Below are 144,179 nucleotides of genomic sequence, written 5' to 3' on the forward strand. Positions count from 1 at the left end.
GAATCAATTTAATTTTGAAGAATAAAATCTTGAAAAATATCAATTTTAAATAAATTAAATGTTGAAGGATGAAATTGATATAATCAATTTAAAAAAAGACAAAAAAAGAAGAAGTTAACCCATGTTAATCTTTGAAATCGGTAACTCTAGTGACGAACCCAAAACTAATCTTATAAAAGACAAACCTTAAAAGATAATAAAGAAAATCTCTAAAAACATTAGTTTTAAAAAAAGAAAAAAAAAACCAAGTCAACTTGGCCAAACCTCCTAAGCCTATTCTAATATTTAAAACTCGTAACCATGAAATTCTTGACCAGGTTTAAAGAAGAAACTTAATTTCAAATCAATTTAATTTTAAAGGATAAAATCTTGAAAAACATGAATTTTAAAAACTTGTCAAAGAAAAAAAATATCAATAAAAAAATAAAGATCAAATTTGATAAAAATAAAAAACTCATGGACGATGAAATTGTAAAGACAAAAATCTAGTTCGAAACAAAATAAATAGTAATAAAAAGAAAGAAGATAAAATTTAAAAATTTAGAAAATTAAAAAGATAAAATTAAAAAAAAAGTTATAAACTTTTTAGAGAATATCATATTTCTCTCTACTTATTTCTCTACATTTTGGGCTATAATCGGGCTATAACCTTAAAAGCTTCAGAGTCTAGAACCCTAGTCAAATTAAGAATGAGTTATCCAATCAAAACCCAAACTCAATTATCAAATTCCATATGATATCAAAAAGTCTAAAAGCCCAATTAAAAAAAATTGAAAATTTAGGTCATTATTAATAGAATCTAAAGTCAACTATCAACTTGTTGATATCTAAATCTCAATAATTAAAATTTAAGGAAAAAAATAAAAATAATGTAGAAATTTTTTTGTCGAGAAATAAATAAACAAAAAATGAAATCCACATATTTTAAGGAAAAAAAAAGAAGGGAGAAAAGTTTTTTTGTTTTAATCGGAGTTGAAAAGAGAGAAAAGGATGAATGGAATTTCTTTTTATTTGAAATTAACGTGTGAGCTTTTGGAATTGAATCTTGATTTCTTTTCTTTATGTTGGATAGATTTTTTTTTGCTCTTTGTAAAGCACACTATAAATAAAGTTTTAAAAGGGTGTGAGAAAAGTGGTAAAATTAAAGGGCCAATTAAATATATTGTATTTTACCTAATTCTATGCATTGTTTTTTGTTCTTTTTTTTTTTTTAAGAGATTCAGATATTTTTAAGGATAAATGGACTTATATAAAAGAACCACAAAATTTGGGGGTTATAATAGGAAAATATAAAGTTCCTTTTATTAAGATTCTTACACTATACCTTTAGATGGAAGTCACCAGTACTTTAATCCATGAAAGCCAGCTCTGAAATCCTAGCTACAAAATCACAATTGAACAAATACGCCTTTTTACACTATGTTCGGATGGAAAAAAAAAAAAAAAAGGTGAGGAAAAATAGGGTTCGTAAGGGATAATAAAGAAAGGGAATGATGATATTTCAAACTTCTCTAGTATTCTACACCGCGTAATTAAATCAAATATTTATTTTTTTATATTTTATAAGTGTTTTTAAATAGAAATTGATTTTTTTAATTTTTTTTCATATCGTTTTGATATATTAATATTAAAAATAATTTTTAAAAATAAAAAAACATATTATTTTAATACATTTTAAGATAAAAATATTCTGAATTACCGCAATATCTGGATGACTATATTAGCTTCACATGTTTAGATATTGTTTGAAAGGACTTCAAGGGTTCCCCCCTTGCGAATTAAAGCCAAAAACTATGCAATATTTCCAAGATTTTGTCGAATATTTTATCATGGATTGAGAAGTTTGGGGTGGCTATATTGACTGCCATTCGCTTCACATGGTTAGATGTTTGAAAGGTTAACTTCAAAGGTTCCGCATGTCCCCAATTAATGCCAAAAATCGATGCAATATTTCAAAGCCATTTGCTTCACATGTTCTTGCCGACAATTCATTTTTTTCCTTTCAAATCCTTACTTTGAATATATTAAATAGAGATTTCAAACTAATTTGAAGAAGAGAAAACTTCCTAACAAGGGATAATAAAGAAAGAGAATTATGATATTTCAAACTTTCTCTTGTATCCTATATCGCATGTAATTAGATAAAATTGACACATTTGTTTTTTATGTTTTAAAAATTTTTTAAAAAAGAAATTTATTTTTTTAAAATATTTTTCATGTTATTTTAATATATTTTAAAAAAAATACTCTAAAAATAAATTAACTTTGCCATTAGCTTAGCATGGTTAGACATTGTTTGAAAGGCTAACTTCAAGGGTTCCCCCCTTGCCAATTAAAGCCAAAAACCATGCAATATTTCAAAGGTTTTGTGGAATATTTTATCATGGATTGAGAGGTTTGGGGTGGCTATTGACTCTGCTATTCGCTTCACATGGTTAGGTGTTTGAAAGGTTAACTCCAAAAAACGATGCAATATTTCCAAGGGTTTTTTTTTTGGAATATTCTATCCCGCATTGAGACGTTTTCTCAATGAACCAAGACTTTGCACGTCGCCATCGGATTTGTTTTTATTTTTCAAAAAAAGGGGCGAAATGTTCAAGCGACAAATAATAATATCCTGTTCGTTATGTAACTTAATGAGATTTATTTTATGCAAAATAACTAAATAGAGTTTTCAAAGTCAATTTTGTAGACTACTAGATCAAAATAACTAAACAAAATTAACACTAACTCTTGCATACTTTCGCTTGACTAAAGTCAAAGTGGTGCGGCTAGCCTCCTGGATTTCAAAACTGTAAAAGTGTTGTATTCGTAAATAATTAACTCAATTGCAGAATAATTAACAAACTATTGTAATAGTAATTAAATGACAAATAGCAAATAAAACTGAGTCTTCAAATCTTAATAGACTGATTTCAAAGCAACATGGAAACAAAAGATCGGATTTACATTCACGGTATTAGGGTTATGTACATGAATTGTAACCCAGCTAGATATAATTCATCATAATGTAAATTGCCTTGAATGATTCAAATGAGCACATACTTAGAAAAATGAAGCAACCTACAACTTATATGCGGCTCTGTTTGTTTTTATAATTAAAAAGTATTTTTTTTAAAAAATTAATATATTTTTTATATTTTTAGATTATTTTGATACGTCGATATTAAAAATAATTTTTTTAAAATAAAAATTTTATTATTTTAATACATTTCTGAATGAAAAACATTTTAAAAAAACAATTATAACTACATTCCCAAACATGCTCGAAGTTGTATTAATTGTTTGTTATTCTTTTTTTTTTTCTCATTATCTTCCTCTCATTTTGCTCTCTATATTTTTTTTTTTGAAAAATATATTAAAAACTGAAAGTAAAAACCATTATCTCATCATTAAAATAAAACAATCTTATTAAAAAAAAATTACTCTCAACATAAAATTTTAAAAAATCAAATCAAGACACAATCAACCTTGACATGAGAATTTAAATGTAACAAATTAAATTACATCTAAATACAATATAAAATTTAAATGGATAAATTCAAGAACCGATCAATCTCAACAAGAAATTAAAAATGGAGGATTGAAAGGAAATTCTTGTCGAATGGACGAGCTTCCCTTTAAAATAACAATGTCATTAGTTCAATGAAAAGAGAATTGTTATTAAATTAAAATTACAAGGTTGTCTTCTAACACCCCCCCCCCCAGCCCTCTCTCAATGGGTGTTTACAAGTATACGATTAAGCCCTTAGCCTGAGGGTGCATGAAAGCCTCTACTGCTCCCCCGGCTCCGGTGTCCCTCACCTTGAAGGAGGCTTAAGCAAAATAGATTCAGTTTAGGGAGCCCCCTGCACTCAGGCAAAACGAGGGTCTATCGCGTGTGTAGATGCTTGGACAAATTTCTCAATTCTTGGGGGACATTGATGGGTGTAGGGAGAGTAGCCTCTCTGCCTAGCCGAGAGTCACGTTAAAGAATGACTTTAATTCCATAGTTTAAGTTATTATATAAAATTTTAAAAAATAATTTATATTATTTTCTTAACAAAATAGTACAATTTTTCTCAAGTTTTTTAACCTTTTATCTGGGCTATCACATAGCAATGCCCTTAGTCTTTCCTTGATGCATGGTTCAACAAGTTGTGTAAAAGTCATTGATTTCTGGTACCAAAGATACGTGTTAAGACCGTTAGCAGTGACAGCGACTGGTCGGTCTAGATCTCCTATAAAAAGGAAACCCTACCTCGTTAATTTGATTCACAGGTAACCATACATCAAAATAGTTTTGTGAGATAACTCCCGAGTGTTTATCAAATAAGAAAATCACAGCAAGTAGACATGGCAACTGCTACCCGTGTGCTGTTTTTTATGGGGCTTGTCGTCAGCCTGGTCTCAGTAGCTTCTGCCATTTCCGGGACTGCCACTTACTACAACGTTTATGTTCGTGAGTATTCTGATCAGAATCATATATATAAGACTTTGAACATGTTTCTTTATATTTTGAGAGAATCAGAATAAATAAATGTGTGATGACGTAGCTAGGCATCGAATCAATGGTTAAACTCATTCGTTAATTTATTTTCTGGGCAACACTACAGCGTCTGCATGCTATGGATACCAAGATCAGGGTGTGATGATAGCGGCTGCAAGCGATGGAATTTGGGCCAACGGTGCTGCATGCGGGAGAATGTACAAGGTGACCTGCCAAGGTCCTACAAACGCCGGTGTTCCTCAGCCCTGCAAAGGTGGCAGCGTCACTGTCAAGATTGTTGATCGATGCCCATCCCCCGGATGTCAAGCAACCATTGATCTCTCTCAAGAAGCCTTCTCTCAGATTGCTGACCTTAACGCTGGAAAAATTAACATTGATTACACCCAGTAAGCCTAACTTATCACTTCTTCTAGCTAGCATGCATATTTATTTATTTAATTTGTTTCTCTTATGTATGAATACAATTCTTCGTTTTGATTTTCAGAGTTTGAAGTCATCAAGAGAGAAATTACTTGAAGCTACCAGCAGGATGTTGGCGAGTAGAAATTAATAATTGATATTATTATTGCTGCAATAAAAAGCAGCATATGTGGAAAATCTGTCATTTTCCAATATATTATGATATTAATTTACTGAAATAATACTTTTCCTGCTGGTAAATAAAATTACACTGGAGGACTCCTATCTCTCTTCTTGTCTCGTTCAAACACTCGATCATAATATGTGATTTAATTTCTACTGGATAAGCACCAGAAGTCTCTTTCAAGCAAGCATGTTCATATTAATGATGAACATTTTAATTCTAATCCTGAGATTAGCATTCTTGAAAAATTTATTAATTTTAATGTAACAAATCATATATATATATATATATATATATATATATATATATATATATATATATATATATATATATATATATATAGAAGTAACGTTATAAACGAATTCCAACTGAGGAGTCAAAGCACTACCAGCACCTATATTTGCTAGGAAATTAAATCTCTAGAGCCGCCCCCTCTCCATGGACGTAACTAGCAGGCACCGTCTAACCCTACCTATCACAAGGTAATATCAAGGACTGAATATAACAAACTCAGAAGTGATTCCTCTAAAAAAAAAAAAAAAAAAAAAAAGTGGTGTTAATTATATATTTAATTAGCCGTTTTAGAGTCAATATAAAATTTTAATTTAAAGGTGTTTTAGTTGAACCAAATGTTTTCATAAAGTTATTCCCTACATGCAAGCCCTGGGTTAAATCAAAAGTTAATCTTTAATGCAAAAAAATAAATAAAAATAATAAACAGGCTGTGAAGTACTGAAAAGTCTTAATTGTGAACTAAAAAGTAGATCCATGCATTCAATATAAATTATGTGTAGAATAAATAATTAATAAAATAATTAAAGTATAAAATGGTAAGCTGAAAAAAATATATACAAAAAAAGATATTTGATTTTTCAAAAAAAGCTGCTCAAAATTCTTTTTATTTAGTTATATAGCAATAAAAAAAAAGTAGTAACTAGAATCTCGTTGAAAAGAAAGTACGTAATTTTCTAATATCAATCCCCCTTTTCTTATCAATTTATTTTTTAAATAAAAAAATATAATGTTTTTATTAGCTATGTTCCTTATTGGATAATAACTCAAAGAAATTAAAAAAAATCAAGGAAGGATAAAAAAAAAACCATATTTCCTTAATCAAAACCCTTTTATCTTATTAATGGGTTTTTTTTTTTTTTATCAGAACTATTATTTTGTAACTAATAACTCATCAAAATCTTAAAAGCAATTTTTAATAAAAAAAATAATAATTTTACATGAATATATTAAAAAAAATAAGAGCTTACTGCTCACGAGCTACTGCATGGAACATTTTTTAAGCTACTCTTTATGTAATTAAACGATACTACAAAACAAAAGAAAAATACACAAAAAAGAAAACACGTATAATCATGGAGAAAATATATATTTTTTTACAAAATCTTCTTTTCTCATTCTTGTAATTTTTTTTATAACATTTTTTTATTTATTTGCAGGATTGTTCAATGAGAAATGAGTAAAAGGAAACGAAAAGGTCAATTTTTAAGTAAAAAGGTTTTTTTTTTTCCAAAAAAATATAGTTTTTTTGAATTTTCTCTAAAATAAAAATAATTTTTTCTATTAATATATCTCTTGTTTATAATAGCCAACACGATATTTTAACTAAAAACATTGTTTAAAAAAAACTTAAAATTATTAAAGCAAGATTTTTAAAAAATATCAAAATAGTATTTCAATATTTTATGTTATTGAAAGCTTAAAAAATCATAAATGTGATACAATTATGTTTTAAATATATTTAAATAATAAATAATTGATTTCAATTGAATTTTCAAAAATAAGTTATTATTAATATTATTATTTTTAGATCAAAAACATAATAACCAAAAAAAATTTATTAAAATTTAAATAAAAATTTATAATGGCACTTAAAAATCATGCCAAAACTTAAGAGTAAGTAAGCCCGATAAATTCTTTTGGAGTGTCTAGAAAAAAAAAAATAGGAAAGAAAAGGAAAAAAGAAAAATAAAAGAAAGAAAAAACTATCAAAAGGTCAGGCCCATACATGCTTAGTAAGCCGAGCACTCGTGGGTCTAACATTTAAACTTGCATGCCTAATTTTATTTTATTTAAAAAAAAAATAACAAATAACATGTTGTATATCATGTTTTAAAAAACTAAAGCCACTACTAGCACTCAACCCTTAACCTCTTTATTCTCAATTGCAGCTATAACTTCAATTTTTCACAAAATGATCCTTGTTTTTAGTGTTTTATGTAATTTATGGTGTGGGTAAAAAGGAACGTGAAAAAGGATATAATATATGTACTCTCTTTAAAGTCAGTTAGGAATGGAGAGGGAGAGAGAGGAAGGAGGAGGAAAAGAAAAAAAAGAAAAGGAACCGAAAGAAAAAAGGCGTGAAAGAAAAATAAAATCAAAATGTCTCGTGTATTTAAAACTAATAATAATTTTCTAAACTTCTAATCTAAAAATATAAAATATTATGGATATATTCAATAAAAAACAATAAATTAAGTTTTAAAAACTTTTACAAAAATACAATAAATAAATTCCATGTGTTATATGAATACTTTTTAATCTAAAAATCATTCTATCTCTTATTTTACTTGGAAACAAAAATAGTATTAATCATTAATTTTAAGGAGCATAATTTAACTGATCAGATTTTAGATTTGTTTTTTAAATATACTAATTTCACAAATCTTAAAATTATTAAAAATTTATATGATTATTAATTTCAAGATCCATAAAATTAGTTAAAGGTATACATAAATTTGCCTTGAAATTGCATGTTAATCTTTTTTTAAAAAAAAAAGTATTACCAAGGCATGCAGTGCATATGTTAAGCTTCTTCGATATTAATCCAAGTTAGGAGGTTTATCAAGTCAAAGGCCTTTCAATTCTTATTGCAAGGAAGCCTAGAAAAAGCTATTTGCTGCGCACTTGAAATATTTCCAAGGATTCTCCCCTGCAACTTTTTAGACATTTTCACCGTCTTTCCAGTGTATAATTGACATCGTATTCCATATATAGGATCTGGCCCTGACTTCATGCAATTTTATGTGTCGTGTTATTGGAAATTAATAAAAGGTTCATATTTGTTGAAGAGGTCATTTAGTAAATTTGTTGTTAAAAGTAAAAAATACAGCGCAACTCATCCATTCTTGAATCCTAAGAAACTCTATGTTAGCAAGAAATTAAAAATGATGCATATGAGAGAAAACATACCTCTTTTGTTCCCATATTCCCGCTTCCTCTTCCTCTTCCTCTTCTTCTTCTTCTTCTTCTTCTTCATCATCATCATCACCCTTGTCCTGTCCGGCCGGTGGCCGTGGCCAGATGGATCTTCGTTCGAATCGTACGTTAGGAGGAGTACATTTAAATAAAACACTGACGAAAAAATGCACAAGCTTACCACCAAATGTAAATTCAAATGGTTGGCTAATTCAAAATGAGCACTTGCTGACCGCTTCGTTGCCAATATTGGAGCTGCATATGTTTGCAATATTTCTCATCAGCCATGGTTGTCATTTCATTCTTAAGCGATACGGCATCCATATCTTGGTTTCGCAGATTATTGTACGTCTTCATTATCCTTATTTCTTTAATTCCTTTGCCTCTCTTGTCCATTTTTATTTCTGTGTAATGTAATACAAATTATGCATTTCTTTCTTAGAACCATATGGGATGGCCAAAAAGTGATCATGCCGTGTAAATAGGGATTAAACTATATGAGATTGCCATTTCTTTTATATCAAGCAGATTTCTTCTTCATATACATGATTTACTGGCTTGTGAATTTTTAACACAATCTGGCATCAAAGAATTTTACTAGTAGCTTAATTTCTGAATGTTAAATGTTTCTAACTCTCAATATGAAAGACTATATATATGATAGAGCAGCCCATTGCAGTTATTTACTGCAATTTTGTGATTGATTTGTGTTTTAGGCTGGAGTGATCGTTGGAACAACAGGCCTTGGACAACAATCAGATTACACAAGGATCTTTTTAACTGTTGACAGTAAACAAATACTTGGCACATTAGCTGGATTGGGTTACCAACTCTTTGGATTTATAAATGGAATTAAGATGGATTTAGCCTTGGTAAGAAAAACAGGGAAAATGGCAATCTACAGTGGTATATTATCTATGGTGGTTCCTGTAGTACTTGGTGGGTTAACTGGGAGGATAGTCATCAAGTACTGGAATCTCGACAGACTAGATAGGCTCTCACTCATCCTGGTGATGTTGGTGCAATCTATGACTCCATTTCCTGTCATCTGTAGCTTCATCGGTGACCTTAAACTGACGAATTCTGAGCTTGGCAGACTTGGACTGTCTTCAGTGCTAACCAGTGAAATGCTGACCCAGGTTCTTGCACTAGTTGCTTTCTTTATAGGCATTGCCTACAAGCAGCGAGCAAAAGCAGCTATCGAAAGCGTTGTAATATCTGTAGCCTTTCTTCTCGTAGTTTTATATGTGGTGAGGCCGGCAATGTTCTGGGTGATCAAACAAACACCCAAAGGAAGGCCTGTGAAAGATTTATACACAGACATCATCATTTTCGGTGCCTTGGCTTCTGGTGCATTATTTAATTATATTGGTCTAAATGTGTTCCTTGGATCACTTGTTTTCGGATTAGCTGTACCAGCAGGGCCTCCACTTGCATCAGCTGTAGTCGAGAAGATCGAATGCATTGTCACTGGAGTGCTCGTACCTCTTTTTATGGCCATGTGCACGATGGGAGCAGATCTTCTAAAGATCGATTTTGATGACTATATGCTGAAGAGCACTGCTATCGTCGTCTTTGTAGTCATCTTGGCCAAATTCGGTGCTTACTTGGTACCTCTCTTGTATTTCAAGTTGCCAAAACAGGATGCCTTGGCACTTGCTTTCCTGATAAGTACCAAAGGAATCGTTGAGCTTGGCTCATTTACTTACATGAGAGAACTAGGGGTATGTTTATCAACCTTCCATGTTACCTGTATTAATTTTTGCAGCATTATTAATTGTTCATTGTCATTATATATATATGTATGTATGTAGCATCTCTAACGTCTAACTTTGCATCATTGTTTTCAACTTGATCAAGGGCAGATTCTGACAGAGGGGATGTTCGCTTTCTTGGTAATTACAGTTCTATTGTCAGCAACGATCTCATCATGCGTTGTGAACTGGGTTTATGATCCGTCAAGGAAGTATGCAGGTTATCAGAAGAGAAACATTATGCATAGCAAAGAGCTCCGCATACTAACATGCATTTACAGACCAGATAACACAACCATCATCATCAATTTTATCAAATCCTTGTGTCCAACTATACAGAGCCCATTTTCTGTTAGTGTACTTCACCTCATCAAGATCAGTGGCCGAGCCTCCCCTATGTTCATTTCTCACCAAATGCAGAAAAAAACGGTCTCTCTGCACTCCATCTCTGGGAATGTCATTCTCTCTTTCAAACAATTCCAACAAAATTATCGCGACGCATTTTCTGTAAATGTCTACACAGCAATCTCTCCACCCAAATTCATGCACGAGGACATATGCACACTTGCATTGGATGAACTTGCATGTTTTTTAGTGCTTCCATTTCATAAAAAATGGCTTGTTGATGGGTCTATTGAATCAGAGGACTCTACTCTAAGGACTCTAAATTGCTGTGTCCTTGAGAGAGCACCGTGCTCTGTAGGGATCCTCATTGACCGTAGGAATCAAGTAAAGTCCATTTTCTTGGAATCATCAAGAGAGCCATCCCTTCTTGTTGTTGTGATATTCTTCGGAGGCAACGATGATCAAGAAGCTCTTGTGTTAGCTAAACGCATGTCCCAGAATAGGAACATCAACATAACAATCGCTCGCTTCATTCCCTCAACTGATGAGCTCGAAATTAACCGGGATCATAGCATGCTAGATTCTCAGGCGTTGAACTATATTATGCATGACTGCACAGAGCATGAAACAGTGGATTACATTGAAGAGAGGGTAAGCGATGGCCTGGAAACTTCAAAGACAATCCGATCTATGCTAGATAAATACGACCTTTTTATTGTCGGGAGACGGAAAGATATACAAACACCACAAACAGCAGGTCTTGACGATATGAATGAATACCCAGAGCTTGGTGTCATTGGAAGCCTGCTCGCATCTATGGATACCACTGAAAAATATTCGGTCCTGGTTGTAAAGCAACAGGTAGCTTTGTAGCGGTTAGATGATCCATGTTAGTTCAAATATTAAAGCATCATCTGTGCTCCTAGCTCCTATAGTAAGTATATCGATGATGAAATATTTCAAATTTTAATTTTTATGTAGATAAAAATAGCTAATGTTCTCTCTAAAAAAAAGATGGCTAGCTTTTAGCTATTTCTGATTCTTGTGCTTCCAAAACATTAACCTTTCTTTGGTCATAATCAGATGAAAGCTTGCTTGCTATTTAAGAACATGGCGATGTCATTTTTCAAGTATGAAACCAGAAATTTTGAAGATAATTTAATGACAAACACTGCAACCATCATCATTGCAGTCATATTGACCAAATTTAGTGCTTGCTTATCACCACTCTTTTCTGGTGCTACAAGTTGCACAAAGCTCCAGAGGGCATGCAGAGCTTTATCAGGAAAGGGGAATATGCAGGCTACAGGGATGGAAACAGTGTAGCAAAAAATCTTTCTATTAACATGCGATATAACCAGCACCGTCAATTTCCTTGAATACAGGGCGTCGTGTTTCTGTTTGTGTACTTTCACCTCATCAAGATCGGCGGGTGAGGCTCCCTTCTCTTCATCACTTCCGACCAAATGCAGAAACAAAATGTCTTTAATGCAGCCTTTTCCATATCTATATTGTTCTAAAAGCGTGTGAAACTAGACTTATGTTCCTTAAATTTTAATTTCTTATCGATTTTGTTCTTATTGTTTTTTAATTTTACGATCCTAAACTTTATTTTTTTACATTTCAGTCTGTAAATCTTGAAAGAAAAGGAAGAAAGTTGATAAAAACAAAAAAAGAGAAGAGAAAAGGTTTTGTCGATCATATTTTGTCTACAAAAAATATTGATTATTATGTTAACGAATTCATCTTGAAAATAAAAGTTTAATAGAAGTAGTGGTTCTCCTTGGACATATTTAAAAAAGTAGATTTTTAAATTCAATTTTTTTTTTTTAGTGATTATAGGATGTTTTTGAGTTTAAGATGGATTTATTAAGGTTCCTATAACTTTGTTGGTATTTTCAAGTGAAAATAAATTAAAAATTAGATTTTTAAAATTTAAACACTCAATTAATATTTTCCAGTTGTAAAGGTGATTGAAGAAGGTAATAGTGAATAATATATTGTCTGTCTATTTAAAAAAAAAAGGAAATTAGACATGTCTAGGCTTTTTCCTTTTAGGCCAACGAGCGGGCTTGGCTTTCAGGCGTAGTAGTTCCTAATTTTATTTATTTATTTTTAATTACTATCCACTTTTTTATTTTTTTTAATTGTTTAGTTTAATTATTTTGTAGATGGTAATACATATTTTGGATGGTTTCTATATATGATTTCATAACACCTCAAAAAAATTATTGTAATTTAACTTCGATTGTTTTTCTCTTAGATTTAAAATATATCAATTGTATATGCTTTGTGCATTTACACAAACGAAAATCATATTATATTTAAAAAACATAGTAAATCTATAAGATAAATAAAAATGTATATAATAAAAATCCCAATGTAAAATATTTGTATTTATATTCATCTTTCATATATTTTTTACCAAAAAGACTAACTTTTCACCTGAATTTTTAATTTGTGTTAATATTTTTTTCAGTTTTTAAATTAATAAATTTTTTTCATTCATCCTATTATACACATAAATCATCTCTTGATTCTTCATTTAACAAACTTCGTGATATAAAAAAACACATTTATAACATCAGCGCCTCCTCTTTTTTAATTCAAAATTAACTTGGAATCCAACTCGACGAAAACCTGGCAAAAGTAGGGTGGCTAGTTTCACTCTAGAATGGCTCGATGATGGATCTACTGAATCACAAGACTGGCTTTAGGACCCTAAACTGTTGCGTCCTTGAGAGAGCTTCGTGTTCTTCTGGGAACTTGAGATCCTCCATTGCCAGGAATAATAAACAGGGGCGTTCCGTCGTGTTGCTACGCTGTTGTTCGGTGGCAACAGTGATCAAGAAGCTCTGGTGGTGGCAAAATGCATGTCTCAGCACGGAGACGTTAGCCGAGCAATAATTCGCTTCATTCTTCTCGATTGAAATTTTCGGAGAGAAAATTAATGCTTGATTTAGTGGGCATATGAAAGAGCTTGGTGTATTTTTATGTTTAAAAATGTTGTTAAAATCGTGTTTTTAAAATATTTTGTAGTTTAAAATTATTTTTTTATATTTTTAGATTGTTTTAATGTGTAGTAACTAAAAATAATTTTTTTTAAAAAATAAAAAAAATTATTTTAATATATTTTTCAAATAAAAAAATACTTTAAACCACAATTATTATTATATTTTTAATAATCCCATAATAGAAAGCTAATAGATAATATTTATGTGTTTAAGAAATATTTTATTTTTTTATTAATGATTTTATATTATTTATTTATTACCTTTTCTATTCTTAAATAGAACTAATTGAAAAGGAACATAAAATCGGCAAATTGAATCAAGTTACAAATAAATTTTTAAAATATAGGGACTAATTAATTATTCAAAAAATCACTCTAAATCTTCCCAGTTTTGAGCGCGATGATAATTAATCTTGTTTCTTAAAAAAATATATCTTTTTTTCCGCCACTAATAAGCCTGCAAGACAAATAAAAAAAAAAAAAGCACACAAGATTCTTCTTTTGGAAAAGTTTATTCACTTCAAGAAAGAAATAAAGGCCCACTCACTGGCCGAAAAGGGGCCCATATCCTCAAGCCCCTTGAACAGGGTTCATGAGAATGTCAATATCCAACTTCATCGAGGAACCAAAGGGCCAGAGTCCGAGGAGACAAACCATCCCTCCACCGCAACAGAAGCCTCTCGGAAGAACACAACTCATATATGTTTTTAATTTCATCCGAATTATGGACATAGTAGTTAAATCAGTTTGATCTAATAAGAAATCTAAGAACTTGACACTTAACCCGGGTCGAGTTTGAAATTAACCCAACAAAGAAGTTCATTTAGTTGAATTGGTCGACTTATCATAACACGAGTTAACTATGAGTTAGATATTAAAAAAAAACAATGTAATTTTAATTTTTAATTGCAATTTTCTTCATAAAAAGGAAATGGGTTGACTTTGTGGTCAACTTGATGACCCGCGTAATTTTTTCTTAACTAGTTCAACAAGGAACAAACAAAACTAAACCCGTTTTATTAAGATAAAGATAACCAATTTGAAGTTGAGAAAGACTTGTTGAGGCTCAAAACGTTACATAGAGATCCCATTGTTTTTATATACGTACTAGTTGGTTTCTTGCACTACTTTGCGTGCTAAATTAATTTTTTTAACGCATACAATAAAATGAAAGGAAAAATATTATAAATAATTAAAAAAAAAAAAAGCTTAGGCACATTCAACGTAATATATTTATTGAATTGTTAAACTCATCCTACATTATTTAATTTGTAGGCTTATAGCTTGGTAGTCACTTGTTTTTTTTTTTTTTTTAACTACGTGCTTTTTGTAGTAATTAAGCATTATTAGATTATATCTAGTTAGTACTCTATAATTACAAAAATTTATATTACTTCATGTATCAAAACAATTACATTATATTTTAAAATTAATTTTATTATTAGTATTGCGATAAATTCTAATTGAGTTATTTAAAAAATAAATTTATATATAAGTTAGAATACATATAAAATACGAAGTAAAAGTATCTTATCTATTATCATAGATTCAAGCTCATGTAAGAACCTTTTTTTTGCATTTTAAGAAACAAGCAAAAAACTCACACATGCATACCTGCTACAGGGCATATCATAGAGAGGAGCTATGCCCATATACATACATACATACATACATACATATATACATACATACATATATATATATATATATATATATATATATATATATATATATATATATATATATAGATAGAGAGAGAGAGAGAGAGAGAGAGAGAGAGAGAGGGTTATGAGGTAGTCTATATGTATTCATATCTTTTGTCTTATAAGGTGTTGGAAAAAGAAATGGACTTTAAGGAGATAGAAAAGACACTGACAATTCTTGACAATGTGTGGTCACATCACAAAGGTTGTGATGATGGATTAAAAGCTGACCAGTGAGATATCCTAATTCCTAACCTACTTCTACTTACTATTTTATTAATTATGATTTTTCTACTTTGTATTTTAAAAAATTCCAACGGCATTGACCTTGACACGACTCTCGTAACATACAATTTCACTTTTCTGATTTGATTTTTTAGGTGTGTTATCACTATATTTATTATCCTCTCTATTCAGTGGGAGAGCAGAGCATTTTCTTTTCTTTAATTTGGACGACGCAGGAGGTCACTTACAATTATTGGATCCTGTGGTGGCCTTTTGTTTTATTAGTATATTTTTAAAAAAATATTCAATTAATTAACTGAATTAGAAATATTTTTAGCAAAATAGCATGCCATGATCAAGAGGCGTGATATTTATAATTTATCATTATTCGTGAATAGTAAAGTTTTAAAAAATTATTAAAAAATAAATAAAAAATAAATCTTAAAAATAAACTGAAACTCCGATTATGATATTATTACTATCATTAAAAATATCTTAAGAAAACAAATCTAATAAAAACAAAAAAAATCACTAATAATAAGTTGAGTAAGCCTCATTTATTATTCAAAGATAGTAAGTGACTCACTTATTTTTTTATTGCAAGTATGATGTTGATAATCTTTTTAATGTCATTGTATTTGTTTCGTGAAAATCTTTTAGATGATACAAGTAATGTTGTAATTAAAGTTTTGATATATCTTCGAGATTTTTTTTCTTTTGTTTTCTCTTTTTTTTTTGATCATTTTAAAAAAAAATTGGATGTTATTATTCTTAATAATAAAAACTATAAATGTTGTATTTTCTAACGCAACATGTGTACAAAATGTGTTATTTCAGCTTTTTTTTATTTAATTGTGATGCATTGCTAATATTTTTAATTTATTAAGCTAATTTTTTTTTAAAAAAAATCCTCTTTGATACCCTTGAGATTCTATACAGTTTGATTGACCTGTAGGAGTACGAAATACAAAGTTTCCTGCGACAGAAATGTCCATCACACTGGAATTCCTTGCTTCAAATGTGAAGGAACGAGATGAACCATGAGAAACCCTAGCTAGCTCTATGCTCTTATCAATGAAAACTAGCTTCAAAACTTGACACACACACGCAATGGACGTATAAGAAAAACAAAGAGATGCTGGGAAAAGAAAGGACAGACCCAAGTTCTGTTTTATAGCAACCAGCTTTTGCTTGCAAAGCTGTTTTATGTTTTTTTATCAGCCCCTAAACCATCAAAAGATATCGTTTGCCAGTCTATCTAACATTGGACGTTGTGTATGTTATCATTGGTCATTTCTGGGCTCATGTCTAAGAAAGCTTACATTACTGTGACAGTCCATATATATATATATATATATATATATATATATATAGAACCAACCATCCCATGCTTTCTTGACACAAGGGCTCTCAACGTTTTTCATGCACCATAAATCCTATAAAATGGAACAAATATGTGAAGACTCGTTGTGTGAATTCATGGAGGCGCATGGTGCTTATTTGGAGTCTTTTTTTTTTTTTCCCCTAAAGCTGCTGCTGCTGTTTTTTAGTTGAAATGCACATGCTTTTTAACCCAAAACGTAAAAGTAGAAGCTTAGAAAAACGGAGCTTTAAGCAGCTCGTCATCTTTAAATACATGCATCATGAAAAAAAAAGCAAGAAAAATCAAAATAGATAGTAATCACACCATTATTGAATTGATTGATGCTCGTACTTCATCATCACCATTTGTTTCTTGTTAACGCACCCCTTGAACTTATTTTGAACAAGATGTACTTTAAATTTCCACCAAACTGCTTCCAGGTTGATTTGAACATGCATATGTCGACGAGGTGAACTGAAAATCTTAGTACTCACTACACAGTGTGTGTTACTACTGTGTTTGGAAATGTAGTGCGTTTGAGGGTTTTAAAAATCATCAAATTAATCAGTGGCCTATGCTGCTATTATAATTTAATTGAGATTCGAAATCTCTCCTCTATATCTGTAATTAATGTTCGACGGTAGATTTGAAATGCCAACAACTTTTTTAAGGTTTCAAAATTAACACAAGTATGTCAAAAGGTTATGATCATTTACTATAAACAACGTGAGTGCCTTGCCATTGCTTATTGTTAACTGGCAAAAATAGCATTATGTACATTTCAAGTAAACGTTCAATTAGGACCGCATAGCTACTGTACAAGGTATTGACAGGGCACGAGGATGGACGCAAAATAATGATCAAGTCAAAGAAGTGTTGTACAAGAGAGGGATCGATTATCTGAAGTAAAAAGACATCGCAAAGACTGCATGTTACCCCTTTCTCCTGTATTGATTGCGCTCCCATACTGTTGGTGATACTTCTCTTTTCTATTTCTCAACAAGTTGAAAATCCGAGCCCCCATGCTCCTCATTCCTTTCCAATTTACGTGACTTAGAGGGTAAAAGATGCGAGACAGATGAGAGATGGAGAAACAAAGGAAACAAAGTCTGATGCATTTTGTGATCTAATGGTTGTTGAGTCACATTACTGACTTATCTTCGCAGACAGACCACTATCTTCTCTCAAATCAGTCAAGCCCTCCTCTCTGTTGTTGATGATCCTAGACTTCTCAGACAGACAGAGAAAGATCCTTCTAGGCTTTTTCTGGTCCTCTCAGTTCATATTTTCTTTAACCCTTGCAGGGACTTGACGTGTTATGGGAATGTCAGCACTTTTTGTATCTCATTTATTTGCATCTCCTTTCTTCACTATATAAACCACATCCACTTCTTCGTCGAATATATCCTCCATAGAAAACCAGTTGATATCAATAATTATGTAGATCACGAAGTTCCCCTGTGCCCTTTGCTTGTCATCTCTAATTTCTCACGCCTTGTGCCTTTCTCGGTGAAGGATCGAGCTCTTCGTGCGATGGACCCAAACAGATATCCAGCCTTAGCTGCAGAGATTTGTAAAGTATCGCACCCGAACCATGGTTTTTATCATAAGTGGAAAACGAAGCAGAAGTGTGGCTTCTGATGGTGCTATCTTACCTGAGCTTTTTAAATTTTTTTTTTTAATATATAAATTAAATGATTTTTTCTTGATCTTGCAAGACTTTATATGTCTTGTGTAATTATTTTTAGTTATTTTTTTTTGTTTTATATTTAAATTTTTAATGTTATTTTAACTAATTAATTTATATTTTTATATGTTGTTTATTCCTCCTGAGCTTTAGATTAAATTTATTACTTTTGAGTTTATGTAATTAATTATGTGTGTATAAATTCTTTTCAATAAAAATAATCTTTTCTTTCCTTTTTTGTTTGTTTGACTTTTTTTTTGAGATATTGCTTGCATACATCATTAATTTTGATGGTATTTTTAATTTTATCATAATCCAACTTCTGATGTATCATGCATTAAGCAAATGATAGTATCGGATAAAAAAAAAGAATTGAAAGGGTTTTCACATCAGGATAATCTGCACAATTTCGTAATCTCTTAAATTTAGCAAGCGCGGGTGTGCATGGAAATTTGATTTATTCCATATTGACTTGTTAGCAGATGGTTTTCAATTAATCATAAAGAACTGCAGAAATCGCTGCTCATGCAACTCAAGCCAATTAATCTGTTCTTGTAGATTTCGCACTCTGTATCAGGAGAGATGCGTCTGCATAACTTCAACAAATGCTTCCTATTTTTCTTGTATGTATTTGACCGTTACCTATTGTAATGACAAGAGTACTGTATCCACATAATCTTTAAGGAAAGAGATGATATCATTCATTTAGGTTAGTCAGAATCGTTTCTTGTTTTTTTTTTTTTTTTCCTGATACAAAATTCAGGGTTTCTATAGGTATTTGCTCAAACCTTAACTTCCTAAGCAACCAGCTAAGAGCCTGATCAAGTAGGATTCTGATTCCATGTTTACAAGCTAGGAATGCTGGAATAGTAGCGTCTAATCGAAAAGTATTACATGGGCAGTGCTTTAATTTTCCAAAGAAGAGGCCAATGGCTTGGTTTCTTCAGCAGCAGCTACGTTGAACTAGGGCAATGATCTTACGTGCACATATGAGAAGGAGCATTATCACATCAATACATCTGGTTATAGTCACATCAGCAATTATATGTCTGCTATGAATTCGTGTGTGATCTATGAGCTCTCAAGGAAGATGCAGGAAATATTTAGGAAACTAATCCGACCAGGGAAACCAGGAGAGTTTATTGAATAGATTCATGGATTGTTTAAAGATCTAATGTTCTTTTAAACTATGTAATGACATTTTAGTAGAGAACACACGTTGATAAATTAAAAGAGTTGTTTGTCTTTCCCTTTTTCTGAAGGAGCTAGGAAAGCCCTATGGTTTTCCATGTGCGAATCTTTGTGCCTCGGTGGATCGAGCTGTTGATTGGTAGCTGTTATTTGCATGGGGGTTTTCCATGTATATATCTCTTTTTACAGCCTTTGATTATAAGGTGTGGCTTGCAAATTTTGTTGATGGAATTTATTTGAGATTGTAGAAGTAGTAAAAATAAATGAAAATAATTGTACATTAAAACTGTTTGAAAAACAAACAATAATTAATTTTTAAAATAAAAAAACAAACGAAAACTAAATAAAAAAACATTGCCTAGGATTCACCTTAAGAAATTCTTCTAGTTAGCTAGTAGTTAGATGTTTTGAATGCCCTAGGATTCGCTTTGAGATATTCTTCTAGTTCCAGCTAGCTAGTAGCTGGATGTTTTAAAAGCGTTTAATGAGATGTGCCTGCAGCTTGTGGTCCTTCACGTGATGATGCCTCAGATGCCAAATGTTCTTCTGTTTTTTTACCAGTTCTAAGTTTAGGGTTTAGGGCTCGATTGCTTTTACTGTTAGATAATGTTTTAATATTTAAAAAATAAAAAAACAAATATTATTTTAATAATATAACAATATATTTAAAGTAAAAGACTTGAAAAAATATACAGATAGAAAAGGTCCGTGTTCGATTTTACCCCCCATCTTGTGGCAGAAAACAATGATCAAGATAAAACAATTAATAACAAAAATCTAGACGAGCAAGAAGTCAATGTTAATTGAAATTCAGATTGAAGAATAACCCGCAACGCTTTGAAAGTTACTCGCATGGTGTTCCAAGGTTTTTGTCTACCCTCCCATCTTCCAGGTAACAAGCAACAAAAATATAACCGTCCGTTGATGAAAGACGGACAAGAGCAATGATATTTAATTTGATTCATTTGTACGTATTGCCGATGCTATTTCATATATACAAACCCAATAATCACTGCCAGCCAGAGCTTATGATCTTTAATTATGGACAAAAAGGCAGAAAAAATTCATCACGGTTGAAGGAGGCGAACAGAGCTCTCAAAACGTTAGCACCCAGTTCCTGTAGTTACGAACTGGTTGAGTGCAGATAACCAAGACCTCCTGCGCTCTGTGTTAGAAGTCGGTTGTCTAATTCTTGATCTCGAACACCTGACTAGGCATTCACGCAGGTTCCGATCAATAGTACAAGGAACCAGAGATGGACTTGTATCTGAAGTTCCCATGCATCGGCTGGCATTGAAATTCATTGACGGAAACTTCCGGCAACTTAAAGAGCGGAACGAAGATGAAAGCGGGGAAATTCTGGAGCATTGGAAATCAGGCTTGCAGAGTAGGGTTTTCATTGAAGTGAAATCTTGTTCTTCACCCGAACATGTGCAAAATGATAGAGATAGACTTGTTCTGGCAATAGCTTTAACCAATGGCTTTGTTCCAGGAAGCTTGACAAATGAAACTATGCCGTGCCGGCAGAGAGGACAGGCAACTGACCCTGTTGGGCCTTGAGCAACAGTTGAGGTGCAGATTGCAGAACAAAGATATAATGCACATCGTGTGCAAAATTCATGTCTACAGCCTGCAAATCATATTGTTTTATGTGGTGAAGGCATTATTTATAAATGAAGAGAATATTCAGTAAAAAAACACAAGGAGAAGATAGTGAGAATATATAGTTTGGCATCAGTTACACAAATTTCAGCTATTATTTAGTGACACGAAACACAAAAACAACATGAACTCGTCAAATACCCTCGTAACTATTTGGAAATATCCCAAACATCAAGGTTTTTGTAGAATTAAAAGAAAATTACAAAGTAATTGATAAAAGCAACGGTACACACGAAATATGTATAGAAGTAATCAGGGAAAAGCTACTTGATCAACCATGTTATACATGAAATAATATGCAGTAAAAATCATTCAAGGTTTGAAAGAAAAAGAGTATGCTCTAAGAGCGTCATGACTAGACTTTTCTGTTACGTGGAAAATTACATTGCTATAGATGCTTTACTGGATGAATTGTTCATGGTGAGTTTTAATAGCCTAACATATAATTCTCATTTTCCAATAGATTTAAAGGGATTGTCACAGATGTTCTCTAATTATATACCTTGTACCTGAAGAAATATAATCCTAACTACCACCAACGATGTATATGAAGGTGACAGACCACCACAATCACAATCTCTATCTGCCACTACTGCTATATAATATCACCCTCATCCATCACTCTTTACAAAGCCTAAGAAATGAGCATCCAGCTCATACCACCACTTGGATGGATCCAGAAACATAACCCTGTAGAAGAGGTGTTGTTCCCAAATGTTGAAATGAAAATTTTTATTTTCAAAAAACATAGGAATTCAAAGTTTTGGTGCAAAAAATGATCATTCAGAGTTCCAGATTCATCTATATATGCATGGGCCAAACGGCTACATTTATGTGTATGAAACACATGAAACGCACACTGATGTTAAGAGAAAACGTTTTAAGATTCCACTTTCCATCTGTTGGCAACAAAACTGCGAAAATTAGACAGCAAATAAAATTTAATCTAAAAACAAGGTTCTGGAAATGGACTCTGGCGATACTGCTACCCTTCAGCATTTGCTTTTAAGTGATAGCTCTTAGGTCTCAAGCCCACAAAATTTTACTTCACAAGCCAAAAAAAATCTATCATTTGCACTATACAATAGCTTCCAGAAAGGTAGTACATGATAAAATAACTTTCCTCATTTTTTCCAATAGTTTTACTGTCACATTTCCGCTTGACAATATTAGTTCCTTACCGGACAAAAACATTTAATGAGGGAAAACATGATAGAAAATTGGAAACTACTAACAATTGATAGTAACATACCTTCTGCAGCAACTGTGCACTTCCTTTCCAAACAAACCACACATGCATCCTCACATGTAGGGAGGGAATCATTGTTCCTCCATCCACATTCTCTGCAAATGGTCCCAACAAAAGATAAAATTCCTTGATTATATAGTTAACTATTGTACTTGGAAACAAAACATTAATTTCTGTGATTGTAAATGAGACTCTAAGACCTAAAATGACCATGAAAAAACTTCATTCAATGCATGTGATTTCTATTACATGGAACTCAATCTGGACTCCAAAAGTTCTGCAAATGACACTCTAAAAAAACTTCAAGCAATGTTGATTTCATTCTCATGGAACTCAATCTGAACTAGAAAAGTTTCCCCACATATTTAATAATAAGCCTTTTCCATGAGCATGTCAGCGGTTAACATCATGTGCAATAGTTTTATTCCTCAGTGCTTCTAGGGGTCTACATTATTTGCAAATGCCACCCAGATGGCAGCTACTAATTTGGAACTTAATTGAAAGTCACATTATCAGCCAGGCAAGATGTTAACACACAAAAAGATACTAAAGGCAAGAAAAAGCTTCTCAGGAAGCAAAGACCTTGTAGTTTACACAAAAGTGTAAAATTCAGGGGTTATTATGATTTTATGTAGCAAGTCACATGATATGGCATATGCCAATGCATTACAGTAGAGTAGCCAATAAAATAAGACAAACTGTATTTACCTGGCAATTTTGACAATGCTCATAAAGGGAATAGATAGATATGAAGAAGGACAGATTTGAGACAGGTTCCCTGGCTGCGAGCTAAGAATCTCCTCAAGTTCATTTCTGTGCCACGAACGAGCAACCATCGAAGGAGTCCACCTTGAATCAAACAAAAGAGAACAAGAGGTGTTTTAACACAACAATGTGGTTTATCTCAATAGAATCTATACAATAAATCATACAATAAAGGGGCAATTGGACATCCAACAGCTTTGGACATTTGTCGGTCACAACATTTTAAAGTACAGATCCATCATTGCAATGATATAATTCCAAATGGAATGATTAGAATGCCCAGATTTTACTGATCTTGAAAACTAATTATGTTGTGCTTGATATGTATTATATTGCTAACACGTAGACTTGATGTCAAGTAGAAAAGAGTTTGAGATTCTCATACTATCGCTAGTAAAAATCATAATCATTGCCTAAGATCAAATATAATGCAAAAAAGGCACATAGGTGTATAAGGTGAAATGAAGCAAGCAAGTTTTCTTCTGAAGAGTGACCATCCTCACTTGATAGACATTGGCAAAACCACAGCTACATTCTAGAGAAAATTCAAGGGGAAAATAGCTTCACTGACAGGTATCTAAAATCATAGTGAAACTTCTATGATATTTCCCTTCTTTATCGGTCAAAGATGTTAGTGATTTAAAGGTAACAACCTTCACAGCTGATCTCTCTCAATATAAAGCAGTCATAAATACAATGAACAGATACAGGGTAAAGCAGGTATATTATGAAGTCCGAAATTCATTTTGTCAGCACCCAATGCCACAGCGACTTCAGTTTTAACTCTTCCATGGTCACTTTTGTCATCCATGTGATTTTTCAGTTTCATGGGCAATTCTTATCCTAAATGATTTCAATGCCAACTTGTTAAGAATGTTTTATTTGTAAGAAGTGCACAATGTTTGCCAACCCAAAATCATTGTGACATCTTCAACAAATTAAGATTTCTACTGCCCACCCTCCTATCTAGGCACAAACAGTGTAAGCATGCAGACCAAAATACGACTGGCAAAGGAAAACATTTTAATTGTGTGTATGTGCCATACCTAGTTTAAAAGCAGATATAATATCATTGCAGAAAGATTCAAGTAGATGCCACTTGCAAATCACTATATTATTATATACATTGAACATATGAGAGTACTAAATCCAAAAATATGCCACAGGAGATTCATACCCATTTGCATTCTCAGCCGCCAAATTAGCACCCCTGGCGATCAAAATCTGAAGCACAACACATGATCATGACAAAGATTCAGCATATATGGAACTCATTTTCAGTTTCATAGTTTTCTTCTTTGTTAGGAAACATACTTGACAACATTGTGGATTTCCACCACATGCCGCATAGTGAAGAGCCGTGCTTCCAGCACCTGCAAAGCAGTAACCAGGGGTAGACATTTAAATATTTGGCATTGCAAGCTAAACAATTTAGCCCAGAATAACTGTGCCCCGTAAGCCACAGGAACTAACCTCGTGCCTATAGATAAGGTATTGATAGCTGAATAATGTCATTAAAGATAGGATTTTGCTTATGCAACTAAAATCTTGGAATTCCACAGATTGATTTGACATTTTGATAACCGTGTCCTTTGCTATTTCGATTTGGTTGACACAGAATCCAATTCCTCTGTATACTGTATTTACAGAGTTGCAACAGTGGTTTGAAAACAAATTAATCAAATGGCCTCCATTTTAAAAAGTGTCTTAGTCTCTTACTACGTGAGAAACTGAGCAGGAGAAATTAATGAGCATTGATGGCATAAAACAATTGCTCTCGTATCCATGGTAGAGAATTGTGTCACAGTTTAAGTAATATACAAAAATAAGAACTGCAAAAAATGGCATTACTATTCCTCTAAAATTAACTGGAAGTCAGCCTAACGGTGATCAGCTATCATCACTTAAAGTAAAATGGGATCACCTATTAGATCGATAGTAGTTCCATCTTCCATGGTGACCTCATAAACGGAAGCTCCCAGGTCCAAGAGTAACTGGACGCTTTCAACATGCCCATTTAGGGCTGCCATATGCAAAGCAGTTATGCCTCCATCAGCAGGTCTATTGATTATCCCGCGAAGAGCACTGGTGCAAGCACAATGGCACAACTCAGCAAACAAAATCATAATAAAGGATGATAGAAGTGCAAAGAAAACTAAGAGCTGAAAGTACCTTCCATCAAACTCACAGATGGATTCATTATCCTTTGATCCCTTACTTAATATCTCCCAACAATCAGCTATGCTAGGTATATAATCTGCAAGGAGGAGGCGTATGCATCGAGAATGACCGTTCAAAGCCGCCAAGTGAAGTGCAGTACCCCCATTAAGATAATCTGCTCTGTGAATCTAAAATCCAATACTCCACAAATGTCATATTCATAGTTCCTAAATCTTCTAAGCTATTCATGGTTAATGAAGTATGGTCTAGTTGACTTGAAAGTAAACTACATACATTGGCTTTAAAAAGCATCAAAGTCAGCACAACCTCCCAGTGACCATGTTGACAAGCTTGCATCAAAGCAGTCTGTTCACACAAATTAAAAAGAACTAGAAATTGTATTATTTCATAGAGATGCTAACCTGTCTAGAAGTTTCTCAAAATACCTAAAAGCTATATGAACGGTTGCTTCAAGCAAAATAAAAGCTAAAATACCATACAAATAAAGCCTAAAAATTCCATTTGAGGTATGATGAAATTACCTGACCACGATAATTCCTCAGATTGATATCAATTCCAGACTCAAGCAAGAGAGAAACTATCTAAAAACATATAAAATCACCATCACCACAACAGAGATGACTCAATAATTGCTCAATTTAAAAGATTAACCACAAAATACCTCATGGTGACCCTGAGCTGCAGAGTAATGGAGTGGAGAATTTCGAACACCAAATGTTGAGTACCTTGCCAGCCTTGGATTGTATTCCAATAAAGCCTTAGCTTCTTGAATATCCCCATCTCTTGCAGCCGAAACCAAACGTTCTCCAGAGGCAGAACAACCAAGTGAATTGCCCATGATGCTCAGAAATTTCATGATTTCTGGGAAGAAGCAAGATTGTTTTTTTCTAGCTCCAAAGCAACTCCCTTGATCGTCCACAAAAAAAAAAAAAGTAAATGGGGGCTTTTGTATCCTCAGCCCCCAAACTATTCACAAGCTTGTTTATACATGACAGAACATAAGGAAAAGGGAAAGCGTTCCTTGTACCTATCCAACTAATAACAATCCAAAATTCGAAAAATAAACCAAAGAATTGGTTGCAACAGTCATAATCTCATTGACCTTTTCATAATACCTATGGTGAATTTTGAGAGAGACAAGGAAAAGGTTAGAAAAAGATTGCAGTTGGCATCCAAATTCCAAATGAAAGAATTAAAGCAGGGTCTCTTCAACTACTGACTTGAGAAAAAAAAAAACAATAAGAGAAGCTGAATGTGACTCTTTATAGCTTAGTTAAAGATCTCGTGAATTTCGAGAAACCAATCCAATAATTCAATGACGAATTCACTAATCAATTGTCAACACCATCGTATTTACTTCTTCACCAAAAAGAACACAACAACTTTCAAGCTATCCAATTCTCCTTCAAATTTCAAAATCTCATATATTCTCCCTCAAATACACAAATTTCCAAGGCCCCAATTCCATAAACTTCTTAAAGATTGAGAATTTCAAAACCACGTCTCCTATTATGCCTCAAAGAATCAAACTTCACAACAGAACGTCCAAAACAAGGGGGAAAAAAATAAAACAGAACTCCCCAATATTAATTTCTTCTTCCAAATTTCACTCAAAGAATCTCAACGTAAAAAAACCCGGATCAGGCATCTCTCCTAATGAGGAGATAAAGAAATACAAGAGGAAAGAAAGCTTGATCAAAAGTAGAGAAGAAATGGCCAAATATTTAGGCAAAAAGGAGCTTAAAATAGGCAAAATTGAAAATCGCAAGAGATAAGAAATTGAAATGGGGAAAGACAGCGACCTTTAACTACAACTTTTAACCAAAAAAATAAAAAATAAAAGAAAGAAAGAGAAAACATGAATGAAAGGCGTGTCTCCCATCATTGGATGGATTCTTGGCCAGTCAACTTCGTTGTTTTTTTCTTTCTTTCTTTCTTTCTTTCGTTGCTTGCTTCCTTAGCGCTCTCTCCCTCTCTATTTATTATGGAGGGAAATTATAGAAATAAATTAAAAAATAAGGCAGATCTTAGTTTTATTTGTTATTTTCTTGCTACGATGTGTAGTGTTTTCAATTTTTGCAATCATGTTTTGACTCAATTTCTCATTTCTTCTTCACGGCGAGTAAGGTATGAAAAATAATAGAAATGGTGACATTCATAAGAAAGATTAACAAAAAAATAGAAAAAAAAAATGGATGGATAGATTAATGAGACTCGCAATTAAATCTAGTTTTAAGATCTCAATTCAAGGCCACACTTTTTTTATTTTATTTTATCATCAAATGCTGTTTGATATTGCCCATAATTTCTTAGCAAGTCTTGCATTCAACATAAAATATCTTGTTTTTTTCAGTTATTGTTATGTTCATTATATATATATATATATATATATATATATATATATATATATAAAGAAAAGCATGAACAAAAAAGTTAGTTTTAAATATATCTTCAACGAATTTAATTAGGAATGTTAGGTTGTTATTAATCTCATTAAAGAACGGTGGACATTCAAGTCGTCGACGAGCATTATGTATATTAAAGAGCAATTTGAGACCTGGCAGATGGATTCGAATGATCAAGCCATGCTGACAAGAACATGAAGCAAAATGATGACGGCAATTCTGGCCGTCGTAGAAGAAAAAGGGTAGGGAAAAAGCTAAACAGTATACCAAAGCGGCATGTTAAGGCAGCATGATTGGCTATAAATTCGATGTTTGAGCATAAAATGGGGCACATTTGGAATCTTCTTGCTCGCTCTCATTATATTATTTAGGGTAATGTGCTAGGCACTTGGGTTGCAATTACAGTTCACTCGGACAAAGCTTGCATGCCAATTCAAGCACTTGTATCATTAGGGTTAATACAATACAGGTCCCTTCATCATAGATTATTAGGGCATGCATCTCCCTGTATGTGCTCTGACAAATTTCACGTCATTTTCTCTGCTTTTCGTTTTTCTTTTAATTTTAGGTTCGAGTGGAGTCTTGAAATCAAGTTTTACGTATCAGAATTGGGAATATTTATTTGATTTCTTCAAAGACAGGATATGAACGTTTTTTAATACAAGCACACTTGCTGAGAAAAGAAAAGAAAAGGCAAAGGAAGGAAGGCAGGCGAGTTAATTGAACTTGACAATTAAGAGTCACTGTCACTTGACTCACAACCCTAATAGTCTTCTTAAACAAGGAGGATCGAACCTCAACTTGCAAAAGTCGTATGCAGTTTCTTGCCGGCTTCTCATCTGAGAGAGCATGAAACATGATTTCCAGTGGCCTTTCCAGCCCCTTGAATGGACGTATTATTCTTCTGCATCAAACTTATTCTTTACTCCTTGTACTATAAATTAATTCTTTACGTCTGCAAATCTGTAACCTAGTCACTTACCAACTTGATTGCAACGTAGTTATAACCTTATTATAACTTGTTGATCATTGGCTTACTAAATCACTTTTTTTTTTTTTTTCAAAATCTCAAATGCACCCTTTTGCAATTTCAATTATTAGGGAAAACCAATACAGCTGGGGATTTAGAGAAAAACCAAGAATTCTTGAATGGCAAAGGGGTAACAGTCACAGTTTGAGATTTGAATGGCAAAGGGTTTTAAACAAAGAAAGCTCTGTGTGAGCAAGTTATTGGGAGCAGGGAGAAGTGTGTTTTGGATCTAATCTCAAGGTTAAAGTCTGGGCCCATCTAATTTAGAACATTAAGGGCTCCTAAGAATGGCCTAGAAAATAATCCTATGACCAATGTAAGTACATGCTGGGCTGTTAGGCCCAAAACAATAGTATTGAGAGCCCCATGATTATTCTGGTGGCCTTACTTTTCCATTTTATTGGACTCTTCTTTCTTCTTTTCTAAATTTAAAAATATTTTAAAAAAAAATTATTTTTTTTTCAAATTAAATTTTTTTTTATGTTTTCAAATCGTTTTAATGTGCTGATGTCAAAAATAATTTTTAAAAAATAAAAAATATATATATTATTTTAATGTATTTTCTAAGTAAAAAAAACTTTGAAAAGAAACCATTAAAACAGTAAGGGTGTGTTTGAGATTGTGGTAACGATGGTAGTTAAATGTGTTTTTCGCTTATAAATATATTAAAATATTTTTTAAAAAAAAAATTATTATTGATATCAATATATCAAAACGATCTAAAAACATAAAAAAATTATTTCAAACAAAAAAAAAATGAAGGAACACGGTTTACAACACTTTTTTTTTTTTATTCGAGGAAACTCCACCCCTCGAAAAGTGTACTTTGTGAGCCCAGGTGAGTGAGTAAAACCCTGGCTGTCTCAGGCTCTTACAAGAGATGCATATCCTGACTCGAACTCGAGACCTACTGTGCAGATCTCAAGCCCTTTGTTACCACGCTACGCCCCTTGAGAACACGGTTTACAACACCTTAACTCTAAAAACACCCTGGCGTCTAGGCAAACAGTGTAACTAAGGAGGGTTAGATAGTTGCTAGGGTGAGGTGATTCCCATGCCGTTTGTGGGTGTTCTTCCATGAAAAAATAATCATGAAAACATGCAGAATACTGCTGAGATCCGTTCGATGTGGAACTAAATTAATATCGAGAAATTAATCTAGCTGTTGACATGCAGCTTTAGGCGATGACTGATCCCAATATATAATTTCAAACCAGAATGTACTCATGTCATGGCAGCTGGGGATATATATTAAACAAAAAAGGAATAGCTTCCGCAGGCACATGCCTTCTCATTCTCTAGCTCCTGCAATAAGTCTTCGTCTTCTGCATGTATCATGCCCATTAATTAACTATTAGGGTTTCGTTTATCTAGCTGTTGAAGATTTTTGGATGCCCGTGGTTAGACCACTTACAGTTTTAACGGGGTGGCTTTTGTTTTTTTTCAAACCTTTGACAGAATATTTTTGGTGAGATATGAGAGCTAACTTTGAAATTAAACCCACTTGTGGACCAAAGAAGTTGTTGATTATCGGAAATTTGCTTTAGATTAGTTGAGTTAAGGGCAAAGCTTTTAATTTTATTGATTTTTTAATGTTTAAAAATTATTTATCCAAAAACTTTAAATAGCATGTTATATGAAATTTCAAGATATGATTATATATTTTTTTTTAATATATTTTTTTAAGTTAAAATTCTTTGATCTAAAAACTTGTATAAGCTCACATTACTTTGTACTTAATTTTTATCAAATAAATAAAAATAATAAGATATAAATTTGTGCCCGCTTAATCATCAAAGTTTTAATATCATGACAAAGAATTATTTTACTAAAAAAGTTTAAATTATTACATGAAATTCTAAGATATGATTTATATTATTTTCTAATACAAACAATTTTTATATCTTTTTGTGTTTTTCTCTTGAAGCTGTTCAATTTTTCTGAGACCATAGAAAAATTAATCAAGCCTGCTTCTGAATGGACTAGCTCTAGAGCGACATATATCTAACGTTTGCTTTAGAAGTTAATGATCAAATTGATTTATTTGTAGATAGTACTGCCTATGTATACACATACAATAAAGGTCGTTTTCTTAATGAAAATAATTTCGAGAAATTACAATAAAGAAAAACTAATTTACATTGAGGTAGCACAAGCTAGCCATGCTAAAAAAAGAAAAACACACTCTCATGTAAATAAGCTCTCAATCGTAGTTAGGTTAACTGCCAAAAAGGGTTTCATGTTTTGTCTACCTTTTTCATTACTAGGTGGCTGCCGTTTTGACAATTTGTCCAAGTTCAAATAGTCAAGCTTTTTGAGAAACAAAACGAGTGAAAATGTTTCTTCTTTTCGATCTCAACATTTTTTAATTAAAAATGGTAAGTGGTGTCTTAGAATATTGGAGCTTGAAATAGTATATGGGTCACATGCAGTGGCGGAGGTAGGGGGGCCCCTGCAAGGAAATGTTTTTTCCAGCCTCTCCCTTGTAAATATTTATAATTTTAATAAAAATAACTAAAGGTTTTTAATTTGACCCCTCCTAATATTTTGTTCTTGTTCCGCCCCTGTTCACATGAACTTACGAGGTGGTTCCAAAATTTGCCAATGCATGGAGGGTGGTGGACCGTGTGTACACAATTTCTCGATAAAGGGGCTTGACTTCCAAAAATTGTCAAACCATGCAGCCTGCAGGTATTTTGGCAGGGGGGAGACAACAAAATAAAATAAAAATAAAAAGAGAGAGAGTTAAATTGACTTTCGTGGGCTTTTTGGACAACAATGGAAAGCACACATGAAGGGGAAGAACATGAAAACTTAATGTGCATAGATTAAAAAAATAGCATGGATATCAAATATATATATATTAGTATATATAATTCTTCATTTATTTTACTAAATGCACATATAAATTTTTTTAATTTGTAGTTAAATTTTTTCTTGATGATAAAAAAAAAATTAATAATGCCCACATCCTTTTTGGGCGTGGAGAAAAAAATAATGCTACATCCTATATATAACACAACGTGGGGAATCAAACTAGTATAAATATAAATCATGTACAAATTGCACATAATATATAAGTAAAATCAGTTTAGCAAATTTCTATTCAGCGTATCCACGATTTTGTGCTTCTTTTTTATTTTGTTTGGAAGGTACAACTTGAAATTTTGAAGTATAATTAGCTAGGCTCTTGTCTTGACTTGCTATATAAAATGCGAATTACTAGATTTGGAGATGGAAATGAAGCCAACTAGATTAGGTACTAGATAGTTGTCCCTAACCAAAACAGATTTAAACGTAAAATAAATACAAAAGCATTGATAGCGAGTCTTCTGGAAGCAAGAAAAATTTATGACTTGAATCGTGGCCTCGAATAGATTTAGTAAATTTATTTTATTTAATTATTTAATATATTTATTTTTAATTATTTAATTTAAAAAAATACATCTAAATTGTTGAGAAAATATCAAAAAAGAAGGTGCCTGCAAACAGGTCCCTAAGCTATTTAAAAAAAAAAAAAAAAACAAAGGAGACTTCGAGTCGTGTGAAGTAGTCGACGATGTGCTGCCTTTTGGTATAATTATCGGCTGCATCAAGGTTAGAAGTCGGGTTCCGACCCTTTTGATATATATAAACATTGTTTTTCAATCATTCTCTCACTGAAAAACCTTAGTAACCTCGACAAACATGTTTTTCAATATTTCTTTCAGTCTCAAATTTAGTTCCTAAGGTGAAATAAAATTCAAATTTATTTTGCTAAATAAAGCATCAACTTAACATAAGAATTTATTCTTGATATTAAGAGAATCTTATATCAAGTCAACCAAAACACATTATCAAACTCAATTCCAAATCAATTTAATTTAAAAAAATTGAATAAAAAAAATCATCTCATTAAAAATAATTTAAAAAAAAAAAAAAACATTGTGGGTAACTATTGTAATCAACAATGAATTGTCCCCTTGTTGCATTTACATTATTTTTTAATATTTAACATAAAAAAAATAACAACCCTCTTTGCTATTTTGGAGAGTCAAGCACATAATCCTAGGAGATGAGAAAGAAAAGAGAAAAAAAATAAAAAGAATGAGTTGTCAAAGTCACATTAAAGAATTGACATCATAACTAACCATCTTATCATAAAGCATTCATTGAGATGATTTCAACAGTATCAAAGAAAGCTGCATTTTAAGCTCAATTTTCACCTCACACATCTTTAAAGTGCCACAACCTCTTTCACATGTTTGTGTGATTGTTATATGTGTCAACAACTTTTCTATGTTTATTTAATCTAGTCTTTATTTTTTAAAAAAGGGTTGCATATCTATTTTAGTTTTAAATTCAATCCCATCAAATCTTATTTTGCCAAATCAAACATTAACCATGCAAAATGTTTTCTCTCTCGAACCTATATCAAGCAAAATGAAATAATTATCAAGCCTAAACTCAATTGATCAATTTTTTTTTTAAATCAATTGGCTAAATTATTTTTGAAGTATAAAAAAGAGACAAAATGGAATATTATTACAATTCATAGTGCATTATATCTTGCTGCATAATAAAACTTGAAGACTTTTATTTTTTTTTCTTTAGTTCTATTAACAAGAACTAGTCAAGGAGCATAACCCCCCTATATTATTATTTATTGGAACAATAACATGTATTATTTTATTATTATTTTTTAATATTGAATTTATTGAAAATTAAATTTTGATATTTAATTATTTTAGTTTCCCTTATACATGCTCATCACGATTTGGAAAACAAATCCTAGCATTAGATTAGTGCTGAGATTTACAATCATCTATTTTTCTCTATCATTTTATCAAATAAGAAACGGTATATTATATTGTTAAATAAAAAATAGTTTAAAAAAACATAATTATTATAAATTGAATTTCATGATTTATTTCAATTTATTTTATATAAGGTTATCGTGATCTTAAAAAAAATATACCGACATTGGTTGGTACTTGGTTTTTTAAACATCTATTTTTTTATCATATTATTAAATAAAAAATAATTAAAAAAACTTAATTATTGGGAATTAACCTAAATTAATCCAGGTTGATCCAATATATTATTGTCTTGATTTTAATTTTTAAAAATATCATTTTAAGAATATTTTTAAAACCAATCATGTTTTTAGTAAGTAATTCAAGTATTTTTTGAACCCATCACACGCTGCAACAACTCTCTTGAAGCTGAAGCTATACAAAGAACATGCTCGAAAAGTTTCAGAATTCAATATAAGGAATTTCTCTTAACCTAAACATTATGTTTTTGCAAGTAAAAAAAATTATTTCCTTATCATTAATTAGCAATGAGAAGGTTAAATAGGTCATGCGTGCATCATTCTCAGCTTTCTTTTCGAGAAGATTATTTTCTCTACTTATTAATATAAATAAATATGAGATAATTTGGTCCTAAATTTTCTTTCGCTTCCCACAAGGCTAAAACGTATTTGCAGCCACCACGGAACTGATCCCAAAACACACTTGTGCGTATTTTTATTTTTTTTGGTAGATTACAATAATTCTTATTAGATTTTTTGAGATCATAAACATAGTTAAGAAATTCAAAGCTCGTAGATAAATATTTTAAAAATTTCTTTTATACCCAAAATATTTTTAGTACCTTTAAAATCTTCTTTAATAATAAAGGAGATTTTAAAAATTTCTTGGCTATTAAGGTTTAATTAGCATGATGTTTCAAGGAGGATACAATAATTTTTTTTTAATACTTATGGATATTTTTTTTCCTCATCAATTTCATCCATTTTTTTATACAATAAAGCTTAAAAATCCTGAAAATGTTACTTCAAAATGCTCTAAAATTTAGATTATTTATAGTATTTAAAGGTATGGTAGCGATTATTTTTTAAAATATATTTTGCTCATAAATAAATTAAAATAATATTTTTTTTTATTTTAAAAAAATTATTTTTAATATCAATAAAATAAAATTTAAATATTTTTTTTAAATTGAATGAATCTCCCACCAAATTCAATTTAGACTCTTCTATTTGGATGTTTGCTTTTACCGCTGACTTGCAACAATACAAAAAGGTTTTTTTCTCTCTTTTTCTTCCTTTCTCAAAGGTGAGACAACTCAAAAAGTAAGTACCAAAATCCGTGACAAAGTGGAGGAAAAAAATGAAAAGGGAAAATGAGCATCACTTCCTAGGCAAATATTGGGTCCAGTAAGCACCTCGTAAGCTGCCTCTCTTCTTCCACTTGCTGAAAGACAACAGTATCCTATGCTTCCTCTTCTATTCCTTTTCCTCCTCTGTGACCCTAAACTTTGTGATTCTCAAAGTCTCAATATCCTCTGTTGTCCTAAGCACCGAGGAGGAGAGAGGGTTCTCAGATCTCGAAGTAATGAACATCAGATTAGGCAGAGTAAAAACCAGAGTTTTTTTTTTTTTAAAGGACACGGAAAAGGACCCTTTTGGGTTCACACATTTCCAGATCAACACAAAATGTATGGCAGAGAAGGAGCACTTGTTTTCTACTGGGGGCTTACAAAGGGCGTTGGCGTTGATGAATTAGAAGATTTCCTCTGAAGTCAAACTAGGAGAAGGATCCTCGTTGAGATCATTAGAAAAAGATAAATAAAGCTTACCACCTCCTAAAAAACGAAGCTTTTTTCTAATATAATGCTTTCCATCTTTCCCACATTTAGACTGACAGTAAAAATTTAAAGCCAACTAGATCTAAATCTCATTTATGTTGTGCACTGGTGGAGGATTTATTGCCGTTGTTTTGAAATCTTACCTTCTGGCAGTGACCACACCATTTATATCAGGCCTTTAAGTGCCACTTTGATTCTTCTCTCCTGTCTCTCTCTTTCACTCTCTGCATTTGCCCTGCAGTTTCCCTACTTGTAGAGAAAACAAAATTGAGGTGAAGACTGTACCAGTCTAGTTCTCAAAACTCAACCGAAAGACCTTGTATCCCACACGCTCATGTGACATAATAACTTCTGGGCCTGGGGGGGGATACGTCATTGGGGCTTGGGATTTATTTTGTAGTGGCAAATGAGATGCTTATTGGTATCATCTCTTGGTTCAACTCTAAAGCTTCAATCTTGTTGAGTTTCTCTCAGTCTTTTTGTTAAGAAAATATGAATTGGGTTCTCCTTCAAGTCAAAGAAAGCGCCTTTATTTCTCCAACCCAGCAACCATATTTTCTTTCTCAGCCACCTCCACAACCAAAACTTGATACTGATGGTTTCAACTTGAGCACCAGGGTTAGTCCTAGTATATTGCTTATCATTATAATTCTAGCTATTATTTTCTTTGTTTCTGGTTTGCTTCACCTGCTAGTTAGATTTCTTTCAAGACCACCTAATAGGGAAACTGATGACTTGGAGAGTGTGACTGCTCTCCAAGGTCAGTTGCAGCAACTCTTTCACCTTCATGATGCTGGTGTTGACCAGACATTTATAGATGCTCTCCCTGTGTTCCACTACAAAGCCATTATAGGATTGAAGAACCCTTTTGACTGTGCTGTTTGTTTGTGTGAATTTGAGCCTGAAGATAAGCTTAGGTTGTTGCCAAAATGCAGTCATGCCTTTCACATGGAGTGTATAGACACATGGCTCTTGTCTCACTCCACTTGCCCTCTTTGTAGAGCTTGCTTGCTCTCTGATTTCTCTCCAAACAATAGCCGCTCTCCCATTGTTCTTGTTCTTGAATCTGGAGGTGAGAGCTCAAGAGAGATTGTTAATGATAGAGAGGCTAATATTGGGAGAACCAATTCAGTTTTGACTACAAATTCCCATCTGAGCTGTCACGGAGACAATGAATTGGGATCATCGCGTTTGGATATTTCACACAAGTCGAGTGAAATCTTGACAAAAGATGATTCTGTCCCAGATTCTGCCCCTACAATAGAAGTGGATTCAATGGATAAGGTCGTTCCTGTTAAGCTAGGAAAGTTTAGGAATGTGGATAACGGTGAAGGGAGTAGCACCAACAATGTTGATTCAAGAAGGTGCTATTCTATGGGGTCATTTGAGTATGTATTGGATGAGAATTCTTCATTGCAAGTACCTATAAGGACTCCAATGAAGAAGCAGTCAAGCAAGAAGCCTACTCTGCCTTTAACACCTGGTCACAGGCCAGCAATGTCTGAATGTGATTGTGAATCAAGAAGAGAATTTGATGGTTTTGAAAGCCTTAAAAGTGTTGAAGTTAACGGGACTGCTAGTATTGTTTCGAGCAGCGGTAATGGCATTGGTAGAAGCAAGAGAGAGAGCTTTTCTATATCAAAGATATGGCTTAGAGGGAAAAAGGTGAAGCAGAATTCACCAGAGGATTCTTCGAGAAGGGCCTTTTCCTTCCGATTTCCGGTGAATAAAAATGTTGTTGCCGGTGATGATTTGAAGATGAAGAAGGGGGATGGTGATGTGAAGACTGATTCTGAAATAAGCTTTGGCAGGTGGGAAAATGGAGATGGTCAATGGGGTTTTGATGAGCAGAATCAGAGTTGTAATAGCTTGGAATTACAAGCAAAAACACCTTCCTTTGCAAGGAGGACTCTGCTTTGGCTTGTGGGAAGACAAAACAAGGTTGTTCACTCATCCTTTACACCTAATGTCTAGCATTCTTTTGTCAACTTTTCTTGGATACTTTTTCTGGGAAAATTTTCTTCGTTTTCTTATCTGTTAAGGCAGAATTGGAATCTGTAGCTGGAAAAAGAAAGAAGCAATTATGAAGCTGATCCAAAAACACAAAATCGAGGCTTTTACATTGGATTATGCTTGCTTTTCATCCCCCCCCCCCCCCAATATTTCAGTATTGTAGGTGTCGTGAAGCAAAGACCATTCTTTTATGATGGTCTTCCTTGTGTCCTTTCAAGGTGAACAATCTTTGGCTTTTCATGGTTTCACATGCTTAAAATGTAGACTAATTTGAAAGTTATTGTTTGATTAGTTCAACATCCAGGATAATAATTTGCATCAGAAATTGATGGAAAAACCACCCAGAAGCATACAGTTTCTCTGTATCATGGTAGCTTTCCTTCCAATGGTAGTGTTAGCTAAAAAAATGTCAGATGCCATTATTATGCATTAATGGGGCACATGTATTCTTCTAAAAAAAAGAGAAAAGAAAAGAAGAACAAGAGAAGTAGGGCATAGTCATTGAGCTTACTGGAATAGTTTTATCTTATGCATCATCTGGTTACAGCATTTATTGACAATTCTTGATTGGAAATGTTGGAAAGATTGTACAGCGCTTAACGTGCCAAAATCTACGCACTGAAAGAGTGTATCGATTGTTGTGCGCCATTGAATTCATCAAATGGTGGAGGATAATCAGGGGTAGATAATTTGTTTTTTGCATAGAGAAGCTTCAAGCCTTCAAGTGATAATATCAATTTAAGTTCTGCTAGAGAAATTATTTTCTTAACCACAATTTTTCATCAATAACTTGGATATCTATCTTTCTGCTATAGAATCCATTTCCTTGAGTCTCAAATCATCACCTGGATGCAGCAGGTTGTTCTTCCGTCAAAAACACACTGCGTTAGGCTGTTGAAGGATGATAAAAAAATTCTACTCGTGCTAAGTATGGGATAAGAAAAGAGAAAGATTTCCTGTACTGTAATACTCACAAAAAGAAATATATATAACAAGGGTTATTTTAATTTTGAAATAATACTAGACAGATTATTGAATTGCTTCATCTAGTATAGCACAATTAATGTAATGTAAAAAAATCCAAATTTGATTTGGAATGCACAGCTGCTTCCTCCATCAGTAGACAGCTGTTTCTGCATTCAATGAGAAAGAATTCATATTGTTTAAATAATTGTTGTATTGGGGCGATCAACATTAATGGCTGATGTTAACAGTGTAATGAGAGCGGTTGGGGACCATTTTCTAGTATTATTTGTGGCACCTCATGTGACTGTCCCTACATATTTATGTTTTGAGTCCATTGACTCCTTAATTACCTTTCATGGCTACCCTTGTTTTTTCTGATTATTTTTAAATCCAGGTCTGCAGCATCATGTTTAGGCTAAAACTAGCAATTTGTCTTGCTGCAACAGCCTGGATTGTCGATCGATCATACAAATTGATCTTAGATTTGCAGAAAAACAACCTGGAAGGAAAAAAAAAAAAAAAAACTACACTCGGAAACAATACCTTAGCAGATAATGATCGACGTGTGATCATAATGGAGGTGGGCTGGCCTTAGTTTTTGGAGTCATAGAAGTGGCCAAGCCGCTTCATTGCCACCACCGCACGCTTCTGATTCATTGCAAAGCACGAGGAATGCCGTAAAAACCTCTAGCTAACCGGTGACCAAAGACACTTGTTAAGAAACACTAATTATAATCGTTAAGCATTTGATTAAGCTGTATCAATGAAGAACAGACTTGTTACAACAAATTTGGTACGAAGTCTTTGTTCAAAATATAAGTGCAAGGTTTTCAGAGAACCCTAAACCCTGTTTGCAGACATGTATAAGCTGGTAATACTGGTTCAGAGCAGTTCTTGTTTTTGATCTTGTTGCACAACAAGCATGGAACGATTGAAGACCCCCAGCTCTGGGTGCTCACACTGTTTGAGGGATGTCATCTTGCAACTATTCTTAGCTCGTTTTCATCCACCATGGATCTTACGATTGAAGCAGTTGCAGAGACACCATTTGCTATCTCCTCTCTATATGCTAGTATTCTCTTTCCTTGAAATCCCTCAAACCGTATAATCATGAGTTGACCATATAAAGCCGCTGGAGAGAATAAACGTGAAAGCATGAATGCAAATGATTCGTCCTTTATGACCTGAACTTTTTATTAGGATGAAAGGGAAATGAGAATCAATAGTAGGCTTGTTAAAGGATTAAAGAAAAAAAAATGGTGATTAGTCCGTGTTTAATTAGTCAAAATTTTGTATCATTCATTCATACATTTATGTTCGATATTCATTCATACATTTAACTTCAATGTTACATAGATGGTACAACAAATTCATTTATGAACTGTTGGAATAGATCAAAACTCAATAAAAAGTTTAGTTATATCATATTAGAATACTAGCTCAAAAATGCTATAATTATTTATCTAACTGTTGAATCACTCTCAAATTTTTATAAGAGTTTTCGAAGATTGTTTCCTTAAAGAAAATTATAGAATCATTATTTCATTTGCTAGATTTTTAGATATCAAAAATCTTGTCGAGCCCCTCTAGTTTTGACAGTTTTTGTGATTTTTTATTTATTTTTAGATTTCTTTATTCTTTTAGTTTTCTTGCTTCTTTCATTTATAATTATAGATTTTTTGTTTTTATCTCCTAGTTAAAGTATGCTTTTCTGGTCTATTTAAGGCCTTGTAAACCTCTTAGGAGGCAGATTTCATTATCATTATTTTAAAGAATAAACTTTTGAATTTAGAGTTTATATCTGCAATTCTTTATACTTAGTAAAAATATTTTGTGTTTTTTATTTAATTGTTTTTTTTTAACTTTCGCCTGCATCAAAAGGACTTCAAAAGAAATTTAAAAATTCAACAAGCTGAAGGGTATATGGTTAACGAGGGAAGATGCAAAATTGAGTGCTTCACCCTAATAACTAGCTTCTTGACGCACATAGGCATAGGTGTCATCAAGGTCTATAAAAAGATCCATTCCAAGAACCTACCTCTAATTTATTCGAATTCTGCATCCAGACCAGTAAGAAAGATGTGCACTCTTAACCATGTAACATATTTCTTATATGTGACAGCATCATCAAGATCCTTCATATAACTTAATCACGATAATCTAATTCTTAGAAAATCTTGACAAGTTCAGAGTTTAGAAGTTTCAGTCAAGCTGTCAAATAAAAACGCGTATGGGAGCTCGAACTCAATGACCCGGATTTGCCTCTTGTCTTAAAGTTCCAGCGAGCATCCTTGTTGCCACTGATCTGATCATCAAATGCTCCCACATCAATTTTCAAAGGAAAACTGGAGCTTGAGCCTTCATCAATGGTTTGTTTGTAGTAAGCACTTCAATTTGTTTCCATAAAAAACATATCCATACGGAATCATTATGAAAAGGGAAAGATTAGCCTTTGGTAATCCAAGGAAGCATACAACCCAGAAAAATGAATTCTGGAAACAGAATGAATTAAAACCAGATGGGCCATCGACGTCCTCCAAATCCTTCATCAGAATGCTATCATGCATTCTTAAAAAGAGTTATTTGCTGCCCTTCAAGCTCTACTCCCTTCATCGTCAAATTATCTTTCTTATAAATCATAAGATAATAGTAGTATTCTGTTAAAGAATAATATAAATTATATTTTAGGACCTCATCTAAAAGGTTAAGTTATTGGGTTGAGTTGGTTCTTTGATATGGTATCAGAGTTTTAATGACCAAACGGTCACGAGTTCGAATCTTATAATCCCCATTTATTTAAGCACAAGATAATGTGAGCCTGTGCAAGATTCAAGCTCAAAAGATTTTCATTTGAGGGGGTGTGTTAGAGAATAACATAAATCATATCTTGGAACCTCACCTAAAAGTTTAAGTTATTGGGTTGAGTTGGTTCTTTGACACATTTCTACTATGCGGAAAACCTCTATATGCAAAGACAAGCCAACGTCTTTGAATCCTTCCAGCTGCACTGCACCATTTCTAGAGAATAACCTCCCATTACCAGGCGAAAGAAATCTGATTCCAACTACAAATGAATCTATGAAGTTACCTCGAATGCTTCATCTCTGTTCTCTTGAGATTAGCATGGAATGCTGCTGTCTACGCCATATAGAAGGGGCGTAATGGTAGGATCCATGACAGTGATTGTAATCCCCAGGGGTTTATGGCTAAATGGGTCGATCAAGCTATAAATTTTTTCAAACTATAATTCTGCAGAAAGCTATTAGAAATCCGAGATTTCATTCTATTTGCAGTAGTTGGTGTTTAGTGAGCAACTAAAGTTTTAGCAGGCTGTGGCCTCTATGAACTTATGTATTGGGCTTCGCCCTTTCAGTTTCTTTTGACAATGAGGAAGATCTTCATTCATAAAAATAAAAGAAAGTTACCTGGAAATCCAATATAAATATGTACAAGGCTGCGATTAAACTGATTTTTTTTATTAAATTTATTTATTTTTAATGTTTTTGGACTGTTGAGGTATTCTATGTTAAAAATAATTTTTTCAAAATATATTATTTTGATATATTTTTAAATCAAAAAATATTTTAAAAATTAATCCCTTTAAACGGACAAAAAGTTTTAAACTACCACTGCAACTATAAGATGCGCACTAGTTTGCTTTTTACTAAGGCATTTGTTGTTGCTGTTCTTCTACCTGTTCTCGTGCCTGCTGAACAACAAATAAGGAACAGTCTGCCTTGTTGTCTTCCGATATGATGAGGTCTCCGATTAGCCCCAGCTCCGGATACTCACACCATTGTCTGAGACCACTTGTCTGTGGGGTAATGCCATCCAGGTTGTCTCTTCGACCCACAATTATAAGCTCGTATTCAGGCACCATGGATCTAATAAGTGAAACAGTTGTTGCTGCTCCATCTACCACTTCTTCTCCGAACGTAATGTGATCCTTTTCCTTCACTCCCTTCAAAGCCACATTATCTTGTTTTGCTTCCAGTTCATTCAAGTTTGCTGGAAGGAGATGTGCCACACGCAATTTAACCCTGGTGTCTTGTGCCATGCGAATAGCAAAAGTTAAGGCTTCTCTGTCATCATCACCTCCCAAGAAGATCATAGCAACATTGATTACTGCTGGTGCATCTTCTTTGTAGACTAGCCGCCGGTTACTGCATCTGTCAACTAGTATCCCTACAGAGCAAGGTGCCTTTTCAAGGACCCTGCTGTTCAATTCCCTCAGGCTGTGGTCCTCTGATTGAATCGAACCATCTTGTTTCCACCATCTAATGTGAAATGGAAGTATTATAAGAGATGCGAGCCTCTCCACCGCCAGTGAGAAAATATCATCATACATGAATTTCAGCAGAGAGACTGCTGTGACTGCGTTCACCGATAACGATCCACGACTGTTTTGCTCGAACTCGTTGAACAAACGAATGACGTTCTTTGAATGTAAATAATCACAGACTATTACCCTCCCCTTTCGGTGGGAAATGAAGAGTGGAGTGGATTGCCCGACAAGCTTGATGTGGTGGAGCACTGTAACCGCGATAGGGCCATCTCCACGGCAGGAGGCATCAAGAAGATTTATTACCGCATTCACATCTCCTGGTGCATGGATACAAGAAATAATTTGCAGCTCTGAGTTTTTCCTGGACTCTATGAGATTCCTTTTCAGGCATCCTACATATCTCCTCTCAGGATTGTATAGCCTTTTCACAAGAATTGGTACAACGCTGCCGAAGACGATGACTGTACCAACCATGAAAATGAAAGCATCATCCATTATTGCCTGCATTTGTCGGTAGAGTAAAATGAAGACGGGACATTAGTTTAAGCCTTGTTGCAAAGATTAAGGAATATATGAATGCAAAGCATGGATTGGTTACTAGTAGTTACCTGAGCATCATCCAAGAAACTGTACAGGGCCAACTCAACGACGCCTTTCGCACACATTATGAGGGCAAAGGCAGCACCATTTTTTGCTGGCGATTCCCAAAATAATGAATGTGAAACGTAACACACCAAGAATTTGGTCAAGGTAATCACAGTAAGAGCAACTGCAGCGATTGATAACTTGATCTCGTCAAATTTTGTGTTTGCAAAATCCACCCTCATGCCACATGATGTGACAAAAATTGCAAGGATGTAACCTGTAATTGCTTCGAACTTCTCCAAAACAGAAGATCCCAGTGGCGGTCCAGATGGAACAGCTAGACCAACAATAAAGGGCCCATAAAAAACAGCCAATCCATTAATATGTGAAAGCAACACAGAACCCAGGAACAGTGAAATGATGAAGTAAACGTACAATTCCTTCAGGCTATCACGCATCTTCCTTGCCAGAAGATTCAATGCTGGTCTAAGAATCAATGCAACAGTAAGGATGAAAACAAGCATCCCTATTACACCGTCCCCGGTTTCATTGAGCTCGTGGCCTGCTGTTCTCAGCAAAGATGAAACAATAAGAAGCAGAAGGCCAACAAGGTCACTAACTAGCGCTGTTGACAGTCCTAACCGGCCGAGTTGTGAGTTTAGAAGTTTTAGCTCATGGAGAAGGCTAACTATCACAGGAAATGAAGACATGGAATACACTGTTGCATTAAAGAAATTCATTAAACACTCGTGCTTGGTCATAACTGTTAAGGTTGCTAGACCAAGTAGAAGTGGTAAGAATACACAAGAAACACCAAGAAGTAAGACCTTTCCTTCTACATTTCTCAACATCTCCATATCCATTTTCACTCCACTTTGAAACATAAACAACTGGTAGCCCATTGTTGCTACTGTAACAAGATTTTCTACACCTAACCTTGAAAATAGAACATTTGAAACACTACGAGGAAGCACTGCTGGATTGAAAATCAGGCCTGCCTGTATTAGCCAAAAAGCATTAAAGCGTGTTATAAAATAGAATCAGTACACGCATATGAACTCAAACAATAGATCAAACTTACAAGAATCTGTGAGATCAGCGATGGCAGTCCTATTCTTCTGAACGCAAAATTCAAGACCTGGGTGATACCAAATACCACCGCCAGGAGCACCTCCAGATTTGGCAATGTATAACTCAGTGGTTCAAATTTGCTGTCGACCAAGTACTCTTCCAATCCAGGTGAATTTACCTTTGGAGGTAGAGTGAAACAAGTGACCGATTCATGAAATTCTCCCGTTGAATTGACGATTACATTTGACAGTTTTAAGGGATCCATATTGCCACAAGCGCTTCGCTTGCTTCCACACCTGGTTATATTTTTTTTTTCTCAGGAGAGAAAGATAGAGATGGTGACTAATGGTAGTTATGAAAAAGCAAAAAAACCGGCAGCAGGGGAAAATCAAGAACAGGAAAATTGCTGCACGGCAGGTCTTCCAATGAATTATTGAAGGAAAACAAAAGCCTAATTGCTTTCAGCTCCTGGAATGCAGGTCAGCTGGTCAGGTGTTCAACGATTTTTTAGCGGAATATCCGTAATAGTCCCTGGACAGGAAACAAGTTTGACCAAATTTCTTCTTCTTTTTTTAGCACTATGAGTTCGTTAATTACCATCAGTAAAAAATAGAAAAAAGAAGTGCTGGTGGAGCAATGACATCAGATAGGCTGACATAGCAAATGCTACGCCAGTACATTCGTAACTGGTTATAATTGAAGGAAAATAAGCGGCGGTGGTGGGGGCGGCGGCAGCAGCAGCATGCTTTATATGCAAACCACCACACATTGAGGCCGTTTGTTTACATATTAAAAATCAGGTTTAATGTAAAACACAGAAGGCAAGTGTTTGGTAAAGAAAAAATCACTGATTACTGTTTATGGGTCTCATTAATTTCTATGTTTGGAATGCAGGATTGAAAGAAGCAGCTGAAGGCTGCTTTTCTTGCACTGTTTATGTAATTACATTGTTTAATGAAAAGTGTAATTTTCTTACACTGTTATTTGCTGTGGTTTGGTTTTGTTTTTTTTTTTTTTTTAAGTTTTTTTAGTTTAGAGTGAATTTTATAGTTGATAATATTTTATCTAATTTTATTATAAGCTAAAAAAATTATGGAAATTATAGTTCTTGTCGGATATATTTTGTACATAATGAAATTGTAGATGATTTTATAGAATAATAAAAAATATTTTATATTAAGTATGATTTATTTCATGGTGTAAGTAGCAATAGTTAAATTTCACAATATTTAAATTAAAAATCCTTAATATTAATATATATTTTTTAAAATTATTTTATAACCTCAATTTTAAAAAATATTTTTAACCAAACACATTAAACTACTTTTTGTTCAACTTTAATTTCAACCATAGTTTTAATTAAATATCTATTTTTTCAAACCAACCTTCAATTAAAAGCATTTTTTATAAAATAATTTTTTTTAAAATATAACCACAACAGTTATCACAATACCAAACACACTCATTTGTATAGATGCAATAACCCAAACTGTGTGGTGTAATGTAATCCAACTCGAAAATAGAAATTATCAGAACAAAGGACAACATTTTCTTATGGAAAGACCTGCAAACGAGGAGAGAACACACACAAAATTTTATGGTGTTCACAGGGTAATTATTAGTATTTACTTGATAAGAAAGAAGATTGATATAACAAAGTAAATAAAAAACCACATTTAATTTTATATTGATTATTACAGCTTCAAGTATCATTAGATTTTTCGTACAATATAAATAATTTATGTGAGAATTGTGCGCGCACTTCACATCTCAAGTAATTAGCGCAAGTCAGCCATCCAAGTCTAATATAAATATCAAACAAGTCCTAAGCCACAATTTCTTACAATTTAATCACCTATTATAAATCCCTAGTTACGTCTACAACGATAGTTGGTTGAGAAAAATTATTAAGTTGGGTAAAAATATAAATAAATAACTGTATTCCAAATGGTAAGACTCCTTATTTCCTTGTTTCATTTTACAAAAATAAAAAGGAAAATCTTTGAATGCAATCAAAAGAAGAAAAACAAGGGGAAAATGCTGCATCTTTTAAAATTAGAAATTAAATTGATATTGATAAGATATTATATAAATTGATAAAAATAATATTGAATAAATTAAATTTAAAATTATTGGGAAAAAATACGCCTTTCATTTAAAAAATTTTAATTTTAATTTTTTAGTATTTAAATTTTAGCTTTTTTATATTTTTTCCATTCGCTAAATTTACACATTCTTTTTATATATTTTTGATTTTATAAAATACCATACATAAATTTTTATATAAATTTTTTTCATATATATATATATATATATTGACACATATTTTCAATACATTACACCTAGTATAATAAAATTAGACAAAAATACAAAAACTTTATAGGATTTATTTGATATAATATCATAATTTTAATGACTAAATAATCATCAATTTAAATTTTATTATCTTAATTTTAATTAATAAAAATAAATATAAGATAATACAAATTTAAGTATAATCACTGGAGGGGTGTGTTACTGTTCTCTTATATGAAAGCACATAGATACTTCTTTTGCAAGTTGAAGTCTGCTGGTATGATTATGGACTGGTTTGAAATATAAATAATAACGTAAGGACTGCTTTGTAGTTAGTTTATTGATTAGGCACCTAACTGGCCTTTTCAACATGGCATGTAACATCGTAAGTCGACGTTAATTACGATCTGATTTTCAATTCTCTCACTGCTAATTTCGTGAAGAATGAATCAGAGACGAAATGCATCATCTAAATCACAACCCACTAAACCCTTAATAACCAAAAACCCTGATATCTCCAAACAAAAAGGATACAAATCCCAGAAGTCAAATTTCTTTTCGTCTGAAAAGAATATCTTTACACTCTGTTTGGCATTCCGAATTGCCAATTCGCTGTTGATTCAAACCTATTTCAATCCAGATGAGCACTGGCAAGCCCTTGAAGTTGCCCATCGAATTGTTTTTGGGTAAATACTCTCATTCTCTATTCAATTTGGGAACTGCCCTTTTCTTTTGGTCAAATATTAGTGCAATTAGGTAAAGCTTTAAACTTTATGCTATTTTGGAAGCGCTATTTTGGTTTTTCGGCATTCAAGTTGAATTTTGAAAGTACCCTTTTGCTCTTTATAGCTGAAGTAAGTGTTTGAGTTTTGAAGTCATAAACTTTATTCGTTTTGTTTCATATAGAAACAAAGTTTAGAGAAAGTTCTGATTTTGGTTTGGAAGTAGTGAAAGTGGTATAAAGGAAGTTGTGATAACTAAAATGTGTTTAAAATGGCAGGTATGGTCATCTGACATGGGAATGGAGGAAGGGGATTCGTAGCTATTTCCATCCGTTGGTGTTTGCAGTGCTGTACAAAGTTCTTGCACTGTTTGGTCTTGATACTCCATGGTTCATGGTAAATATAGCTTTCGGTTTGTTTTCATGATTAATATGATTTTTATTATTTCGGTACTGTTTTCTTTGTTAAGTTTGAATAAGATACATTTTTGTGAAGCAATCTTCAAGGGATAATCACGGTTATTTCAAATTCGTTTGTGAGATTTTAGGCATCGAGTGGTTTGAACTACCATTTTCTGTAATGCATATTGTAACAGGTTTGAGGGTTAAACTAGACTCAATAGGAAGTAAGATGAAGGCCATTCAATATTTTGATGACCCCTGCCATCATGAAGTGATCATGGATTTAAATTAGAAATGTATTGTTCTTTAAAATGTTGAAAACTAAAGGAATTAGGGTGTGATTAGTATAAAACTCTAAAAGAATTTTTTCCTGGCAAGTCTGTGAGGTGGAGAAGGGTCTGGTATGCTGTTGTACACTTTTTTTGACCTTGGTGAACTTGAGGACCGTAGGAAAATTATATTTGAATGCTTGAAGCTTCTCATGAAATAGAAGATTATTATTATTATTATTATTTGAAGGAGATGGTGAAACCCGTGTGATTTTTATCCTGAAGCTATTTATGGTGCATCATAACAACGGTTGAAGAGTTAGACATGGTGACTACCAACATTTTTATAGGATTTAATGTGGTTGTGCATTAAGCCCATGATTGTTAGGACAGAGTTGCTGGAGAAATTATCATGCAACAATTTGTTTCAAATAATCAGTAATGTTTAACAATCTCTTACTGTTCCTGATTAACTTTAACTATCTCTAATTGCATGCTTGAAGTCTGAGACTGTAATGCTATTGAGTTAATTAATAAATTGAATCTAACTTTTACCAAATAAATGCACGCTCTCATGATATGAAGAGTTGTGTAAAAATGGGTAGCTTTTCTTCTTTTCATATTCATTTTTAAACAAACAACAGGTGCTTGTAATAATGGTGCTTGTCTGTTGCATTTTGAATCGGTATTCAGCAGTTGTCAATGTATTTCTCATGTCTGATGCTTTGTAGGCACACGCACCACGGTTGCTGCAAGCCCTGTTTTCTGCAGTTGGTGATTTATATTTCTACAGACTTTCAAATGCTATCTTTGGCAATTTTGTGGCAAAATGGGCAGTATCCTTTTTCTTTTTCTTTCAGATTAAACTTTGACAAATAAATGAAATGTTTTGTTTTCATTTTAAACTTGAAACTGCTGGTCTCTTATTATTGTGGGTAACGATCATGCTTGTGAAAGATGATGGACTTAACCATTACAGCTTTTTTCTCAATTGGCAAACTGGTTCATGTTTTTCTGCTTCAACCGTACATTGTCAAATAGTTTGGAAACAGTTCTTACGCTGGTTGGATTATACTACTGGCCCTGCATGAGAGCTTCTCCCAGCAAAGCTCCCCTGGTTTTAAGGAAGTGGGGTTTGGCTATAGCAGCATTAGCTTGTGCAATCCGGCCAACAAGTGCTATTACATGGGTCTATGTTGGCCTTCTTGAGCTGGCTGTAACACGTGATAGATTAAAATTCCTTATTCTGGAGGTGGTCCCCATTGGGTAGGTCGTGTTTCTTTCCTCATTTCCTCTTGTCTAGAATTCATTAACACGCTACATATAATTTTCTTATGTCTTTAACAATTATTTTTTCCCTGCTTGTAATTTTATTAATTTGATTTTGTGGCATGACTAGTCATGATCCAAATGTTTTGAAATTAAATACAAGTAATATGAGGAAGTTATGATTTGATGATTGCAACATTTAACATAGAAATAGGGTGATGTCAGAAACCTAGTTGTTGAAACTTGATTTCTGTGCTGGAATAAGGGAGAGGGATTTTATTTTTTAATGGCTGGTTCATCTCAGTTTTGCTTGTAATGCATGAACATGAAAGTAATTTCTCTAGAAAGACTTAGATTGTAATTACTGGTGCACTTTATGTCTGCAAATCCATCTAATTGGTTTATGAGTCTCTTCTCATAGGCTGTGAAAATTGCCAATGCCTCCAGTTTCTATTTCTTGAATTTATCATCTAAATCACTGAGGACTTTTCTGATAATCTGCCTGACCCTTGACAATGCTCTCTGATGCATACAATAGGTGTTGAGCATTACACATTCTAGCTATTTTGCGTGCATTTATTAATTCACATATCCAGGCTCCTTAAGAGATAGTATGGAGCTTTGCTCCAATTGCTTGCGAATCTTGGAGATGACACAGCCAGTCACATCTGCCAGTGGATAGTTGTTCAATGTCAAAAGGAGGCCACTCAACATGCCTTACTGGGGTGCAACACTTAGAGTCCTGGTTGCTACCATTTAGACATAGGTTTAAGACATTTTGTTCAATTGCCATTAGTGTTACCACTACTGATGCAATTGCCTTTACTTGCTACCATTAGCTGTTAGCAAATAAAACTCATGGATTTAATGAATATTTGATCTTGAGAAGCTACCTGTAATTGTCATTTTTATGGTTGGTCAATAGCCAGCTATCTCTAGCAAAAATATTACCCTCTCTTCTAGCATTGAGGAAACATGCCATGCTTCCTTTGAGATATTCTTAACAATGGAGTTGAATGAACATCATAAAAATACACTTTAAAATATTTTTCTTGTTCAATTGAATTGTATCAAATGCCCTGACATTTCACAATTCAAGACATGGTTTTTTGGAAAATGCTGCATCAGTTTCAGAACTTAATATTTGGTTTCTGTTTAGTTAGTTACTTCCTTGTTAGTTTTCTTGCATTTGGTGAGCTGCCTTGTTTGGAACTTTTGAGGGGATTAATAATCCCTTCTAATGCCACACTAAATGTAGCTGGATTAAACCTACTTCTTGACAATAGCAAGGAAGGGGAAAACAATGCATTGAATTGCAGTTAGTGCTTTAGAATACAGTGTAAATTGCACGGATTCATCTTCTCAATTTTTTTGCTCTAATTTCTATTCTGTATGGTTATACTGTTGTTTTACTTACAATTTTGTCTATCATCAGGGCTTTGGTGCTTGGGCTTTCATGTTTATTGGATCGTTTGATGTATGGCTCATGGGTCATTGTACCCCTTAATTTTCTCAAGTTCAATTTTCTTTCATCTGGTGGAGATTATTACGGAACTCACAAGTGGCACTGGTACTTCTCCCAAGGATTTACAGTCATGCTCTTCACATTCTTACCATTTTCAATTGCTGGCAGCATAAAGTCTAAATGCTGGAAGCTCTCTGGACTCATTGCATGGGTTTTAATTGTTTACAGTATTCAGGGTCATAAAGAATTCAGGTACTCTCTATTTGGCATTTTCTCCTTTTCTTTTTCTCTGTGTCCTTGTTTTGTATGGAAACCGATTGGCTCATGTTTCTACATTAGCTTATCCTCTAATAAACTGAGTTACAGGTTTGTGTTGCCTATGCTCCCGATAGCTTTGATGTTCTCTGGATATTCGTTATCTGTTATGGAAAAATCTGATTCTGATACTAGAAGAAAAGGTTCTCCTAACAGTCACATGAAAAGGCCCTCAAAAGTGGGATTTGCCATCTTTGTCTTGCTTGCCACTAACATTCCGATGGCCTTGTACATGAGCTTGGTTCATCAGGTATGTGAGATACCTCATCAACTTTACCAAATACAAAGCTGATCAGAAGCCTTGTCAGCTTCAACAGCTGAGCTTTTAATGTGGCTTATTGCTATGATGTTATTTCTGTTTTTTCTTTTTGGTTATTTTATCATCTCAAATTTAGTTGAGAAATAAAATGGGAAAATGCTATCTATCAACCCTGAGAAAGAAAAAAAGAATGAATGGTAGGGAGCTCTCAAAGAAAAAGGTTCATATTAGTACCCTTTTTCCCCCTTGTAATCTTCTGTTGATCTTACTTGTGATTATGCTAGACAGAGAGGAACTGAGGATGTCATGATTTATCTATCCAAAGAAGCGCAAAATGAGAAAGTAAAGGGTATCCTGTTTCTAATGCCCTGCCATGCCACTCCTTACTACTCCACACTGCATTATGATCTGCCAATGCGAATTCTGGATTGTTCTCCAAGGTTTGGAGTTTAGCAATTTGGTTAAGAGTATATTTCTTGAAATGCTATTGTTAATAGTTCTTAATTATGGTCTGATATCTCATTCAACAGTGAAGAGAAAGGAATCCCAGATGAGTCAGACCACTTCATGATGGATCCTGTTAGTTTTGTATCCACACTGATGACAAACGGGTCTTTGCCTAGTCATGTTGTATTATTTGATTCTGAGGAGAAGTTGTTAAGAGATTTTCTGATTTCACATTCTTTCACAGAGGTACATGCAGAACCTATGTCAATATATAGTTTTGCTTTCAGTGTTACCATATCTTCTTTGTAGCTAAGTTTAAAATATAATGGCAGATAACAAGGTTTTTCCATGCCCATTTCAAGGTGGACCGTGATCTTCAAGCATCAGTGGTTGTATATGCTTTGGCTAACTAGTGGTAATTGTTCTATTTTTTGTGCAGTCAGTCATATCCAATTCACAGGTTTCTGATAATTTTGTCCGTTTTCTTTCCCAAGATTAATTTGTTGTAGAAATACTTCTTTGTCACTTTTGATCTATGGAACATACTTCCTCACTTGAAGGGAATTTTTGTAGTTGGTATGGCGTACATTATTGATATGTTCTTATTTTAAAATTTATGTAGTGATTGTCATTGTCATACCACAGTGCCATGATGTTTTGAAGAAACATTATCCTAACGCATCATCATGATCCTTGATTGGTATCACTTAGAAGTTAACAATTGAGAAGTGCTAAATCAACAGTCGAATTATGTGGGGAGACAGCACAGGTAAAAACATAATTTTTGCATTTTAAGCAACTTTATTCATGTGCCAATTTCTTGCAAGCTCCTGTGGTTAAGAAAAGAGGATTTGTAATAATTGTTTCCTTTCAGCAAAGACCTTCTGATTTCAACTAGTCTTGATCTCTGCTACCTCAATTGGAAGTTTGTTAATTCTATAATGACTTGAAGTCACATTTGTGGTGACTTCATTACATAATCCGAAGTGAAATCAGGAAAAAAAATATCACGGTCCTTTCCTTTAGGTAAAACGTTAAATATTCATTGACGAGAATGGGAATTGATTTTTATTTGTGGCATTATTCAAAGCAGTGTGAATGTGGATTCTGTGATGTGTCTAATCAGTTAGGAGTTAGCACAGCTCTATAGATTTTAAGATAAATGCCGTTATTTCATCTGTCAATCTTGAAACAGTGAACTCCAAATAAAATGCCAATAGTTTCTCCTATGCAAGTTGGCCTACTTGACTCAGTATAGCTCACATTCTTTGAATCTCCACTATTTTTTCCATGAAAGCTTGAGTTGCATTTTGCCCATATTGATCATCTCATGGCAGCCCTGAAAACCTATGTCAAGTCTTGTTGGTGGGTGGAGTTGAATGAGCCCATTTGCAGCTAGATTAGGTTCCTAAAGAGAGGGGAAAAAAAAAAAGCTGTGCAAGGACCACATCTTGGAACAGGAGGTTCATGAATGTAATTGCAAGCATAGGCTCTACAGTTATGGGTCAGTTTATTTTATATAGGTGTCAATTTTCTTAAGAAAAGTTGGATTTGTTAAATTTACTGTACACCTATTATGGTAGCAAGAAATAAACCAGCCAGCATCACTGAGACTCTCTGGCTGGAGTGGGATGTAGACAATTTACAGTAGAACAAAGATTTATTTGTCGGTTGGTTTGGTCGGTTTAAACTGACGATGTGCTCTGTATCACAACTTCATTGTTTACATGGAGAAACGGAAATGAAATAGAATTTCAGAACGAGAAATGAGAATGAGAGGTAAGCTAGAATTACAGAAGCATCCATACCAAATAAAGTACAAAGTGGTCTTCTCAACTTGTTCCTCGAAAGGTCCTTTACATGAGATATTCCTTGAAGGCCCTTGCCTTCTGGTCTCTCCAAATATTCCTTCCACAGTTCCACTCAACCCGTAAGCAGATGGAATAACAGTAACCATAGCTGAGCATTATTACTTCAAAGGGATTTTGAGTATATTAGATGCTTAAATTGAAGTGGTTTAAGCAGCCTCATAGATGGTCGAGGCAAGTTTTATTTTGATAATTTAACATGAACCAGGACTTGTATGACTCGTATGAGAACACTCACAGCATCAGTGGGGAATATTAAAACCTTTCTACAGAAATAAAATTGTGTTTATAAGTCAACTTCAATGTGAGAATTTTAATTCATGTGATTGTTTGCCACGCTTTCTTGTCTATTGCACTAACTGCCTAAAATAGTGTCTGGAGGCAAGCAAAATCAAATACGCTCCGTGAAGTTTACTGGCATTTTCTATTTGTGATTTTTAGGAACAAAAGCTTAGAGTTTGTTTAAAAAGTGTAAATAGAAATCACAACATGACAAAATGTAATGGACCTCGACAAGCTTTGCTCCATATCTCCCCCATATTCCCTTACACTATTGTCCCAAGTGAGTGAAGCTCATCTATATAAACCTGCTTTATCCCTTAGGTCTTAAAGTCTCACAAATATCTTGACCTTTAGGATTTCTTTCATGACTAGATGTGCTTGCTAGTTATCCATGAATAGAAGAGACATGAACGTGAGAAGGGGCCATTTGATAGCCAAAAAGAAGGTGAAGTTGGTTAAATTTTCTTTGAAAAGAAATATTTCTACTTTGCAGAAAATGATTCCTGGTTGTGAAGAGGCTGATGTTGAAACTTTGTTTCAGAAGTCTATTGATCATATTATGAAACTAAAATTGCAAGTCCATATTCTTAAGTGTCTTCTACAGGTTTATGAGATTAATTAGATTGAGTTTCTTCGTGGCGTTGGCATCTCAGCACCTATATAAAATGTAAGTGCCAATTCCATGTGTAACATCAAGTTATTAGTCTGCCTAGTCATGTTGTATCCTTCACAAATTCAGCTTTTAGATGCCACTTGCCAGTGTAATTTCTGTCAGACACTTGTTCTTAAAGTTTGTGGACATCATAATAAACTGCAATAGCACTTGTTCCAACTTCTTTGTTACTATGGTGAATCAAGTTATGTTTTGTTGGTTATGCTTGTGTAAGTTCAAGAAAGCAAGATCACCCATGTCGTTTGAGATATTTAGTTGATTCACTCAAAGAATCGGGGCATGTCAAGAGATCAATTAGAAACCCATCTTCCCATTCCAGCTAGCCATTCTTATTTTTCTTTTAGGCTTGTTAGTTTCTATCTCTGACCCAAGTATAAATCTGTTCTTCCCTCTTCAAAGCCCCATAGCCCCCATCTCCTCCACTCCAAAACTTTTCTCACTGTTTTCGAAAGCTAGTCTTTGCCCTTGCTTTTCAGTAGCTAAATGATCAAAGTCCATCATGCCCATGCCTTTCAGCCCTATGAGGGACATATTGCTTTAATCAATATGAGAAGCTTTAAGACATGCAAAGACATTATCTCTACCATTACCCCCCTCTAAATCATGACCTGCAATCACTTCATATTTTTCAATCATATCTGGTGTGCTTTTACGCATGATTTATCTACAGCGTTTATGATGTTTCTCATGTATCTTGTTTTGATCCACCATGACATGATTATTATTTTGGTATCAAGTTCTGGTTGCAAAATTATTACCTAAGATAGACCATAAGACAGCTATGTTCTTCTCTGATTAATCGCTTACACCATTTGAATAACAATGTTTTGGACATACAATACCTTAGATTATGATATCCCTGAAACAGTTTTTATTTATATGTATTAAACAAAAAATATAATGTAATTGATAATAATTACATAGTAAAAGTACAAAATATGCAAATCGACCTGGCACAACAGAGTAGATTAGCAGCTTCAGTGTTCATAGAATTGAAGCCCATAGTTTGCATAAGAAGTAGAGAGCATGATCATGTGATTAATGGTTGTGGCCCATGTCTTGTAACGATGATAATCATCCCCCATATCTATCTTGATTATCCCCATATTGGTTGTTAACACGATAAGATAACATGTATGATCAGTCTCTCGATCAGCTTCTGAATCTTTGTACAACTCAGCATGCAAGTCCAGTACAATACCTGAAGCATGTTTATGGTACTCATAATGGTTAATTCTCTGTTCTGTATTTAGAAGAAAACTTAGTGCTACATGTACTATTTAAGATAAAGTAATTAAAAGGAAAAATGGAGAGCCGGAATAGTATAACCTACTTTCCTTCTTGCCTTTCAGGATATTGAGCTTCCTCAACTTAAGAATAACCTGTATAATTAATTCAAGGATCAATCAATGGTTAAGATTACACCAGAGAAAAAATTACATAAACTTCTAGTTTAAAGAAATGTTATGGATGATTGACTATTTAATCTCAACTGTCCATGCATGATGATGTCTTGTGAACTTTGATGAGTTCTGATGATTAATGCATTGCAGAATCTGAAATAAGACTAGAATATTAGTCAAACCTTGGCTTTGCTGCTAAGGATGATAGACACAGATCTCACCCTGAAATTTCCTGTTTACACAAAAAATTATAATCAAGCAAAATACCAAATGATACTATTTAAACTAGCTAACATTCCAATAGTGACTTCTCCATCAACATACCATCAGGTGTTTCAACATGGAGCTCTGTTCCATTGGCAAGTACTGATCTACACTTCTCAAAGTCAAAATCAATTTCATTGTTATCCTCTAAAGGGAGAACTGGTGCGTTTAGTCTGCTCTTGCATCCTGTTCTTGCTTTAAGGGTAGCAGCTCCTTTCAATGCTATAAACAATTGTAACCAAAAGCACACAACTAGGGAAGTAAGTGAACAAAACTCTATGGGTTAGCATATTATTGTTGCCATGGCCCAATTGTGAGGCCAATCTAGTTATGTAAACCCAAGAACCCAATTATAGCTCTATTTGCCAAAAAAAGAAAAATTCTTTCTATTATCAAGTGAATTAAAAGCACTCCTCATGTTTCTACACAAAAATAATTGAAGGAACTTACAGGTTGTTGCAGCAGCTGTGAGTGTTACTATGTCACTTGCATTTGTGCCACTCATGGCTGAACCTATGACACTGCTAAGCTGCTCTCTCTTTGCCCCCATTGCTTCTGCGACTTGTGCGCATTTAGCTGCAACCAAAGCAGCAGCAGAGGCTATGGCAGCCTCCTTGGCAGTGCTGGATTCATCTTTCTTAGAGTTCTCAGCAGCAATTGCAGCTAAGGCAGCAGCTACTCCTGCTACTGATATAGCTGCATGTACTTCAGCTTTTTGTAGCCTCTCTTCTTCTTTTCGCTTCAGCTTTATCTCTTTCAACCATTTCTTTATTGAAATGGTCTTAAAGGGCAGTATGTTTTTCCATGGGAACTGCATTAAGAATTGTTTAGATTAAGTTCTTTTGTATGTGTTTTTATAGCTTAAAAAAAAACCTTTAGTTAATGAGAACAAGATTATGCACCCATTTCTTGCGGAAACAACTGTTGTAGTTCAGTTCAGGATGCATTGCTTGTTGCATCCATATCCATGACTGTAAGCAAAACACCGAAGAAATAAAGCAATGAATTTGGTGTGGATAAATTCAACTAAATGATAAACATTGATCATAACCACTATACTATTGCTGTGGTGTGCCTACCTTCATATCATTGGATTTCCATGGTGGCAGAGACTTGAAGGCATCATCCATTTTGACACTCTTGTCCATCTTCTGCAAGGTAAACAAATAAACCTTCATTCATGTCCTTTGCTCCAATAACATTCAAATCATAAAACACTACAAACATAGAAACTGCTACAAATTGACTCACCGAGAAAGGAGGTTTCATGACGTCGCAATCGAGTTTCTTGATTGGATTATCTAGGAGAATAATCGGCTGGTTTTGCAAGTCTGGTTGGAGAGCTTGAACAGCAAAGTTGCACCAAGTGCTCGAAAGAAAATCCAATGTCTCAGGATGTGCCTCAGAGGGAGATGGCTTTATAATTGAATCCATGTATGCGATTAGGAGCTATGGACTGTATTTGTGTTTAACTGGAGGTGATAAAACTAACAGCAGATTGAGGGAAGGCTCAACTAAGTCTCAGATAGAAGCAAGTCTTGACATGCATGGATGCTAAATAGACTATGCCTAAATCCCTATCATGTCAATATTGTGATGAGGGTTCTAAACATATGGCCCATACACATGCTTAATTTATTGGATAGAACAGAGCTGCAAAATGTCCTCCTTAAATCATCACCATTGGTGTGATTGACCCATATGAGAGATCAGATTCAAATGGGAAATTATGAATCTATGGGGAAACAATGGCCTTAAAAGGTTAGTGCTGGCAGGCACAGCTTGTTGCTGTCCTCGTATGCAGATCCTAAAGTTCATCAAAAAAGGGTTTTAGACAGATGAGATATTACAGTTGGAAAGGTTAACTGGATGTTTATGAATATGTAAACATGGAGCTGGGAACAAGGGACCTACTAGGTATAACAAGAGTTTCTAGATAATAATAGATTTAGATTGGAGAGGGTTCCTTCAAGATTTGATGATAGAGAACACATGCTACCACTGTAGAAGCATTAATGCTTGTATAATAAATTATACATACAAAAAAGGTATCGAGAGGTCCATTTCCTTTTGTATCATTAAATGAAAACCATAAACTCAAGCTAAGCACGAAGAATAGGTTTGATGAGGGAAGTGATATGTGACTGCTTCGAGCTGTCCAGGGCCACCATGTTAGTCTTTTCGAGCTAGTGTTTAGTATGGTAGTAGTGATTGTTTTTTATTTTGAAATGGATGCAAATAATATTTTTTTTTATTTTAAAATTTATTTTTAACATCAACACTATCTAAAAACATTAAAAAAATTAATTTCAAGTAATTTTTTAAATTTAATTTGTTGTGAAACACGGTTTCCACCGAAAAACAAACATTTCCTTTAAGGCTATAGTCATAACAAGCCATAAAAGTTAAGAGAGTAGGATGCAAGAATTGGGAGGCATTATTATAACCAAGCATGCAGTCTAGGGCCAACATTGCTAAAAAGGATGTAGACAAGTATGATTGATGTTAACCACAATAAAGCTACAAAGACATGCATCAATAGTGAAGCTAGACATTCTCTGATTATAATATTGGTCGGATGATTAACAAGTTGTTAAACGACGAGGTTTAGGGTTTAGCTTTTTGTATTAAAAAGGGTTTTATGAAAATTAGTTGAGTAGCTTTTTATGGGTTCGATTATCTCTCAAAATGGCTATGGGGTCACCAATATTATTCTGCTTTGATGATGGATTACTGGACTTTGCAGAGGTTTTTTTTTAATTTATTTATTGAAAGTGTGCTCATTAGACTCATGTGACAAGCGAATAATTTGAGTGCTCGTGATCACTCGTGGTTCTTAATTAAATGTTGAGTGTGTGATTAACAAAAGCTAAGCACCGATGTGAGACTAGGGGCAATGTACTCCTCTCTTGATTTTCTTGGAAGGTTACTAAAGATTATATTTAAGAGCATAAAGATTAATGTTCGGATTCTGATTTAAAGTTTCGGCCAAAGTGGGATAAATAATTATTCAGCTTCTTGCATCTTAATCCTCGAAGACATTAATGTCGAACTGGGGATCTTTGGCATGTAAATTTGTACTGATAAATCACTACGCTACAGAGGCTTAGAGGAAGTTATAGCGAGTTTAATCTTGTTTTGTAAATTAAATTATTAGTAGGTGACTAATGGTAAAAATTTGAGACTAAAAGGTTTGTTCCTTTTGATTTCAGGTTCGAGCCCTGTGGTTGCTAATATGATGGTCATTAGAGATTTATATGGTCGTTAACTTCAGAACTTGTAAGATTAGTCGAGATGCACGCGAGTTAACTTGAACAACCTTGTTAATAATAAAAAAAAGTGTTTAATATATGTTTTTTTTTGTAACTGTTGATCATATCAACAGTAGGATTCGAGAATTATTTCTCGTCCAAGTTTAGGTTTTATCCTAAATTCTTAAGCTTAGGTTATCATGCGGCTAGTTTGCAAACCTTGCAATTCAAGGTTACTTTTAGATCAATCGAACATAATCTTAAAATAAAGTAGGGGGTGATATTTCGGATTCTTTTCAATTTTACAATTTCTGTTCATGATTAGGAAAGCCTATTTGAGGGGAATAGAAGCACGCGTTACATTTAGTTGAATATAATTATTCAACTTTTTATTTTATTCAATTTTAGAATCGATCCAAATTAAACGCTAGGTCATCAAATTTCTTGGATTTAGCCATCGGATCAAGTTAAGTTTAAAAAATATTCATTTAATTTGTTTATTTGAATCATCTAGAGCCAATCAAATTAATAAATATCATTAATATTTTCTTGGAAGTAATACATGATAGCACTCGTTTTTTTTTTTTTTTTTGCAATTTTGTATTATTTAAGAGTAGTTGATAAGTTTGATGAATATATTCTTTTAAATATATCATACCAATATAGGGGATATATACTTATGATCAATGAAAAAAGAATTTAGCATAAGTTTATATATATCATAATTGATTTTTAACTCCACATTAAAAAAAAATAAAATAAATTTGAGAAGTGAAACACCAATCTAATAAAGAAATAAGGATTGAAATTAAAAAAAATACTAGAGTTTAATTTCATCTCCAAAATAAATTGTGAATTTAAATAAAAGAGGAAATTAAGAGAAAAATAGAGAAAAATATAAGAATTTGAAAAATATATATATATATGTGGTGAAGGTCCTATAAATAGAGGAATAAGCAGTGCAAAAAAATTTTCTGGAACAAAACTAAAGAGAACCGAGAGACAAAAAAAAATCATATGTGGAGAGAAAATTTGAGAGATCCTAGAAAATCTTTGCTTTAGCATAAACAACCTTTTATCTAAAATTAACTCCATGACTAGTTAGGTTGTATTTTTTTATTTTTACTCTTAGTTCGTCAAGACGTCCCCTAAAACAATATATAAAAATATCCTTTATTGTTCAATATAAAAGTAATATAAAAATTTGTTTTCCATAAACGGCACAGTAAAATATATTCGTGAAAATCCAGGATAAAAAAAAAATCTCCAGTCTCTGCTCTCCGGGCAGATAAGTTATCACTGTGAGCCTGGCTTTATATGATGAGGTCCTTTCTTTGAAGTGTGACCCAAATCCTTATTAGGTCGATGTGATTGGCCCAAAGTTGCTCTGTCTGTGCCTGGTGAAGTTGAGAGCAGGCTCTAATGTTCTTGTAATCAAACTCGAACTCATGCTCAAACCCAAATTTGGACTGAACTTTCTGACCACAAAAATCATAACCTATCTGATAAGAAAAGGTTATATAGACACAATTTGGACAAAAACCAAAAGGCCCGGGGGGGGGGGGGGGGGGGTGTTGGGGGTGGGGTTCAAGAACCTGAAAGTGTTCTTGCGGTGGGACTATCAATGGAGTCTGGTGGCGGAGGCAGCGTGCTACAGACAAACCATCCCGAGCCTGGTCTTTGGCTCGTTGCCTTTGTCTCACCCTACGTAAAACCTAAGTGATATACTATAATACCATGTATTTCTTCCTTGACACAACAGATAACAACTAGCCCCCAACCCTACGGATTCTATGATCAATACAACGAAGGAAATGGCTAAACATGGATACTTTCCAGCTTAGTCCAGATTTTCAAGGCTCATAATAATTTGTGCAGGGGCATCAAATCAGAAATCTAGCTGTAGGTCGCTTTCCTTTGTGCATAAACTTATTTCTCAAATGGAAAATGCCAGTAGCGTTATTATTTACTTTAGGGTTGCTGGTCTCCCTTCTTAGTAAAGACAATCGACTCTCTGTCCATGATGGTACACGCACACTTTTGCATATTTTAAGACCATTATGACTTCCAAAAATCATGCATGTGTCTGTCATTATATGTAGAGAATGAATTGATTATATATAGCTGGCCAGCAACATTAGACGGAAATGGTCAAATTTAATTAGATGGGACATAATTAATTGGCCAACCAACTCGTCGTTACATCTAGGGAAGGCAGAGAGGACTTACTGCTCTCTTCTTGTTTTGTTAGCCATCTTCATCTGGGCAAAATTTGGATAGCCTCCTAATTGTAGTACAACTATTTTATTAGGAGTTGTGATCATAACCCTATCTTCAATCTTCTTAAGAGTTATAATCATGAAATTAATTTATCCTCGATAATTCACTATTAAAACAATCAGGATATTACAGATGGGGAAACATAAATACATGGCCGGACTGTATATAGACATCCCACTAAACCGGTGCTTCTTACAATGATGTTTGATTTTGATCATGAATGGTAATAACAATGGAAACTGGTATGGATTACCATTTTCTTACTCCGATGTTAACAACAAATCAAAGGAAACTGCAACCCGTTTCAGTCCCCGTCTTTGCTTTAGCTTCATGGCATTTTGAAGCCTCTCTTACTTGTCTTTTATCTTTGTTTCCTTTGGCCAATTCTCTCGTTTCGGACATTGTACCATCTTTAATTTTAATAGAATTACTAGAACAGTATTAAGGTTTGCCAGTTATAAAACCTTGGAAAATGCTAAACTATAATACATCTTTTATGGTTCATGTTGATCACCAATGGAGACTGATCACTTTTATGATAGTTGACCAGATCATGAGATCAGTCCCGTGTTTCCATAAATGTTAATAAGCAAGGATTAGGCTTTGCATGTAACAACCAGTTTGAAATATTTTATAGGCCACACACACACACATATAAATTCATGGATACGGTTGTGTGTGTGCGTGTATATATAACATATATCTGCATCATCATGGACTACAATTTATGAATTCTTACATCTTAAAATCTTTGCTGCTGTCACCATCAAAGAAATATAGTATATGCAGGGTGTTGCACGGGTATGGTAATTTGGCCTTTCTTTGTTATCTTGTGTCAACACCAACTTTCCCTCCTACATGCCTCAATAATGCAAGATCATCGCACGTCCTTAACCAAAATAAGCAAACAAGAACCAAACAGCTAGCGGTCTACGCAATACTTCATACGGTAAGATATCAGTTTGAGTGACAACAGAGAGTATGTACCAAGCTAGTTCCCTTTACTGAAGGACAAACACAAGAACACTATCAAAAGACAATCAAAGTAGAATTTCAAGCAACAATTCAAGTACTACTCGTTTAGTGGAAGTTCCTTCTTTGGATTATTTTATTCTTTCCCTTCTTTTCTTTTTGTGGATGAAATATGGGTTGTTAATGAATTTCCTCATCTAGTCATGTTCTAGAACGTAATTTGTAAGCCTTAATTTGTTTGCATATTGAGCACATCCCATATATCTTGGACAACAAAATGAAAAGAAGAAACATCATCAGTACAAGGGGAAATAGAAAATGCTCAGTGCAATATTGCTGGCTACCAATAATTAAGTTTTAGAAATTTGTGCACACACTTCCGGAATCTTGCTCATCATTTTAATGTAAATTAAAACTAAGACTAGCTAGTGGAGGCGAGGGAAACAAAAGGTTTGATTGATTTAATAAATATGGTTCATCTGTACATGCCTTGCTACCTATTAGCACCTCCTGATTTTTATTATATCTAGTCTTGCAAGGGAAAAGGAAGAAGAAGAAGAAATAAGAAATAGAAGATCTAGAATTTATAGAAAGTAGCTACTTTTCCATCGATGTTCCTATTTATCATTGACTAGCTCAGTAGCCTTAGCAAGAGTTCTCATGACATCAACCTGAGCTCGAAGTGATTCTATGTAGTCTAGGGTTTCTTCAATCAGAGAGATATCATCCATAAATTCCCCTCCAGGTAGAAGACTCTTCAATACTTGTGCTCTTCTATTTACCATCCTTTTAGCAATAGATTTAGCAAGAACAACTTGCGGTTCACTCTTTCTTACTCTTTTAATGCAGCAACTCCTCTTCAAGATTTTCTTGCATCTAACCATCTTGTTGTCCATGACCAATCCAATTGACGCTTTCTTTAGCCTCTCATTCTCAGTAGCTAACATGTGCTGAACAAGGATTTTATTATCATCATGTTTTGAAGCATTGGCAATGAGTGCACGACTCCAACAAGTCCTTCCATCTCTAGTAGAAGCTAAGGCAATGTCTGCTGATAGCTGTATTGCCTTCTTTCTCTCCAAGATGCTCATGTTCTGCTTCCCAGAACCACATACTTGGAGACCCAAAATCCATTTCTTGAGAAATTGTTGCTTGAGTGAACTAGGATCGCGCATTCTGCATAAGATAAGACTGTACAAGAAGAATTTGAAAGAGATGTGAGCACAGGAAAAGAAATGTTACAAGCTCTATAGCTTCAGTCTAGCAGCTAGTTTGGTCAGTTATCTGGCTTTATACTTTTCTTAATATTTTCTTCCAACAATTTTTCTCAACCAAAGAGAGGATCCATAGCATAGAATTGAAGAAGTAAATATATTTCCAAATTAAGAAAGGAAGAATGGGAAAAGATTTAAAGAGCGAGTGAGCATAAGTTAATAAGATCAGAGGAATCACGAGAGGGTGAAGGCGGACATTTATTTCAAAAAATAAATGGGAATTTATGCACTTTCATGGATCTATCTAGTCATGGGAACTACATGATGCATTGTTGGAGCAAGATATATAATGATGTGAAGCATACCTTTGTTGTATAGAACAAGAGCACAGAAAATCATGAGAATTAAGTAAGACAAGTTGCAGAATGATGCAATTCTACGATCCAAGAAAGTGTGTCTCAGAATCCTAGAATGATGTAAGAGAGAGAGAATGAGGAGGAAGAAGAACGTGAAGGAAGAAGAAAGTGAAGCCACCCCATTTATTTGCTCAAAGGAAAAGCAGCAGTGGGCCTTTAAGAGAGAAAGACACAGCACATGCAGGCACATGGTGTCCATGGCCCACCACAGAAACCCTAGAACTAGAAGATGTAAACAAGAAATTGGCCCTAAGATATAAATTAGTCCCTATAGTCTTGCAAAGTTAATTGGATAATCCCCCTGGTCTTACGAATCATTGAATAAGAAGTTTGAATAAAAAAAGAAAAGAAAAGGGAGAAAGCAGTTAGACGAACAATTCTTTATTATATATGCTTAGCAGAAATTATTGTTTCTAGACTGGCATTGGAACTTGTATTCATACAAAGTACTTGTGTTAATATCTAGGATTCAGAAAGGAAAGAAGTACTTCGGACAAAGATTGAGTAAAAAGCATTTAGAATTCATGAGTTGTCGTCCTTCAAGACTTTATACAAAATTAAGATCATCCCAAAGTATATGTATAAATCGTTCTTTATTTCTATTTTCTTTATTTAGCATTCGGATGCTTTATGATCTTGAATTAAACAGAAAGCATTTTCCTATTCCCAATTACTATTTTAAAATTCTAATTACTCATAAGAAATTCCCAATTAACATTTTTAGGTTGGACTTTTCAACTACGTTAATAATTTCAAACCTCTTTTGCAGGTCTGTCCAAGCTAGCTAGGACGTGTTCCACGACCAAATATGTGATATGAAATGTAAATTAATGGTAGAAATCTCAATAATGTTGCAAAAATATATTTTACCAGTCGAATTAAATTAATCGTTTTAAATTATTATTATTATTATTATTATAGGTGTGTGGTTATTTTACACATGCTTTTATTAATTTTTCAAAATCCTAAAATTAATAATCAAATAAGTTTTTAATTGTTTTGAAATTTATAATATTTAAATTAATAATTTTTAAAAAATAAATCAGTACTTAACTAGTTGTGTTATACCTTTTAAAATTTATTATTATTATTATTATTTTAATTTTGGGGCTTCGAGGTACAAGGAATTGCAATGCGAGGATGTTGATTTGGGGGGAGGAATTGGCAGGATCCGGAAAACATGGCAATGCTGAGAGGGAGAAAACTAAAAAGGACCCACATAAGAGAAATTTTATGGCATGGGGTTCGGCTTTGGACAGAGAATAGAGAGAGAATAAATTTCTCACATGGTCTCCACATGGGATTTTAAAAGGATGGTCTTGTGTAGGCTCTCTCAAAGTACAATCTTCTTCAATTATTAAATTCATATATATATATATATACATGCATATATATACATAGCATATAAGCGTGTTCACAATATGGTATGGTATGATATAATCTGGTTTTAGTCAAAAAAATCTAATTAGATTAGAGTTTTTACCGTCTAAAAATTTTAACCCGAACCAAATTTAAAACTAGTTCAAATTAAACTAATGGGATGTTCAAGTTAGATTTTTGCTTGGAAGACTGAAACCCAATGTTTTTTAAATGTTTTTATTATTTGGGTTTTTAATGGGCTTACTTGGCTTTAACAATTTCTTTTTAACTTAGGTTTTTTAGGTTTAATTAACAAATGTTTTGTACTGGACTTTCTAAACCAAACCATCTCAACTCCTTCCAACTTATACCGCTGAAACTCATTAACTTCAAATAAAAATTTAAAACTTGAACTCCATTTAGCCTTTTAATGTCTATATATTTAGCAAGCTATTTATTTGTCCATCTTTTAATAACCAAGATTCTGAATATATATTAGTATCATCACAATGATCAAAAGTTCAAGCTTTTTAATTAAATCCTCAATAACTTTAAGCAAACATTCAAATTAGTCACAATCTTTATCAGGGTGTTATGTCGCTAGCTAGAAACCACACTAAAAAATTACATTGCCTTTTATTCATTGCTTTTGTTGCTATGATTTCCATGTTCCGAAAACATCTGTTGGCGTAAGAGTAAAATTACAAGGCTTCAGAAAGTGGAGGCTCTTGTTGCAACATCTTCAGCTAGTTTCTGATAAACAGGAGTCGCAACACGCGATGCAGCTCCAAAAGAAGTTTACTGCCTGAATATGTCAATTGCTAAGATAAAACAAACTTATATTCTATATTACTATCTTTATTTTGTTAATTAAAACCAAGAAATCCCATTAAGATAGTTTCACAGGCACTGAATCTTTTCATTATACAGCAAGAAAACAAGATTTGGTATTGAATGCTATGGTTTTTTGAACATTAGAAAGAGATTGGCAGATAGAGCAAATCAAAGAATGTAGCCAACAAAGATTACAATTTTGGATGAGCTTAAACCCATATGAAATACAAATTAAAAACCTTGCCCGGGTAGGGAAGCCTCTTCATTCCCATCATAACATATATAGCTGGGATTCCTCTTTCCAGAGTAAATTGTATTTGAGCTTCATTCTCATTTTTAGAAGTGGTTTTGAGAGCTCCCTGAAACTTAAATATAAGAAACTTTTTAGAGAAAATGCAATAATATTTTAGAGAAAGATTTGAAAATAAATATAAAGTAAAAAATAAAGATTATAATTTTTATAGAGTTTGAAGGATTCATGTGGTATTATATAACCTATGAGTCTTTTTATTTTATAAAAAGGATGAGTTAAAATGCAATTTATCCTGATAACATTAGTGAGGAAAAATATCTCTAACATATATATTAATAAGGAATAAATATTTCTTATATAAATATTAATGTGATAGAAATATGGTAAATACTTGAGATATTTTTTATACACTATCACTTATACAACAACATTAATGTTGATGGAAATATGGTAAGTCTTTAGAAGGTTTTTATACACTTAAAAATAAAGAAAAAATATGATCTAAAATATAGCTAATCCTTTGGGAGCTGAGCTTTTCCTTTAAGTTGAGCCTATGACGTTGGTCTCTTTCCTAGTATTAGGCTATTTTCAAAGGTGAGCCCATGGTGTTCGTCTCTTCCCCGGTGTTAGGCTATTTCCAAGGCTGAGCCAATGGATGTTGGGTTTTTTTAGTCTAAGCTTATAAGGGCTAGACTCTTCCTTTAAGTTGAGTTCATGGAATAAAGTTCTTCCCAAGACTAAGCCCATGAGTTTGGACAAGTCTAGATGTGTGGGCATAAGTTGATAGGCCCACACATCTATACTTATTTTTAAAGGCCCAATGCTTGGCTGCATATACCTGCACGCTTCATCTATTTTTTTTTATTTTCTTTTTCCAACAATTTAAATGTTATTTTTTTAAAATTAATTAATTAAAAATATATTTTTTATATTATTTAATTAAATTCTTAAATAAATTTAAAATATTTTTAATATTATTATATTTAATGGTGTTTTATTTTTAATGTTTTTCAAATAAGAGTGTAGAGTTTAAAAAATAAAAAAATAAAAGTGTTCTTTTTTGTATAACCCATTATAATCATTTTATTTTATTTTTTTGCTATGAGCATCAATTTTTGCTATCACATTATGATAGTTTTTTTAAAAAATATTAAGTTATTAAACTTGGTTAGGTCTATAACTTAAATTAGTAGTTTGATAGATTAATATATATTGACCAAAATTGCTTCGAGATTTTATTGTCTCAATATTTATAAAAAAAAAATGACTTGTGAAATATTTTTTAAAATCAAGTAGAGTTTTTGACTAGTCTTCCCACTAGTTTTTGGATCAATTATCTTTATTTATATTTGTTTCTCAACTTTATAACCTATTATATGGTTAATGTTAAAAAAAATTTTATAACATTTATTTATGTTTAATTTTTTAAATCTATTTAATGAATATATTCATTGGATTTTGAATTCATTATTAATCTTTTTATTTTCTAAAAAAATTATTAGCTATACTTGATTTTATTTTTTTTTTACATTGGAATCTTTATTTATTCAACCCGAAATTTTCGCGGATAACTGATGCTTGGTTGGTACCATGTTAAAAGAAAACAAAGTCGGGAAAGTAGAGGAAAAACCAAACCGTCTTAGGCAACATAGAATGCGGCAATAATCACCGTAGGTTTTATTAAATACAATAGGCCGGTTGTAAAATCTATACAAAGAGTTTATGTAGTCTTTTAAATAAGCAGCCACATATATATACAATGCCGATAGCTGTCACCATTTGTTTTTGTGTTTGTAAAGTAATTTTTTTTTATTTTAAATTAATATTTTTTTGATATTTTTATATCATTTTGATATACTAAAATAAAAAATAATTTTTTTTAAAAAATATATTATTTTAATATATTTTCGAATAAAAAACACTTTAAAAAGTAACTGTAACAACACTTTCAAACACCCAAATATACTTACTTAATTATAGTCCACTCTTTATATATATATTTGCATTATAGACTCAATCTTAATTAATTTGTTTTATATTTTTTTTTTCTGTTTTTAATATAGATTACTAATCTTTCCACGTAAGATCCATTATTAACAAAACTCTAAAAGAGGTGGGGAAAGTACTGTAATTTTACCCACGTCTTTTATGCATCAGGGTTTCACTGTGCAGTGCACAGTGAAACTCTTAGCTGTTTTTTTTTTTTTTAATTTTTTTTTAATGTTTACTTTTTTTCTATTTAGTTATCAAGCTTTCATGACATGGATCCCGGGTTTGACGGGTTAGCTCAGTTAATTCTAGGTTAACCCGTCAATTTTTTTTTTCTATTTAATTATCAAACTTTCACAACACGAATCTAAGGTTTGACGGGTTAACCTGAATTAAAGGGTTAACCCAATAAAAGGCTGATGCCTTTTGTTTGTTTTCCTTTTTGATTAATTTTTTTTGGTTTAATTTAGTTTGTTAATGTTCAATTTTTTTCTATTTAGTTATCAAACTTTCATGACACGGATCTCGGATTTGACGGGTAACCTAGTTTGATGAGTTAGCCCAGTTAATTTTGGGTAACCCGTCAATTTTTTTTTTCTATTTAGTTATCAAACTTTCACGACATGAATCCAAGGTTTGACATGTTAACTTGGTTTACAAGTTTTACCCAGTTAATTTATATTTTTTATTTTCCTTTTTCTTCATTAGTTTTTTTTTTCTTTCTATTAGTTTTTTTTTTTAATTAATCTATTTAATTATCACATTTTTATGACATGACCTTGCAGCCAGACCCACATCCAAGGTTATTGGGTCTGGTATTGCAGCCAGACCCTCTTAAACTTGGGTCATGCAAGTTTAATGTTATTATTAATATTTTAAATATTACTTTTGGGTTAGTCGTTGCAGTCAAACTCAAGACTCTTGGGTATAGCTTTGCAGAAAGACCTAACACTTTTAGATCTTAGCTTTTTTTTGATATTTTTTTATGCAAAAAAATATTAACCTACGGCATTGCGCGGGTCATGTAACTAGTTAATTAGAAAAACAGTAATTTTTAACAAAAAAAAAAAAAAGAAGGTAATATTCATGCCCTTAGGAATTACATAGAGTGTCTTAAAAAAAACAAAAAAAAAAAAAAAAAAAAAAAAAAAAAACGTCTTTTTTATGGGGTGGGACCAAAATGGAAAAATGATTGCTTCGTCATTTGGCTTATAGAGAAGAAAAACGAGAGGCTGGAGAGGCGCATGCGTTTGCCCTTTGCCTTTGTTCCCCGGAAGTCCCTCACCTTGTCTTCCAAACAAACAGCTTGTTCAATTTCCCTTTCTCTCTGTCTATCTTTCAGACAGACACTCACACTTGTTGAGGTGAATGTGTAGCTTAGCTTAATTTGAGGGATTTCTTTATCATCTGCACTAGTGGTAGTGGGCTCCATTGTCAAATAATAAAAACTATTACAATTCCAGTTTGAAATCCTATTGAATTTAAAAAAAAAAAAAATCTTGAATTTAACAAATACAAGAGAATTATTTGGTATTGTTATTAAATTTATCTTAGTGGATCACCTTATTATAGTGAGTCAATCTTAAATCCTTTCGACTTGAATTATTACCTAGCCCAAATTTAAAAAGTTTGAAGATGAATTTTTTTTTATTTAAAAAAAGATGAAATTGACAAGAGAAAAATTCAGATTCAGATTTTTGCCTAACTCAAGGTTAAAATTAAAACTTTGGGAATAAAATTGAGAGAAAATAGATGGAATTGAAAAAAAAAAATATCTTTTGATTTTATTCCTTACCTAACCTGAGTTTAAAATTAAATTATGTGAAAGTTACCTTGATGTGACTCAATCAACTTAGTGCAACTTGCTGAATTAGTAAGAAAAGTATGAGGATAAAGTATTTTTTTCAAAAAAGAATTAAATTAAAGAAAAAAATCTCTTAACTTGTCTCTTTGTCTAGCATGAGTTTAAAATTAAACTTTGCAGGAGTTGCCCCGATATAACTCAGTTGACTTGGCTGATCTAAAGGCAATCCAAATGACTATTAAAAAAATATAAGGATAAATTGAGGGAAAAAAAAAAGAAATTTAAAGGAAAAAATTGGGAAAAAAAAAAAAAAAAGAGGAGCTTCATTGTTCACATGAAGAATGAAGCTCCACAAAATAGGCTAATTCTTTTAGTAGAGAAAGGTAATTTCTAATATTTTTCTAATTTTTTTTATTTTTTAATTTGGATATTATACATTTATTATTTATTCATATAAATTAAACAAGTTATACAATGAAATACCTTTCCTCAAAAGCATATTGTTTTTTTCTCTACTACTACTACATTACTTTTTTATACTTGATATCAAAAGTGTTATCTTTGATTGGTGTTTTAGCCAAAACTTTCTATTATACATCCAATGAGTCATAAATCTTTACATTGAATTAGCAAGCATTAATTTTCTATCAAGTAAGTTGGTCATCTTCTATCAACCTATCATGGTTATTTTATTAAAAGTTTCTAGAAGTTATACCATGGTGATAAGATTATAATAAAAGATCCTAATGATATTCTCGTATATAAAAAGTTAGTTGTATGATTATGTGTGTATATCTTTTTAAATAGAATTGATATAGAGTAAGAACAAATTCAATGTGAGATTCTTAAAAAGGACATAATAATGGATTTTGAAGAAACTTATACATTTATACATCATGATGTTAATCGCAGAACAACATTAATGAGGAATATGTTCATCTAAAGTCAATTGTCATAATGGTTTATTGAACAACATTGAAAAAGGAACTTAATCATCCAGAGTCAATTATCATAGTGCTTTGCTAGTCAAACTTCAATAAGGGTAAATTAATCTACAATCTAAGTGAACATCTAGCTCACTAAATCATGAACCTTATCAAGATTGGTCATATAATTCACAAACTTGTTGTTATGAAGTAGGAGTTGTAAGATCAAAGTGTTTGTGTACACATTATATTGAAACTTGACATATTAAGTCACAATGTTATGGGTTGATTAGATATTTGGAATGGTGGGATCCTACTCAGGCACCTAGCAATTAAATTCTAAACCAAATCACCATGCCTTTGTTGTTATAGCCAAATAAATTGTTGTCATCGGACCTTTTTCTAGAGAATTCTCAACCTTGATCACGACTTTAAGTAACCTAGGTAAAACTTTTAAAGTTTATGCACCTAATCATAATAATTGTGCACCAAATCACCATACCTTTGTTGTTACAACAAAATAAGTTGTTGTCATCAAACCTTTTCCTAGAAAATCCTCAACCTTGATCGTGACTTTAGGTAACCTAGGTAAAACTTTTAAAGTTTATGCACCTAAACATAATAATTGTGAATGGATAATTGATTTAGGTGCTATAGATTATTTAACCTATCATATTATATTGAAACCTGACATACTAAGTCACGATGTTATTTACCCTTGATGTAAATTTCATTATATATATATATTATTTTGTCCCTAAATCCAATTCAGAAGGAGAGTATGAGTGAATTACAACTCTTTAGACACTTTAGATTTGCATAATTAATCATTCATAGATTTGATCATTTATTAATTATTATTATTCAATTCATATACTCTCATGATAAAGAACATATGAATGCCATCATTCATATCTTACACTATTTAGATCTAAATCAATCACAAAATATGACTCTTATTAGCCTAACTTTTCTTGTCAAAAATTGACCAAAACCTATCATGTACCTCTCATTTATCTCTCTTACACATGAGCTTGATATATATTATAAATTATATAAGATTAGATATTGCTGAGTTGGTGAAAAAACTAAGTAGATCTATAGATAATTTATGGTTGGACAATTAAAAGTCTATAAATATAGTACTCAAATATTTGATATATATTTTAGACTATGAGTTACACTATATTAGATACTCGACAATATTTAAGAGTTATGGTGATGCAAATTGGATATCTGACACTACGAACTCAAAATCCACTAGTTTATATATTTTCACACTCAATAGAGTAGTTCAGTATTGGAAATCATCTAATTAAACTTGTATTACAAGATCATCAATCAAACTAGAGTTTATTATTTTTTAAAAAACTAGAGAGGAAGTTGAATTACTTTAAAATTTCTTAAAGGATGTAAGTTAAAACAGCACTCGCACACTTGTCTCAACTTAGGCTTTGATTTAAGTTAATTGTAAAATAATTTTTTTGTTAAGAATTTTTTTTCCAACTTATGAGCAATTATTTGTCTAGAGTCATTGAATATGTCAAGTTTTCAAATTTGTCTTGTCTGATTTGTTATCATCCTATTTAGTTCATAGAGAGTTTTGCTTAAAGTCTTAAACATCTTTGATGTCTAGATTAATGACTTAAAATTTTTAACATCTCATTTAATATCTTAAATGTTTTTAATATTTTTTATTTAAAAATTACTAGAATAAATACTCTGAATATATAATTAATCCTTGCAACCTAGGTCTTTAGGTGTGAAACTGAGAACAAATTATACCAAACAAACAATAATAATAAAAACAGGGGGATTTATAATTTGTTATTACATTAGGAGATGGAGGGATTATGCAGAGGCATGCAAGCTTATTTGGTAATGTAGTTGTGGTTGCTTTTTAAATAACTTTTCGTATTAAAATGCATGCCAATTATGTTTTTTTTTTAAAAAAAAAATTATTTTTGACATTAGCACATCAAAATGATTTGAAAACACTAAAAATATATTAATTTGAAGTTAATAAAAAAAAATTAAATTTTACTAAAAGCGATTTTAAAAACGCAGAAACAAACAAGCTAATTAACAAATTCTACCTTTTTTGCAATCTTTTTCATATTTTCTTATTCATGTCTTTTTTAGTTTTTCTATTATGTAGTTCTAGAGCTTTAAATTCAGTTGTTTTATGGAGATAATCAGTTTGTTTTTCAATTTATTAACCATGAAAGGTACTGTAATATTTTAAAATAGCATTATTGAAATTTTTAAAAACTATTTACTTTAAAATTGTTTATAGCATGTAACGGACATACTATCTTTAAAGATAAAGGGTATACAACCTTTTTATTTTCTTTTTTCATTCAAAATTCAGCAATTAAATACCCTATTTACATTATTTTAAATTATTACTTATTATAGATTTGTATGCTGTTTTATTATTATTATTATTAACCCTGCATGTTTTCACATTGCATTATACTAAACAATTAATTCTTACCAAGACAATATATGCATTCTTAATTAGGTAAGACTCCAATATGATGTTAACATAACAAGTTAACAACCTTAGTAGAATCTAAATTCGAAAAATTTAAAATTGCAACTATGTAAATATAAATTATTCATAAAATGTGACTCTTGTTAGCCTAACTTTTCGTATAAAAAATTGACCACATCCTATCATGTATCCCTCGTATACAATTCTCACACGTGAACTCGTACACACACGCACGTGGTGGGTTCTTCCTTAATCTCTGAGTATTAATTAAGACCTTAGGAGAATTATCTGCCTATGATGTTTGCCTATATAAAGAACCCCAGCTCTTCATGCTCTTACACATCTCCTCCCTTCCTCCATACCTCGCCCTCTCTCTCTCAAAGAAAACACCCTCTCTAGGTCGCCCTCTCTCTCTGAGACACAAAATGAGAAAACGTTCTTGCAAATGGAGAAAGATGAAAAGGCCGAAGCTTTCATCAACCAGGAACAACCCTAGGACTGCAAGAGTTTCCATGCGGAAGAAACTGCATCAGCTCCACAGGATCATTCCAGGCTGTGAAGTTATGGAAAATATGGAAACTTTATTCCAAATGACTGCAAACCACATCTTTGCACTGCAACTTAAAGTGAGCTTTCTCCAGAGTTTATGTGTTTTCTATGATGTCTAAGCTGAGAGGTACATGCTCAGGCTTGTTCAAACTAGCTAGACCCTGCAAGGCAGTAATTCTATAGGAAAGTTGAATTCAAAGCAGGATATGCTTTGAGAATTCGTCTTTGTTATCTTGATCTTGTACCTAAAAAGGATGTGCTTTGTGATTTATTTTAATATTGCAGGGTGATTAATAACGATATTTATGAATTGTTGTTATAGTTTGGCTCATTGATTAGAACGGGAAGATTTTAACTGAGGACGCGTCAAGAACGTCTACTTAATGAAGATTTTAATAAACTGTGGTTACAAAAATAAGATCTTCATTTTCTTCATTAATTATCTCACTGGTACCAGTATTCAGCCATTGTCAAATCTTCTTTTTCTCTTAGTTTAACAAGAGGTATAATAAATCTAATAAGCTTTAGGCTATACAATAATAATAATAAAAAAAACACTCGAATTATTGAACTATTACATTGGAGTAGTATCTGTCTCTCTCTTTCTCTATGTTTTTATTACAAGGATCGATTCTTTACCTGATGGGTCACGGCTAGGTTGTATGATTGACAAACAATCAATGCTTTGACTAATTAGGAAACCATGTCGTGACACAGTCGTAAAATTATTGCATGGACAGTTTAATTGAGTGGTGTAGAGGACCTTATCGTTATAAATTGATTGCTTTTCTGAGCAAGGAACTCATTGTGATTGTTTTGTTCTATAGATCAAATTAAAAAATATATATTCTCGATGATCCAAATTAATTTTGGTTGTCTTGTAAATTTGACATGCAGCAATTAATCATAGTGACATTTTTAGAAGTAATATCCCAGTTAACTTTCCAAAAAGATTTTCCCCTTTTTGTCCATGTTATTTCATCACCGGCGACCGCAATCTTTTCTTCTTCTTTTTTTCATTTATTTTCTTCTCATCTTCTTCTTCTTCTTCTTCTTCTTCTTAATTAGAGAATTCGCTATGTGTTTTTTATTTCTTTGTTCCAAAAAAGATTTTATCTAAATTAAGTCCTTTACATGTTTGTACGTGGGTGGATCTAGATGAATTTGTAGATCTGTATTCTCATGGGTTCTTGTTGGGGTTTGATCCTCTACTTATTTAGATTGTAGTTATCTTGAATAAAGATTTGATGATTGTTTTAAATTAGTTAAAACATTTTGATATTAAATGACGAGCAAGAATTTTCTTTATTACGAAGCATGACAGTGCTATATGTTTCCTTTCTAATTTATGATAGCTTAAAGTAATTAATATGAATGTGGCATGCTGCATGACTCTACAAAAGCATCCCAAGTTAGGAGTTCGAAGAGGCTAGCAGGTCATTCATATAAAGCAATTTTAATTTTAAAAAAAATATTTAAAAAATAAACAAAAATAAACATTCTCGTATTAATTGCGGTGTGCTAAATGCAACTCTGGATATAAAACAAAGCCAAACCAAGAAGAAAAAACAGGAGGCAATTAAAAAAAAAAATAAAAAAAATCCTCCGTATTTCCCCACTCATGTAGCACACTCACTCTCATTTTCATAAAAATTCTACCTTAGCCCCTCTCTCACTATAAAAATTCAAAAATAGGCCCTTCAAAATCTATAATCTTGCTTTTCTACCTTCACTTTATTATTTCTATCTTGTGTTGGGGTCCTACGGCGCCACCCATAGCATAAGTAGTAGATCCACCCCCTATATATATATATATTACGGGAAAAACTAGAAATTAATTACAAAATTGAAAGTAGCCATATAACGTATTTATTTAGGTAAAAAAAAAAGATGTATAAATTCTTATCTCTATTTATTTCTTTGAAGAACACGTCTTTTCACTATCAAAGATAAACTATATTTCGGTAACTTCAATCACAGTCACGACTCACGAGGCTCGAATACACAAAACTTATTTGCAAATTTATTTCTTATGAATCTAGCCAAGCTTGGCTCCAATAATTTGGTAGTGGCAGATGCATCGAACTTCGGGAAGAAATTGACAACCCTAAAGTTCTTTTTGGCCCTTTCTATTCTAGGTCAAAGAAACTTTATAGCTAGCTTACCTCAACCTTCACACTTCGTGCACATGCCGTACACATGGGTTTTGATTTTCATGCCATCGATCAAAGTTTCAAAACTTGAATCGGTATTGTTTGATTGGCCTCTCAATCATCCAAATTACTCATACAATTGCCAATTTAATGTACACACACTATGGAATTATCTTATAGATGTTAACGTTTATATCAAAAAAAAATTTGTAAAAAAAAAGGAGCTTTCTAAGAAAATGGAAAATAATATTTTTGTAATATCAAGGTAGATCACTTTGAAACATAATTAATTAAGCTACTAAGAAACAACATCCACATATGTACCACTAATTAATAGAATCTACAACAAGAATAAACAGAAAAAGAATTACAACAACATAATATAGACAAATTAAAAATAAAACTAAAAATACAAATCATCTATTTTTATAATAATTAAAATATCTTAATTGATCTTTCAGATTTTCTAAATAAAAGGTTGCTAATGTAATATAAAATATATGATAGCTCTATTTATTATATCTAAGATAAGATGTATTATTTTTTATTTTAAAATTAAATGTGTTCATTATGATTATGACTAGGGATAATCAAAACCTAATATTTTTTTTATTTTAAATTTAAACTAAAGAGTGGTTTTGGATTTGAGTTCAAGATGACTCAATCCATCCTTACTTTGACGAAAAACATGTATTGGACCTCACATAAACACGTAATTACCAATTCAAATATTTAATAATCAACCTCCAAAAATAAGAATTGAGAATAGTCATTTGATCTTGATCTTGCGTCGAGCTCTCAACATATATATATGACATTAAATATTCAACACAACAAACAAAAATACATAAACAATATACTAAGATGACAATTGCTATCGTCGTGTTGGATTTATAAGGAAGAGAGGTAGTTTTATTGAACTAAGAAAAGACTAGTATTGTTCGAGGAAATCAAGAAAGGGGAGCAGGGTTGCAATTGTTTGTGTCATGGTTATTGTGGAGGAGAGGAGTTTGTATGAGGTTGTTGTGGTGGAAGAGATGAGTTTGATAAAAAACAAAAAAATGATAGTTAGTTTAAGTGAAGGGACTGATTGGGAGAGAAGAAAAATCACATCTATATGGAGATATTGTTTTTTGGTGAGGGGTTGTCAGTAGTTAAGTGTTTTATTTTTTTTTCTTTTACTTTTGCTAGGTTCCCCCCCCCTCTATTTATATGTTCTTTTATATGTATCTCAAGTCCTTATTTATAATGGTGAACCCTTTGGAAAATAAAAACCTAATGTAAATGAGACCACAATTAAAACTAAGTCAAATATAGGAACTAGTGTAAATAGGCATAGCAAATAGGTTGGTGTATGCAACGCGGGCTTTAATGGGTAAGAGATATCCATAATGTTCAAGTGGTGAATGATGAGTCACTTAGTAGCCAAACGACAACTTCTATGGAGGTGTTGGAAGCATTTATTTGTACTTTTTTCGGTGGTCTGACACATGTTGGTAGAAGCGTGACAATTGAGATCTAAAAACATTTTTCCTTTTCCTTTTGCTTTTCTCTCTCATCTTCTCAGAAATCATGCTGGCTTGCCAAAATAAAAATGGTATCATGTCATTTTGTTTTTAATCAAATTTAATTTTCATTAATTTGATTACCATTTATTTTTTGAATCATTTTATTGATTGATTGATTTTTTTTTAAATTTTGTCCCTTTGTATTTGATTTCATTTAATTTTTATATCAACTTTGATTCTCGATTTTTTTATTATGATTTTTTAATTGATTTATTTCATCACTCAACATTCAGTTTTATTTTATTTTTATCTCAAATTTGTTCCTTATTGTTTAGATTGTTATTTGTTTTTTTTAATTTCACCCCTCAATATTTTGTTGACTGCGGATTTGGTTTAATGATTTTTTCTAGTTTGATTTATATGGGGCAAGTCTTAGCTTTTGACCTAGGTCACAAGTTTTGAAGATTAGTCCAAGTTAACTTTGGTTTTTTTAGGTCCTTTTTAATTTACTTTTTCAATTTTATTGTTTAATATTGGGTTGGTTAGGGATTAAATTTCATGATGTTTTCACTTTTCTTTCTAAGGTCATTCTAATTTTATATGTCATATCATGAGTTTAGTATATTAATCCTAGTTGACTCGAGTTTTTTTTTTTTTAATTTTAATTTTCAACATCAAGTTTATAATATTTAAATTTTATTTAATCATATTATCAAACAAGCTACTCTTATCGAACTGAGTCGTTTACGTTTTTTCCACTTCTTTAAAATTACTAACATCGCATCAATAATTTATTTTTATATATATTTAAAATAAAGACCTCGGCATATCAGTCACCGATATACTATACGTTAAGACTAATGTATAATAAAAAAAAAAAAAAAAAACTTTTGAAAAGGAGCATGAAAGTGAAACCCTCGTGAAAAAAACAGGTTCCAGTACTCGAAAGGTAAGATAGATTGGTAGAGACGCCATCTCCTAGCTAGCGGAGGATGGTCTTAGGCTCTGGTCTAACACTTTAATGTCTGTAAGTAACTTTGCATGAACTCATCCAAGATCAATGAACTGACAAGTGATGAGGACTCTATTTCCATTAATTTCTTTCTTTTACCCTAACGAGTTGCGTAAACTTCTAGAGCTGCAGTCCTCTATGCATTGATTTGATGTGCTACTTGCGTGGCTACTCAAATTTTTCTTCTAGGAAATTGAGGTCTATATATAAATAGAAATGTGCCTAAATTTATTTTTTTAATTTTTTTAATCATCTTAACATGATGACAATATATGTTGACGTGAAAAAAAAATATTATTATTTTAAAATAAAAAATACTTTAAAAATAACTAATACAACACTATAGATACAATGAAAAATACTATATCATATGCATAATTGCCTTCCGATACTTATTAGTAAAGAAACAAAAAAGAAATGTCTTAGAATCACTAAAAAGATAGCTTATCCGCTTGAGGATATGAGTTAAATTTCTTAATTAGCTTATGTTAACATCTTCAAAATGGTGCCTTATCTAACGCTATATATATATATAGAGCGCTAAATATGAATACCAAAGGCACTAGGTGAAGCATCCGGCCCGCCTTATTGGATCTAATTAGAAAATTCCGATCGTAATCGAAAAAATCCAGCCATGATCCTGCTCCCTTAACTAGTGAGCACACGATGTGATGACACTTTTTAAAATACATATTTTTACAATAATTAAAATAGATATCAGTAAGAAAATATGATGATTAGAAATACTTAATGGAAATTACCTATTTTTATTCATATAATTTTTCTGTTTTGACAATACTATATATATATTTTTTATTATTATCATCAACATGGTTTATTGGATAAAAGATAATGACAATTAAAAGAGACATTTGCAAAAATTCCAATAACTTGAATTAAAGAAAAAAATTATCTTTTTAATAAGAAAAAACTCCCTTTTGTAATAGATCAGCCAATACGTCATCATCCGTTTTATTTATTTATTTTCTTAAATAGACAAGACAATACATCATCTACTTTAACAAGCAATGCGCTATCTTTGGGTTTAAATTTCAATCACCTAAGGTGACTAGAAATTAGGTGTTTCAAATTGGATCTTTCAAATCTAATTTTCAACTTGTTTTCATTTAAAAATATCCAAAAAAATATAATAAAAACCTTGAAATAATTGTTTCCAATCCAAAACAACAATTAATCACTCAAAAACAAGAAAATCAAAAGGAGTTGAAAAAAAAAAAAAACCTTGCTAGGACTAAATTTATGTTTTTTTTTTTTATATAGTTAGAGAACACAACCACCTCCATTAAATTCTCTTATTCAAGATAAACCATTGACACCAAGCTCATATTTTTCTATGGTCATAATGTGATTGTCCTTGCACCTTTTCTTTTCTTTTTATTTATTTTGATAATTTTCTCTCTCTTATCATAACCTAGAGACAAAAACATAAAGAAAATAAAGTTAGAGAACCGAAACAAACAAACCTACAACTATAAGGACCAAGTACAAAAAAATGAAAACTTTGTTATGATTTTTTCCATGATTTATTCAATAAAAAAACATTTAAGAAGAATCTTAGCTCAAAAAGTTAAGTTGTAGGGTTAAATTTGCAAGAAACAATTTTATATTACTATATAGCACATTATTTTATTTCAAAAAAATTTAAATTTTTTTTAAAAATTTTCAAATTTAAAATTAGTACAAACTTACTACAATCTTACACTTGATTTGATTTTATTAATCTAATTAATACTAATGGAATAGGTAAAAATCATTTGATCTTTAAATTTTTGATATGATATTAAAGAATAATTTAAAGCTTAAAAAGCTAAATAAAGTATAACATAATTTTATATTAATCTTTAGTAATAAAAACAATTTGAGGAATTTGTATAAATTGTAACAGAAATTGCTTGAAATTAAGATTGCAATATTGTAGAAATTAAATCCGTATGCGAGCATAAAGGGTCCTTTTCTAGGCATTGAAGATGACCAATAAACCAGCCTAGCCTGGATAAAGATCGTCAGGGAGGGGGCGCCATCGCCGCTGCAGGGAGGGGTCATTGTCCACAAGAGAGCCTAATTAATGCCACACACGTGCATGGGTTGATAGGGGTCTTTAATCCATACGACATCTTCATGTTTTCTTTCGGAATTTTCCAAATAACACATCAATTCCATTTACTGTGCAGAGGACACAAACTCTTGATGGAGACAACAACATTAACATGTGGGATCGAAAGCCACATCTTCTCTTGCTATGACTTTTCTTTCTTCCTGTGTTTACAATGCCTTTGGCACCATTTTGGTGACATATTATACTGCAAATCTGTGCTGTGAGACGCCCTCTCTCGAGCCTATCCCTTCTCTGAAGAACAAACGTGTTGGGTTTGTTCAAACCCTAATGAATTTCTACGGATCTCAACAGCTAGTAATGATGCCACCCAGTTCGTCGTGTGTTCTGATTCACGTTTCAACATCTTGTGGATGTTTCAATCATGGCCTTGGCCAGTCGTTTCCAGGGATCATGTTCGTCTTTCAATGGTTATGGTTAGTATGATGCCACGTTGGGGGGTGCCGCCCAAGCAATTGAGTCCCTGCAATATTCATGAATCCTTTCTTCTGTCTTTTCCAATCGTATCTCAGATTCTCAATAATAATTAAATGCAGTTAATAATGGACTGCTCGGTTATTTATTTGAAAATAAAATAAAATACTTCAAAGATCTTTCCAATAGAATGAGAGAGAGAGAGGATTTACAGCATATATATGACATAAAACACAATAGACATTCTTTCCATTCAAGTTTATGTTAAAAACAATATGCATAGACTTCTTTGTCTTCATTTCAAGAATCTGAACTGTTGAAATAAAAAGCTAATCTACCAGCAACAGTGTCCTTTCATTTTCAGCTTCAGGCAGCCGGGAGAGTGGTTGACGCAAATAATTGCACAATAATACCTAATTTAAATCATGCAGGCCGTGGTCGTCCTACAGTGAATGCTATCTTATGCATACACGTTTGCACACCACAAACTCTTAACAAACCCCCATGGGCTTCACTGATCAACAGCATTGTTGAATTATATATAAAAACAAAGAAGCATGTTGGTATGTATAGCTTATATACAGGAAAGCAATTTTTGGATTGATTTTGTGTTTAAAACTGTATTTAAATATATTTTAAAAGTTTATTTTATTTGAAAAATACATCAAATTAATATATTTTTAATGTTATTCGATTATTTTGATATGTTAGTGTTAAAAACATATATAAAAAATAATTTACAAAACTCCTTACAATTATAATACCAAACACACATTTCATTTAAACAACTGGTCCTAGAGGGAAAATATCGGAAAACTGCTGGTCATAGCTACTGAATTCCTAGCTAATAGCGATCCTCACAACTCTGAATTTATTTTTGGATAAGAATAAAAGAATAAGAAGTATAAAATAATTTTAAATCAATTCAATTAAGGCTAGTAATAACATTATTTCTAATAAAATAAATGTAACTAAGAAATTAATATTTTTTTTTACTTTCTTGATGAAATAGAAATAAATATCAACTAGTTCTTATATTTTATTTTTATCCTAAAATGTTTAATTTGCATTTTATTCTCAATTGTACAAAAAAAAAATCATTTCGTTTTGATCCACTTTTAGATTGTTCAGGCAAATATTAAAAAATAAAAAGGGTTCGAGTATATATATAATCAAATATAAAATTAAAAGCATGATAAATTATAATATAAAATATTTTTATATTTTGTTATAGATATAATTGAAAACTCTTTAATAGTTTCCAAAATAAATAAAACTCGATAAAACATTAGATGTTAGATAAAATTTTTGCTTAGTATATATTCTACTAACTTTAATACTATAATATAAGTATCATAGTTTTTAATGAGTCATAATATTAATAAAGATAGAGTTTCTTTTGTCAAAAAGAGTAAACTTGTTTCATTTAATAGAGTCAAAATCAACGAAAGGCAAAAAACAATGGTCTCCTATAAAAAATAATTAATATCCAATTTAATAATTTACTGTGTTTTGATCTAAGTTTATTAGTTTTAGTATTAATTATTATGGGATGAATAGAAATTAACATACATAGACATGAGTAAAAAAACCCAATTATGAATTTCTCAAAGGGGTCTTATTTTACATTACTAGTGATTTTAGAAAGAAATAATAAAATCTTGATGATAACATAAGACAACGACGTCGAAAGATCCTTATTTAATAATCTGATATAAATTTTCAATGTTATTTTATTATTATTTTAGAACTCCATAGAACCGAACTTCCATGTTATAACACAGTACCTAGCAATTATAAACCAGCAAGAGACGTGCTGTAAATTTCAGTGTACAGTTCAGCGCTGGAGATGGAGCCATGATGCTTACAGACAAATCCACAAGGAAAAGCCATGAAAGAAAGTAGCAATTGAACGAACATTCAGGAGGATAATCCACTGTAGTTGACCTAATGGAGAGGGAATTAAGGTAATTCGCTTTCTGAAACTGACAAGACACAGATTTAACTCTTGATGTGCATCGCCTTGCACTTATAATCATGTAATGATAATTCACTATGCAATCCTGTCAACAAAAAGCAACAATGTCTTAGTTCAATCGCGATACAGACAGCACAAAGTATGCTCTCTACATCATAGCCATCTGCTCGGTATGTTCTCTATTCCAGTTGGTATTTTAGACTCTAATATTGTTGAGTTAAGGGCTATTATCAAATCCATTGAACTATCAGCATCTAATTGCCTCTTACACCATCAACACCTCATCATCAAATCTGACTCTGTCAATGTTATTCGCTGGATGAATAATCCTCTCAGCTGTCCCTGGAAGCATCATAATTTGTTCTCCTTTCTTAATAGACTGAAAGCATATTTTGGTTCAATCACCTTCTTACATATCTTTCGTGAAAGTAATTACATGGTAGATGGCTTGGCTAAACAAGGAGTGCGGAGATCAAGTGATTTTGTTGCCTGGCTTTTAATTTTCTATAGCTGGGCTGTTGTTTCTTTTCCCATTATGTTTTTGAGCAATTTTTGTTTTGTTTTGTAGAGGAATGTTTAGCTTCAGCTCATTCGGATGGGTTTTTTGTGATTTTCTTTGCTTTGGTTTATTTTAAGTTGCGCTTTATCCTATATATGGTTTTTTGTCATAATATGATATTGTGTAGCTTTGGTTTTATTTCCGTCAAATTTTAACGTTTAAATAATATACGCATCTTTTAAAAAAATACAGACAGCACAAAGTGGGAAAAACAAAAACAGTGTTTAGATTTCTATCATTGTTATCCTATGAAGAAATGTTGCCTCTGCACCATCTCTAATACCTAACCCTTGGTTCATTTTGCATCAAGTCTACAGCCAGTGGTACACAATTATGCAGGCCTGTGTAAACGCTAGGTATAATCAGATCAAATGGCATTTCAACTTTCCAAGACACATGTTGCTGGCCCCAGTATACTGAACACTTTGTGCCGTCTAATCTACTTGAGTACTGTCACTGGTAGTTTAAGTTCTCTAGTGATTTCCAATACAAACTTCCTTTCTCCATCAACAGAATGACATATTAACTGTTTATCATGTTAAGTTGAGCAAATTGGACCTGAGATTTTGAAGGTCGAGACACTTGCAACCATGAAAACATCCACGGAAAACTCGAGCTCCACAAACTAAGAGTGTTATATGATAGAATTAAGTGCTCATTTCCGACAAGATGATGAAAACAAACCGAATCTTAAAACATAGTTCACGCTCTGCATTCTGCATACTTCACATAAAAATAAAAATCATACTTATACTTTTTTGATATTTCGTTGGATAAATTTTGAATTTATTTTTATTTAAAATTAATTTTTTTATATTTTCAGATTGTTTTGATATGTTAATATTAAAAATAATTTTTTTAAAATAAAAAAAATATTATTTTAATATATTTTTAAGTAAAAAATTATTTTAAAAAACAAACACTCACATACTCACACCCTGTAGATTCAGTCAAGAAGAAGCTTCCGTAGCTGCGTATCATGCGTTCCCTTCCCTGGCCAGAGTAAACCAACTCTCATAATCCAAGGAGCTTTATTCAGGAAACTAATAGCACAACGGAAAACAAACAATATCCCTTGACATAGAACAAATTAAGCAACTGATCCGCGACATTAAATCAATTTTACAGAAAACATGATCAGAAAGCTGTTTCTCAGTAGAGAACTGTGAGTTCTGCAAGTTTTCTGCTGTAGAAAAATCAACGTTAAATGCAAGAAACAATATATTATAATGTTAAATGCGCTGTATTCTTTTGCCAATAACTTTGAGAAACAATGTATATGCTTGCATCCCACCAGATAGTTTCTTGCGCATAACCTCCTACAGTTGAATCTCAGTCCCGCCCACGTTATTCTAAAAAATTCACACAAGAAACAGCATACAAGCCCTTTATAATTGGATAGTGTTGAAAATCAGTTCTTTAAGATCCAATTATCCTCGTTTTTTCTAAAAAGATTGATCATAAATCAGAGGGAGCAGAGGCTGAAACCCAGATAAATAACAAGAAAAATGCACGTGGCATAAGAAAGTAACCTGACAGAGAAGAGAGACCATGTGCTTCACTGTTTCCTTTTGCACGAACTTCTGCTGGCCAGAAATGCATTTCTCAGGAAGATCAGAGAATTGGTCTTCTACTGTTACAGTTGATGTCTCAACAGTTGATTGATTATCCTTCGTGATTAATTTTCTGGTTGAAACTTCCATAGTAATTTTTGTTTAATGTACCTAGCATGTCCTGAAATTAAAACAACCTCAGAAATGACATAATAAATCACAAGGCTCAGAAGTTTCAGTACAATCCTTAACAGCATCAATGATTTCTATGCTCCAAAGTGAAGGGATAAAAGAAGAAAAATAAATAAATGCATAAAGTAAGAAACCAGTATGAAGCCAAACAAAACCTGGTCCTTGCAGCAAGAAAATCAAACCGAATCCATGGTTCAAACAAAACTGAAGTATCTTTCACTTGAAAACAAAGTTGCTTCAACTTCTATAAAACTACTAACGCAAAAACCAGAACTGAACCATCACATCATGCTAGATTTCTTGTGATAACTACAGGTTATTGTGTTAATGAAACATGTGCCCCCCAAGAAAAAAAAAAATCATCTGACCTCATTGATCCTTAGGAAAGGAATTCTTTAACGGCTACCAAAAGTTATTCGAAGGATTTATAAACAGAAACCCAACGAATTTCAAACTCATAATAATTTCTAGGAAATAGCTTATCAAAAGCTATAATCTGATTCAGTTCACTCGCAACTAATTAATAGTAGCCAATAGTATAAGGAGCAAGCAATGGGTGCTTCATTTTAAGCACTGATTCAAATAAATAAAGCACAAGAACCAACGCTATGGAAACCCGTAGTACTTTATTTTTATTAATGCTCTTTGAACCATCAAATCTTTTCCAGAGCAGATACAACAGAGCAGATACAGAACCCATTTACATGAGCAGAGACAAACAAAGTCCAGCACATAAAAACCTACAAGGATAGTTCAGATGGTGAACAACAGGTTTAGCAACAGTGATGTCTTCCTGAGGCCGGGGATGCATTTTTCCCAACATACAAAGAATTTGTTGCCAGCCGTTTGAACTTCCCAACAGAAGTCAATGGCATTGCAGGTTTACTATCGGTTTGCAGCAGTATGAAGAGGGCGTCGTTATTTAACAATGATTCAGCATTTAAGCTGCTCATGGATATAGATCACCTCTTAGGTTGTACAGTGGTTAAATATGAGCAGAGCCCTGTCCCCTCAGAGACACCTGATAAAATTGGAATGATATCTGAGTAAGTTCATACATCACTAACATGATCCATCCACTCTTACAGCTTTGTACTAATTATAGAGATAAAGCAGGCAAAAGAGGCTGCATGGTCACTGTTCAAGGGCGTTGTTATTTGAACATAATGCAAGAACATGTGGAGTTGCACTAGCAGATATAAAATGAAAGAAAACATGCAACAAACACCATAATGTTCCATGGTCTGGAAGCTGGAGTAACTTGAACCATACACTAGCATACATCAATTTGAGATATGAAATTAGAAACAAAAAAATGGGTTAAGCTTTTGCTTCAAATAATTCTGTGATAAAAGTGTCATTGTGAATCACAAACACTCTACAACCACCTTGCATGTCCATATCAATTCTGTATCAGAATACCAATTTGAAGACGTTTGGAAGTCAATAGCTTCTCCAAAAGTGAAGGCTTTTCTATGATTAGCTGCACCTGAGAACCTTCAAACAAGGGAGCATCTATGGCGCATTGGAGTTCTTGATTTTCCAGCAAGCCTCTGCTCTTTTTGTGGTGATTATCAGGCGACGGTGGTGCATCTTTTCCTTCACTATCAACAGGTCCTGCAGCTGCGGTCAAGATTTTTCAATTGGTGGGGATGCTCGTGGGTGATGCCTAGAACAGTGGATGGCCTATTTCAGCAGTGGAGTATGCATGCTCACGGGAAAATGCATAAGAAAATGTGGCTCTTGGTTCTACATTCAACATTTTGGTCGTTTTGGCTGCTAAGGAATGTCAAGTTTTTCAATGGAAAATCCATTGATTGGGATGATTTGTTATCCTTAACTCTCCTTAGTGTTGTTAAATGAGCTAAAGTTCTTGGACAAGCAATTTGCATATATAGGCTGTGATTTATTGAGAAGCTCAGATGGAATCAAAAAACGGGATAGCACTCTGAATACCTGGGAGATACTTTGATACCTCTCTTATATATACACGTTGGTACATCATGCATTCATTTGTTGATACTATTCCACATTGTTATTCTTCCAATCAAATTTCTTAATAATAGGAAACGTCCAATACTTGTTCATTGATGCTAGAGCTAAAGAGAGCAGAATGCAAGCTATCGATTAGCCAATGCAAAATGGATTATAATCACAAAATTCAAAATATGTAAGGATTACGGTGCTACATAAAGTTAACTCCCTAATTTTCAATGGTCAACTCCATTGATATAATAACTTTTGACAGATAAATAGCCTCTGCTAGCCAGCAATATGAATCTAAGAAGAATAGAAATTTGAAGGAAAGCCTTGATAGCCTAGAGCTCATGCATTAAAAAAAAAAAAACAGTTTATTTCCCAGAGAAACATCCAAACACTCCCAAGAGAAAATGAAATAAAAGAGAAGTTCAAACCTAATTATTTGAAAACTGAAACATCAAATAGACAAAGCTGGTAACATAAAAAGCCTATTGTTGTTCGAGCATCCTTCTAGAAACTGAAACATCAAACAGGACTGGAACTGATATTACCTGTAGTAGAAGAAGAGCTGGTCTTTGAAGCAATATGTGGTGTCGAGATGAAAGGAGAAAACATGTAAGAATCAGATTTCATGTAGTCCACAATTTTCTCGAGGAACCTTTTCTTGTTTTTCTTAATGGGATTGCTCTTCTTTTGAACACCTAATTACACTCTCTTCTCCATCTCTACTTGATCCACTCGGAATTCTGAAAACAGAAACAAACATAGAATTCATCACTCTTTCAATTACGCCAAATTACTTAATCGACTTTTCAAATTCTTAGGCTCAAATCCCACAAAAAACGTAAAGGAGAAGTCACCATGAACGTAAGGATGGCAAGTTGTAAGTACGAAGAGAAATAAAAGCATTCACCAAAGCAAAGAAGAAAAAATAACGGGGGAAAAATCCTGTAACAAATCATCTAAAAATAAAGCACAAAAATAAATGCAGAAATGGACAAATCGTCAGAAATCAAATCACAGTTGCAAACAAAAAGAAAACACAAGCTGATGCATCGATATCTATCATCTATGTATGTTAATATAATCAATTGAAGATTCTAAACAGAATAAAGAAAGAAAGACAGTACAGACAGAGAGATTTTACCTCAAAGCCAATGATTTTTTTGGGAAGGCTGGAAAGAGAAAGCAGTTAGTCTTGAAAGCCAAAGATTGTTTTCTGGTTATCTTTGATGGGTTTGCTGACTTTGTTCTTGTTTTGAACTCCTAAGAACAGGTCTCAAAGGAAACACTGTGGAACAGAGAGCAGAGAAAGGGAGGCAAAATCAACAAACAAGGCTTTCCTTGCTTCTTTTGGCGGTTGGGATCGTTAAGAAATACGTGGCACGTAATGAGAGCAGCTACCTGTCTCTTAAGGATTTCGTAGCTGGCGAGACACGTGGTTTTGGGATTGCTAAAGCGATGAAATAGTGATCCATCAGAAATTGAGCTTTTTATTGCGGATGCAATCAATGATGAAATAAAGAAATGTTTAAAAATTTAAATATATCTTTGGTAGTTTTGTTGGCATTAATGATTTTTCAAAGTTTCTAATGGAATTGGCTCGGTTAAAGTTGACAGCCATTAATGGTAAAAGACAAAACATAATTAAATCTAAATTTAAAATTTACAAATTATTAAATATTTATAATTATTTTCAACCCTTTATAAATTATTCATCTTGTAATTAGTAAATTTGTGATTTAATAACATTTGAATTAATAACATTTGAATTATAATAATTGATAATTTCAACAATAAGGAAGTTAATTGAATTTATTTTCTAAGAGAATATAAGAGAAAATTATTTAAAAATATATAATTATAAAATTTACTTAACAAAAGTGTCAATTCATCACAACTAAATAATATATACCAATGTGCTTGTTTAAAATGCAAAAATATTAACAGATCTTCACTCGAAGGTAGTTCACCATTATTATCATTACTTACTAAACAAATGATGTCAATTGATCACAACTAAATAACATATAATTATATGCTTGTCTGAGTTTAATATTTATCATAAATCTTCGATAATGGTTATCTAGGATGTAAAAATATTAATAAATTTTCACTTGAAAGTAGTTCACCATCATCATCATGTCTAGAAATGCAGTTGATTCTTGTTCTTAAGAGAAACTCAAAATAATATGAGGTAAATCTTGAATTTTCTTTAAAAATATAAACCTTGCATGTGAAAGCCTTAATATGTACTTTGTTTTTAACCTTTTACTTAGATTAAACAAGTATTTGCATGCAAGTAATTGAAGATGAATAACTAAATATTTTAAAAAAGACAATGAACAATTACTAAGGATGTATGTAATCATTAACCTTTCGAATGGATACATTCATTTACATTGTATAAGACCTCCAACTTGTACCTCATACACTACATCAATAGGTAGATGCTCTATTTGAGTCGAATAACGAAATAAACATCATTTTAAAGTTTGTAAATTATCTTAATAATGTTATTTTGAAGTTGCTCAATATGTTAAATATACAACTTGTTTGGAAAAATATCTTTAAAAATGTGATTCAATTTTGCAAGTGCATTTCATATCTCTTTTGGCAATAAATCTCTATAAGTAATTGGAATGAGAATTTGCATAAACACATGATAATCATAACTTTTTTAATTTTATACAATCCGAATTCCCCCAAGTTCACTACTATATCTATTTTTAAAGTATATTCATCATAAAATCATAAATTCTTAAACCATTTATAGATAAATAGTTATGCATCCTTGTCTAATACAAATGTGTATTTGGGATTAGCAACACATAACTAATCATTAACCAACTTTATATTCTCATTGTCACATTACAAAGTTAGATTCATTCTAGCTTTTATATATCCTTTTGTTTTTCTTTACATGTCCATGTCCATGTTAAAAATGTTATTGCAATATTTTTTTTGATATGCATGACATCTAAATTATAGCAGATGACATTAGTCTTCAAATAAAAAAGCTCTTAAAAAATACTTTTGTTTTACTCATTTATGAGTCATACCAAAACTAAAAAAAGTTTGCTTGCCAAAATAAAAACAAAAAATACAATGCTTTTATATTATGAAACTTCATCGTACACTTCTTCATCCAATAATATTGGCATTGCAATATTTATTTTAGCTTTATCTTTCGAGAAGTTCTTTGTGGTATTTCTGAATCGATAATAACTTGGTAAGAACATTCTGTAACAATAATAAAAAAAAAAAAAACTTTATTGTCATAAATGTTTTATTATTATTATTATTATTATTATTACCTATACAATATGGCAGATTATTCACCCACAGTCATGGCAGTTTCGTTAATGAGATGATGAAGCCAAAAGATCTCATATCTACTTATAATTTCTTAATTTTGTTTCGTGATGTTATGCAGTGATAGTGAGAAAACTGGATTCGTCAACCTTGTCTCTTGCTATCTTAGTTAATTCATTATTCTTCAACCAGCTACCCTTGTTGCTCAAAGATAGAAATAAATTTTTTTGAATATTTCTATTTTATATGATTGTGAATTTTGTGTGTGAACATTTTTTTTTGTATGACTCATAACTGAGTAATTACACTATTTCTTTGAATTCTCCATGCCAAACATTTTTTTAAAAAATTTTAATTGGCTTAATTCTGCTTTATATTGAATAGGATTGGGCTATTTGTTCTAAATAGCATACTGGGTTTTTGCGAATTTGAATGTGATGTGCTGACCTGGAACCAAATGTAGACCTGGATCGTGGGAAAGTGGATCACACCGAGGAAAAAAAAGTTGGTCCCCAACAGGAACACATTTCCATCAATTTGTTGCGCCCCCCGTTTTGTCCTTCAGAAGAGATAACCATGAGACTACCTGACGATGTTCAAGGGCTTGGAAACTGCGAGGCAACAAGCTTCTTCAATTATTTGATAGAGAATTAAATGCATCAACAGTTTCTGCTTCAACTTCATAGACTGTTCGTGCCCACATACGGGCCCCGACTCTCATTACTGAATACTGATCATCTTCACAGAAAAAAGTAAATGGAGGCCCTACCTTGCTCAGGTTAGTTACGTGTTGTTGTTTGATTGTTTAGTGTTTTGGCGGATCTTGTAACATGGACAGGTGGTGGAGTTCATCTGCTAGAAGGTTGCTCTGCACTGTTTCAGAACTAAAAATACACCCTCTCGGTGATTGAACCTACTGGGTCTTGATTTGCTAATGTATAGCTGATGATAATTCACAGAGTTGGATAGCTCAAATCCGAAGCTTACAAGCGAGTGACGTATTGTGAGGAAAGAATATGATGGAATTACTGGAACAGTGCAAGCGAGTCTGGAGCCAAATGAAGGGGTTTAGATTCCAAGAGGTAACGTGAGTTTCCTGTCAAGAACATGATGGGCATGAGCCAAATGAATGAACATCATGTGGGGATGCTGTCATTTGACTGACAACAACATGTAGAACATATCCTTTATAAAAAAGGTTGTCATCGTTAAAAAAAAACTAAAATGATAATTGCACCAATTATTTGGTAAAAATAATATAAATCATGTGCTGCTATCATTTGTGTTATAAATTATGGTCAAGTTATCTTATCATTGATGTCTATATATAAATAAAAGTACTATTTGAGAGCAAAATGAAAGAGAATTAAAGAGTATGTGAAGAAAATAAAAGAGAAAGAAAGAGAGTTGTAATGGCAGCAGCCTTGTTGTCATTGCAGCAATAAGAGTTGGAAGTTAAATTTAAGTGAAGTGATTCTCTTCTTCCATAAATTTATATTATATCTTTTTTTTTTATCTTTAATAATATGAACCTTTTCTGTGAATATAAATAATTTATCGAACTACGTTAAATATTATATCGGTGTGTTTAACCTTCAATAACAACTATTAGTATATCATCGGTCAGATTCTCTGAGATATCACATGAGCGGAGGACTCCCTTCACAGAAGCTGAAGCAGATTGGAGTCGAGGGTCTTTAAGCTGAAGAAAATTACATTTAAAGAGTCGCAATAATTGTGTTTGATTGCCTCAGCATTCAATTTAGTTGAGGCAAGTCAACAGCTACACCGATCGAAGACAATGGGTGCTAAATCAGTTTAACCGGTAATAAAGTTGTTCGGAGATATACGAAAGCGTTCAGATCAGGGATACAAGGACACTTATGGGGAGGGGAAAAACGCAAGGTTACCTTCCCATTACAAACCATGGCAATCAATGACGAGCAGAAAAAGCTTTCTTGGACGTAAGCAGATTAATTTCTTACCTATTTACTGGGGCCATAACTAGCTAGAGGATAACTCTTATATATATATATATATATATATATATATATATATATATATATATAAAGGGGTCAATACATTTGTTGTTTAAACTAAGATATTGATTTTTTAAAAGTATATTATCCTATGCTTGTATTATTATAATAAAAATATTACTATCTTTTTTTTGTCTCCCTAACTCTTCTATAAATTTGCATCCCTTTCTTCTATAAAAGATTTATAATGTTATGTAATTTAACATTCTTTTGAGGCTTCATTAATTCCACTCCAATTTTATTTAATATAAAATAAAATTAATAAACACACACACACACACATATATATATATATATATTACAAATCAAGTTTGGATCTTATTGAAAATTTCTAGCTCTTTCTTTATGTATATACTGACTTGTTACCAACATCCTTATCTGATAATCACCTTGTCTTCCTCTTTCTCCTTTTACTGTCTCCTCCCTTCTCCTGCAAATCTTTTTCCAAACCCAACTTATAAATTGATTATATAGATACCATAGTTAAGAATATTTATTTAGGTATTGAAATTAATTTATTTTGAGTGATTTGCTAGAGATAATTATTTGAGATGTGATTTGTTAAATTGATGTAATATGGATAAAAAAATTTAAGAAACTGTAACAACCTATTTTGAAAATTCTAGACAAAACGAACTGCGAGATTGAATATGATGGAACTTTAATTAGTTCATTGATTTGCAAAAATTATGGATTAGTCCCTACATTATTGAATTTAGAATTAATTTTGCTTTGTGTTCAAATCATAGTTATCAAACCCGACTCGGGATTGATTCCGTTAACGAGCCAGATCCCGGATTACACAGCTTAATCTGAAAAAATTAAAAAAATATATATTTGAAGTTTTAATATTTCATATGAAAAAAATTAAAAAGCAATCCATGTGAATATAAATTATATATATTGTAAATAATGAAGTTAAAAGATTATTTCAAAAGATTTTTTATCGATATTGAAAAAAATAATTTTTTTTTCTTGTAAACATAGAGTATATATACTGAAAAGCTTTAAATCTCATATTAAAAAAATAAAATATTATTTTAGTATTTATATAGTTAACTTTAAAATGGGTTAATAACCAACTGAAAAATATATATAAAAAAATCTCTAGTTAAGAGAAAAAAATGTATTTAAAAAATAAATCTCTATTAGCAATGCCGGGTTCACCCGGGTTAAAATATTTTAGAAAAAAACACATATTATATCAAATATTTTCAATGATGTATTTTGAAAAGGATGTTACAAGTTATTTTCTAATTTTTTTTTAATTTAATGTGATAAAAATATAATTTTCTTAAAACCTCAAAAAAAAAAAAAAAAGTTAACAACTTACGAGAGTATCTCTTTTCATTATCTAGGTTGTCACAGCGCTCCATATTTCAAGGCCTCTCTTTAGCGCCAGGGGCATAAAAATAACAGACTTAATTAATTTAGTAATAATAAAAATACCAGATTTTTAGTGACCTTGTACATGTATAAAATTTAGATTTATTATATGGGTCTATTTAAATCACTGAATCCACTAACTCATAAAATAACTTGATTTAACTAATGTTACGTCCTGAATAAAAAGAAGCTGGAGAACAAATTTATGTAATAGATATTTTTTTATGTAAAACAAAATAGTTTTATGAGCAAACTAAGAACACGCCATTACCACGGACATGTGGTTTTCTTTTACTACTTTATCTTTTAATAAATAAATAGATCAACACAATAACCATCTAAAAATTTGAATATTTATCATATCCAGAACATCTTTAATTACTATTTAGAAATAAAATAAGAGCGGTAACTTCTGCTCCATTCATTAACATGCATATCGGATTTTGGAAGTGCAGATGACAAAATATATATCGCCTATGAATTGCAACTTAAAACCACTTATGTGTTCCGCTCTGAATCCTTGGTTTCTTCATAACAAGGCATTCGACTGGATTTTTGTTCGGAGGAGTTTGAGACTGGTTTCAGGCCATGCTTTAATGCAGCGTTCCAAACCACGTCGATTCTGGCAACATCAAGTGCCCCAACTTCATGGTGAGTCCAGCCTTCGAGCAGGTGAACCACGCCACCTGCATGGCATGCGTGGACCACTCCTCTGTCCATGGTATACTGTTGCATCATCCACCAAAATGCTAATTAATCAAACAGCAACACGTAACTAACCTCAGCAAGGTTGCTTGCTCATCATGACGACTGTGTTGGCTATAGCTAGGGCTTCCGTTTTCTTTTTTCCATGGAGATTATCAGTGTTATTCAGTAAATAGAGTGGGGGCCCGTATGTGGGCACTGGGATATGATATGTTGGAAAAGTCTATGAAGTTGAAGCAGAAACTGTTGATGCATTTAATTCTCTATAAATAATTGAAGAAGCTTGTTACCTCGCAGTTTCCAAGCCCTTGAACATCGTCAGGTAGTCTCATGGCTGCAAGGTCACCATAAGTGCAGTCTCTTCTGAAGGAAAAAATGGGGGGCACCACAAATTGATGGAAATGTGTTCCTGTTGGAGCCCAGCTTTGCTCCCTTGGTGTGATCCACTTTCCCACGATCCAGGTCTACAATTGGGTTCCAAATTCACCACGTCACATTCAAATTCACATAAATCCAGTTTGATATTTAGGGCAAGCAGCGCAACCCTCTTCATTATAGAGCAGAAATAAGCCTTCTTCTTCTTCTTTTCTTTTTCCTGAAACAAGCTTTAATATCATAAATAGGTTTTGGTCACAGTACCTTGCAGCTACGAGCAGCCTGATACTTTGTCACTTGGACAAAATAACTTTGATATTCGAGCGGGGCCTCTTTCTGAATTTTTTCAAATCTTTCTGTTGATGAAGTCAGCATCTGCAGTATTTGTTTTTCTCCATCAAAACCAAAGATGCATACTTATATATAGCCATTACAATTTGTAAATTATATATTGAAGTAGGAAAATTTAATGAAGAAGATTGGTAGTGTGGGAACACTTACTAGGACTCTTACTCTCCTTTGGCTGAGGTAGAGGGCAATAGCTCTTCCAAGTTTGGAAGTTGCTCCTGTTAAAAACACTTCTTTCACATCCTCAGGGATTTCATTGAGAATAACTGCAGCAGTTAAGGTATTTCCATGGACAACTCGAACTCTAAGGTTTGGGTGCTTGTTCACAAACAGTGTACCACCTCCATTCAGAGCTTCATTCTGCACACAAATTTTGGGGGAAACGTTATTATTTTTAACTTGCAAAAAATTTTGTTTTTATATTGTTTTGATGTGTTGGTATCGAAAAAAAAAAAAAAAAACTGCAACCACCATGAATGACTACATAAAGAGACTTGCAGCATCAATTATTTTGATGAACCTTCATTCACTAATTTACGGCGTTAACCGCAACCAATATCACTGACTAATGGGTCCCCGATGAACTCGAATCACTTAAGCATGTACAGTATTTTAGGAGAACATGATTGATGGAGACTATTTGCTTCTGAATATGCATTTACCGGACTGCCAAAAGTATAAAAAAATAAAAATAAAGGTGAACCTACCTTTTCCAGCACGGATTTTTTTTTTTTTTTTCAATTCAGAACATGGTTGACGTCTAGTATTCCTTCAACAACCACAATCAGAAATAACCAGAAGTAATTTTTTTTTCTTTTTTAATTTCCAAAACAAGTACGATATGGCAAGGACAATATATATATATTAAGGGAAGAGAAAATGAATTTTATCACTAATTTAATTACCAACCTTGTTCAATGCAGCAAGGCTAATGATCTTGACCCCGAGCCTATCAGCCCTGAGAATGGCCTGTTCTATGTGCTTGTTGATACCCTCTTTAGCAAATGGCAAGAAATACTGCATAAAAAAGTTTGCATAAGAAATTTCCTAGCAAGCTTCAACAATGGGTTATTGCAGAGAATGCAAGGCCAAAATTTGAAGCAAACCTGAAAGCCGAATCTAGGAACGCTCCATGTCTCATGCAACCTGCCTCTGAGATTATAGAAAGAGACAAGGAAGGTCTTAGACCAGACCCACATCATAAGCATAACAATTAATACCGAAGGCCAGCAAACCAGTAAAAAGAGCCTCGTTTGGTAAGGCAATGAAGCAAACGATCGTATGACAAAAGGGGCATGCATTGCAGATGTTAAATCCACAACATGTGCTAAGAAAACGAAATCAGGTATAGTTCTCCTGTCTTTTCCTGCATTACAGCAAATCATTTGTCAAATATCTTGACTTTTTAAGCTTCAACTCTGAAAAGAAAGGGGAAATCCAAAAATGACTACAAAAAAAAAAAAGGATATTAGAATCATGAAGCATGTCAGAATGGCAAAAGGAGACGCTTTCAACTCTACAATTTCCTCAACCAAGTGCCATCCCTAAAGAGCAGTTCTAGATTTCCATTATTGATTGTAACTCTGTGCATGTGCTATGCTCTACTGTCTACAGCATTTTGAGGTCCACTATTGACGCAATGGGTTCAATCAAATTTATGGAGCCACTTGATCGATGATCCTTATTGTCAACGTTCAATTTATGGTCATCATTGCTGCATGTCTATTGTTGATTGACTAGCATAAATGTTTTAGCCACAAAACTTGATATCCCAGTCCCATTTATTGTATGATAGATCGAGGAGGACTACTATAGTGTTTGGCTTGCCTGCATCTGAGCTCAATTTCTTGTGTAGTTCCCAAGACTTGTTATTAATTGTCTTCCATATTGTATCAAAAAATGGCATGAAGAGGCAGAAATTGGTGCCCATGTCTGTATGGTGCAGGCTGTGGTATCTGTATCACCCACCAGAACAAAGTTAACATACGTCATAATTTAAAAAAATATATAAAAATTGTTTAAGAATAAGATTAAATAAATGCAAAATTGAAACGGGATATATTTGATATTTGGGTTGGATTGTCTAATTGGAGATTGCAAGGGCCTCTATAAATTAATCAAGAAAGCCCGCATATGGAATGGATTCTCCTCCACGACAGTACAGTGCTGTGAGAGCAAATGCTAGTGCTACTTTTTGTTTCTTAATTATATGAATTGCAAAGATTGCTACTTACGTTGGAGTGTAGAGAAGATATCTAAGAAAGGGAAGGGTCTCAAACAATTGATGAGGAACAACCTCCACATTGCTATGTCCCAAGCATCTAAGAAAATCAAACACCAGGGGATACCCATAAATCATGCTTCTTGATCCGTATCCCATCATATGAGATCCAATTATTGGAATTCCAATGACTGTGGATAGAGCAAGATGCTCCAAAAAGGTTGCATCTGCACCTGAATTACCAAAAATGAAATATCTTGATCATAAAATGAAGTTACGATTCTGTCAAAATCTGTGACATATCATAATGATTCTTTTTCCTACCTGTATAAGGATGTAACACTGGAGATGAATGGTGGGTTGAATGGTACTGGGTGAAGAGATAACCTTTATGAAAGTATCTGTGAACCCAATAGTATAGGGGCTCTGAAATTCCTACATGGAGTGTCAAAATGGCAACAAAACCTTTTGTGTTCCATAGAGGAACATTATCAATAAATGGTGGGTAGATGTAACATGAAATGGATGCAATGAGAGCTTGAAGAAGTATGAAATTATCCCTGTAAAAATAAACAGCACAAATAAAAGCAGCTATAATTATGAACTGTGCCAAATCTTAAATTTTAATTAAAAACACAGATGAGATCGTGTCAGGAGAAGCTTGTACCAATCCCACTCTTTGTCTATCTGCTTGAAATCATAGCCTAGTCGATTAATCCGGCGAGTACGTGTTAGGAAAAGCATGTTGACAAAACTGTTCCACAGTTGATGAAGAAGAGCTCTAGCAATACATATAATCAAAATATGGAGACACCAATCATCCTTGAAAGAACCCTCTTGAGTCCTTGTATACAAGACTTTACCGAGAAGAGGTCCGTATAGCAGATACTTCACACAAAATACACGAGAGAGAGAGAGAGAGAGAGAGAGAGAGAGCATAAGCATAACAACAAACTAAACAATGAAGAAAAACATACATTGATAATACTTCATTAAATTTCTAGGAGCAAAAGAAATTCTTGATCAAGGATATGTGAAAGTTCCTATACCTTATAAATGCCCAGGTTCTCCCAAGGCCAGGCTGACAAAGGACCTGCCATTTTTTTGCAGTAAAGCACCTGATCTTCAACGGTTTTCTTCAATTTTTTCTTGAGTTTTTACTGTGTATATGTCTCAATTTTGCTCCTGTAAGCAGCTTTATCTTGTTGGGTAAAAGGATAGTTCCCTGGTTATGGCTCAAATTGGTTAGCTACACCACAAATGAAGCGAAAAAACATGAACGCAAGCTCCAGATGGTGCGACCCTTAGAGGGTAAGAGGGGGAGAGAGAGATGAGGAAGAGAGTACCAAGTTTAGTCTCTCTCCTTGATTTTCCTTTAGACTCGACTACCACTGTATATTTATTACTTGTAACTGCGATGTCTGTATGGAGGCACCCAGTTATATATAGCTTGAAGGAAGGACCAAAAATATAGTTGAAGTTCTTAATCAATCTTTATTTAGTAGCTCACACTTCCATGTTTTTGTCTCATTTCCTGTCCTCCCTTGTAATTTGGAACACAGCTGGAGCGATGGCCTAATGCTCCTAGAAATTAATGACTCTTTGGTTGGGCAGTTGGAGAATTCAGCTCACGGTTTGTGCCAAATTGGTATTTAATTCAAAACACGTGTTTTTTTTTACGTTCTATTATAAAATTTTTTTATTTAAAATTAATTTTTTTTATTTGTAAAAATTATTTTGATATGTTAATGTTAAAAATAAAATTTTTAAAAATATGTAATATATTTATAAATAAATAAAAACACTCTAAAAAATAATTATTATTATAATATCAAATAAATTCTTAAGAGATAAACATGTTTTATTGTAGAGATGGAAATAATAATTAATTTTTGTCTTGATTTTAAGAGTATATTATAGCTCCTTTTTTATTAATCTTTCTAGCCAGGAAGGTTACAGAAAATAAAAGATAGGGATAACAATAAATTAATTCTTACATATAAATATCTCTTTAAAAATTTTTATAATTTTAATCTTTATGTTTACATCCTATTTAGACTAATAATTTTAACCAATTTAATTTTTACTATTAAATTTGGAAAACTAAAAAAATATAAAAGTATAAAATCATAAAAACGTGAAAAACATTTCTTCAATATTTAACATATAATTAAAAGGCATTAATATTTTATTGTGAATTATCCAAAGTGTAACAGATAGTAAAACAACTAATTTATCCTTCAAATATATCAAAAGATGGAGTACATAATGAAGTGGAATAGTATTTTTACATTTTGTTCCACAGTATAATCACGCCCATGGCTTTAAAAAAGAAAGGCTTATGTATAAGGGGCATTTTTTATTTTTTATCACATTGTGTTTACCAAATAGCGCTTGAGATCAAAAACCTTTTCTAAGGGTAAGGGGTATTTTTTTCTTAAACCTAGTTTTTGTTTTTGCAATTATCATATGGGATCATGGGTCTTTTAGTCTTTGTAATATGTTTATATAGTTTAATTACTGAATAACCCTTGGAATTAACTTTTTATTCCCTAAGGTCAAGTGGTATTTTCGGTTTTTTAATCTTAGTTTTTTTTCAATTATCACATGGGGTTAGGGGTATAATATCTCATATTGACAGGTAAGGATTTGATAACTGACATTATTAGTAGTGATGGTTACTAACTTGTCAGACGTGTTTTGGGACCATGTGTGATTGTCAAGAACAAATCCGTAAGGCCCGAGGGCTAAAGCGAACAATATCTAACAGGTTGGGTCGGACTGTTATATTTGGTATCAGAGCCGACCTCACTAGCTGTCCAGTTGTGTCGATGGGGTCATCAAGCTCCTTAAGGGGGGTGGATTATAATATCTCACATTGGCGCGTGAGAATTTGATAGCTGACCTTGATAGTAATGATGACTGCTAACTTGTTAGATTTGTTTTGAGATCATGCGTGATCGCCAAGAACAAATTCGTAAGGCCTGCAGGTCAAAATGAACAATATCTAGCAAGTTGGGCCAGGCTATTACAAGGGTGTTATGATCTTTTTGTAATTCAAAAAAACAATGGTTAGAGCGGGCAAAGCACACACCAGCAAGCGGAAGGTGCCCGCGCCTTTTGAGCGGCGTGTAAGGCACCTTCCAATGGTCATTGGTGGTCTTTAATGCCATCCAAAGTGTCATGCCGCCCTCCATATGGTGTCCCGGCACGTGTCAGCGTCCGTGGCACGATGGAGCTCTTGTGAAAACTTTTCTCCCCCCTCACTTTTCACTATCCTCACCTCAAAAGATGTGTTAGCCTTGCAAAGTTGCAAAACGGTCCTCAATCTTTTAATTGTATCGAATCGGATTTATTTTTTTTTCAATTTTATCCCTTGACATTTGAGTTTTTTATGTTTTTTGTCAAATTTGATTTTCATTCTTTTGATTCCTATTTATTTTACTTCTAATCTTTTTCTAATCAGAATTTATTTTTCGATTTAATCTGTTATCATTTGATTTTAATTGTTTTTTTTGTAGAATTTGATTATCATTCTTTTGATTGTAAATCCTTTTATTTTCAATTCTCTTCTCTCATTAAATTTTGTTTCGTTGATTTAATCGCTCATTTTTTTAATTTCATTGGATTTTCATTTCATATTTGGTTTTTATTTTTTTAACATGCTTTTTAAATCCAACCCGGAAGTCGACCCCTGTCATGTCACGGGTTGTGTCATGTCATTGGGGTTACCAGGGTCAATCGGGTTTTTATTGTCCATGAAATAAAAATGACATTATTTTGATTAAAAAAATAATGGCAAAAAAAATAAAATTCAACGAGTGTTAAAATGATTTCCCCTTAATTAATCGCTTGATTTTTTATTCAGCTAAAAAGTGACACTTGTATTATCTTGATAAAAAAAAATAAGGGAGAAAATTTTTTTAATTATGATTCTCTTTCTTTTAATGGTTCTTTCTTTGTTTTGGATTTTTTTTTCTTCATTTTCATCTCTTTTCATTTAATTTTGTTTTGTTATTTATATCAAATATGATATTCATTATCTTGATTGTTGTTTTTTAACCTTTTCTTGGTTTGTTTTTTTTCTTTCAATTTTGTCCTTCAACATTTTATTTCATTATTTTTTTCAGATTTAGTCCTTATTTTTGTAATTGCTCTTTTTTAATCCATTTCTTAATTTGTTGTTTTTTCAATTTTATCCCTCAACATTTTATTTTGTTTTTTTTATTCAATTTTGGTTGTAATTCTTTTAATTGCTTTTTTTTTATCCTTTTTTAATTTTTTATTATATTTTTTGATTAAGTCTCTCATTATTTTCTTTTATTATTTTTTATACCAGATTTGATCTTCATTATTTTGATTATTATTTGTTTTCCTCTTTCTTTTTTGATGGTTAAGAATTTTGCTCACAATTTATTTTGGTCTTTTGTATAGTCATCTAGATTTTATTACCAGAGTTATTGTTTCGAAAATTAAAAAAATTAACCCGTTCTGTGGCATAGCGAGGGCAAAAAAATCTAGATTCTACTAAATTGAATCCAATATACAACTTCAACAACTAATAAGTATTGCAATTTTTTCTTCGATATTCTTGTTAAATTGAATCCAGAAGAAAAGTTTAGTGCTAACAAGAAGTTTTATATTTTATGTTCCAAAATAAGTCCTACTTGGAAAAATTCGACATCAATCTATTTCCTTCATTTTCAACTACCTGCTCTAAGAACTTTTTTTTTTTTTTCTAATATGAAAGTAATCTAGCTAATTAAATGAAAGAAGACAAGTCCTTAATTTAAAGCAATAAAGTAAATGTGAGTTTCTGATTTCATGATACTTTTAACATTCAACATTTTCATACTAAATTTCCTAAAATCAATAGAACGTCAAATAAATTCTTTAGATCTAAAGATAAACATTTCACTCTTTTCTTCAATTTTTTTCAGCAGGCAACATAACAGCAGCTACACAGTTATCATTCACTTTTTAACATATAGTAATGACTAGAGCAATTTTCATTTAAGTTAGTTAAAAAGAATTAATGCTCATTATAAATAAAAATAAAAATAAAAATAATTATTTTTTGTTTATTGCTCAAGACATTGCAAGTTTGATGATAATGGATATAAAGGGTTAAACATATTTTTCGATATTTTGTTTATTCTAGTCTTCTCCATCAACCAAATATAGTACATAGACATTATATTTTATACATTACTCCTAAACACAATTCTTTATTCGTCTTTTATTTTACTTTATCTCTTTTCTCCTAAATATCTCATACTCGTCTTACTTGAGATACCAACCAAATGTTATCTTTAGGTTCCTTCAGTCCTCATGCGTTAATTATAGAGCGTAATCAAATCTGACATCATAGACTTGATCATCTTTATTCTAGAGTTGTTTATCAAATAATTCAACAATATAATTTACCTTATAAGTAAGTCTTTTGTTTAGAAAATCAAGTAGACTGTATTTAGGTCTTATTTAAAAGTTAGTTTGTACACCTCTAGATTTTATTTTTAATAATGTTTAAGGATTTTATTTATGGTCACAAGTCCTGTGTGGTGTTTTAGTTGATCACTATGATAAATTTATTTAGTTTTATCATGTTGTAAATTTGATGTTTTTTATGCTTTAATATTTTTCTAATCCTTCATATAAAGGAAAACTAATAACAAATACTTTTAATCATTCAGATGAATCTTATAACCTTAATAAGCTTCCAAAAAAAAAAAATGATTGATAATAGAATCACGTGTCAGTGTACCATAAATAAAATGGATTGATAAAACAACATCATAAACATATAGTTAAAATAAGTTTTACATTGTTAGGCAATTCTAGAGTTCTATTCTAGTATTGATGATTTTCTTGTGATATTGTTATGTATTTAATCAATCGAATGATCACCTTGTTGGAAAAAAAAAAAAACATTGTTATTGGACACAATTGAGATCTAATTAAAAGTGAAATCCATCCATTTTTTATTAAGATTTTATTGAGAAATGTTCTCCAAAATGAGTATTGTAACATGGAATATTAAAATATATAAAAGTAATTGTGAATGAATGAAAAATTGATCTCAAAGTAATATTAGTAATATTAGTGGAGTTGGCCAAGAAATAATATCCTTTTATTGGTATGCTAGTTTAACTAATAAATATGTTGCTTTTTTATGCATGCTTATTTTGTTCTTTGTAGTTCATAATTTATTGTTTGATCCAATATATAGATTTAATAATTAATGAGCTTCAATTTAAATAATTTTATTTCTTAAAAAATAAATTAAATTTTATTTTAATATAAATCCAACAATCTTAATAAAAATTTTAATGTATAATTATTTTTAAAATGTTTTTCAATTCAAAATTTATAAAGGATTTAATTCAAATTAATTTTATTTGAGCATTTTTTTCTTTTATTTTTTTTTTACTAATCAAATAATTATGCATATGTTGCTTTATTATTTTAATTTAGAATAAAAATATTCATTCGTTACATGTTATTATAAAACCTTCTTATTGTGCCATGCTATTTTTTTTATTTTATTTTTTGCATAAAGAGGAATGATAGAAGCAAGAATATTTTTAGTAGTTTACACGAGACTAGTCAATTATCCTATTTAGCTTTTAGTTTGGAAATATTAGTTTGGTAATTAAATGTTGCTCTAGCAAACATTGCTTTAGTAGGGATATTTTACCTTCATAATTTATGGTGCATGGTAAGAAACCTAAAATCACTGCTTCCACATAAGATGACGTAGAGAGGATTCTACATCACTTTATGTGATGCATGTTGAGAAACCTAAGAAGTCTATTGGAGTGAACTTCAAAAGGTGGTAATGAAAGATGTTGTCTACTTCATTGGAGTGAACTTGGCAAAAATGAGATGTGTCAAATCTATTACAAAAAATAATACAACATCATTATATTGGAAGTTGTTGCATGTAAACATTTCATATGCAAGAACTACATTTTGAATTGGTCGTATAATACACTCTATGATGTGTATAATTCCATTGATATGCTAAGAAACAATAGGAATTCTCAAATCAAAAGTACAAGGAATAGAATGTTGGCTTGACAAAATTCATATTCGATAAATTAATCGAATTTAAAATTATTGATTCAAAAATATTTATGAGCCAAGCTAACAATTTTCAACTTACCTAACAAGACATTTTTATTGAAGGATGATTTTGAGTAAAGTTTTTAAGTAGCTACTATTATTTAGAAGTTTTCATTATCTTAAAAAGAGTTCAAAAATTGCCTTAATTATAAAAATAGAATATGAGAGTTGAAAATCTTATTCTTAAGTTTAAGATAAAAGAAGATAATGAATTGCTCAAAAAAAGAAGCTCACCCTCAACTATCCTAAGGAAAATATGGTTAACAAATGGTGAAGTCCCCGAGAGAGAGAGAGAGAAAAAAAAAACATAAGGATAAGCTTATGATGATGATGATGATGATGATGATGATGATGATGTTGTCTATTCTTCTTACTTTCTCGAGTTTTATTATATATTGCATGATAGGTTAAAACATGTAAATTATAATTATATACAAAGATTAATTAATCTTGAATTATTACCAATTATGATAGGTTAAGAAAAATCATAATTGCAAAGTTTGGGTAAAATAAAAAATCATACAAATTTCTTAATCAATTGAAAAAGTTGTGAACCTTTAGATTTAATTCACTTATACAATGGTGATTTAAAATTTCTAAGATCTAGAGGTGAAAATTGTTTTACATTACTTTTAAAATGGTTGCATGAGATATTGCTATATCTATTTGCTAAAAACAAAGATGAGGTTCCTAAAAAATTTAAACATTTAAAGAATGAATTTGAAAATTAATTTAATAAAAGGATAAAGATAATAACAAGCGATTGAAATGGAGAATATGAGGCATCTTTCAATGAATTTTATTCTAAAAATGGTATCATCCACCAAACTATTGTTCCTTATTAAGCTTAACAAAATGATATTTCTGAACATAAAAACTAAACTCTAAAAAAATAATGAATACTATGTTGATACATTTTGGAGCATCTCAGAACTTGTGAGATGCAATTTCAAGTGCTAATTATATACTTAACAAAGCACCTCATAAAAAAACTGAAAAAAAAAAACACTATATGGTTATGAAAAGGGAGATGACATTCCTACGTATACTTTAAAGGGTGTGGATATCCTGTAAAAGCAGCAATACTTCATTTTAAAAATAACAAAATAAGACATATAACAATGAATTGTGTATTTATTAGACATGCTTACAATAGTAATGCATATCGGTTTCTTGTATGCTAATTAAGTATTGAGCATATTCAAGCTAATACAATAATGGAAATGCTACATCATTTGAAAATATATTATATTATAAATAGACACAATAAATTTGCTCACTAAAAATGATGAATCATGTAAACTTAATTGGTCACCATTAGTTAGAAATTGATGACATTAAGCAAATAAGAAGTATGAGGGAGAAAACAAAAAAAAAAGATCTTAATTTTCTAATATATTATAAAATAAGCCTTCAAGTTGTTCTGAGGCAATGTCATGCCTTAAAGCTTTATATTGAAAAGAAATAGTAAATAACAAGATTGAGTCCATCATGCAAAATCATGCATGAAAACTAATGGACCTTCCACCTAACTATAAACCATTAGGTCATAAATTAATCTTTAAGAAAAAGATGAAAGATGGATGAATAATTAATAAATATAAAGTAGAACTTCCTGTCAAAAAATTCAAACAACAATTAGGTATAAATTAATTTGACACATACTCGATTATATTAAGAATAACTTTCATATGATGGTCAATAATCATTACAACTATTAACAAGCTTGAAATAAATTAAATGAATATATATATATATATATATATATATATATATATATATATATATAAACCTTTCTAAATAGTGAACTTGACGAAGAAATATATGTAAAATAAACCAAAAGGATTGTCATTGAAGGGAAGGAAAAGAAAGATTATAAGCTTATCAAGTTATGATATGGTTTGAAATAAGCTTCTAAACAATATAATGAAAAGTTTGACAAGTTTATATTGTAAAATGAGTTTAAAATCAATAAGATTGATAACTGTGTTTATGTAAAAAACACATATAAGAATTATGTCATTGTATATTTCTATATGTATAATATGTTAATTTTGAGCAATAATGAATACATGATCAATATTACTAAGAAAATGTTAATTAACAAATTTGACATGAAATACTTTGGTGTTTTAAATATCATATTATGAATAAAAAAATTCTAGAACATTGTTCTTTTCTCATTACACTGAGAAGAAGATTCTTAATAAATTATCTAAAGATCACAATAGCACTTTCAAGATAGATACCAATAGATATGAGTTTATATCTATCCAAAAACAAAGGTAATAAGATACATTAATTGGAATATTTATAAATAATTAAAAGCTTGATATATGTTATGAATGATACAAGACTAGATATTGCATAGTTGTATTACAAGTTAAGTAGATTCATCAATAATCTAGATGTGGATCATTGAAAAGTAATAAATAACGTACTGAAATATTTGACATATATCTTGCACTATGAGCTACACTAGACTTCGTATCAAATGTTATTATAATATAATAATATGAATTGGGTATATGATATTAAGACTTCAAAATTCATCAGTGGATATGAAAAAGATCATAATACAAGTAAAAAAAATTTAAAGAGTTAATATACAGTATGCTCTTATAATTACAAAATGTGTAGCAACTCGATGATAGAAATGTTGATAAAATTTTCTATAAAAAAAATAAATTACGTTGAAATTTCTAATGGAAAATAGATGGTAAAAGATGATTTTTAGATCAAATATTTTTATGAAGATTTTGTCTGTATTGAAAAATGCTAATGAAATAAAAACTTGACAAATTATTTTTTGATAGTATTATTCCATTGCATGTTTTGTCAGCATATACCATCAAAATATTTTGTTGACTTTTTTTTTTTTATTTTTTTGATAATGAAATGTACCCCCAAGGCGCCCACCAAGGAGCTTTAAATTCTCCTGATTATAACACCAAAACCAGGCATATGACTGGAGCCATGTGCCTTAATAAGATTAATATATAATATCAAGTTTTAGTATTCAAATAGCATCCTCACAAATTTCTTCATTTTCTTTTATTATTAGTAACAACGCTGCTCGGGAGAGGGGACAAATTTGATGGGACAATTCCTATTATTCCGAATATCTTAGAGAAATCCCAAAACATCACTTTATAAACTAATAACGTTCATAGCGATAGATTGACGATGTCGGGCCTCCTTAATTAAGTTTTTGTTATCAACTACCAGCTGAAACTTAGAAACCAGAAACTACATGTAGCCTTTAAATCTAATTTACCAGTACAGAAACGAGTTAACATGTTGGCGTTTGGGCGGTCGTGCGTGTGCCAGCTAGTCCTCCTTACTTTTGTTTTTTAAAAATATTTTTAAAAAAATTTAATTTTTATGTTATTTTTTTTTAATTAATATTTTTTTATGTTTTTTAAATCATGAGTTGATATTAAAAATAATTTTTTTAAAAAAAATTAATTATTTTAATATATTTATAAATAAATAATTATTTAAAAAATAATCACAACCACAGGCTGATATCTCATGCAACCTCAGTGATCTGACTCATGGTTCCGTAAGAAACACTCTTGTATTATGCACGCACCTAATTAAACCCTGGGTATGATATTAGTCCTTCTAGTTTCAATAAATACTTACTTGACCCTTATATTCTTTATTCATTTTAACTTAATCCTTCTCTCCTAACGTCTCCTTTTTCAATTTATTTTCCTAGGGTTTTGCTTTTCATGAAAAAAAACTAAAAGGTATCATCAAAACACTGTGACTCTATTCATTATATTATAAATTGAAATAGTGTAACAGCTATTTTTTTTTTTCAAACAAAATCAAGTTTCTTGCTATTAGGCATAATATGATTTTTTTTATATGATATATTATTCATTATTAAATTGATGTGAACAAATTAGTCTTCTTATATTTCTTTAGAAAAATAAAATGATTTAATTACTTTTAAAAATAAAAAATAAAATAAACTAATATTAACAAGGTTTCTTTTATCTTTTTAATTTTTTCAAGTATGGTGAAATTACTTAATTATCCTTAATATTAGTTTTTTTTAACTTGAGTTTGAGTGTCTTCTTGTCTTTCCATTATGATTTTTATAAAATTGGATTTTCTTTCTCAATTTTATCCTCCTATAATTTTTTCATATGTCAGATTGGGTCTCTATTTTTTTATTACTATTTATTTTATTTGATATATAATTTTTAAAATTTAATTTTTTTACAATTTTATCTAGATTTGGTTCTTTTTTTTTGTATAAAAGTTAATATATGTTGATTGCTATTTTATTTACTTTAAGAAAATTTTTTAAATTGATTATTTTTTCTTGGTTTTATCTTTCAATATTAAAAAAAAAAATCATAGGCTGAGCGCTTGGCTAAACTCAGATATGATAGGTTTAGCAACTTACTAAACCAATTTATATATGGATTTCAACACTTTGTTAAACACGAGGATACTAGGTTATTACTCTATTTTTAGTTACTTTTTTTTAGAAAAGAGAATCCAAGTAAAAGAAAACAAAAATACTGATCTATAAATTGCAACAAGTGATAATTCTAAGCAATTGATTAACAGTTCAAGATGAAGAGAAAGACTTATTCAGTTTTATTGAATGAAGGCTGGTTTATATAGCAAACCATTACAACAGAAATCAGATAAATAAGCAACCCACGTTTGACTCTCCTATAAACATGGTCAACAAACAAACAATAAATCAAATGCAATCCTTGATCCTATTAATCAGGATATTATTGACTGACTTAGTCCTAACAATCCCTCCCTTAAACTGCATAGTTGTTAACTAGTAGTTTATTCGGTTGGTAGCTCACAGACACCCAGCAAACCTCTTAGTTTCTCAAATGTATCCATCTTCAAAGCCTTTGTCATGATATCAGCAATTTGATCTTGCGTGTTGCAGTGTTTCAGCTCAATTACTCCTTCTTTGCACAGCTCACGTAGAAAATGAAATCTAACATCTATATGCTTGCTCCTGCCATGCATAATTGGATTCTTTGCTAATTTAATTGAAGACATATTATCACAGTGTATGATAGTATGTGTTCCTTGCTTGCAATCTATCCTTTCAAGTACTCTTCTCATCCATACCGCTTGGCACGCACAATGAGCTGCCGATATAAATTCTGCCTCAGTAGTTGATAAAGAGACTACTGGTTGTTTCTTGGAGCTCCAAGCTACTGCTCCTTCACTTAACATGAAAACATATCCCGAAGTACTTCTACGGTCATCTTGATCTCCAGCATAATCACTGTCAGAGTAGGCCATTAATCTTTCGTCACCTGCAGCTTTTCTTTTATAATGAATGCCCAAGTTTACAGATCCCTTCACATATCTCAGAATTCTCTTAATAGCCTGCATATGTAGAGTTGTAGGTTTCTCCATGTATCTACTGATCAAACCAATCCCGAACATGAGATCTGGCCTGGTTACTGATAAATACATGAGACTTCCAACCATTTGTTTGTATTGAGTTACATCCACTTGCTCGCCATCTTCATTTCTCATCAGCTTCATACCTGGTATCATTGGATTGCGAACGGAATTTGCCTTTTCTAAGCCAAATCTCTCTAGTACTTCTAGTGCATATTTTTTTTGGCTTAAATAAATTCCTTCATCATTCTGCACAACTTCTACTCCAAGGAAAAACTTCATTTTTCCTAAATCCGTCATATCAAACTCTCGTTTCATTGAGGCTTTGAAATCAGCAAACATCCCTTCATCACTTCCAGTGAACACCAAATCATCTACGTATATGCATACTATCAGAATTTTCTTGTTTTCTCCAATTTTAACAAACAGAGTATGCTCGCTTGGACATCGAGCAAAACCTTCCTTCACAAAGTATGTTTCAATCCTGCTAAACCATGCCCTTGGTGCTTGTTTCAAACCATATAATGCTTTCTTCAATTTGAGGACTTTGTGTTCTTCTCCCTTTTTCTCATAGCCGAGAGGTTGCTCTACGTATACATCTTCGTCTAATTTTCCATGAAGGAAAGCACTCTTTACATCCAGTTGGTACACCTTCCATTTTCTTTGTGCTGCTATTGCTAGAACCATCCGAATTGTGTCCCATCTTGCTACTGGAGCGAATACCTCGGTGTAGTCAATTCCATGTTGCTGTGCATATCCTTTTGCTACAAGTCTGGCCTTGTATTTATCAACTTCACCTTTTTCGTTGAGCTTTGTCTTGTATATCCATTTTACCCCAATCTTCCTTGAATTATTCGGCAGCACAGTTAATTCCCATGTGTCATTCCTTTCTATTGCAGCAATTTCATTGTCCATGGCTGCTCTCCATTGTTGATCTTTTTCAGCTTCTTCGTAGGTGTGTGGATCTCCTGCAGTAGTGTATAACACCATATTTTGTGTGTCTTCTTCTTCAGCTATGTTTGCTCCCATAACATAATCCTCCATCCACTGTGGTGCTCTTCGATTTCTAACACCTGCTTGCGGCAAATTTTCATTTTCTTCTTCTGCTTCAGGTTCTGCAACATCTGCTGCACTAGTTTCTGCCGCAACATCATCTCCAATCTGCTCACTAGTATCTGCCGCAACATCATCTCCAATCTGCTCCTCATCTTCTTCTAGTTCTTCTTCATGTATACTGTCATTGTTGTCTCCCCAGCTTAGTGTGTTGCTTGTGTTGTCTGCTGCCCAGTTCCAGGTTGCATTTTCTTCAAATATGACATCTCGGCTGATTATCAACTTCTTTGTGAGAGGATTAAACATTCTGTAGCCCTTGGTTTCTTCACTGACTCCCAACAGTATGCATTTCATGCTCCTTGAATCCAGCTTTGTTCTTCTCTCATTGGGTACATGTACATGGCCAATGCAGCCAAATACTCGAAAATATCCTACTGAAGGCTTGACTCCACTCCATGCTTCTTCAGGGGTGACTTCTTTTATTGCTGCAGCAGGACTTCTATTTAGTGTATGTATACACCAATTTACGGCTTCTGGCCAGAATTCTCTGGGAATGTGTTTTTCAGACAATATGCTTCTAACTAGATTCATTATTGTCCGATTCTTCCTCTCAGCAACACCGTTTTGTTGAGGAGTATACGCGGCCGTTAATTGTCTCTTGATCCCATTCATACTGCAGTACTCATTAAATTCTTTCGAAGTAAATTCACCACCTCTATCCGTGCGTAAACATTCCACCAAAGAACCAGCTTCTTTTTCGACTAGAATCTTGAATTTTTTGAACATATTGAAAGCATCTGATTTTTCTGAAATGAAATAAACCCAACACTTTCTACTAAAGTCATCAATGAAAGTAATTAGATACCTCTTGCCACTGTTGGATTCAGGATTCACGGGTCCACAAATGTCAGAGTGGACGAGCTGTAGTTTGTGTGTTGCTTTCCAGTGGCTTTTCTTTGAAATGTTGTCTCTATGTTGCTTGCCACTTAAACAATCTGCACATACTTTGGTAGGAGCTTTAAGTAGTGGCAGCCCGTTAACCATCTTGTTATAATACAGCATCCTTAATCCTTTGAAGCTGAGATGAGCAAACCTGCTATGCCATAGCTGTGCTTCACTTTCTTCACTGGTTTGAAAGAAAGCCACCGATTCCTTTGAAGGTATAGTTGCAAGCATTATGAACATTCTGTTGACTGTCATGGCTATCTCCATGATGAGGCCTTTAGTTGGATGAAATAGCTTGCATGTATTACCTTTAATCAGTATTGCTAAACCTTTCTCCTGTATTTGCCCTATACTGAGTAAATTGTTTCTCAGCTCTGGAATGTAATAAACTTCATCAATTCTTTGTATTGCACCAGCTACTTTCAATTTTACATACCCCTTGCCCATTACTGCCATTCTTGAATTATTGCCAAGCTTGACTGAATGTCTAAATTTTTCATCTAATTCTGTAAACCATAGTTTATTCCCACTCATATGATTGCTGCAACCTGAATCCAAAAACCATACCTCTTCTCTAGTTGAGTTATGAAGTTCCACATGTGACATCAGCACCATTTCTTCTTCTGCATTCAATTCTGTCAGCACCATTTCGTCTTCTTCATGCCATTCTGTCAGCACCATTTCTTCTTCACTTAAATCTGTCAGCACCTTTTCTTCATGTAATTCTGCAAAATCATGAAGTTCTGCATTCAATTCCTCTGTCAGTGTCAGCACCATTTCTTCTTCATTTAAATCTGTCAGCACCTTTTCTTCATGTAATTCTGCAAAATCATGACGTTCTGCATTTAATTCCTCTGTCCGCGCCATTTCTTCTGCATTCAATTCCTTTGTCAGCACCATTTCTTCTTCTGTATTCACTTCTGTCATCACGATTTCTTCATGTAATTCTGTGAAATCATGAATTTCCACATGTGACAACAATAGCATTTCTTCTTCGCAATCCAATTCTGCATAATTAGCTGTTTTTTCATAACTAGGACATTCATAAGAAAAATGTCCTAGTTTATGACATCTAAAACATTCAATAATAGCTTTATTGAAAGATTGTCTTCCCCAGCTCCTGCCTCTGCCTCTGAAATTGCCTCTGAATCCTCCACGGTTTCTGCTCCTTCCTCCAAATCGATCATCTTCTCTTGCTTCAGACATGACCTTAAGAACTTGCTCTTCCTCTTTGTGCCCCCTCATCCTTTGTTCATGTACAAGTAAACTACTTTGAAGTTCATCAATAGTCATTTCAGCAAGATTATTTGATTCTTCAATGGAGCATACGACATAGTCAAACTTTGTTGTCATAGACCTCAAAATTTTCTCAATAATAACAATCTGCTCCATTCTTTCACCGTGTGTTTTCATTTTGTTGGCAATGGTAAGAGTTCTTCCAAAGTACTCATCAACACTCTCACCATTCTTCATTCCAAGTAGCTCAAATTCTCTCCGCAGTGCTTGTAGTTGTGCTCTTTTCACCTTAGTGGACCCTTGATATTTCTGACGCATTGAATCCCATATCCCTTTTGCAGAATCTCTATTCAGGATTGTTTCCATGATAGTTCGATCAATGGATTGAAAAAGATAATTTTTCACTTTTAAATCTTTCAATCTCATCTCCTCCATGTGTTTCTGCTGGACCTCCGTGAGTTCTGCTTCAGCTCCAGTTGTGCTTGCAGGAATTCCACTCTCTATTAAGCTCCAGTAATCTTTGGATCGTAGCAGATTTTCCATTAACATTGCCCAGTGGTCATAGTGACCATCAAATCTGGGAATTGCAGGTTGGACAAAATTTCCCTCTGCCATTAATTTGTCTTTGATTTCACTTTGATTTCGCTCCTCTCCTCTCTGTGTTTCACTCCCCTTTTGATTTTTACTCTACCCACACACTCCTTGCTACTGATTGCTCACACTCCTCTCGTGTTTCACTCTTTTCTTTCTCACTGATTGCTCACACTCCTCTCGTGTTTCACTCTTCTCTTTCTTGATAAAAGGCTCTGATACCAATTGATAATTCTAAGCAATTGATTAACAGTTCAAGATGAAGAGAAAGACTTATTCAGTTTTATTGAATGAAGGCTGGTTTATATAGCAAACCATTACAACAGAAATCAGATAAATAAGCAACCCACGTTTGACTCTCCTATAAACATGGTCAACAAACAAACAATAAATCAAATGCAATCCTTGATCCTATTAATCAGGATATTATTGACTGACTTAGTCCTAACAACAAGTATGTAATAAAATTCATATAAATAAATATATTCCAGGGGTTGAAAAGAAAAATATAAAATGTACAAGGAAAAAAAGAAAAAGAAACATCGATGGGCTGTAGACAGACTTGCCACGAAGAGAAAGAGGGATGGTGGCCTATTAATGTAGCCAACAAATAGTATATGTCAAATGGTCATGCACATTGTGTGGAATATTAATGCGCCCAACAAACAACCAAGGAGCTTTAAATTCTCCTGTGTATCACCTCAAAGCCAGCCTTATGAATGCAGCTGGAACCTAACTAATATTAATTTATAATTTCACAAATTGCAACCCCAAAGACAGTACAACGTTGCAAATCGAAGTATCCTTACAAATTTGATGGGACAATTTCCGGTTTCGAAGATTTCAAAGAAATTCCAAAACATCATATTATAAATTATTAACTAACGATGAAAATGTTTGCTTTTGTGTTGCAAACTTAATTTATCGACACGGAAACGAGTAAACATGGTGGGGTTTGGGAGGCGCTGCGTGTGCGATGGAGGACTTGACGGTGTCACATCCAGCCACGGTGATCTAACTCTTGTGGTCCCCTGAAAAACGTGTTTTTACTGCGTACGCACCTAATTAAACCCAGGATATGATATTTGAGGTTTTTCCTTGTAGAAAAAGAATAACAAGTAGTGCTTGTACATTTATCAGAGACATGTGATATTCAAAGATAATGTAAAAAAAAATAAAGAAGTAAAAGGTATTGGTAATGTTGGAAATTCCCCTACTATTGAGCATGTTTTATTTATTGATGGTTTAAAATATAATTTACTTAGTATTAGCCAATTATATGATATGGTTATATTTGAATCTTTATATTGCTTGGTTATTTGTATTGTTGATAATAAAATAATTTTTATTTGGAAAAGACTTGAAAACATTCATGTGATTGATATAAATAAAATTAATAGTGATGTAAATTGTTTCGAAGACTAGGACACATACCAACATGAAATTAATTTATAAACTATATATATAAAAAAAACAATGGACTCCCTCATCTTGAATACAAAAAGGAAATAATATGGGATGCTTGTCAATATATAAAGTTAAAAGCTCACTTAAAGCCAAGAATCAAGTCTCTACAAATAGTGCACTTGAACTTCTTCATATGCACTTATTCGGTCTCATGTATGCTTCGAGTCTTGGAGGTAAACTTTTGTAATTGTTGATGAGTATACTAGGTTTACATGTATTTTACTTCTTGCTCACAAAAAATAAAGCACTCAAAAATTTACAAAATAGTTCAAAAAAAAAAAAAAGTTGTTTGGTTTTCAAAATTAGAATTGATCATTAGAATTTCACAATCTTGCTTTAGAATATATATATATATATATTGTAGAAAATGGATTTAAGCATGAATTCTCAATCCTTTGAACTCCATAACAAAATGGAGTTGTCAAAATAAATAAAAAATTATCTTCAAAAAATAAGAACAAAATGAGCATAGTTTGTCTTAATATTTTTATATTAAAATTATTAATACTTTTTAATTATGTTTCAAATCGAGTTTTCATTTAATCTATTTTATATAAAGCTTCATAGAGCTTTGCTTTGAAAGAAAATTTAATATTTTTTATTTTTATGTATTTGAATTAAAATATTTTATTGTGAATAATAAAGATAATTTAAGAAAGTTTGACGATAAGTCTGATAAATATATATTTCTTGATTGTTCTTGAACTAGTAAAGCTTCTAGATTATATAATTACAAAACTTTAATGTACATGTTGTGTTCGATGAGGTTAACCTATTTGATTTAAAAAAAATAAAAGGGTAGTCGGTATAAATATTATTTTTTATAGATTAAATTAACTTAAATGATGAACAACACACGGTATCTCTGGAGAAAAAAAATCAAATGAAAGAACTTATAACCTAATAGTTTAAAGAAAATACAAAACATCATATCATAAATTAACTGACATTCAAATTTCAAAGTCAATGTACCGATTTGCTTTTATTGCAAAGTTAACACGATAGACCGACGGTGTAGGGCCTCCTTAATTAAGTTTTTTTTTTTATCAACTACCAGCTGAAACTTAGAAACCAGAAAGTACATGTGGCCTTTAAATCTAATTTACCAATCCAGAAACCACCAAACATGGTGGGGCTCGGGAGGCGCTGCGCGCGTGCTATGGAGGACTTGAGGGTGTCACATACAGCCACACGGTGATCTGACTCTTGGGGTTCCGTCAGAAACACGTTTCTACTGCGGACGTACCTAATTCAACCCAGGGTACGATACTAATCTTTCTAGTTTCAATAAATACTTACCTAATCCTTCTCTACTTTCTTCTCCATTTCCGATTTATTTTGTATTTTAATCCTTTTAAAAATTCGATTTAGTCAAAAATTAAAGTTTTTTAATTTTTAATTTTTTGATCAATTTATAATTCAACCCATCCTCATAAAATTTTCTTTGATCTTTTTTAAAAACATATTTCTAACCTAAATTATTATTTTTTTTTATCATAAATTCATTTATAAAAAAAAAACTCATTTTTAAATTATAATGTTAGGGATTAATTGTATATTGGTACTTGTATTGTTGTTTTAATGTGGCCCCTCCATTATTTTCTTAATTGGTCCTCGTACTCTGGTAAATTCCTTATCTTCCGCTCGTGATTGAATAATAAAAAAGAATAAGAGGGAACACCGACATGTCTTGAACAGAACCAACTTCCTTCGAATTGACTATTTATTCTTGACATGTCAAGAAAACATCGAGAAGGGTCTTGCACATATTAGGCATTTTTCATGTATTAATGGTAAATTGGACGGAGTTATCACTTTGAGAAATTTACAGGGGAAGAATTAGGACTAACTAGATGAATAGAGGAAGTTAAGGCCATATTAATGTCAGGTTAGTTTGGATATGATTAGCATATCCAATATTACACATTATTATGTTTCGTCATATAAAAATTTATTATCTTATAACTCGGATTATTTTACCTTTATAACAACTTAACCATAATGTTATTTGATTGTTTTTATAAATCATGTTTGTATTCATTTGTTTTTTCTTTAAGATTTAATGCAGATCTCATTTTATAAGGGAATTTTTTATTTTCTCAGGCTAAATTCTAACAATTTTAAAGTTTTAATTGCAACATCATATATCTGAAAATATATTGTACAATGTTGTTTTATATCTTCATATATTAAAGTTTATAGTCAAATCTCAATACTTTAAATATAAAGTAAACAAAATGATTGGTAAAGAGTTTTTGATATTTGGTCAAATTTTAATGGATAATTATAAATTGGTTATGATATTTATTTTGCATTTTAAAACATAATAAAGATGCAATTTTTTTTATAAAAAAAAAATTTAGGAATTGACCGTATGCATTAAAACCAAAACCCTTTTTTTAAGAGGAAATTTATTTATTTATTTATTTAGATTTTTGAATTTTTGAATTTTTTTAAATAATTTGAAAAAAACTAGGTATTTTAATAACGAATCTGTATCTTACAGTGTAAATATACAATTAGATATTATGCAAAAATTGATAAAAAAAAAATAAAAACATGCAAGAAAATCACAAATTTTTTGAAAGGATTTTTGAATTTTTGTAAAAAATATTTAATATTATAATATTGTTTATTAATGAATTATTATTATTTTATATTGGGCTGGGCCCAGCTATAGAGGCCGAGCCCATCCTAGTTGGTTGGTGATGATGATCGGTGGCTGGTCCAAAAGCTGAAGTCCAAACATATTGATTGCAGTTTGCGAAAAGGACTTGTTAGAATTTGCAATTGTATAATGTGGGCCAAAGACCAGGCTTTGTAATTTAGTTTTCAAATATCTTTCCATTGTCAGGCTGGCATTTCGTGCGTCAACGAATGAGCCCAATTCAGCTCCAAGGCCCTTTCCTTGTCTAACAACCAGGCAACCTGGATCAGATGCCTGCACAAGACTTGAACACGGTCCGATTTCAGAGTAGCAAAGGAAAAATCATGAATCAATTAGTTCCATTAAGATTTAATTTTAAAGATTTCTAAAAAGCCTTGTTTTATATCATTTATGTGGGTATGTTGTTTAATGATGAAAGCTCTTACAAGATTTCTTGTGGTTTTAGACTTGCTGATTTGTGCCGAAATTCCTTACTTTTTATTTTTATTATTATTATTATTAATGTTGGTGTTTCAGCTAATTTACAGGCATCTCGATTTATTCTACGGATCTTGAAATTAATGACCATATAAGTCTTCAATAACCTAGAACAATATTAGTTAAGCTACTCCCTCATAATTGAAATTCTTTACTTAATTAGAAGAATGAGAAGGTAGGATTTGAAATTCAAGTCTTTAAATTATTAAATAATTATTTTAACCTAAAAATTTAAATTATTTGAAAACGTCCAAGAATAGTTATATGCACTGCACGCCTAAAACTTGGGCAACCCCGATCGTGTGTGCGTATTTTTTTGGGACATAAACATGAACGCGGAATAGGAAGGATATCACCACACTCATTAATAAGTCGTGCTTCGTTTTCAGATTTTATATTCGATGCGTTTTACTTTATCAAGTGTTTTCAAAATTCCTTGGGGCTGAAAATGCTTCAAATTACTTCTTTCTAGTAATTTTTATGGTTTTGATGTGAGAATGTTGTAACTATTAACAAGTTTTTTTTAAAAAAAAAAAAATCATTAATTTGGTAATTTGTTTATCAAAATATTTATGGGATAGTTGCATTTTGGTACACTAACTTTACACCTTTTCTCAATTGAGTAAATGAAATTTGAGTATACTCCTTTTTTGGAATTTTTCAATTAAGTGCTTCTGTTCACTTTTCCTCAATTTTTTTTATTAGATGATGTGTTATTTTTCCTTAAAATGCTATTAATACTCTAATTTTCATTTTATATCAATCAAGTATATGAATTTTAATATTTTTATTTTGATATACCAATTTTTTTTTTTTTTTTTATCATTCCCATCAAGAAATTTTTTATGGTGTCCAAATTATAACTAATGGTATCATAGTAATTATTCTTTAAGCATATTTTTAAAAAAGACAAACACATTAAAGAGAGAAAAAATCAGATTCAAGATCCACAAAAAATAATAAGAATATCTTCACTTAAACATTTTTTCTTCTACTTGTTTTTGCCTCTTTTTTAAAGTGGATCCAAGAAAAATACTATTAAGATGCAACTAATTATTACTTCCTAACAGATTTTTTTGTTATTTTAAAACCATAAATGGATTTATTGAGATTTATATGGTGTTTTTTTTAAGTTTATTAATATGAAAGATTGATTGAAAAGGAGATTTTTTACCCCAAAGTCAAAAACCTGAATTTTTGATTGTTTTTTAATCACTTAAAGTGGTTGGGAACTAGACAACATGTGATGCATATTTTTTCATATTAATGACACATCACCAACTTTAAATTTTTTGAAAATAAAATGTACACTCGTTTTGGAAAAAAAAAAAAAACAAATAAGCCCAAGCGTTTAGCTCTGAGTTTATAGGCCTTGTTTGGGTTCGGGTAGAAGGCCAATTTGAGCAGTGCCTAACATTTACTTTTTGTTTTTTTTTGCAAAATTTTTATTTAATGCCTATTTTTTTGTTTATATTTTTTTTAATTTTACATTAATTTTTAGTTTTAATTTAAATAACAACCTCTTTCTAATTTTTTAAATTGATTTTTTTATTTTTTAAAATAGTAGTTATTTTTAAAAAATTATATTTTGTATTGTTATAATTTTTCAAAGAGAATATTGTCATTTATATTTTCATTTTTTTCTTTTATATTGGATATAAATATACCATACTTGTATGATGTATTTTTGAAAAAAAAAAACAATATTTGTTCTTGATGAGAAAAAATAACCTCTAAAATAAATGTTTTTTAAAAACACATAAATTAAAAAGAAAAGTGAGTATTAAATATTTGCATAAATATCTATCTTTTTTTTTAGAAGAAATATTGACTTAAAGATTTAGTATTTAATTATAATTAACAACTCTTTCATAATTGATTGATTCAACTATTTTTTATTTTTTTTACTAAACATATATATCATCTTCACATTTCTCAATTAAAAAAACATTGTGATACAATAAAATATGTATTTAATATTAATATATTCTTTTAATATATTAAAAATTAACTTAAAATCTTCCTTACAAACAACACAAGTTTTAAACTAGTACTCTCTATAAAACTAATTTGAGGACAAAATAAACGTCTTGTTGGAAAAAGGAAATATGAAAAATAGTCTGATGAAGTTGTTTCGTGCATATACATACAAAGGTGTGATCTTTGTCGTGTCTTATGTCAAAATTTATGTTCCACCAATTTTTCCTAGACAAGCTTGTCATAATCCACATGACAAAATTTATATAAAAGTTTTTCAAAAACTACTACAACCATTCCCTTAAATCCAAAAAATACGTTTATTTTTCTTTTAGAGTTGGAATGTTTTTCATATGTTTTGATTATTTGAATCAAATTAATATATAAAAAAATATATTTTTTTTAAATAAATTCATCATTTATGAGAATGATAAAAATATTAATTCAATTTTTATAAAAATAAATAAATTAAATAAATTATTTTTCTTAAGACATCAAATATAATAAAACTAATAATTTTATTTTTGAGACTAATCAAATATGTTATAAGTAAAAATATAATTTAAGAATGAATAGATTGGTTATTTTTATTTTTAACTTGGAAATAATAACGGATTATATTTGATCATTATGAAAGATAAGATGAAAGATATAATTGAATAACCATAGGAGAATAATTATTTTTTGAAAATTTAAATAAAATAATATAAAAGGAATTATTTTAACATAAATAATTAGTTTTATTTATGAAAAAAAAAGGAATCAATAAAATAATAATTTCCTAGAATTAATTAAAAATCTATTTATTTTAAAGATTTTCAAATTATTATTTCTACGTTCATATACATGAGAGAAGATAAGGTATTGCAGCCACTATAGCATTTCTTTTCTCATGTTTCCAAAACGGAAAACAGAACATTTAATTGTCTGATTTATTTATATATTTATTTATTTTATAAATTGTTTTCTAATTTAGTCCAACGCAGCAAATAATTGATAAAATAACCACCTCTAGTTCAGTTTGTGTTATTCCTTCAAATATAACAAGTATAATTCAAGATTATCCTTCACTAAACTAGTCTAGTAGAGGTCTTTCAACATCATAAATAATGTTTGTATAATTTGTTAATGAAGAAGAAAAAACAAATCAATACCCACAGTGTGTGAAGATAGGTGGAGGTGCCCACCTTGCCCACTTGACCAACTTGGCCACTTGCTCTTCCATGGATGCTTGCCTATAAATAGGCAAGCATCCAAGCATTATACATGCCAAGTGAAGAGAGAAATAAGAGATAGTGAAGAGAGAAATAAGAGAGAGTGAAGAGGGAAATTAATCCCACTAAATTGTGAGGTATTTGTGAGAGAGTAAGTGAGGTGTTTTCTCCTAGTAATAGAGAGATTCTTAGTTGTTCTCCTATTATAGAGAGAGGTTGTAATTCCCACATTACTAGTAAAATCCTTCTATACTTGCCCGTGGACGTAGCCTAATTGGGTGAACCACGTAAATTCTCGTGTGTCTCATTTCTCATTTAAGCCTTTTATCTTGTCGGGTTTGCATGCAAGTATCCTAACAGTGGTATCAGAGCCTTCCTGGTTGGTGTTGTTAACACACAAAAGTTATTCGTGTATACGGTTACTATTCACGTCTACGACACTATTCACCTATACGGCACTATTCATCCATACGGTACTGTTCACTTACGCTACTGTTGGCGTATATAGAAAGTCAATGCGGTGATTAAATACAGTCTAGGAAGTTCTGTCTAAGGAGATTGGGTTTTAAGCGGGACCGTTTGTGACCCCTCCAATCTTTCCTGGGAACTTACTTAGTGAAGTATTATTCACACGATACTATTTCTATATACGTTACAGATCTGTGAAACGGTGATAGCTGAATAGATCTCGGTGAATACAATGGCAGCAAAGTACGAGATTGAGAGGTTCAAGGGTAGCAATTTCTCACTGTGGAAAATGAGAATCAAGGCAATCTTGAGGAAAGACAATTGCTTGGCAGCAATTGGGGATCGGCCCGCGGAGATCACTGATAATGCAAAATGGAATGAGATGGATGGCAATGCTATTGCTAACATACATTTAGCACTAGCTGATGAAGTATTATCAAGTGTGGCGGAGAAGAAAACAGCTAAGGAGATATGGGAGACTCTAACAAAGCTATACGAGTCTAAGTCTTTGCACACTAAGATTTTCTTAAAGCGGAGACTTTATACCCTTCGAATGGCAGAAACCACGTCGGTGACTGACCACATCAACACAATAAGAACTCTATTTTCACAACTCACTACGTTGGGTCAACAAATAGAGGAAAATGAACGTGCAGAGCTTCTACTTCAAAGTCTTCCTGATTCGTATGATCAGCTCATTATCAACTTGACCAATAATATCCTCTCAGACTATTTAGTCTTCGATGATGTTGCAGCCGCTATCTTGGAAGAAGAAAATAGGCGCAAAAACAAAGGAGACAGAAACAGTTCAAACCAAGCTGAGGCATTGTTGGTATCAAGAGGAAGATCAACGGAACGTGGCTCCAGTGGGAGTCAAAGGCAGGGGAGGTCCAAATCAAGAAGTAAGAAGATGATGAAATGCTACAACTGTGGCAGAAAAGGGCACTTCAAAAAGGATTGTTGGTTTAAAAAGGGTATAGAGAATACTGCAGAGTCATCAAAACCTCAAGGATGTGTTGCAAACACCTCAGAAGATGGAGAGGTTCTATATAGTGAAGCAGCAACAATCTCTACAGATAGAGAAGAGCTCGTTGAGGTCTGGCTAATGGATTCAGGAGCAACATGGCATATGACCCCTAGACGAGATTGGTTCCATACATATGAACCTATCTCTGGAGGCACAGTGTTCATGGGCAATAATCATGCTGTAGAGATTTCTGGCATTGGCACCATCAAATTAAAGACCTATGATGGCTTAATTCGTACTATTTCAGGAGTGCGACATGTGAAAGACTTAAAGAAGAATCTTTTGTCCGTAGGACAATTTGATAGTCTTGGCTGTAAGATTCGAACACACAATGGAATCATGAAAATTGTCAAAGGAGCGCTGGTGGTTTTAAAGGCAAGAAAGACAGTTGCAAACATGTTTGTATTAATGAGAGAAACACATCATGAGGCAGAAGCATCAATCGCATCAGCCAGTCCTGCAGAAGAGAAGACGATGATGTGGCATCAAAAACTAGGCCACATGTCAGAGAAAGGTTTAAAGGTTCTCTCTGATCAGAAGTTACTCCCTAGGCTTACAAAGGTTACTTTACCCTTTTGTGAGCACTGTGTTACAAGCAAACAACATAGGTTGAAGTTTGGCACGTCAACAACTAAGAGCAAATGCATCTTAGACCTGATTCACTCTGATGTTTGGCAAGCACCGGTTGTATCCTTGGGAGGAGCAAGATACTTTGTATCATTCATAGATGACTTCTCCAGGAGATGTTGGGTGTATCCGATTAGAAGGAAGGCAGATGTGTTCGCAGTTTTTAAAACCTTCAAAGCGCGGGTAGAACTTGAATCTGAAAAGAAGATCAAGTGTTTGAGGACTGACAATGGAGGAGAATATACCAGTGATGAATTTGATAACTTCTGTCAACATGAAGGTATCAAAAGGCAGTTCACAACGGCATACACTCCACAACAAAATGGAGTGGCAGAGCGGATGAACAGAACTCTATTGGAAAGAACAAGAGCAATGTTGAAGGCTGCAGGTCTAGAAAAGTCATTCTGGGCAGAAGCAGTCAATGCCGCCTGTTATATAATAAATCGATCTCCGTCTACTGCAATTGAGTTGAAGACACCGATGGAGATGTGGACTGGAAAGCTAGCTGATTATTCTCGATTGCATATATTTGGAAGTCCTGTGTACGTGATGTACAATACTCAAGAGGTCAGCAAGCTGGATTCAAAATCCAGAAAATGTGTATTCTTGGGATATGCTGATGGAGTGAAGGGGTATCGCTTGTGGGATCCCACTGCCCACAAGGTAGTCATCAGCAGAGATGTCATATTTGCAGAAGATAAAATGCAAATGGAAGAAAATAATAGCATTTTAAAGGAGACTACAGAAGTCCAGATGGAAAATACTCAGAATCATACTTCTTCTGAAGCTGTACCAGAGCATGAAGAACAAGAACAAATAGAGTCTGAAACTCCTGAAGTTCGACGGTCAACTCGTGAAAGAAGACCACCGGCTTGGCACTTAGAATATGTTACTGAGAGTAACATTGCATACTGTCTTCTAACAGAGGATGGAGAGCCATCAACTTTCCATGAGGCTATCAAAAGCACAGATGTATCTATGTGGATGACAGCAATGCAAGAGGAGATTGAAGCTCTGCACAAGAATAACACTTGGGATCTTGTTCCGCTACCACAAGGAAGAAAGGCCATTGGCAACAAATGGGTTTACAAGATAAAGCGTGATGGCAATGATCAAGTGGAACGGTATCGTGCAAGATTGGTGGTGAAAGGATATGCTCAGAAAGAAGGAATAGACTTCAATGAGATATTTTCTCCGGTGGTACGACTTACTACAATCAGAGTAGTCTTGGCAATGTGTGCTATATTTGATCTTCACTTAGAGCAGTTAGATGTGAAAACTGCATTTCTTCATGGAGAACTTGAAGAAGAAATTTATATGCTCCAACCAGAGGGTTTTGCTGAAACAGGCAAGGAGAACTTGGTTTGCAGGTTGAACAAATTTCTATACGGTCTCAAACAGGCGCCGAGGTGTTGGTACAAGAGATTTGATTCCTTCATAATTAGCCTTGGGTACAACAGACTCAGTTCAGACCATTGTACGTATTACAAGAGGTTTGAAGAAAATGATGTTTTCAATGAGATATTTTCTCCGGTGGTACGACTTACTACAATCAGAGTAGTCTTGGCAATGTGTGTTATATTTGATCTTCACTTAGAGCAGTTAGATGTGAAAACTGCATTTCTTCATGGAGAACTTGAAGAAGAAATTTATATGCTCCAACCAGAGGGTTTTGCTGAAACAGGCAAGGAGAACTTGGTTTGCAGGTTGAACAAATCTCTATACGGTCTCAAACAGGCGCCGAGGTGTTGGTACAAGAGATTTGATTCCTTCATAATTAGCCTTGGGTACAACAGACTCAGTTCAGACCATTGTACGTATTACAAGAGGTTTGAAGAAAATGATGTTTTCATCATTCTGTTGTTGTACGTGGATGACATGTTGGTAATAGGCCCCAACAAAAATCGAGTCCAAGAATTGAAGGCACAGTTGGCTAGGGAGTTTGATATGAAGGACTTGGGACCAGCAAACAAGATTCTAGGGATGCAAATTCACCGAGACAGAAGTAAGAGGAAGATTTGGCTTTCTCAGAAGAATTATTTAAAGAAGATCTTGCGACGCTTCAACATGCAAGATTGTAAGCCAATTTCCACCCCACTTCCTGTTAACTTCAAATTATCCTCAAGTATGTCTCCTAGCAATGAAGCAGAGAGGATGGAGATGTCTCGAGTACCGTATGCATCAGCAGTGGGAAGTTTAATGTTTGCCATGATATGTACACGACCAGACATTGCACAAGCAGTGGGAGCAGCTAGTCGATACATGGCAAATCCTGGTAGAGAGCATTGGAATACTATCAAGAGGATCTTGAGATACATCAAGGGGACCTCAAATGCCGTATTATGTTATGGAGGATCAGAATTCATTGTCAGAGGTTATGTTGACTCAGATTTTGCTGGTGACCTTGAGAAAAGAAAATCCACTACAAGCTATGTGTTCATAATTGCAGGAGGAGCTGTGAGCTGGGTCTCTAAACTTCAAACTGTTGTAGCGTTATCCACAACAGAAGCTGAGTATATGGCAGCTACACAAGCTTGTAAAGAAGCAATATGGATGAAGAAACTTATGGAGGAGCTCGGGCACAAACACGAGAAGATTCTGGTGTATTGTGATAGTCAGAGTGCCTTGCATATTGCAAGAAATCCAGCGTTTCATTCAAGAACAAAACATATAGATGTTCAGTATCACTTTGTTCGCGAAGTGGTGGAAGATGGAAGTGTGGATTTTCAGAAGGTTCATACAAAGGAAAACCCAGCAGATGCTTTGACCAAACCAGTCAACACTGATAAGTATATATGGTGCAGATCCTCTTATGGCCTAGCAGAAACGTAAGCAGCATGAAGATGACAAGTATTGAAAGGATAGAAGAATCACAAATGATGAAGTGTGAAGACTTGATTCAATCATCAAAGTCTTCAAGTGGGAGAATGTGAAGATAGGTGGAGGTGCCCACCTTGCCCACTTGACCAACTTGGCCACTTGGCCAAGTTGGCCACTTGCTCTTCCATGGATGCTTGCCTATAAATAGGCAAGCATCCAAGCATTATACATGCCAAGTGAAGAGAGAAATAAGAGATAGTGAAGAGAGAAATAAGAGAGAGTGAAGAGGGAAATTAATCCCACTAAATTGTGAGGTATTTGTGAGAGAGTAAGTGAGGTGTTTTCTCCTAGTAATAGAGAGATTCTTAGTTGTTCTCCTATTATAGAGAGAGGTTGTAATTCCCACATTACTAGTAAAATCCTTCTATACTTGCCCGTGGACGTAGCCTAATTGGGTGAACCACGTAAATTCTCGTGTGTCTCATTTCTCATTTAAGCCTTTTATCTTGTCGGGTTTGCATGCCAGTATCCTAACACAGTGAACGAAACTCCAAAAGCAATGACTCGGCACTCACAACTTGGTCACATGGCGGACAAAAGATTCATTAATAATTTATAACCATGGCTCTCACTTAATATTATTTGTAACTCTTTATTTATTTATTTTTGGCTTTAGGCATGGCAGGAAGCGAAAATTGTTGACAACTTCTCCCTTCATCAATTTTTTTCTCTCTATCTATTTAATATCTTGTTACATGTCTACACGCATGTTATTAGTACTTTTATATATACCTTTAACTTTTAATATTTTTAATATTAAAATTATAATGAGATAAAATAGAAAAAAATATCTTTCTTAAAAGCCAAAACAGTTGTATCTTTAGTATATACTATAAAGCAACTTGGGGCTATTTAATCATTGATTCAACATTACACACGAGATTTGGTTTATTGGGTTATGAGTTATTAATATTTTTTATTTTTTTTCTATAAAAAAGAATTAATTCTTCTTGTCTTATTCATTATTCAACTTGAAATCAAAAGATCATAAATTGAGGAGGAAAAATGTGAGGGATGATCTTATTAGGATTTTCATTATAAAATTGGGTATATATATGTGCGCGCGCACGTGCTTTATATTTTTTTAGATGATTGTGCATTAAAAAAAAACTTTAATTCAAAGGTTGCATGCTTCCTTGATTATGAATGAGAAAAAATCATAACATGTGGTTTTGCTTTCTTGAATGATACATGAATGAATAATATAAAACTTTATATCTTTTATTCTTAGGATTAAATTGTTATCTTGGGGTTTTATTCTTATGCTAGTTGTATTTATCCTTATCTTCATTATCATAGTTGTATTTATCCTTATCTTCATTATCATGCTAAAAAACAATGTGTTTCAAATCCCATGCATTTGGATCAAACCTCTCTCTCACAAAAAAAGAAGAAGTTTTGGCATCTATTTAAATTCTATGCAAGTTGGTTAATTATCATGTCATTTTGGTATTTTTACATTTGCACATTTTTTTTTTAAAAAAAAAAAATATTTATCATATTGCATTTTATATATTGAGTTTTTATAACTTGTTTATAAAACTTATCAACATTTGACTCGTATTAAAAAGTTTTTTATAGACCGATATTTCAAAACCCTTTTAAAAACCAAGATCAGTCTAATCTAGTGTTTTAGTGTAGTCTTATTTGTTGTAAAAAATCTACTTTTTTGAAAGAAATCGAAGTTCTTTTTTAATTGATGAAATCTTATATTTTCAAGATTAATGTCACATTCCTCATTTTGAAAAAATCCCCTAAGTTTAGGGATTAGTGTAAAAAATTTTGCGGAAACTTCAATTTGATGAAATGTTATATTTTTAAGGGATTAGCATAAAAAAATTGCAAAAAAAAAAAAAACTTCTAAGTCAATTAAATCTCTTATTATTAAGGATTAACATAATTTTATATATATAAAATTTCCCATTTCAATGAAATCTCATAATTTTATGAAACCTCTTATTTTTAGGGATTAATATCAAAATTTCTCACTCAATTTTAAAATTGATGAAATATCCTAGTTTTTAGGATTGACATCAAAATCTTTATTAAAACTTTAAACTTGATGAAATATTTTATTTTTAAGGATTTATGTCAAAAATTTCTTGAAATCTTTCTTTTAGACAGAATATCATATTTTTAGGGGTTGACATCATATTTTTTTAGCATTCAGCTATCTCTATGGACGGATGTTATTTTTTAAAAAATGCATCACAAATAAGCTTAGAACATTACAACATAAAATAAATTTAAAAAAACATATAGCAAAGACAATCTTTCAATCAAATAAATGCGCTAAGGGTGGTGTTTATCTTTTCTTACGCATAACTAATTTATTACCTGAATTTCTAGAACAAATATCTATTTTAAAATTCCTAATTTCCTTTAATTATTAGATGGTAACTCTATTATTTTTATTTTTCCCTTTTAAATTTCATTGAGTCTCGTGTATTCGTCAATGTGTGAACATTAAACATCTATAAAATCAAGGCAAGTACAATTTGAATTCCAGAATGAATTCTTTTCAACTTAATGAGACAATTATGCTAGAGCTTTTCTTTTTTCATTTCTTTCCTATTCAATTTAGGAATTTTAGTTTTTCATATCTAGTTTGTGAATTTATTTTTCTTACTTTTTTATTTATTTATAAATTATTTAGTTTAAGAATTTTATTTTTTCAGTAAAGACTTGAATGAATAAAAAATAAATATTTTAGATATCTTTTTATAATTATAATGTTTTTTATCTATAAAAAAATTAACTGATAACAAATCTTGTCATCCTTCGCATCTAATTCACGTCTAACTGCGTAAATCATCTTACTCAATTTCATTGTTCATCATCTCTAAAGTATGCTTTTGTATTTTCTAGTGCATTCAGTCTATCTCTTAGCATGTTCTTGTTTCCAATGGCCGCAAGTGGCAGCACCTTAGAAAAACTCTCTTTTAACTTATAATATGCACACACACACACACACACACACACACACACACACACACATATATATATATAAAGCAGTTTAATTTGTTGCAATTGACAAGCAAGATATGGGTGCATTTGAGGATTCCAAGCCTGCGCTGGCTATGTTAGGAATGCAATTCAGCTATGCAATTGTTTCTCTAATCACAAGAGCTGCTCTTATACAAGGAATGAATCCTAGGGTCTTCGTTGTCTACAGGCAAGCTATAGCAACTGTGTTCATTGCTCCTTTAGCTCATTTCTCAAGGTATTTTCTACATGCTTAAAATCTTCTGTAACACACACACACACCCACACGCCCCAACATTCGTTTGATATTCTCTTTCAATCTCTTGTGTTCACGGAAGAAAATCAGGTGGAACTTCTATGGGATTAAGGAGTTTTTCTTTGGTGTTTTCGGCCTCGCTTATTGGGTATGCAAGTATATATCAGTCTAATCTAATTTTATTATTTGGCTTCTATGTGTTGAAATCGAGCAACACCAGCAGCAGCTCGCATGATCATTCCTGACTTTAACCTGCCACAGTGTAACAATCAATCAGAATGTCTTTGCTGAGGGACTGTACTTGGCCTCATCATCAATGGCAAGTGCAATGGGTAATCTCGTTCCTGCAATCACATTTGTCATGGCATTCCTTATTGGGTAAATGATTCTGACTTTATTGATGATGGTTGATGCACTGTTATAATTCACATACAAGGCACCATTGAAGGTAGCAGCTATCAACACTTTGAATTATGAGATCAGTCGACAAGACTTGTGTACAGGGCCTAAAAGAAAAATAATGGAATGCTTAGTTCCACATAAAACATAGAAAAAACCTCATTAATCAATTAGATTTTCACTTCTTAGGTTACATACTCCCAAACTAACGTGTAATTAACACTTGCAAATTATTCTGAAATTGAATAGACTGGAGAAGATTAACATTCGAAGCTTCAGAAGTATCGCGAAAATAGTAGGAACAGTGATATGTGTAAGTGGAGCCATATCAATGGCATTGCTCAGGGGACCAAAGCTGCTTAACACAACCATTTTTGAGTCGGGAGGTGAGGATTGGTTGCTGGGTTGTCTGCTTATTTTTGCGAGCACTGTTTGCTGGTCAATTTGGCTGATTTTGCAGGTGTGTTGATCTAAAATTTCTGCTCATTCATTCAGAGATCTTGTTTACTAATATAAGATTACAAATTAATTTTAACAGGTTCCGGTTACAGCTAGCTATCCTGACCACCTATCCTTGTCAGCCTGGTTGTGTTTCTTGGCAACACTGCAGTCAGGGATTCTGACTTTATTCTTAGAGAAAGACTTGGATGCTTGGAAACTGCATTCATACTTGGAAGTTGCTGGTTGTTTATTCACAGTAAGTAGCTCTCTCAGTTCCTGATATTGGTAATAGGCTGGCATTTTTTACGCTCTGGTCTTGACAGATATCCCAATTACTGAAGGTCAAAATTTTCTGATATGAACACAGGGAATTATAGGATCTGGGATTTCTTTCTTTGTTCAGGCCTGGGTAATTTCTCAAAGAGGCCCCCTCTTCTCTGCAATGTTCAATCCTCTATCCACTGTTATTGTCACTGTACTGGCTGCCATTTTTCTCCACGAAGAGATTTACACTGGAAGGTAATAGGATTTGAACTTTAATCTTTGTCCACCCTTTCTTTTCTTTCTATTTGTATACTGGCTTCTCATCAAAGCCCTCTTTCGCAACATGTCCAGCTTGATAGGAGCAGTTGCTGTGATTACTGGTTTATATATTGTGCTATGGGGAAAAGCCAAAGACTTCATAAAGGAGGAAGACGAAGTCGATCCAAAGCTGGAAATTGATGAAAGGCAGACAGTTAAAATCACGATTGAGGAGTCTAGAGGAGTCGAGCCTTTCTTGGAAGAGCCTCTTCTATCTGATAAATCAAATGACATTGAAGAAAGCAGTAATTTCCATAAAAAATAGAGTGGATCTGTAGAGCGTATCATTTTGCAGTTCTTGTGAGATTACGTATCGAACATGACACTGTAATAATTTTGAAAAAGTTTATTGCTCAATTAGTGCACATCAAATTTAGTATTATTTCACGAAACCTACTGCAAGGAAGGGTGGTTTGGAGAAGACATTGGACCTTCCCGATGCTATTCAGACATTCCAAGCCAACTAACAAAGGACAAAAAGCTTCCATCTCGAAGACCTGTCAGAAGTAATCCTGCTTATGTCAGTAACACGTTGAAAACTATTGTCTCATTAGTGATGATCAGCCTGGTTCGTTCACCTCTGCTGTCCAATTAACATAGTTGATTAAGAAGATAACTAAAAAATCCTAATTAATCTAGCCCCGCCACTCGGTTTCATTTGTGTAAGGCGGCGGCATTTCTATATGATTGAAGTTTGAACAATTAACTTTATTTTTTTGTATGTTTTTGAGTTTAATCATTCCAATACATTTAAAAAATATATTTAATCTTCATCTAAAAAAAGTATTTATTTTTTAGATGATCATTGTATATAATAAACAATGATTGTAAGTAAACCAAAATATATATAGTTTAATTTACTTATTATCATTGTTTATTTTTTTAATTATATTATTAAATTAATAATATTTATTGAATTAAATCGACTCAAAAGACTGAACTAAGTCTTAATTTTTTTTTTAAATAAAAAAACATTAACATCACCAGAACATCTTATATTAGAAAAATTTGAATCGGCCAGCACGCCTAATCCAGTGGACGCTAGAGTGCATGGTTTTTCTAATTTTCTAAGAATTAGATTAAAATATGCCTTATTTTTTAATTGAAGCAATATGCGACCATAAAGAGGGTTGATGTGACACGAATATTGTCAAAGAGTGGGCTATTTGATCATTGGATTTGAATTCATTATTGTTTTGTTCTGGCTTTGTCTAGGCTCTATGTTAATTTAATCTTTTGCTTTTCTTCTTCTCTTGGCTGCACATGGTTCCATTGCAGCCTCTCTGTGTGCCTTCACAAAGTTATTTTAATGCTTTCCATTGCTTTGTGGGGGAAAAACATCTTATAATTCTCTAGAGTTAATCTGTTTGAGTACATAAATTTTAAATTCAGTGGCTTGATATTTATATAATTATTAATTTTAAGATTTTTAAGATTAATTAAGATGCGTTAAACCTAACTCGAATATCATGTTAATAATAATAAAAAATCTTATAATTATTTTCTTCCGATCCTGTGATTTAACCGTCATTTGTATTTGGCCCTCGGTATTAATTCTAGAACAAGAACCAGCCAATGGGAACTACGCCAGCCCGTATGGTTAGGTTGTCATACAAATGAATCGTTTCTGAATTTTCTTCACGGTCATCATCCAGCGGGGCTCGTCTTGATTATTCAGACAATATGGTCGCCTTTCAAAATCGATGTAACAATTTCTTATTTCAGAAGAGTGGAACAAAAGATTGGACCATGGAGGTATGGCTGATTAGCGTTTGTATTAACAGAACATGAACAAAGAGGAATCAAGCACAGCAGTAACACCCTGGCTTCTGATTTCCAGAAGTCCTTGTCGGATTAAAAACACGAAAAAACGAGACTCCTGCATGTGGGAAGTCTGTTCTTAATTTTGTCTCTCTTCCTTAACTTCGATTTTTAATTTACACTGGCAGAAAGGTTTATAATACTAGGAATATCATTGTCACCTTCTGCTGATACCTGGTTTAACGATTCTCTTGTCCATGTAAGAGCACTGCATGCACGTGAGATGAGGTGTGTGCATCAGTGCATGTCACAGCAGAACTTTTATCGTTGCCCTAATATCAAGCCTTGACAGAGAAAACAAAAAAAAGGTGGATTTGATGATTACAGGCCTGCAATGGCAATGTTTGGGCTTCAATTTGGTTAAGCAGGAAAGGCTCTCGACTACTAGTTATAAGGATTTCAGGCCAATAGTTTTGAGTGGACTTGCTCTTACTTTCATTTTTTATTTCTGCCCGCATAAGGGTTCTTTTTAGATGTTCAAATAAAAAATAATAAAATATTTTCCACTATCAAAAATCAGATTTTTTTATGTTGATTATTGTCAAATAAAGAAGAATAGAACACTTTTTTTAGGATTTTTTTAACTCTTCGGGATTGATGTCGCACATGGATAAATTTGAATTTTCATGTTACAAAGTCACTAAACAAATAAACAATTGAATAATACAACGCATTATCCTCGTTAATTTTCAAAGCCACAATTCAAAAATAAATAAAAAAACTAACATGTTACATGTTGATTTGAAGACAAAACATGTGGGAGATTTTCACAGCCACAATTCAAAAAAAAAAAAAAAAAAACTAACATGTTATATGTTGATTAAATTATGTTTGGTGTCTCTGATTATTATAATATATATAGTACTTTGATCATTTTCTCAAATTTAAAACTTACTAAAACTTTAACTATTATTTACTTCTATTTTTTTTTATTACATTTATATGTTTTTTTAAATAATTTCCCAAGCAACAATTTAAGGAGGCCATACAGGCTTGAGTTACAAGAAAAAATTTGGACTCCAAATTTAGAGGGTGCTGCAGTGCACTGCCGTAGAACAACGGATGAGCGCCGCTTGAGAGCCCCGGTAGCAACCTACTGCTGTAGCTCTCCCTTTCAAAAAACTAATTTAAGAAGGACGTATATTACAATTGATCTTATTCAAAAGGTAGAGGAAGGTATGGTTCTGCCAGAGCCTTGAGCTGCCTTTAATAGTGCCAACTATTTACACTGTTTCTCGTACTTACTGGTGTGGGATAAGCTCCAAACCATATCTCCAAGTCTGGAAAGCAAAGAAATCTTGTGTTAATTCTGTTGTCAGTGAACATGAGAAAACAGTGCAGTTACAGTTTTAGAACACATAAGCTGTATTCTAAGGGCTACCTTAGTTGCTCCATCACTGACCAAATGGTAGTCTATGTTGTTTTAGTCCATGTTGATTTTGAGTTTTGTATTTCCTATCCGTTAAACAGATGAAAAGATACGAACCAAGTTGATGCAGCTGGTCATGGCAATGGGCAGCCTAAGAAGTGAAATAATAAATTTACCCAGCTAGCAAACGTCCCTATACAACTGTCTAAACTTTGAATTATGTTGATATTGACATGTCTTATATCTTTAAATTTGACAGAATGGAGAAAACTAACATCCGAAGCTTGAGAAGTATCGGAAAAATAGTAGGGCATGTATCTGTGTTAGTGGAGAAATGTCCATGGCACTGCTCAAAGGACCAAAACTGCTTAACACAGAACTTCTACCAATAAAATCTTCCAGTACTGGTTCTGGAAGCAAGACTTGGTTGCTGGGTTCAATAATCCTCTTTGGAAACAGTTGTTCAATTGTAATCTGGAAGATCGTGCAGGTATTTGTTCTGTGAGTTCATTCCAAATTGCCTGCTGTGTCAATATTAGTGAAATCAGAAATCCTCTAGGTCTAAATGTTTGCTGAAATTCAGAACAGGTTCCAATATCAGCTAGGTGTCCTGATCCCTTACTCTCTACTGTTTGGATGTGTTTCTTCGGATCCCTACAACAATAGCAATTACGATCTTCATAAAACCAGATCCACAAGCATGGAAACCGCCTTCAATTCTTGAGCATGCTTGTTTACTCTACATAGAATGTAGCATGCTCTCTCGGTACTCTTTTCTTGTTGCACATATTTTGTTAATTCAAGATCATAAACATGTCCTTCCATGGTCTATTTTTAAATTGCTGTGACCAAAACCTTTGTTGACCAGTGAATTGCTTCTGCAAGCATCATTATTCTTCAAACCTGGTGCATTGCACAAAGGGGACTACACTTCTTAGCAATGTTCAAACCTCTGCCACCGTTATTGGGACCGTCTTAGCTGCTACCTTTCTACATGAGGTGATCTACACGTCAAGGTACATAACTCCTCGGAATGTTTTCATGACAATTTATTTTCTTTATGAAGAACTCTGTGTTAGTTATAAAATGAAACAAGTATGAATAGCTAATTAATGTTGATAATATTGGTCATCTGATATATTTATCTCACTTCAGCTTGTTAGTTGCTATTGTTGTGATTTCTGGTTTTTATATGGTGATATCGGGTCAAGCTTCAGACCAACAGGAGATCAAACAAGAGACAAATTTTGTGCCACAAGCTGACGGGACAAATATTCAGCAAGGTTCTATGGATGAATCTTCAGGACATAACATCTGTAAAAAAACATTTGGAAGTGCCACTTCTATATGAAAAACTCCCTAATGTAGACAAAGTGTGATGAATCTGATCCTCAAATTTAGTTTTTTTCCTTTCGGAGATACAAATTTCATGTCGAAATATCCTAGTGCTATGCTTCACTCAGGTTCCATCTTCAGAACAACTCTTCTGTGGTTACTTTCTGAAATTGTGATGTTCCCCGTCTCATCAAAGTTTTATATAGAACAAAGTAAATACCCTGATATAATAGATGACACATAAACGAGCAATCGAAGACAGAGAGAATGGATTTCAGAACTCATATTATAGCCAACCCGAAAAGGTAACACCATATTGAACTCTGTTCATTTTTTAAGTGTTCAGTGTTTATATTGATTGACTTCACATTTCAACTATAAAAATCCTCCTAATTATTGAAGTTTTACTTCTTAAAGTTTCCGGATCAATATAATAATGCATGTAGTGAAGTAGAAAACTGATAATTTTTAAGGATCATTCCTTTTCATCGAGGCAAATCTGCAACATATAATCTTCTTGTGCATTTCCAATTCAACAAAAAACATTTCCACTCAAGATTATTGAATTTTCACTTCGAAGGCATTCAAGTCGACATGTGTATTAGGCATTTAAAAAATGATGATATCAAAGATCAATTCATGATATTTGAGTGAAGGAAAGTGTAGGGTATAGAATGGTAATATTAACTTTTTTTCAAAATCTAGAAAGCTACAATTTTGCTTGCCACCATGCCACCATGTTGATTTGCAAGAAGCATATTCTACAGATGACATGAATAGATATCAGTCCATGAAGAAGAAAATTGCTGACATTACCAAACTCAAAAGACTGACACAGATCAGAAAAGGAGAAATAAATATCATTGACAATTATTAAAATAGTTATCCACATCCAGAAACAGTCTAAGCACGACTGGAACTTTCAAATTCAGCTCAATTTTTTCTCCGTGCCCTTTCTTTTCGACATGTTTCTGGTAATGACTTCGGGATCCTGTTCGAAATATGAAATACAGTGATATTTGAAACCTACACATAATACCATCTCAAGGAAACATATCCCATTTGCCTGTTTATTTTTGTATGGCATTAGCTACTGAAAACCGGCTATTGAATTCCTAATTATGCTTCACAGTCTGAGCAATAGATGAATATGTGCCCACAGCACCAACAACAACTGACATTAGCATTACTGTCAAGATACCTGCTAGCTCAGTTCCCCATTTCTGATAAACTTTAAAAATCTTCAAGTAACATGCACATGGGAGGAAGAATGAAACAATAACGACGAGAGCAGCTCCACTCAGAGATGACAAGGACTGAAAAGATGGAAATACCATGGCCATAACTACTGTGCTAATTAACAAAGACATTCTGACAAGAATACCTGTCGACTTACTATCTTGATACCTGTCTGGCAAAACACTTTCAATTGCAGTGGCAATCGGTGTTATTGTTAATGCATACTTTGCAATTGGACCTGCCAATATGGTGTAAATTGCTATCTTGGAGCTGAGTTTTTGCGTAGGGAGATTTAATGTAACTTGAGATTGCACATTCTGACCATATATAAGATAGCCCAATACGGCCATAGATATGTTGGTGACAGTACATATGACAAAACTTATAAACATGACCTGCAATTGGAGCAACAAAGAGAAAATCAGTAGTCAGTCACCACTAGCAACAAAGAGAAACTTGTATGTCTAATTCTTGCATCATTAGGCATATTGAATTGACAACTACAAGTCATTGAAGTGATAGAAAAGAAACCAAACCTCACCTTGGAAAACTGGTTTTTCTTTCTCATTGAATTGTATATGCTAGGGAACATTGCATGAGCACCATAGCAAAAAGCGTACAAACTGAGTGCAGTAGGCACCCCTTGTAAATTTATCAGTGATCCTTTGCCATGAAATCCAACCCCTTTGGTCACACCAACACAAAAAACACAAACAACCACAACCAGAGAAGACAGCACCCCGCAGGCCGAAACATAGGACATAACACCGAGGTTACTTAGCCACATAGTAGGCGAGATCAAAATACCTGAAAGAATAACAAAAGAATGCCTGCCATCTATAGAAAGGCTTCCCAGCTTTAATGCAAAGTTCGGAGAAAGCTTATGCAAGTTGTCCCCTTCCATTATTAGAAGGCCAGTGGATACAAAATAAAGCTCTAAAGAGGTGAGGAAAGACGCTACTAATTTTCCTTTGCGTCCAAATGCATGACTGGCAATGTCAGAATAACTTGTAACATTAGGGTTTCTATCCATGCATCTGCGCATCAGAAGTCCAGTAAAGCAGGCTGCAGCCGCAATCAAGATCAGCAGGATCAAGCTTAACCAGCCTCCTGCTGAAAGGGCATACGGAATGGATAGAATGCCAATTCCTGAGACAAGAAATAAATCGCAAGCGCGCTGTCAGACAAATATCAACGCAAAGCCATCTACACTGTAGGAATTGTTGGAGTTTTGCGAAGAATAGATCCTGTTTCCCTGTAAAAAGCGGGTTTTTGGAGAATTTGCGAGATCGAAAGCAACAAGCAATGTTGCTACACTTTAATTAAGAAAGTATGATGTTCATATTTTTCTGATCATATGTTTTTTTTTTCTTAGTTCAGTTCAATCATATTGATTCTAGTTCTTCAATACAGTAAAAAAAAAACCGCATCTTTTTCAGCCTTCGAGGCTCGATTGCCGAATTTTAGCTATATTGGACAGTATAGAAAAGAAAAGGAATTAAAAGGAAAAAAGAAGAAAAGGATGATGTTAATGAACATACCTGAAAGAGCGTTGATGCCATTAATGCAAGTCTTTAGGAAGCTTACTTGTTTATTCTCCATTGTTTCTCAGAATTTTTGTTCACTTTTTAAACTATGTGCTAAATATAATGAAGGGTTTCGTTTCTTTTTATACATCTCTCTCAATGCATATTGTATGAACTCAGCGATCAGGAAAAGTAGATGGAAAGTAGGGATCTAAGAAGATACCTAGTTTCCTACGACTACTGAGATACGGCACCTTTTACGGAAGGAATTCATCAGGATATTTGTTAGCACTTGTGTTTTCGGTTTTACCTTAATTCTTGTCTAACAACCTTTCACATTATCCTAATTTATCATTTTTTTCAAGCAAAGTAATTCTTTTCTAACAATCTTGCAAACCTTGGAATGGAGGATGAGTGATGTAGGAGATTGCAGGAGATTTGAGCTGTCACATATATATGGTATTGTTGCCATTCAACTACATGAACATTCAGTAGATATGTTCATGTACAAGTCTATAAAAGATGGAAACATATATGATTTTTAATCTAATTATTTGATCGTGCTTATAATATTTTATCGAGATGCTTGAGAGGCCTTGGTCTTTAGCAAAATGCATGAGTTAGCTATAGCCAAATAAGATCATGAAGACTCTAAATAGACATAAGAATAAAATTGATGTTGTATCTCTCAAAAATCATCTTTCTACAAAGGCGATATTTTAGGAGTGGCTGATCAATCGCGATGATTTATCAGAAAGGAAAAAAAAAAAAAAACCTAACAGGGAGCTTAATAAAATATAAAAGAAATCATTTATTTTTTTGGTTTATTGAAAGATTTAAATAAAATAGAATAAAAATTTTCAAATCCCCTCCCTTTCCGTCCCTTCTATAACAAATTTATGAGATGCACCTACATCCAGAATATTTTCTAAGAAGGTTATCCATCAATCAATCACTAAAATCAAAATAATGGACTTTAAGGGTTTTTTTATTATAAAAAAAGTTCAATTTTGATTTTTTTAAATACTGAAGACGCTAGAGTGTAGGTTTACGTTCCGTGGTGAGTCAAGTCCAAATTTGTTTGAACATTGCAAAATTTATTCAAGCCTAAAGAATTATTTAGTATTTTTTATTAAATTTAATCTAGTTAATTAACTTTAAAATATTCCTTATTTAATTTTTTTATCTAGTTTAGATTTAAAAATTAAATCGTATAAGAGTTGGCCTAACATAACTGAATCGATTAAATTGGTTCAAAGACATCCAAACAGACTGGTAAAAAAACTAGGATAATAAAGAAAAAAAGATGAAATTAACATAAAAAAATCCTTCAACCCAACTTCTTGTCTAGCTTCAAATTGAAAATTAAATTATGTGAGAGTTGTCCTGACGTAGCTCAATTAACTTGATCATTAAAAAAAAAAAATTCTAGGGATAAAATTAAGAAAAAAAATTGATGGAAGGCATCCCCTCCTCATGGAACATTGTGAATTGGAGCGGCGCCTCTTTTTTTTTTTTCCCAGTTATTGTTTTGCTTTAATTATCGATTTTTTCTTCTTTTCAATTCCATTATTTGATATTATGTTAATATGCATTTAGGGTTGATGATTTATTTTAATCTACTTTTTATGTTGTTACTGAGATCTAGATAAAAAAAATATTCTAACATCAAATTAGTGCTCAATTTCACAAAAAAAAAAAAATCCAATTTATTGTTTGCAAGACATTGAAAATAAGAACACTAAAATTGGGAAAAAAAAATGACAACTCTTTTTGTTTCTTAACAAAACTATGGTATTGACTTTGATCCTTTTTCTTCTTCTTCTTTTTTTTGCTTTATCATCAATTTTTTTAAAAAAATTTATTCTTCAATGTTGGGTTGATTGAGACTTGGGGTTTGTAATTTGTTTTGATATATTTTTCATAATTTGTTTCTTTTTATATGAGAAAAGAATCCAGTTTTATTTTTTGAGAAAATTGAAAATGAGACAATGAGATTGAAATAAAGAAAAAATAAGGCCCTTTTAAAATAAAATGGTGTTAACGCCTTTTTGCTTAATTTTTTCTTAGGATATTTTCAAGTTTTCTTTTTAGTCATTTTAGCATCTGCTATTAAACAATTTAGTTTAAAATTTTATTTTGTTCATATTTAATCTTTAAATTTAAAAGTGCAGAGAGAGAGTTACTGAAAAACATCAAATGAGAAAGAAAAAAGTTGATTAATTGGATTTCAATGATAGAAAAAGCTAAATTTGATGTCAAAGTTTTTCTTTTGGCAAGATAAGTTTCATTAAAGTGTTTTTGGACTTCCTAATTTCTTGAAAAATAGATTAGAGTTGAGATATACTTATTTCCCATTTGATTTTTTGTTTTCTAATCGATTTTGAGTTTTTTTTAGTTGAGGAATTATTTTTTTAAGGTTATCAAAGTGTTTTTAAATATAAATATGTAAAGAATTATTAAAAAAAAATACCCAACATGATTTTTAAGAGACCTCTATAGAGGTCAGAAACCAGGTTTGCTAAAAACGTATATTTTGTTTCTTTTTTAAAAAAAAAATTGGGTATGCAATTTGAAAAGGGGAAAAAAAAAAAACCCAAGCATGGGCCTAGGCTAGCATGCAACCACCAAAATGACATCCCTTTTTGTTTCTTAACAAAACTATGGTGTTGATTTTGGTCCCTTTTTCTTCTTTTTTTCTTTTCTTTTATTATTATTTTTTTAAATTTTATTCTTCAACATTGGGTTGATTATGATTTGGAATTCATAATTTATTTTAATCTACTTTTTACATGGTTATTTTAATATAAAAAAAAATCTCAATATTGGGTTGGTACTTGATTTCACGAGAAAAGAATTTGGTTTTATTTTTTGAAAAATTGAAAATGAGAGAATGAGATTGAAATAAAGAAAAAATGAGGCCCTTTAAAAATAAAATGGTGTTGGTACCTTTTTGCTTAATTTTTCATATTTTCAAGTTTTGTTTTTAGTCATTTTAACTTTGCAATTAAACAATTTAGTTAAAAGTTCATTTTGCTCACATTTTATTTTTTAAATTTAATAGCAAAGAGAGTCATTGAAAAAAATCGAAGGAGAGAGAAAAATATTAGTTGATCGGATTTCAATTAAAAAAAAAAGCTAAATTTCATGTTAGAGTTTTTCTTTTGAGAAGAAGATTTTCATTAAAGTGTTTTTGGATTTTTTTAATTTGCTGAAATAATAGGTCAGAGTGGAGATAGATTTGTTTTTCATTTGATTTTGTGTTTTCTAATTAATTTTGAGGTTATTTTAGTTGATGAATTATTTTTTTAAGGTTATCAAAATGTTTTTAAATGAAAATCCGTAAAGAATTAGGTTTTGAGTAGATAAAAATACCAACACGATTTTTAAGTTACCTTTATGGTGGTCAAAAACTAAGTTTGCGAGGGGCACATAGTTCGCTTGTGTTTTTTTAAAAAATAATGGGTGCGCAATTCGAAGAAATAAAGAAAAAGCTCGAGCCCAAGCTTGTTTTATGGCCTAGGCGTGTGGGGGTAAGCAGCCCTATATGACGAGCCTGTTTTTTTAATATTTTTTTTAAAAACAAGCTAAAAGGGCTTAATAGCAGAATGGGACTTGTTAAAAAGGAGGAATTTTAATGGTAGGATGTATGGTTACGATGAACCAATTAGAAAGGTATATATAGGAATATAACTAGAAACAATTACAGTATTCAGTTATTTAAAATTTTTTTATTTCATGTGGCACTTAATTTTCTTCATAATTAGTGATTATATTTGACGTTTTCTCATCAAGACTTTTCAAGGAAAAAGAGACCCCATGAGTCATCATTATCAATAATATATTTAGAAAAATATATATATTATTTTAGAAATAAATAGTGACAATAACTCTAATAATTTAGAAAGCATACCTTTAATCATCTATGTGTAGTCCCTTGTGCTAGAAAACGACGTTCCAAAATGCATGTCAATTTGTTTTGAATGATTTGATCTTCACCAAACTTTGAGACAAGACAGTATTTTGGCATGTACAGCCTTTCTTCTCACTGTTCACGTCGAAAGACTTTTCAGAGAAGTCCTTATCCTCTCGTTTGCAGTCAACACGCTCGAGGAGAAATATTTACCATTTTTGTTGATTTTACACATCGCACCCAACATTAGGTACCTGGAATAAGAAATGGGAGCCCTGCAATCAATGGTGTGTTTCCACTCCTGCAAAATATGGCAGCAGCCGCTCACAAAATATAAAGAAATCAGTCTTCTGGGTTCAGTTTGTAACCACAGAATCCACACCTAGAAACCGAAGAAACCCAGTTTCTCTGACCTTATTTTTTTTATCAGCAACCGCTGCACCACACCATGGTAATAAATATATTAAAGGAATAGTATTAAAGCTGCTTCACAATGTCATATTCGCCTAAGAAACAGTATGCGCATTAAACTGATGCATAAACAAATCAGAGAAGAATCATCAAACAAGGTCTCAGATATAGAAAATGTGAGCTCCGGA

General features: G+C 32.4%; 11 protein-coding genes, 1 long non-coding RNA gene and 1 other non-coding gene across 21 annotated transcripts in view; 5 read left to right on the plus strand and 8 right to left on the minus strand.

Moving 5' to 3' along the window:
* The first annotated feature begins 4,243 nt into the window (after positions 1 to 4,243).
* On the plus strand, positions 4,244 to 5,173 carry LOC118034248 (EG45-like domain containing protein). The gene is made up of 3 exons (XM_035039487.2): positions 4,244 to 4,441; positions 4,596 to 4,875; positions 4,974 to 5,173. Exons 1-3 carry the CDS (start codon positions 4,336 to 4,338, stop codon positions 4,978 to 4,980), a joined length of 393 nt encoding a protein of 130 aa, XP_034895378.1. The 5' UTR covers positions 4,244 to 4,335; the 3' UTR covers positions 4,981 to 5,173.
* Positions 5,174 to 8,543: 3,370 nt separating this feature from the next.
* On the plus strand, positions 8,544 to 11,254 carry LOC118034247 (cation/H(+) antiporter 4). Its single transcript, XM_035039486.1, has 3 exons — positions 8,544 to 8,627; positions 8,999 to 10,006; positions 10,148 to 11,254. The coding sequence occupies exons 1-3, from the start codon at positions 8,544 to 8,546 to the stop codon at positions 11,252 to 11,254; spliced, it is 2,199 nt and encodes a 732-aa protein (XP_034895377.1).
* A 9,214-nt stretch (positions 11,255 to 20,468) lies between these two features.
* LOC118034246 (probable E3 ubiquitin-protein ligase XBOS32) lies at positions 20,469 to 27,366 on the minus strand. 3 transcript variants are annotated; one of them, XM_035039483.2, is made up of 10 exons: positions 26,082 to 27,365; positions 25,942 to 26,001; positions 25,694 to 25,765; positions 25,412 to 25,587; positions 25,164 to 25,324; positions 24,554 to 24,612; positions 24,417 to 24,463; positions 23,183 to 23,323; positions 22,478 to 22,569; positions 20,469 to 21,193 (listed from the first exon to the last, which is right to left on the minus strand). In XM_035039483.2, the coding sequence occupies exons 1-10, from the start codon at positions 26,274 to 26,276 to the stop codon at positions 20,667 to 20,669; spliced, it is 1,530 nt and encodes a 509-aa protein (XP_034895374.1). In that variant the 5' UTR covers positions 26,277 to 27,365; the 3' UTR covers positions 20,469 to 20,666. The 3 variants fall into 3 exon arrangements, with proteins under 3 accessions (XP_034895374.1, XP_034895376.1, XP_073262392.1); XM_035039485.2 differs by having other exon boundaries at positions 25,942 to 25,997; positions 26,082 to 26,185; XM_073406291.1 differs by lacking the exon at positions 25,942 to 26,001 and having other exon boundaries at positions 26,082 to 27,366.
* An 8,071-nt stretch (positions 27,367 to 35,437) lies between these two features.
* On the plus strand, positions 35,438 to 38,212 carry LOC118034245 (RING-H2 finger protein ATL13). Its single transcript, XM_035039482.2, has one exon. It carries the CDS (start codon positions 35,981 to 35,983, stop codon positions 37,460 to 37,462), a length of 1,482 nt encoding a protein of 493 aa, XP_034895373.1. The 5' UTR covers positions 35,438 to 35,980; the 3' UTR covers positions 37,463 to 38,212.
* Positions 38,213 to 42,083: 3,871 nt separating this feature from the next.
* LOC118034244 (cation/H(+) antiporter 4) lies at positions 42,084 to 44,994 on the minus strand. Its single transcript, XM_035039481.2, has 3 exons — positions 44,419 to 44,994; positions 43,361 to 44,335; positions 42,084 to 43,253 (listed from the first exon to the last, which is right to left on the minus strand). Exons 1-3 carry the CDS (start codon positions 44,671 to 44,673, stop codon positions 42,132 to 42,134), a joined length of 2,352 nt encoding a protein of 783 aa, XP_034895372.2. The 5' UTR covers positions 44,674 to 44,994; the 3' UTR covers positions 42,084 to 42,131.
* Positions 44,995 to 47,098: 2,104 nt separating this feature from the next.
* On the plus strand, positions 47,099 to 56,923 carry LOC118034242 (mannosyltransferase APTG1). 5 transcript variants are annotated; one of them, XR_004684993.2, is made up of 11 exons: positions 47,099 to 47,389; positions 47,704 to 47,821; positions 48,827 to 48,931; positions 49,075 to 49,361; positions 50,800 to 51,081; positions 51,196 to 51,394; positions 51,692 to 51,843; positions 51,934 to 52,096; positions 52,183 to 52,265; positions 52,473 to 52,619; positions 56,793 to 56,923. XR_004684993.2 is itself a non-coding variant. In XM_035039478.2 (10 exons), exons 1-9 carry the CDS (start codon positions 47,148 to 47,150, stop codon positions 52,261 to 52,263), a joined length of 1,629 nt encoding a protein of 542 aa, XP_034895369.1. In that variant the 5' UTR covers positions 47,099 to 47,147; the 3' UTR covers positions 52,264 to 52,265; positions 52,473 to 54,387. The 5 variants fall into 5 exon arrangements, 2 of the variants coding, with proteins under 2 accessions (XP_034895369.1, XP_073262426.1); XR_012168684.1 differs by lacking the exon at positions 56,793 to 56,923 and adding an exon at positions 52,725 to 54,387; XR_012168685.1 differs by lacking the exon at positions 56,793 to 56,923 and adding an exon at positions 52,730 to 54,387.
* Positions 55,486 to 58,502, minus strand: LOC118034243 (uncharacterized). The gene is made up of 8 exons (XM_035039479.2): positions 57,592 to 58,502; positions 57,420 to 57,491; positions 57,243 to 57,311; positions 56,791 to 57,151; positions 56,401 to 56,562; positions 56,259 to 56,308; positions 56,007 to 56,055; positions 55,486 to 55,874 (listed from the first exon to the last, which is right to left on the minus strand). Exons 1-8 carry the CDS (start codon positions 57,772 to 57,774, stop codon positions 55,651 to 55,653), a joined length of 1,170 nt encoding a protein of 389 aa, XP_034895370.1. The 5' UTR covers positions 57,775 to 58,502; the 3' UTR covers positions 55,486 to 55,650.
* Positions 58,503 to 63,276: 4,774 nt separating this feature from the next.
* Positions 63,277 to 64,689, minus strand: LOC118034241 (uncharacterized). Its single transcript, XR_012168717.1, has 2 exons — positions 64,423 to 64,689; positions 63,277 to 64,034 (listed from the first exon to the last, which is right to left on the minus strand). It is a non-coding gene; the product is annotated as an uncharacterized protein (transcript).
* Positions 64,690 to 86,190: 21,501 nt separating this feature from the next.
* On the minus strand, positions 86,191 to 89,554 carry LOC118034398 (uncharacterized). 3 transcript variants are annotated; one of them, XR_012168649.1, is made up of 4 exons: positions 89,315 to 89,554; positions 88,719 to 88,913; positions 87,576 to 87,856; positions 86,191 to 87,208 (listed from the first exon to the last, which is right to left on the minus strand). It is a non-coding gene; the product is annotated as an uncharacterized lncRNA (long non-coding RNA). The 3 variants fall into 3 exon arrangements; XR_004685018.2 differs by having other exon boundaries at positions 87,677 to 87,856; positions 89,315 to 89,553; XR_004685017.2 differs by lacking the exon at positions 86,191 to 87,208 and having other exon boundaries at positions 87,411 to 87,856; positions 89,315 to 89,547.
* Positions 89,555 to 95,174: 5,620 nt separating this feature from the next.
* Positions 95,175 to 100,008, minus strand: LOC118034239 (very-long-chain aldehyde decarbonylase CER3). The gene is made up of 12 exons (XM_073406121.1): positions 99,903 to 100,008; positions 99,606 to 99,781; positions 99,224 to 99,444; positions 98,881 to 99,116; positions 98,570 to 98,789; positions 98,163 to 98,290; positions 97,442 to 97,701; positions 97,245 to 97,352; positions 96,489 to 96,695; positions 96,252 to 96,362; positions 95,903 to 96,076; positions 95,175 to 95,633 (listed from the first exon to the last, which is right to left on the minus strand). The coding sequence occupies exons 2-12, from the start codon at positions 99,654 to 99,656 to the stop codon at positions 95,406 to 95,408; spliced, it is 1,944 nt and encodes a 647-aa protein (XP_073262222.1). The 5' UTR covers positions 99,657 to 99,781; positions 99,903 to 100,008; the 3' UTR covers positions 95,175 to 95,405.
* A 30,729-nt stretch (positions 100,009 to 130,737) lies between these two features.
* LOC118034238 (WAT1-related protein At4g30420) lies at positions 130,738 to 132,998 on the plus strand. The gene is made up of 7 exons (XM_035039472.1): positions 130,738 to 130,937; positions 131,038 to 131,103; positions 131,217 to 131,333; positions 131,604 to 131,814; positions 131,893 to 132,051; positions 132,163 to 132,314; positions 132,411 to 132,998. Exons 1-7 carry the CDS (start codon positions 130,759 to 130,761, stop codon positions 132,640 to 132,642), a joined length of 1,116 nt encoding a protein of 371 aa, XP_034895363.1. The 5' UTR covers positions 130,738 to 130,758; the 3' UTR covers positions 132,643 to 132,998.
* Positions 132,999 to 137,856: 4,858 nt separating this feature from the next.
* On the minus strand, positions 137,857 to 139,524 carry LOC118034240 (amino acid transporter AVT1I). The gene is made up of 2 exons (XM_035039475.2): positions 138,683 to 139,524; positions 137,857 to 138,536 (listed from the first exon to the last, which is right to left on the minus strand). Exons 1-2 carry the CDS (start codon positions 139,184 to 139,186, stop codon positions 138,018 to 138,020), a joined length of 1,023 nt encoding a protein of 340 aa, XP_034895366.1. The 5' UTR covers positions 139,187 to 139,524; the 3' UTR covers positions 137,857 to 138,017.
* A 4,615-nt stretch (positions 139,525 to 144,139) lies between these two features.
* LOC118034215 (tetraspanin-8) overlaps positions 144,140 to 144,179 on the minus strand; it is a 2,215-nt gene continuing 2,175 nt past the window's right edge. Inside the window, exon 2 of the mRNA XM_035039452.2 lies at positions 144,140 to 144,179. This exon is cut by the window's right edge and continues 511 nt beyond it. The gene's annotated coding sequence lies outside the window, so the exon portion shown is untranslated.

This window comes from Populus alba, chromosome 18 (assembly GCF_005239225.2).
Source record: "Populus alba chromosome 18, ASM523922v2, whole genome shotgun sequence".
In the NCBI taxonomy this organism is placed as follows: domain Eukaryota; kingdom Viridiplantae; phylum Streptophyta; class Magnoliopsida; order Malpighiales; family Salicaceae; genus Populus; species Populus alba.

Coding starts and splice junctions, on each gene's coding strand:
- LOC118034247 (XM_035039486.1), top strand. CDS start 8,544: ATGTTTGCAATATTTCTCATCAGCCATGGTTGTCATTTCATTCTTAAG. Junction 8,628..8,998: donor TCTTGGTTTCGCAGATTATT/GTACGTCTTCAT, acceptor TTTGTGTTTTAG/GCTGGAGTGATCGTTGGAAC. Junction 10,007..10,147: donor CTTACATGAGAGAACTAGGG/GTATGTTTATCA, acceptor GATCAAGGGCAG/ATTCTGACAGAGGGGATGTT.
- LOC118034248 (XM_035039487.2), top strand. CDS start 4,336: ATGGCAACTGCTACCCGTGTGCTGTTTTTTATGGGGCTTGTCGTCAGC. Junction 4,442..4,595: donor TTACTACAACGTTTATGTTC/GTGAGTATTCTG, acceptor GCAACACTACAG/CGTCTGCATGCTATGGATAC.
- LOC118034238 (XM_035039472.1), top strand. CDS start 130,759: ATGGGTGCATTTGAGGATTCCAAGCCTGCGCTGGCTATGTTAGGAATG. Junction 131,334..131,603: donor GTCATGGCATTCCTTATTGG/GTAAATGATTCT, acceptor GAAATTGAATAG/ACTGGAGAAGATTAACATTC. Junction 131,815..131,892: donor CAATTTGGCTGATTTTGCAG/GTGTGTTGATCT, acceptor TAATTTTAACAG/GTTCCGGTTACAGCTAGCTA.
- LOC118034240 (XM_035039475.2), bottom strand. CDS start 139,186: ATGCGCAGATGCATGGATAGAAACCCTAATGTTACAAGTTATTCTGAC. Junction 138,537..138,682: donor AGAAAAACCAGTTTTCCAAG/GTGAGGTTTGGT, acceptor CTCCAATTGCAG/GTCATGTTTATAAGTTTTGT.
- LOC118034242 (XM_035039478.2), top strand. CDS start 47,148: ATGAATCAGAGACGAAATGCATCATCTAAATCACAACCCACTAAACCC. Junction 49,362..50,799: donor CTGGAGGTGGTCCCCATTGG/GTAGGTCGTGTT, acceptor GTCTATCATCAG/GGCTTTGGTGCTTGGGCTTT. Junction 51,082..51,195: donor CAGGGTCATAAAGAATTCAG/GTACTCTCTATT, acceptor ACTGAGTTACAG/GTTTGTGTTGCCTATGCTCC.
- LOC118034239 (XM_073406121.1), bottom strand. CDS start 99,656: ATGGCAGGTCCTTTGTCAGCCTGGCCTTGGGAGAACCTGGGCATTTAT. Junction 99,117..99,223: donor ATAGACAAAGAGTGGGATTG/GTACAAGCTTCT, acceptor TTATTTTTACAG/GGATAATTTCATACTTCTTC. Junction 95,634..95,902: donor AAGGGCTTGGAAACTGCGAG/GTAACAAGCTTC, acceptor ATGATGCAACAG/TATACCATGGACAGAGGAGT.
- LOC118034243 (XM_035039479.2), bottom strand. CDS start 57,774: ATGGATTCAATTATAAAGCCATCTCCCTCTGAGGCACATCCTGAGACA. Junction 56,563..56,790: donor CACAGCTGCTGCAACAACCT/GTAAGTTCCTTC, acceptor AATTGTTTATAG/CATTGAAAGGAGCTGCTACC. Junction 56,056..56,258: donor TCCTTAGCAGCAAAGCCAAG/GTTTGACTAATA, acceptor TTAATTATACAG/GTTATTCTTAAGTTGAGGAA.
- LOC118034246 (XM_035039483.2), bottom strand. CDS start 26,276: ATGAAATTTCTGAGCATCATGGGCAATTCACTTGGTTGTTCTGCCTCT. Junction 24,464..24,553: donor GAAATCCACAATGTTGTCAA/GTATGTTTCCTA, acceptor GTTGTGCTTCAG/ATTTTGATCGCCAGGGGTGC. Junction 22,570..23,182: donor AGCATTGTCAAAATTGCCAG/GTAAATACAGTT, acceptor GACCATTTGCAG/AGAATGTGGATGGAGGAACA.
- LOC118034245 (XM_035039482.2), top strand. CDS start 35,981: ATGAATTGGGTTCTCCTTCAAGTCAAAGAAAGCGCCTTTATTTCTCCA.
- LOC118034244 (XM_035039481.2), bottom strand. CDS start 44,673: ATGGATCCCTTAAAACTGTCAAATGTAATCGTCAATTCAACGGGAGAA. Junction 44,336..44,418: donor CGCTGATCTCACAGATTCTT/GTAAGTTTGATC, acceptor TGGCTAATACAG/GCAGGCCTGATTTTCAATCC. Junction 43,254..43,360: donor GTTTCTTGGATGATGCTCAG/GTAACTACTAGT, acceptor CGACAAATGCAG/GCAATAATGGATGATGCTTT.